General features: G+C 36.9%; 1 protein-coding gene and 1 pseudogene across 3 annotated transcripts; both read right to left on the bottom strand.

Annotated features, from left to right (window-relative positions):
- Window positions 1-13444: 13444 nt before the first annotated feature.
- LOC101040882 (uncharacterized) lies at window positions 13445-21979 on the bottom strand (annotated as a pseudogene).
- VGLL3 (vestigial like family member 3) lies at window positions 15592-64928 on the bottom strand. 3 transcript variants are annotated; one of them, XM_039480582.2, is made up of 4 exons: window positions 64451-64928; window positions 52279-52567; window positions 42290-42826; window positions 15592-22054 (listed from the first exon to the last, which is right to left on the bottom strand). In XM_039480582.2, exons 1-4 carry the CDS (start codon window positions 64574-64576, stop codon window positions 22011-22013), a joined length of 996 nt encoding a protein of 331 aa, XP_039336516.2. In that variant the 5' UTR covers window positions 64577-64928; the 3' UTR covers window positions 15592-22010. The 3 variants fall into 3 exon arrangements, with proteins under 3 accessions (XP_039336516.2, XP_039336517.1, XP_074245253.1); XM_039480583.2 differs by having other exon boundaries at window positions 52279-52396; window positions 64451-64921; XM_074389152.1 differs by lacking the exon at window positions 64451-64928 and adding an exon at window positions 64114-64239.
- Window positions 64929-144179: the final 79251 nt, after the last annotated feature.

A 144179-nucleotide genomic window follows, 5' to 3' on the forward strand; every position in this document is an offset into this window, starting at 1 on the left:
AGCAGGGGAGACTGGGTGATGATCATAACAGAAAGAATGTGGGCGTAGGAGGTATGAGGAAATCAGTGCCTGGGGCCTGAGTTGATTCTTCCCTGAAATGATTGAAAAACTCAATGTGGCTTGATGACCAGAACGAACAAGAAAAACTTTGAGTACAATCTGCAGTCTGGGCCTATGGGACAGAGTTCAGCAATGATGAGTCCAGCCATCACTCACCCACGTTTGCCAAAACAACCGGCCAGAAGAAGGAGGCCCATCTCTCCCCAGGCCCTGCTTGGAGCCTGAATGCAGTGTTGCTTGTTGCTAATGAACCTCTAGGATCGCCTCAAACACACCCTGACAGCTGCAGAGTTTTCAGTAACAGCCCTAATTCCACTTTCCCTTCCATCTGTCTGCAGATGGTTTAAATTTGACCCCTTAAAAAAAAAAAAGTATCCTATCCAGAGGCAATTACGGTGCTTGTAGATTTCCCATAAAAATGACAGAATTTTGATTTGCAAGGGAGTCTGGTAATTGTGGATTATGTTGAGAGTTTGACACTCATTCTGGACAAGGAGGTTTTGACACCATTTGGGGCTGGATTGCTAATATTCCAGTTAGATTTATTCTAACTGTCAATCATAATGATATAGATAATATAAATGTCAGCTATTAGCACAAAAACAAGCCAGTGCTTTCAAAAACCATTAGCACTGGTTTTATTTTTATTTTTCAAAATACCTTTCAACTACAACAGGATGCTACAACACCAGAATGTTTCTGTTTATTTTGTGCCATCTGGGTTTCCTTGATTAATTATATAATTCTTCTTTGTACAAGAACTTTCTTCTGAAAATTGCAAAGGCAGTTTAAAGATAGTGCTTCAAAACTCATTATACTTTAGGTATTATCTCAGTATGAATACCAGGACCAAGCTAATTTAGGAAAAAATCAAAATGTGAATAAGTTCCTAGAATATGTAAAAGAATTACAAATCTTAGACTCTTTGCAGTTTTAAAGTTTGCTGGTCCAAATCTCTCCTCTGCTAGGAGCAGGGGGGATCACGATGCCCCGAGTCACTAATTTTGTTTCCCAGTGAGCCAGAAAGAAATGCCAATCCTCCTAATGCCTAATTTATACTATGTACTTTTGACACCTAAGTGACACAAAAATCTTCTAAAATAAGTCTGTGTTTTATAATAACCTCATTTATCTGTAAATATTTCTAAAATGGAAGGATTTTCATTTTAACATATCTACCCAATACTTCAGAGCACTTGCTTTGTGTACTACGTTGCAGAGCCTACAAAGAAAAGACACAGCCCCTGCCTCAAGAAGCATATTATTGTCTTGGAAAATTATCTTCAGAAGTCAAGGCCTTCACATGCGAAAAGGCATTTAATATTGGGAGGTTGTGCCTGACAGAAAGTGAATGGTATGGTTGGTATGGAAGTGAATAAGCCTTCTCCTTGACTTTCATCAGGTGCTCTGCAAACATTTGATGAGTTGCATTGAGCTGTATTCACTTGGAGAGCAGCTTCTCCATGGGGAAGAATAATGGGTTTGATCGACAGTGTCAACTACTAATTTTTTGTAAAAATTCTATAGGTTGGGCTAACTTGTGGTTACTTGTTTAGATATATTTCAATGTACGGTGCGACTAAAAGTGCTATCTTATGCATTTATTCTAAAAATTATGTTAAACATGAAGACTACATTAATTTGGTGAAAATATTTTTATAAATAATTTTCTAAGTCTTTACCAGCAGCATTCTAATTTGTGATGCCTGATTTACGTATTAACTTGGCTAGGCCAAGATACCCAGGTATTTGGTCAAACACCAGTCTAGATGGTTTTGTAAAGTATTTATTTTGATAAGATTAACATTTAAATCAGTATTTGTTGAGCAAAGCAAATTACTCTCACAATGCAGGTGGGCTTCATCCAATCAGCTGAAGGCCTTAAGAGAAAAAAGGCTAATATCGCTTAAGGAAAAGGGAATCGTGTTAGCAATCTGCCTTCACATTCAAATTGCAACATCAACTTTTCCTTGGGTCTCTAGCATCCCTACATACTCTGAAGATTTTGGACTTAACAGCCTCCATAATTACTTGAACAAATTCCTTAAAATAAATCTCTTTTTTTCTGAAAATGTGCATGTGTGTATCTTTACAAATATAAAATACCGTGATACCATAAATACAGCAAGTTCTCAAATAGCATCCTTGCAAACTTGCAGAAAGACTACGTGCTGCAGAAGAATTACAAACACCAAAAACAGCATGTGGTTATAATATATATGTAGAGTTTATTGGGGAAAACATGTATATATAGAGTGCATTGGAGAAAAATTCAAACTAAGGAAGTAGTATATTTCCTAAGTTCATTATTCTACAATCTAAGCACGGTATAGATGATCGGAATGCATTCTGCCCATGGTTTCAACAGGAGGGGTCTGCCAGGATGAGAGGCTAGAAGAAAGTCGAGAACATTCCAAGACAGTCAGTAACCCTGGAGCCCACATTGTATTACATAATTTTTGGTTAACCTAAGAAGGGTTAGGAAGCACATAGTTTCACAAAGAAACAAAAACAGATTTTAAGATACCTCTGAGCTCAGGTAGAATGTTACAGAGAATGCATTCAAATCAGGTGGATCTGGAAAGCTATGCATGCTAGGAATTCAGATACCAAAGATCTTTTTGCTCTGTAGGCCAGCACACCAACTGAGCCAGCTCTCTGCCAAGGGACCAGCTCTCTGCTAAGCCAGCAAAGAGAAGAAAATGAGCCTCCAGAACCATGTAGACTTGTTTCTCATCAGGGTCTTAAATATGAGTGACAAGAATCACTTTCACTTTCTGACTCAGTTTCCATTTCTATGTTTTCTGACTATGGAAAAAAATAGAAGTGCATCTTAGTTACTATTTCAAAGCAAGTTATGCATCTTGTGTGACAGCAAACCCAATCTTGGAAGGGCGTTGTCTCCCAGGTGGCCCCCAAACTGAATCTTCAGCCACCCCACTAGTATGCTAAATCAGCCAGTACATAGATACGGATTAATTGCCACTCTTTTATGTTTCTGGGTTAGAAACAACATGGTGTGGGATACCATGACTTGTAAGTGAGGCATTCTATAATTGCTTGGATGATAGTGCTAGAAGCAAGGTGCATTGATAAGTCAAATTCAGTTTTGGAAAATGTATCTATTTATATGAAAAAAACATTTTGTCACCAAGACTTGTTTCTCCTTCTGAGTGGTGTAGTGTGCATGTTGCAACACTTCTTTTTTACCCTAAAAAGAATGTACCTATATGTCCTTAGAAAGTTCTTTAAGGACAGAAGCCTGACGTTTCATTTTCTCTCTTATTCTATATACACAAATGACTTCCTAATAATTTAGGATATTCTTGCTGCTTCCTTCTAACCAGATTGAATTAGCATCTAAGTCATGGACAAATACGATGTTCCATCAAAGGTCCTAATCAAGGTCTTATGTATATGTAAGAATATTATGTAAGTTATGATCATTACTATACCTTATGTAACATAGAACTATATTATATGCTGTGTCCATAACTTATATACTATGATTATACATAGACTACGCTGATATTTCGGACCAGAGAAAGTGAGCTGCTTCTGGTCAACCTTTCAAATTGTCATGGAGAAGAAGAAAAAAGTATTGTTTTAGCCAGATCGATAGATGTGTACTAAATTCTAAATCCTTCTTTGGATAATTGTACTCAGAATCTTATGTGGAATAGCGGTTATAATTGGAGTAACCACCTGAGTTTAAGACAGCCCAAAGTCATTATTTATGACTCCTTCTGCTTTTTTTTTTTTTTTCTTCTGGAAGTAAACTATTTGTGGCCCTCCAGGGATGATGTTTTGCTGTTTGCTATTTAGGTGCAGATGGCACTTCCAGGCGGTAACACTTGGGACTTCCTATCCTAGTGGACAGCATGGGGGTTCTGTCAGCCTCCTAATTGACTTTACCCAACGATGCTATTAGGAACTGGGAAAATACCCAAAGGAGGATCCTGGACCCAACAGGACCACCTTGAGATAGACTTGGCCCAAAACCTTATTCATCAGCCAATTTTCATAAGCCCCAGAAAACTATAGTGTCACTTCAGATGCTCAGGGATGTGTGTCAACTCAGAACCAGTGTCTAGAATTTTCCCTTTCTCCAGTGCAAAGTCGTAGGCGAAATGGCTGTATACCCCATCAGGGTTTGCTTAGAGGAAGATTCTGCATACATGAGGATATTGCAAGGCCTTTCTCAAGGAGGCTTGGTGTCTCCTTCAATCAAGCAATCTAGGTTTATAGACTAGCTTAGGTAGAGGAATTGGAGGAGATGCTATGACTTCTTATTGCAGTGATTCAAGACTTCTGCTCCCTATATGCAGTGTATTCTCTATAATATGAATGAAGTAATATTTAATATTTTATGCCTGTTTATTTTGTCCTTAAGTCCCAATAATCAATTATCCATGACTCAGGTACCTCGGGTTTAAAACACTCTAGATGGAAGTCCGTCTTTACAACCAATTATGGTAATTGAGCCATCCTTATCTCTCATGGTTAAGTATTGCAACCTGGCCTCTGTCACGCTGGAATCCTAAAATTTCCATTAAAATCACGTAGACTACTTCACGAGTTGCAACTCCCACCATCAACCCCTATTTACCTTTAAAAGCCAGAATCGGGTTTTCAAAAATGCTGGTATTTCCTTCATGAAGCATTTCTCAATGCCCTGGCATTGTAAGTGTTTTTTTGTAACTTCCAGATAACATTGTCAGAGAGAGAGAGAAAGCAATTTGTGCATAATTATTTTACTGTAAGATTATCATGTTTGTACATCTGTTGGACTCCTTGTTCTAAATAATCACAGGGAAGTTTTCGCATCTTGACCTCATTAAACAAAGCCCTTTGTGGAATCCATGCTTCAGTCCCTCAGCCAAGTGAACTACTATTGCCATTTCCGCATAATCAAGTTAATACATTAAATCATGAAACCAAGAGATATAGTCAACCTAACTGCATATTTCATTTTCTTCTTTAACATGTGTAGAATTCATTTATATGTGTGCTCCTTAAATTTTAAGTAATCAATATGGGCAAGTTTTTGCAGTTCCTGGTGGTTTATATGCTGGCTGTCTTCTTCCAAGATAACCAGTGATGTTACCCTGGTCTTACTGGAATCTACCTCCAATTTTGGATCTATAAGCAATAAAGTGTGATGTGTGTGAATTACGAAAGAAGGCTATTTTCTCATTTCCTTTAGGAAAATAAAAAGAGGGAAATGTGTTTCAATTGGGCAATCAGTTTTGATATTCAATGACGGGAGTCCTTCTATTGTGGAAGTCTAATGTCTAACTTTTTTTTTTTCACGTACGTAATATTTTATAATGTCTAACTTTATCTGTGAACAAACAGGTTTCTGTTCATTTCTAAGAGAATCATTGGTTTCTCACTAATCCCTGAACATTAACGGAAGAAATTTGGCAAAATTATCTGACCATCTTGCTTCAAAATTCTCCAAACTACACAAGACGTTACTCCTGACTTTTAGCCATGCTGTTCTGTATGTACAATCGGTAAAAATAATTCGCTGAAAGTTGTCATCAAATACTCTGGTTTTATACCTGGGTTTGAGTTGAAACTTAAAAGTCTTGCATTGACTTTTTTTTTTTTTTGAAACCATACTTTATCAAGCTCTACAATATTTGTAATCATTGTTACTGCCATAGTAGCAGAATACAACAGATTACTTACTATCTTAAAGCCTTGATAACCCAGGTGGTTGTGATCCCACTGCATAGCATGGAATACTAAAATTCCCTCTCTGCCTGCATGTGGGTCATTCCTACTTTCATGCTCTAACATAAAATCCTTTATTGAGATACCATCTCACACCAGTTAGAATGGCGATCATTAAAAAATCGGGAAACAACAGATGCTGGAGAGGATGTGGAGAAATAGGAACACTTTTACACTGTTGGTGGGAATGTAAATTAATTCAACCATTGTGGAGGACAGTGTGGCGATTCTTCAAGGACCTAAAAATAGAAATCCCATTTGACCCAGCAATCCCATTACTGGGTATATATCCAAAGGATTATAAATCATTCTACTACAAGGACACGTGCACACGAATGTTCATTGCAGCACTGTTTACAATAGCAAAGACCTGGAACCAACCCAAATGCCCAACGATGATAGACTGGATAGGGAAAATGTGGTACATATACACCATGGAATATTAGGCAGCCATCAAAAACGATGAGTTCACGTCCTTTGTAGGGACATGGATGAACCTGGAAACCATCATTCTCAGCAAACTGACACAAGAGCAGAAAATCAAACACCGTATATTCTCACTCATAGGTGGGTGTTGAACAATGAGAACACATGGACACAGGGAGGGGAGCACTACACACTGGGGTCCGTTGGGGGGAAATGGGGGAGGGGCGGGGGGGTAGGGAGGTGGGAAGAGATAGCATGGGGAGAAATGACAGATACAGGTGAGGGGATGGAAGGCAGCAAACCACACTGCCAAGTGTGTACCTATGCAACAATCTTGCATGTTCATCACATGTACCCCAAAACCTAAAATGCAATTAAAAAAATCCTTTATTGAGGATTTGTTTCCTGGGATTACTCTTTATGGCAAAATTGTATATGCCGTATTTCAACTAGGTCAATGGAAACTACTCTGAGTCTTTAAATAGCAAATTTGAAGCGGGAAATTGGTTATATAGTGATAGACAAGCTACGGAGATGGTCAAATAACCAGAGATTAGTAACAACAGGAAGCCGCTCCCACCCATAGGGGCAAAAAGGAGAAGCATTCTAAAGGGAGCCCAAACACCAGGATACCCAGCAGGAGTTAGGAGCGTGTCTGGAGCTGAGGCCTCAAAGGAGTCGTAATCACTGTGGGAGACAGAGCCGCTGCCAGAGATGCTGTCCAAAGCAGAGCAGGAGACTGAGAAATATGCTGGCTTCTCCTTGTACCCGGTCTCACCCTCCAATCTCCTGCCAGTGCCAGGGCTCAATCCTCTGGCGATACTACATGGGACACTGGAAAGTCTAGGAAGGGAGCAGTCTCTCGGGCAAACAGTTTCAGTACCTGCTAGGAGACTAATGTGATTTCCCTTTCCAGAACAGAGTGGTTTATTCAGGAAGAGAAACGGTGTCTTCCTCCACATCAGAATGAACTGCTGTGGTCAAAATTTGTAACCACCGCTGCCCAGTTAAAGGGCCTCAGGCTTGATGTGAGCAATCTACTTACAACAAAACTATGATGAGGGTGAAAACAGACGAAATGTGTGTTAGGACATTTGCTGCGGAAGACATACTTATGAGAAATGAGGCAAGTCAAATATGACTAATACGGAAACATTACTGATAGAAGAGAACAATATAGCGATCCATCCACATGAAACAGCCAGACCAAGGAAGTTGAGGGAAGGACTGTATTCATTTAACTTGCTTTGTCTACATGCTGGATAGCATCATGAGCAGGTGGTAAATTCCTTCAAATTATCATGATAAACTGCTTTTCCTAATGAAAGTGTGCATGACTGTAGGTAATTGCATGAAATTCAGTCACAGGGAAATTAAGCAGTCAGCAAATGCAGTCAAATTGTATTGAAATTTAGTGACTTCTTAGTGTCCCAGAAGAATATGTAGAAACCAACATGGATCGTTAAAATTAAGCTGGACACATAGCCAGGATTTGGATTTTAAAAAGCAGCAGAGCTGACTGAGTTGAATAACCTGTTATGTCTTTAATGATATAAGTCTGTAACCTTGTCTACTGTGCTCCATGTAATTAGAAACAGGAATGCTGTGAATATTTTTATTTTTAAAGTCTACATTTCTATTTTCCACCATTGAATAATTCAAACCAGCACATGAAACACATGGGATGAGCTACATGTCTAAATTGTGCACAGGTCTGCATATCAGCTCCTTGAAAGAAAAACTGCTAAACACAAAAATCCAGGGTGTCAAATTCCAAAGAGAATCATGTCTCTCTTGCTATTTCTTTATTCTCTCTCTTTTTTTTAAAACTTCAGATTACATAAATGCCAATGGCATTGTTGCAGAGATTGTTTGGAATTTTTCTTTGTTCCACTCTGAGCAACATTGTCATTATTGAATTTTTATAGCTCCAACTTCCATTAACATCTGAAGAAGTTGTTAAATAATCTTTTCCAATTAGGTTACTTTTTCCAAACTATTCTAGCTCCAGGAAAATATGAATGATGATGTCTAAATAGGGTATGGTGTTATATTTGAAGAAAATACATGTACAAAAATGTTTAGAACTAGAAGAATCCTTAAAGATTGTCCAGTCATGTTGTTCCTGTTTTACAGAGAAGAAAACACATCAAGGAAGTTCAGTGATTTTTTTTTCTAGGAGCACATGAGTTGTTATTAACAAAAATAGGTCAGGATTTTTTTTTTCAGATAATCTAAGAAAGTATTCTTTAGGTAATACTTCATTATTCAGTAAGATTCCATTACTTCAATATGTGGTATAGTTCTGGTTCATGATCATGCATAATTGCAAACAACAAATAGTTTTATTCTTAAGAAAAATAAGACTGCTTTATCCAGAGGATAACTTACGCCTTATAATTCTCGGCATCAGGTTATTGGCACATGAATTCTCCAGTTCAGAGTCATCTTACAGACTTTTCTTGTTTGTCTGTGTAAAATGTTCTCCAAACATTTTTGCTTTTCCCTTCTGTCTCTCTCCCTCAACCTTGTCTTTTTACATCTTGGTTATTCCGTATGTAACTCTCGTACTATCTTGCAGTTTTGTTTGTTTGTTTGTTTGTTTGACAGGATCTTGCTCTGTCACCTAGGCTGGAGTTCAGGACTAAAATGTAATTTTGATTGTTTTTTTTTTTTTCTAGCACATAAAACAAGAACTGAACACTTAAAGAGATTAGGGAGTTAACAGTTTCAGATAAAAAAAAAGTCAACATAAAGAAGCCATAATTCTTCCAATCTATTATTCACTATTTTAATGAGATTTGAGGATGAACTGAGCAAAGAAATCATAATCCTTCAAACCAGAAGAATATGTCAGGTGAATTTATTCTGTATCCCCAAGTTGCAAATAACGTTCTAAAATTCCAGAGTCTCTCATAACTCTCATTCATGAAAGCCTCCTTAATCTCCCTCACTCTTCCAAAGTACCCTATGCTTTCTGGCCATTTTTAGCTTCTTCTATTGTCTCTTTTTATCCCAGTTTGCTATGAGATTATTAAAATCTCACAGTAAATACATTCAGATGTGACAATAGCAAAAATTGGGGGGGATGGTATGGATTTCTGAGATTCCTGTTTGGCTAAATCTAGGTTTGGATCCTGACTCTGCAACTCACAGCTGAGTGCCTGTATTAGTCAAGGTCCTCTGGCAGGGCAGAACTAATAGGATATATACATACATATGTATGTACGTATATATATGTTATATGTGTATATATATATTATATATATATACACATACACACACGTACACAAACACACACACACACACACACACACACACACACACACACACACACGTAGATATCCTATTAGTTCTGCCCTGCTAGAACTAATAGGGTATATACATATATATGCATGTGTGTATATATATACTAATAGGGTGTGTGTGTGTGTGTGTGTGTGTGTGTGTGTGTGTTTGTAATGTATATGGGAGTTTATCAAGCAGTATTAAACTCACATGATCACAAGGTCCCACAATAGGCCATCTGCAAGCTGAGGAGCAAGGAAGCCAGTCTGAGTCCCAAAGCTGAAGAACTTGAAATCTGATGCTCAAGGACAGGAAGCATCCAGCATGGGAGAAAGATGTAGGCTGGGAGGCTAAGCCAGCCTAGTTTTTTCATGTTCTTCTCCCTGCTCATATTCTAGCTGTGCTGGCAGCTGATTAGATTATGCCCACCCAGATTAAGTTGGGGAGCAGGGGTCTGCCTTTCCCAGACGTTAACTCAAATGTTAATCTCCTTTGGCAATACTCTCACAAACACACCCAGGATTGATAGTTTGCCTCCTTCAATACATTCAAGTTGACACACAGTATTAACCAACACAAGGCCACCTCTTGTCAAATTGAACCCATACACATCTCCTGAATCATACATAATTTTCAAATAAAGATGATAACAAGGTCGTAATTACACCTAAATACAATTATCCGTCATACAATTAGAAATGAAACAATCCCCAACCTAAAAGCTATTACATAAAGTTAGCAACATTTAAATGCTGACATTATATCAATAAATCTTACAATATATGATTTTTCCTTTATCATTTCTTTTGATAAAGGAAAAAGGAAACAAAATGAAGGTATTTTCTTAGTACAAGTGCATATGTGCACAAACATGTTTCTAACAAAAGGAGTAGGTAATACTCATGACAATTACAGTCTCCATTTCTGCAACTGGTCACATGCACATAGCTGGTATGATGACTACCTCTTTCTACCACCCGTTCTGTATTCCCTTTCACTTTCAGCAAGCACCTCAGCAGGTTGTGTTTTTTCTCCCTGGTAGAGCGACAAAAACGTCAGTTCTTGACTTCTGTGCACTTGCAGACTCAACATCATGTGGAAGCTGCCAAGGCTTGAGGCTTGCACCCTCTGAAGCCACAGCCTAACCACTAAGTTGGGCCCTTTCAGTCATGGCTAGAGTGTCTGTGACACAGAGCACCAAGTCCCTATGCTGCATACAGCACATGGACGCTGAGCCCAGTCCACAAAACCATGTTTTCCTTCTAAGCCTCCTGTGACGGGAGGGGCTGTGATGAAGACCTCTGACATGCCCAATGGCTTGGGGATTAACGTCCAGCTCCTTGTTACTTCTGCCACCAGCTTGAATTTCTCTTCAGAAAATGCGTTTTTCTTTTCTATCACATTGTCAGGCTACAGTTTTCTGAACTTTTATGCTCTGCTTCCTTTATGAAACTGAATGCCTTTAACAGCACACAAGTCACCTCTTGAATGCTTTGCTGCTTAGAAATTTATTCCACCAGACACCCTAAATCATCATCTCTCTCAAGTTCAAAGTTCCATAAATCTCTAGGGCAGGGGCAAAATTCCTCCAGCCTTTTAGCTAAGACATAACAAGAGTTACCTGTGCTTCAGTTCCCAACAATTTCTTCCTCTCCACCTGAGACCATCACATCTTGGATTTCATTGTCCATATCTCTAACAGTCTTTCTGTCAAAGCTATTCAACAAATCTCTAGGAAGCTCCAAACTTTCCCATATTTTCTGTCTTCTTCTGACCCCTCCAAACTTTCCCATATTTTTTTGTCTTCTTCTGACCCCTCCAAACTTTTCCATATTTTTCTCTCTTCTTCTGACCCCTCCAAACTGTTCCAACTTCTGCCTATTACCCAGTTTCAAAGTTGCTCCCACATTATTGGGTATGTTTTCAGCAGTTTCCCCACTCTACTGGTACCAATTAACTGTATTAGTCCATTTGCATCCTGCTGATGAAGACATACCCGAGATTGAGCAGTGTACCAAAGGAGAAGGTTTAGTGAGCTTACAGTTCCATGTAGCTGAGGAGTCTTACAATCATGGTGGAAAGCAAAGAGAAGCAAGTTAGATCTTACATAGATGGCAGCAGACAAAGAGAGAGCTCGTGTAGGGAAACTCCCGTTTGTAAAAACATCACATCTTGGAAGACCCATTCACTATCACAAGAACGGCACAGGAAAGACCTGCCTCATGATCTATATCTCCCACCAGGTGCCTTCCATAACTCCTGGGAATTATGGCAGCTATAAGATGAGATTTGGGTGGGGACACAGAGCCAAATTATATCAGTGCCCTTGGGAAAGGATTTAACTGATGATTTCCTCAATTACTGAAAAAATATGATAACTAAAGAGAAACAACAATATTTACTTACTGATAAGCAAATTAAATACTTAATCCCTGTAACAGCTCTGTGAAATAGTTTCCTTTAATATCTTCATTTTACCTACAGATGACCCCACTGTGATTTAGAGGTGAAGAAAATTATCCAAAATATACAGCTTCTAAGTAGCATGTATATTTTGCTGAAACTCAAACCCCATTTTTATATTGCTAACAGTTTCCCAAATAATGCTATCTGCATATTGCTATTTGTGAGAATTACTTGAGAGGAATTCATGTAACACTCATGATAGATCAAGGACTTTCAATAAATATTGGTTCCCATTTCTTTGAATATGAATAGTACTTTACTTTTTTCAAAGCAGTTTAGATTTCTAACTTCACTTGAGCTTCCTTGGACAGATAAACATAAATATAATATTAAATAATATCAACAAATCACCAGTGAAAATGGTCCTCGCATCTGGGCTTTCTTTCTTCATATTTGCTACCTTTTTTCTTCCAAACCTTCAATCCTCAAGATACCATGAAAAGAGACTTTGAATATTAACTTTTCTTGCGTCCTCCCTCCCTTTTGGGGATCTGAGAACAGGTATACAAAAACGAGGCATACGCTTCTTTTCATAAATGGATGAGTGCCTTGATGTTGCAGAACCTGATAGCACACACCTAAAATGATTATTTTGTGATCTTTGGAATCATCATGGCTGGATGTCCACTCACAGAAGGACTTTTCCTCTTCTTGTAATGATAAGCCTTAATGGAATCTGGCCTGCAGAATGTCTGGGCTGTGTGTGAGCTTGGTGTCAGATCAAGTCCAAGCAAGTTCCCCGAAGCTCAGGCTTTACAACATCGTGTAACTCAGAAACATTCCATCAAGGCACCACCCACCTTTTCCAGTGGGAATGTACTAAAATGATTCTCTTGGAAGCAGTGTGGAAGTAGGGGGAAGGGTGTCAAATTTGTGCTTTTGGAGGGGTTTGTGGACGGGTGAATGGGTGGAGACAAGATAGGGGGAATTAAAAGCAAAGATGGAAAAAATAACCACACTGCCACCAAAATATTCTGCTGAAGGATGAGGGAGTACACCCTACAGCTGTTAGCACTGTTCAGCATATTTTGCATATTTACATATACCAAGTATTTCCAAACAGCCTTGTGTTTGTTTTAAAATCCCACACGGAGATGTCTGGTAAAGCTGTCACTGCAGAAAGCTATTTTCTTGGTGAAGTTTGCAAGATTGTTTTCCAAATTCTTTATATACACCATAAACTGAGAAGAAGAGCTATTGTCATTAACCACATCATAAAGAAATCTGACCTAATCTACCCACCCATCAGGCAACACTCAGAACAAAGCACCATGTTCTAAGACAAAGGAAGCACCTCGTTGATTGAAGCCAAATTTTTTGTTGTTGGTGTAATTTGTTTAATACAAAATGGCACATAGCATGATAGCCTGTCTCTCAATGATCTTTGATTAGTCCTGAGCTATCAAAGCATATTTTTTCTTTATTTCTGTTGACTCTAATCTTTGACTTAAAGATCCCAGCCTTACTGAGTTATAATTGACAAAAGTTGTATATGTTTAAGGAATGTGACATGATGATTTGACTAACATTGTGTAATGATTATCACAATCAAATTAATTAATACAGCCACCACTGGAAGGGTTTTTTTTTTTTTTTTTTTTTTTTGGTCAGGAAAATGATAACACTGGACAGATTTCTCGTGTAGTCATTTTCTTTGGAAACAGAAAACACCACAAAACCATACATAGCTCATTTGAAAAAGATTAGTGAGCTTTCAACAGAAGGAATAGGGGAGTTTAAAGCTATATTTTCCTTTTAGCAAGATCCACAAGAAAGGATAGAGTGTCATGCTTAAAGGGGAACAGATTTTGTATTTTTTGGCAAGATATTAAATCCTCTGTTGCTATATTTGGCTCTCTGCAAACAGTCTCTTGTACAAGTGCAAAGCAAAGATCAATGCTGGTGTTCTTCATTCAGTCACAGCCAAACTTGGTATGGAAAGTAAAACAGTTGTGCTTGAGTGTTGTTTCTAACAAAGTCTTGCAGTTCATTTATTGATCAGCAACATTCCAGAATATGGATACCCTCTTTACACATTAAATCTATCAAAACATGTTTGCTTTTCCACAACAGTTTTTCCACTGCTTAACTGATAGCAGATGGAGTGATTCAATCTGGACAAAAGTGTGAAAGCTTTACCATGCCAATGCGGTCATATTTAGCTATTTAGTCAAATGTGTATAAGCAGGTCAAGTGAGATACTTGGAGACTTAGGGCATCACAAGATGGACCTATGCTCCCAAAAAAGGAAGCAAAACAATTAAATCGTACTTGGTCGTCCCCAGAGAAAAGACACTTCAGCTAGGAAGAATCTGCACTAGATGTCCTGCTCTCCACCCCCAAGACTGCTCATCTTCCATAAATACCACATAACCCTTTGGATTCTGAAGCACTATAACAACTACGTGAAACATTTGAAATAGTGACAGGAATTTTCTTCACATGCAGTATGAAGATAAACCCCCACACAAATGGCAATGCAAACATTATGCCTTGCCGTTTCCAGTGAACTAGTCTTTCTTGATTATAAGACTGACAGAAAATGATGAAAGTCCAATACTAGTGATTGTAGGTAGAATAATGGCTCCAAGTCCTAATCCTCAGAACCATTGGATATGTTATTTTACATGGAAAAAGGGACTTTAAAGATGGAATTAAGAGCCTTGAAATGAAGAGACTATTCTGGATTATACAAACGCAGCCAATGTAATCACGGGCCTTTAAACATGGAAGGGAGAGGAAGAGGAGAAAGCCAGAGTGATGCATGTGAGGTCTTGACCAGGTTACTGGATTTGAAGATGGAAGGAGGTTAAACAAAGGACTCTAGAAGCAAAGAACAGCACGATTCTCTCCTGGAAGCATCAAAAGTCTTTATATACATCGTGAACTGAGCAGAAGATATTTTTGCTCAGCCTATTTACTGTAGCCCACCGAGACTGAGATCTTTGCCGAATGTCGGAGCTGTAGGATAACAAATTGTGTTGCTTTAGGACATTATCGTTGTATTAATGTTTTACAGCAGTCATAAAAAGCTCATTTCGCTGTATTCTAAATGTGGTAGACAGTTAAAAAGCCTGTGCCAAATTATTTCATCTGTAGTGCTGGAGAGTCTATTATTTAAATGCTGATTTTCAGACTTCAGTACTTTCACATGAAAGATACATGTAATAAGAAAATTGAGGGCCCACATAAAAAAACTCTAGCTTTGCTCAAAATACAAGGTTTGGAATTCTCTTTTCAATGTCAATGAATGGTAGAAAAGTTTTTGTTTCATACTACTTATGGCAGGGTCCCTGTCAACAAATGTAAAAGCAACAAAATACACCTTGGTCAATCAATAGCCTTAGAAGCATTGAATTACAAAATTCTCAACTTTTGCTGTTATGTAATTTGTATATCCCATTTTATTTGCCTTTCCATTATGAATACGTGTTTTCTAATCTATTCCTTGCTGTAATATATAGATTTCTTGGCTCTGAAAATTAACTTTTTAATTAAAAACACCTAGGATGTTGCAATAAATGCTTAATTGAATAAGAAACCAAAAGAGCCTTAAATTCTCAAAATGCAGACCAAACCCAAATGCTACATTAAAATATAAACATACAATTCACATTAAATTATTTATTGAACAAATTGAAGATAATGACATGTTTTTATTACAAAGTCTTCCATCATCTTATATCATTAATATGTATTATGAGACCTGCATTTGAAGAGTGAATAGAAATAAGAAAATGTTTTTCCCAAACCCCACAAAACAGAAAAAAATATATAATTTTATAATTATAAAGCCAAAAGTTTTCTGAATTATACATTTTTATTAATTAAGGATGACAGCATAACTAGGATTACTTTTATTTCTGGAATCACAAAATTAAGGTAGCATAACTGCTTATAGAATTAACAAGTCTGAAATTTCATTGTATTTCAATGCAGCAAAATAATATTTCTATTATTAGTTTTCAGTTTACCTAATCAAGTGACAAATATAAAATTCACTACACTGTATTTTTTTTCACAAAAGCATTTCACCTTATGTAGATTTATATAATGAAAACAAACTGAATTCATATCTTCCCTTTAAATATATGCACTTTAAAGTGATACAAAGAATTCACATGGAAACCTTCCCTATGTTTTATCTCTCGAAAAAAACGTACGGAATAGTATTTTTAAATCAGATATAATATCAAATTTTGTACATTTGCTAAGAAATTAAATCATGTGTGTAAATAATTATTAATAACTTTTGCTCTAGCCACAGCATAGGAAGAAATGTACATCTCTATTAATATAAAGAGAAATCAATAAAAAAGGTCACACCTTGTGCATATACCCAAAATCTAATTAAAGAATCTTGCATGTTAATAGAATTATTCTTATCCCAAATTTAGTAGAGCATAAATTGCTTTTTTTAAAACAATGAATTGATGATGATCTATCATTTTCTAAAATGTATCTGTTTTCTTATACAATGGAATTGGTAAAAGTACACATATGTATATTAGAATTTCTTGGAACTTAAAAAGGAGGTTTAGATAAACTCATTGGATCAAATTAAATTGATTACAACTTCAAGAGAATACTACTTTGACCAATACTTTGAAACTATGGGAAATATTTTTAACCAGAAAAGCATAATAGACAATAAAAGAAATAGGAAAATTAAGATATTTTAATAATAATGATGATTTCTATAGGTTGGAAAAGTGTACCTGGTGCAATTCCCAGAGAGCACTACAAGTTTAATCTTTAATCTAAAAAAAAATACTAAAAATTCTAAATGTCTGTACTGTGACCAGTCTCCATGACCAAGTTACCCAGGGAAGTAACATTTTGAAGTTATTGAGACTGAGGTTTCCTTATGGGCTCCACTCATGCCCCCACTTGCCAGAGCCATTCATTTTTTATAGGTTATATGTTTGTTTTCAACATGGTTTTTGAACTAAAATTTAGCCTAACTTTTCTAAAATTATTTTAATAATAGTTTTAATGCTTTCATAACAGATTTAAAGAGCTCTTTGGCCTTTACATATTTTTAGAGAATAAATTGTGATTTTTCTCTCAACCAAGTGTTACCTTTTCTAAAAGGTATCTTTTATCCTACAGGAAATAAAGAAAAAAAAAACTGAGTTTCTAGCATCCTCTACATTAAACTGGAAGGCTGATTTCATTTCTGATCCCATACAGTTTCTGCTTTCTTTCTCTTGGCTACAAGGCTGATCAATCAGGAATTCGAACTGCCATCAATACCCCTTTGTAACTGCAATGGCTCAATTGAACTCCTTCCATCTTCAATAGCTGACATGGTGTCAACATCTGCTTCCAATAAGGTTGTTTCTTTTTTAGTTTGAGTAGAGTAAATCTGCTGACTGAGATCGTAAATGGTTCTGTTTTCTTTCCCCCTTTTCATGCGGAAGATTTTTTCCACTGTATTTTGCAACTTTCCTTTAAGTCAAGTAAAATTTAAAAGAGAAATGGATAACTGCAAAAGAAATGTTCTTATCCTAGGTGCCAAGGAAGTTGGCTATATAACTAAAAAATATAAACTTTGGTTAATAAATGACACTGCCCTCATAATTCTGGGCATAGTAATTTATAGGGTCCTGGATAAATAAAATTTCAGAATATGTAAGGAAACTGAGTTGGACCCACATGCCTCTCTAAGGTTAATTTATTTTTCCTTAAGAAATGACATACTCAAAAGTCAGCTCATTAAGAAATGTACATTTATCTCCTATAACTGGTAGGAGGAACAGCTAGTAGGAGAAAAATATTCTCTTTGCAGTAATTTCTTCCAGAAAAACAATCATGTATCTATTTGATTGCTGCAGAAACAGTTATGGATGTGAAGATAAGAGATCTTTGGCAGCTCAATTTAGTGAACCACTTACTCAACTGATAGGCATCTGTGGTAGTTGTTATTTATTGAACATCCAATATGAGCCAGATGATTGACCGTGTGTGTGTGTGTGTGTGTGTGTGTGTGTGTGTGTGTGTTTGTGTGTGTGTGTGATTTCCAACTTCCACAGCCTTCTTGCTAGGTATTGTCCCATTTTTGTCATGAGAAATATAAATGAAGCCCCAAACCACATATAAAATTGTGGCTAAGCTAGAATTTAGAGGACGGCCTAACAACCAAATTCTTTTCCATTAATTCATTCTGCTTCTCTATTTGTCCCTTGGTCAAAACTCTAACATATGTACTTTCCTATTACCACCACTTAATGCCACTGCCCCTACCGGTTTAATTCAGCCAACACTATTTAAAGAAGGAACACTCAGTAAGGGATAGAATACAGGTTCTTGAAATATGGTTTCTGATTGCCACTTTAAATTATAAATACAACATTAAACCAGATAGCAAACTCAAAAGCTAGATAGTGTGACATAGTCTGCAAATCTTATAATAGGAATTGGCAAATACTTTTTGCATAATGAATAACAAGTTTCTCAAAGACAACTTTCATGTCAGTGCCTAGAATTTTGGGTTTTTTTTTAAGTCTTACAAAGTTAAAGAAATAAATTCCTCTATTATTTGCAATCCACTTGTTATCATTTTGCAAATTTTAGAGCAATCTTGTACATTTTTTGCTTAACAAAATAATATAAATACTCTTAAGAGGAAGGAGAAAGGAGAAAAAAGAGGGGAAAGTTAAGAGTTAGGAAAGTTAAACTTTCTTAAGGAGAAACATGGATTTCTCAAAAGTTTAGAAGCTCTTTCAAATGAACAAAGAGACCTAATAATCTGTTAGGTTCCTGATTTGTCAACATTATGTTGTTTTCTAGCTCCTGATGGTTTACTGGTAGAAGCATAGATTCTATTTCGAATAAATGAGATGATTTTCTGGAGTCTAGTTCACAGACATTTAGAAAACTCGAATAAAATCTGATTTGTAAAATCAGATAATGCCACCTTTGTCTAAAGGTGGAGTGGTTTTATATTAAATTGGGGAGGCAGTTGGTAGCCCTCAATAAAGCAGTTCAGAAGCCTCTAAGTCCAATAGCACCATTTTAATGTGAAAAAAGAAGAGCCAGAGAATGATAGAATTTTAAACTTGAAATGAATTCAGAATATTATGCTAAATTGCAACTCATCCTCTTTTAGGACTTCCGGTGGTAATAGCAATATGGTCCTAGGAAGGGGATGCCAGACAATTATAGAGACGTGCTCATTCTCTTTCTATTTATATTTTTGATCCACTCCCTGAGTGGCAATGTATGCCAAACACAGAGATCCTGTTTTCTTTTTCCTTTTTCTTTTTGATACAGGATCTTTCTCTGTTGCCCAGGCTGGAGTACAGTGACTCAATCACATCTCACTACAAACTGCAAGCTCAAACTGTCCTCCCAACTCAGCCTCCAGAATGGCCGGGACAACAGGTGTGCGCCAAAATGCCCAGGTAATTTTTAAGACATTTTTTTTGTAGGGATAGGGTCTTCCTATTTTGCCCAGACTGATCCTCAACTCCTGGGCTCAAGCAATCCTCCTGAGCCTCTGCTTTCCATAGTGCTAGGATTACAGGCATGAGCCACCACACCCAGCCTGGGTCCCGTTTTCAAAGAGAGAGCTCACTTACAAACCTTTCCTCTGTACAGCAGAAATCAGTTTCTCAACATTCCTCAGATCCTCAGAGCCAAGATATTTTTTTATCTGATAGTTACCGGGAGAGACACAGAGCAAAGTCTACATTCAGAGTGAAGACATCTAATTGTTTGCTCTCTACCTTTCAATTAAATTTGGTGGAAAATAAGAAATGGAGCAAGGAGTAATTACTTTCCTTCTCCTCTTTGTTGGGAAAATCCAATGGAATGATCTGAATGAATTTGAGTACAACACAACTTTCCAAGAAATTACAAAGAAAGTTAATGTATTCCAAAGGTAGATGAAGCAAATAACCCTGTGAGTCATCACATGGGAATTGTCAAATACTCTTCTTTGAAAACTCAGAAGGACACAAGAAAAAATCAGATTTATAGATTCACTAAATTCTGTGCTCCACATATTTGGGCAAATTATAATTAAACCATTCTATCAAATCAAATTATTGATGAAAGCATAGAAAATTTAACTGGCTACTCCCAAGAAATTTAAGTTCCTATTACTAGTGAGTGGAAGGTATCTTAAGTTTGGACCCAACATTGGTCAAAATGTGCATATTGTGTAAAAGAGAGTCTAGATAAGAAACAGCAAAGTGTGGAGTAACGGCAGGACAAGAGAGTGTACAGACCTAAAACTCAAAAGATGGATAGGATATTAACAAATGCATAAATTACAGCCAAGGAATATATTTGAAAATTATCTATGAGAACTCTGCCTAGTTGAACATGCCATGTTCATGTTTAAAAAGTTGATATATATGATACAGACAATTAAAGAGAGAAAGTGGCATTTCACTGAATGTACTATTTTATGTGGGTGGGGAGGAAGATGGGAGAAATTTGAAAAAACCACTTTATAAAACTAAAACACTTTCATATTCCACTAATTTTTTTACATGACATCTCTGGAAGCAGTTGAAGGAAGAAATGAACTTTGCCCTGGAAATCCTAATATTATCAATAACTGCTACTTTCATAATCTTAATCTTCTCCTAGCAGTGTCTTAATGATAATTTCAACTTGATTTTATTTAAATTATGAGAGCCATATCAACTTAAATACTCAGATTTTTAATTTTTAGCCCAATTTCAGTTGTATATAACCTCTGGTTTTATTTTTAAATTGCGGCATAAATTTAAATCCTAATATACACTTTATTTTGCTCTAAATTTCTTTGTGAAAAAAATTGAATCAAGTAAAACCAGATTTAAACAAACCAACCAACAAACAAATGCTCATTAAGTTTTGTGTTTAAACTACGTATTACAGGGATAGGTGTCATTATGGCAAAGAGCTAGCTTGTAATTTCTCTAGTACCTTCCCAGATATTGTTCCTTCAACTGCTCTTCAGAAAAAACAAATCCCACTTAAAATATGGCCTTTTAAATTGCCATGAATGAATAATTAGAAACAAGCAAAATGAGCCACAGGCACTAGCAGAGAGCATGGTTAAATGCACTTTTTTCCCTAGTAGTTGTATATAACCTCTGGTTTCATTCCTCAGATTTGGATGGGCTAGAAAGAGAATTATTGTCCTCTAGGCAAACTCTTCATGTGATTGGAAGTTTATGCAAACTTTCTTATTAGTCAACCTCCAAGTTACTCTTTGGGAGAAATCAAAGTAATAAAATACCATTTCTTTAGTGTGGCCATTAAAAAAAAAACAAAACACTTTTCAAGCTAAACATATAATTCAAAACTAATTGAGCTAGCATGGAATTAAATCTTTACTGAGATTCATTATAAAAACAATACTGTTTTGGTTTGACTATGGTATAGCTACTTCTGTAAAAAGAAAAGAACAGAAAACATTTGAGGTAACCTAGAAAGCACAGACAGAGCATATCATAGACATCTTAGAGATAAGCATTTTAAACATTTTGCCAGTGCTTCTCTGAGAGCAAGTTCTTTAAACAGAACTCAACAATTTTTACAATATTAAAAAAAAATACATCCCTCAAAAATAGCCCATCAATTCTAAACCAAACTTTTTGTATTTCTACAAAAATAGATGCACACAGAGCTACAAACTTGTATTCCTGAAAGAATGAGCCTTTTAATTTACAGTTCATTCTTTCCTGACAAGGCTGTTGGTTAAAAAAAACGAATCACAATGAAACAAAACTTAGCTATATATTGATAAAAGCAAGATAACAAAAAGAGAGAGTTGCACAGTGGCAAAGGCTCAGATGAGGAAAAAAAAAAAAAAAAAAAAAAAACCACGAGTAAAAATGCTTTTCTTCAATGTCTAGGACCCACCCTGCTTTCTCAAAGAAAGGCCAAAAACCAAAGTCAACCACATGACACTGTCTTCTCCTTTCATATCTTTCATGTCCTCTTGCTGAATGGAAAATACTGACATCATCTTTTCCCAGTGGGCCCTTGGATTCATGCTGCGACCCAACTCCCTAAGATGGTGTGTTTCAGTACCATGGTGATTCCTTATTCTTGTCTTGATGCTGTAGACCTATAAAAAAAATAACAGTGAGGAAAAACAAAGAACATTAATACATTTAGCACCAAAAATTAGCATAATCTGCAATGCATTGGATGTAGAAACCAAAAAAATAATCCAGGCAACCGTGAGGTCTGACCTGAAGACAACCTGATCTCTAAGCAAAATCTATCTGTGCTGGAGCTCACAATTTTCAAAAAGCCAGCTAACACAGTATGTGGTAAAAACACAAGACTAAAACAGTGCTATTGATATAACGCAAATTCTTTGCTATGGTTTTTATTTGCTTGGAGTTTGAGTGAGTAGTCAACAGAATGAATGAAACATTTTATTTGTAATTTCGAAAGGAGGTGATGTTGGGAGATAAGAGACATAAGCCGTCTTTCAAGCATTTTTGTAGTGCTTCAATTAATACTTTCAGTAATTATCAAAATTATTCTTTTAGACCAATGTGATAAATAAATTCTGTTGTTATTTTGAAATGTATTCCACAACGGGATTACTATAAACTGTGGCAATCAATTAGATGTCTAAAAACGGAGTCTTCTATTGTCGGTAAAATAAATATAGTTTGTTCATAACTATCAGTCCAGACGTATATTCTATTTATTAATTTACTTGTTTATCTTTCTCCAAAAAGTATTTAAAATGAATTTTAAAAATCATACTACATGGAAAAAAAATAACATTTAGAAGTTAAAAATAGTGACAAAAGGAAGGTAAACATAGATTAATGGGACATAGATTAATTCCAACTTAAAGCTAAAATCAATAAGAAGTTTTTCAAAGAGAAAACAGGAAATATGACCCTTATCTGTGCCTTATACAGTTAATTGACTAATTTCTGTTATGGGCAATTCACATATCATCTTCAGTTTGAACCTACTTGAAGTTACTTTCATTTTGTTTTTGTCTTTTGAGCTTTATTGAAGAGTAATTGAAAATTAAAATTGTATATATTTAAGATGCGGAACAAGATGCTTTGATGAACTTATATATTGTGAAATGATTACCTCAATAAAGTTAGTTAATACATCTTTCACCTGTTTTAGTTCCCTTTGTTTTTGTATCTGAAGTATAGTTGCTTGGAAGAGTAAGAACACAGCATAACAGGTGATTTTATGTTGTTTAAAACTAAATACCAAAACACGAAGCAAAAATCTTTAAATACGTGGGTAGAGATGCAGCAAGGCTGCTGTTGTGTGGGTGCAAGGGTCTCCGGTTGTCTTCTTGAGCTTTGATGTAAAACTGTTGTAAATCCAGGATGGATGTCAGAAATTGAATAGATAATGAAGCTAATTTGGCTTAAATTTTTTCTATTATTAAACAACATTTCTTGTCCCTCAACTAATCAAATAATTCTGTAAAATGTAGATGTCATTACAAAATTGGACACAATTAGTGTTTGGAGACATTAAGACAATCTACAGAAGACACTGCACAAAGGGCAAAAGAACAAATGGAATAAGATAAAGAAACACCTCACACAATTACAAGTCACAATCTGTGTACTATGTAGCATTTGTGTACCGGGGACAAAGAACACTTACTGAATGCCAAAAGATTGGCTCCACCTTTTCTCTTTTCCACAAGCATACTGGTATTATGTTTGATAAAGTAGCAGTATTTTTCCTTTCCCATTTCAAAAGAAGAGGAGGAAAAGGATAAAAGAGAACAATGAGGGAGAGAAAAAATAAAATAAAAGGTTCTGGGGTATGTCAATCCACTCTAACTTTGCTTTCCTCATTTTCAAATCATTTTCTGGTTAGAATAATTTGCAACCTGGCATAGTCTCTGTTGGGTAACTCTTGTAATCTAAACCACCTTTACTGACAATCTGCTGACTATATAATTTTTTTTTTCATTTTTAAAACATCTCATCTTCTGTATGACTCAGTATTTCCACACTTGAAGACTGCATCAATCTATAGAATGTCAGCACTGCAAGTCATGAATACTGTTGTAATCATCAAGTGGTTTGCCTGTCTTATTTTTGCTTTTAAATAAATGCAATTCCTTATTTGCTTTTCAAAGACATATGACTCCTTCAAAATCACATGAGCCTTTTGCTGTGGACAAGTACTGCATTAGTTAAGATCGCCCCAAATTTTCCAAGCAGAATAACAGAAGTCATTCTCTCATTATGAATTCATCTATTCAATTTCTTGTTTCCATGTCTCTGCATTTCTACAGTATGAATCTTTAAAAGTCAGTTCCTCTGTGGCCTGAAATATATCAAATATCTAATGGATCCCTGTGGTTAAACTTCTTGGTGAGGAACCATATAAAATTTTACTTTAATTACCAGGCATTTATATCTGTAAATCTCAAAATAGGCATATGTAAAGCATAAGAAAATGAGCAACTGCAAACAAAAGACCCTACTAATAAGTTGCAAGAGAAAAGCAGGGTTACAATTTTTTTAGTTAAGTCAACTGGTAATGGTACACTGGAATCATTAAGAGTCAATAAGTACATTTAGTTTTTCCCAGTAGGGATGGAGGGGGCAAAATTGTTAACTCATACATCTTATGTGGTCTATATTTATTTGGGATTTCTCAAGATGTTTCTTGCCTGAACATAAGGCACTCTGTCTGCTACAAGTTCTGCTCCTATACAGAGATTTCTGCTTCCTTCCTTTATGTTAGGCATGCTGCTAAGTGCTTTATATGAAACATATTTCATCCTCCTAATCATGCTACCTTAATATTCGTTTTACAAATGAGAAAATTCAAGCTAAGAGAGTTTATGCAATTATTAAGTGATAGAACGAGGATTTCAAAAGCGGTAGTCTGACGCCAGTCGATGGTCTTAACCACAACATACATGTTCACCTTATATGAGTTATATTAGCTGTAGCCCAAGTCAAAATTATCTCACAAAATCATTTCAAGAAAAACTGAGTAGATTTTTATACTCCTTTTTGCACTGCTTGGAAACACCCTGATTTAACAGAACTGATACGAAGATTAACAAAATAGCTCTCAGTGATTTTTTTTTTTAACTCTGCATTTGTCACATTTTTTCTAAGATGACGTAAATGATGACATATTAGTCTGTTACACTTTTAATGAAGACCATTTCAATCTTATAACAAGATGTGTCATATTTAACTGGTGTTTCTCTCTATATGCATCTTTAATTACCACCATATCCCCTGCCAGACTTCTCCAGTGTGAACTTTAAAATCACAGGGTGGTCATTTGGCTCATGATGTGGTTGTCAAAAATGAGCTAAGAAACAAAGATATCAATTGTTGACTGCAGAATTTGAGTTTGAAATTCAGTTAGGATAAAAGCCCGAAAGAAACAGGCCACAGATCCATTTCCTTATTTCAATTCCAAGACCGCTACTTCCTGATCACCAAAAGAAAAGGAATAAAAAAATATTCAGAGCAAAGATGAGATCAAAGGAAATATGAATATACAAAAAAAAAAAAAAAAAAAAAAAAAAAAACAAGAAGAAGCCACCACCACCACCACAAGAACAACAACAACAAAAACCTTTGGGTGGGGCACTGAGAAGTCTTGGTCAGGGAAGAGGATGAGAACATTATTTATCTTTAAAATTTGAAGATTTTAAACAGTCTTAGTCCATTTGGGCTGCTATACCAAAACACCATAAACTAGGTAGCTTATAAACAACAAAATTGCATTTATCACAGGTCTGAAGGCTGGGAAATCTCAGATCAAGGTGCCAGTAGATTTGTGGTCTGGTGAGGGCCCGCTTTCTGGTTCATAGAGGGTGCCTTCTGCTGTGTGATCACCTGAGATCTCTCTCATATCTCTTTTATAAGGGCATTGATTTACATTCATGAAAACTCTGCCCGTATGACCTCATCACCTCCCAAAGGCCTGGCCTTCTAACATCAGTACCTGAAAGCCAGGATTTCAACATATGAATTTGGGGGAGATGTAGTTATTCAAATCATAGCACTGACTATATATAACAAGGCCTTATGACTCATTTTCTGAGATTCAGGAGGCAGCAGCTTCACAGATCTACCTCTTGTAAATGCTATAGAAATAAGAAAATAGAAATGGCAACATGATAGGTTTGACTGTGAATGGCCTAGAGACTACCCCTTCCTAGCTTCCCTCAAACCCTGTGTTTTTTTTTTTTTTTTTTTTTTTTTTTTTTTTTTTTTTCAAGAAGTCTTAAAGTTCACCTAGGCTCCCCACATATGATACTAGAAAGAATACTGTATAGAGAATGTCTGAAGAAAGAGATTAGAGGAGGAGGCTATGTTGGAAACAACAGTCTAGGATAAGAATGGAAAGACAGAATCAAAAAGCAGGCAACAACTTATCAGCTGGACAATGTTTGTGATGTGAATAACTTTTAGTAACAGAGAGAACCCCAAAGGAAAGAAAATGAGAAAAGAATCTGAAAAGAGCCTTCAACTCAAATGGGATTTTGTTTAAAACTGAGAATAATGGAGCTGCCAGTGGACTGAATTAACAATAAACAGAATTGATGAGGGAATTCTCCCATTAGATAGATACAATAAATAAAAGTTTGGTAACAAGAAAAGTTACACTAACAGACAGCTGAATTTTAGGTACTGTTTCATTGTAAGAGTCATATCCCACTAAAAAAATATGTGCTACTTCTGAAAAAGCATACTCATTTGACAATACTACTGACCCTGACCCGCTCTTTAAGTAAGCTGAATATGCTTTCAATTAATTTTATTGCTGGAGATAAAAGAGGTAACCATATAGTGGTAAACACGCTGTTGGTTTTAAAAAAGAACATAAATAGGAACATAAAGCCTGAAAGTATCTGTCGAAACTTTGAAGATCTAAAAGTAAAGATAGCATTTGTATGGGTAAATGTAAACTTTTTGTTTCAAAAGTTTCTTACTCAAGAAACTTTTCTTGATTAAGAGTCAAGAAGCCATGTGGATTAAAATGCTTACTATTAGACTATAAGAACCCAATAACATTTCTATATTTAAAAATAAATCTCCTTTTTCACCCATTCTTTAATAAAGATAAGAAATACTTATTACAAAGTTAGATGTATAGACCACTGTGTCAGATGCTACATTAAAATACCTAAACTTCAGTAGCAACTTGACAGCTAACATTGACACATTGACATATCACAAAACGTGCAAGAGACAGTCGTATTATTTTCTATTGCTTTATGAAATTATCATTGCTGATGGTCATACAATTGCATTTGTTTGTCTGAGTCCTGGGGCAATCACTTTAAATACTAGTTAAAAATTTCTAAATAAGATCTATGTAGGGGTAGCACCTTAACACTTGCAAGAGAAAACTGTAAGAGAGCAGGCTACCCAATTTGCAAACTATGATTTCATTTCAGGTGAATATCAAGATTAATAATATATAGGCACCATGTTTTAAAAAAATTTTAAGAATCTTGAAACATCATGGAATTCTTGCTTTAAAAATCAAGTTAAATAGTATTTTGAAGTTAAAAGCCTGTGTAATATCCCCTATCATCAGACAACTTGCTAAGTGTACCCAATCTGCATATAGACACACACTACTTGCTCTATTTCACCAGGAACATTGTCTCGGAAAACCATTTCATGTCAGTATGTGTAGACCGACGCCAATACTTTGGAGGACTGCACAATATTTATTCAATAGTATATCATTATCCAATCTCTATAGATGTACATCATTTAGACACACACATGCACGCACACACACACACACGTGTACAAAGTTACTGTTACTTGTGCGAATATTTAGGAGTCAAATTTCTTAGAAAAATATGCACATGTAAAATTGCTGAATCCAAGCATATGAACATTTATATTTACATATTTGATTGTGGTGGCTAAATGTGCTCAGGAAGTTTGTACTGATTTTTTTTTTTTTTTTTTTTTTTTACTATTCATGATTGATAGTGTAGCTTAAAAGTATCTAATTGTTTCAACGTAAGTTTCTTTCACTGTTAGTGAGGCTGAATATTTTGTGATTATGGCATTTATGCCTCTATGTTTTAACTCTGACCAAAGGTTTATGCTTTTTAAAAAGTAATTTTCTCATTGGCTTTTAAACGTTTTTTGTGTACTAACATTTAATATACTTTTAGGTATACTGGCATTTTTTTCCCAATGCATTACAATATTTTTGCCAGTTTAATGACTTCTCTCAATATTTAGTATGTAAATTTTGGACAATAATTCTTTTTAACGTCAGCACAAATTAGATGCATTTTCTTAAACCAGACCGAAGTTTAAATTTATTATGATATATTAATTGCAATTATTCTCTTATGAGTACAATTCATGCACACTGCAATCATTACACAAGATACCTAGGATGGCCACGTAATAGTTTTCTGGTAGAAGGAGATTTTTCTGTGTATAGAGGTGTTTTCTCCAGGCACATTTAGAATTCACTTAAAATCTCCACATACTAGTACTGTCAGAAACAACGAGGTTAAAAAACTGTCTGAACTTGTCAAAACGTCTTTAAGCTCAGATTCAAAAGAGGGTAGAAATGTAAAACCCAGCAAACCTGATGTTACTAGAAGACCATAACTAACTATGTTATTTTAAGAAGTATAGCACCTGCTCACCTGAGGCAAACATTGCAGGTGACAAGAGTTCAGCCACCCAGGTGTTTCTCCTTGCCAATGTTTCCCAGACCCAGACAGCAAGCCACTTTATTCTGTTTCCTCTCTCAGTACCTGTCTCCCTCCAAAACCACAAACTCTCCTGTGCACACAGTCTCTAGCCTTTGCCTTTAGTGACATCTACTTCCTCAGACGTGTGCATATTAAAATGCGTAGCTGAAGGGTAAATTGGCAAATACTTAAAGCATCAGGATATAAAGTTACAAATCTGAACCAGTTGTTTAAAAAACGACCTTATGGATATATGTAAAATATCAATCATAGAGTTAGGTAGTTTTTGATCATAGTGGCAATTTACTGGTCTCAAAATTTGAATGTCAATGTGGCCAATAACCTCTTGGGAGAAGCCAGGGACTATATGGAATGATATGGAATTTAGATACTGCTTACCAATTCAGTGACTTCAATTTCAAAAGCAGATATAGAGAAAGTTTGAAACCAAAGACAAAGAATAAAGGGAAGGAAGAAGGGATGGGGAAAACGAAATGGAATACTCTTTGTAATTACTTCTACAGACTTTCTCCCAGAACTGGAGAGGAGCAAGTCCAAAAAAAAAAAAAAAAAAAAGAAAGAAAGAAAATATAAAAGAGCTTGGATCACTTATTGTAACCAAAACCACAAGTTGTAATACTCTCTAGAGATTCTAACTATCCAGACATCTGTTGGATAACAAATGTAGCCAAACATGCATCTTTAAAGAGGTTTCTAGGTTATGCAGTGACAGCTTTACAGTTCAGAAAATAGATAATCCAATCACAAGAAGAACTCATCTGGATCCATTTCTTACCCCTAAAAACATAATTAAGGACATAACACCAACATAGGAAACATAATACGTAGGAGCATGAATTAGAATACTTAATACACCAAAATTTTTAAAAGATGCCTAAAAACTACTGAAATATATTTGCATTTTAATACCTATTTGGTGTAAGAAATCATTCTCTCCTTTAATGCAAGATATATTGGAAAGTTTTCCATTAGAATGAGATGTTGCATCTACATGAATTCTTGAATTGACATCAGAATTTTTTTTTTTTTTTTTTTTTTTTTTTTGAGATGAAGTCTCACTCTGTCGTCCAGGCTGGAATGCAGTGGCATGATCTTAGTTCACTGCAACCTCTGCCTCCCAAGTTCAAGCAATTCTCATGTCTCAGCCTCCCGAGGAGTTGGGACTACAGATGCAAAACACCAAGCCTGGCTAATTTTTTTGTATTTTTAGTAGAGACAGAGTTTCACTATGTTGACCAGACTGGTCTCAAACTCCTGACCTCAGGTGATCCACGCTCCTCGGCCTCCCAAAGTGCTGAGATTCTAGGCATAAGCCACCGTGCCCAGCCTCATCTCACTTTTATGTGACATGAACAGAGGCTCACTCTTTGACATTTTCCAGAAGAAACTGTTCAATTCAAGCAAACGTAAATAGGACTTCAATGATTATGAAGATGCTAAGCCTCATCTTATAGTGGTCAAGTAAAGCAGGCATGAAAACAAACATTACAACACATACTTATGGTAAAAAAAAAAAAAATTATGAAGTTAAATCCCAGGTATATCAGACTGTATCCCAAAAATAAAAAAAAAAAATTAAAAACACCCAGCATATTTTGCTTCTCATCAGTTCTTTTTGCCAAGAAATTCAGAACATGTTGGCTGCAGACAACTGTTTGTGAAACATTATATTATAGATAAATACAACAAGAAAAGAATAGTTAGGCAGCCTGAAATGGAATAAAGAGTATCTATAAATTCCTCAGGCCACATAGTATTTTTGTCCATAGTCTTTGCAGACTGTTTGAAAATGGATGTAAAATTGTCGAGGAACAAGTTCTGAAACCGATTTCTTCATTTCAGCTGCTCTTTTAGATGCACCCCTATATGAGAGATGAGAAACAGCAAAGCTGAAAATATGGTTTGCTGATAAGAACCTGACCACTGAAACAGGCTTTTCAATACTTTGCATAGTTCTCTATTGACAGTCATATCAGGACAGCCTAGGAGTTTTCTTGACACCTATAGCTTCCTTCTACAGTGAGTACATCAGTTTCCTTGGGGAAGACAAGCTGTAGTTTGAAAAAGTCTCCACCTCCCAACCACAGCTAGTTGATGACAATACCTTAAAAAAAAACCCTGTCAAATATGACAGTGATTCTTAATCTTGCTTTCTGTTTTTAAGAAAATACTTAAGACAAAAAGAGAAACTATTCCATTTACTTAGTAATTTATATGATAAAGGAGCTTTAAAACTCCTTCATAAAATGAATGCTAAAATAAAAAATTGATTAGTTTAGATTTGCGACTTTTAAGGGTTAGCATTTATTATTGGAGTTTTGTAGAGCCTAATTCATAGTCTAACTTCCTTTTTCGTACTTAAAATTTCCTTTTGATTTATATGAGTGACAAGGATGAATAGCGCAACAATTATAAAGCACAATGGGATAGGGTTTTTTTTTTTAGTGCCCTCTCATTCCACATGGCAGGGTGTTCTAGACAGAGAAAACTGTTTTAAAATGTCTTGAAAATGCTAACTCCTCAATATTTTTATCTTCTTTTCCATTGTCTGCACCCAGTTTTCACTGTATGGCCAATATCAGCATACACCACTATCAGGAAATTTAACTGTAACAGAAATCACAGCTAATCTTCAATAACAGGAAAGAATTAAGTCAGACACAGACAAAATAAAAAGGACAGATGCATTCACAGCTTGCACCTTAATTTTTCAGGATGCCTCAACCCTCCAATGTGAATTAACTTTTTGTTACAATGAAATATATTTCAGATTCAGAATAATTAGAGTTTTCATTCTGCACCATGCATCACCGTCTAGAAAACACAAACACGCTCATTAGCTCACTGGACTCGCCCAGCTGTGTCAGGGCTGGAAGTGTCCTCTCCACTTTGCATCTAAGGAAGAGGAGGAGCTCAGGGGTTGTTAGAGGCTTACTCAAATAATGCAGCTACTAAGTGGTGATGTGTGTCCAGAATCTGTTTTTCAGTCCCGTTTTTCCCTACACATATCTGGACAGATATTACTATATCTCTGCAAATATTAAAGAGCCCTACATTGACCAAGATTTTTATGAGCTCTTAAGTGAATTTGGGAGGGGTGAAAAAACTACTAATATAATTAACATAATCTCTTTTCTCTTTTTCCCAGCCTGCCTCTCTCTCTCTCTCTCTCAATGCATACGTACAGATATGCACATGAAAATAGGTATATATATTCTTCTTCTAAAGTCCTTCTCATTCTTTCCTCCTCAAACTCATATTAGTGACCTCAACACCTGTAGCCCCAAAAGGAAAGAAAACACAATTTGACAAACTAGTCTTCTCTGCTTTCACTGAATGACAGGTACATGCACATGCCATACAGACATATATACATTTTTTGTTATTATTTTCCAAAAAAGACATATGTGTGCTTTTCTTCATCTTTTCTTCTTCAATCAGCAATACCATATGAAACACAGTTCACTCACAGATCCCCCGTCTTCTGGCAGTCACTCAATTCCAGTTTTTTTTCCTTCCTATGAACATTGTCCCAGTAAACATTTTTGTACATATAGCCTTATATGCTGCTGCTTGTATTTATGGGGGGTAGACTCTTAGCAGTAAGAATGCTAAGCCAACTTTTACGAATATTATTACTGTTACTGCTTTTTCCAGTCTTCTGTGAAAAAAGGAAACTCTAATTTTCTACTAGCAATATATGAGAAATAGCATTTTCTCTTGCCAAGACGTCTTTTATAATAATTCAAATTTACACACACACACACCTCTTTGTATTATTATGCAAACACACCCTAAAACATAACACCTTCGGAAGGCTCCTTCACCTGTTCCACCAGGTAGGAGAAGAATCTGTGAGGCAAATCCCCATACTTCAGATATTGTGACATTGTGGCACCATTTTATGGATAAACCGTCCACAGAAGAGCATGGGCATGATATTTACATGGCTCCCAGAGAGCAGGGGAATTTCATTAAGGTCGTGCAGCATCCAGCCTTGAATACTTGAAACTGACAGCAATGCTCTGGAATGCATTTCTTCCCTCTGATTCACCATCCAGTTACTTTTCATGCAGATCTCACTATCTGGCTGTGATCTCCTGGCATTTTGCATGCATCTCAAAGATGGTTTCCATTACCCTCCTGGTCATGAAATTGTCATTCTGGACACATGCCCTACACAACTAACACCAATCAAGAGTTTGTAAATATTTTAACATAACTCTGATGCTTTCTGTCCTCAGTGGAAAATAGGCTTAGGACATATGCCAGAGAAAAAGAAAAAGTTTTGTAGAAAGTGTGAAGCAGTCGGGTGTTGATTAGCAAAATTTGTATTGTTATCAAATCATCATAAACTCGACATGACAACGAAGTCCAGAAAAAATATTTTCATTATTTATAAACATTCTGCCTGGCATTCTAAAAAATAGTCTGCATCTATTGCCTTGTGGTGTTTCAACTATTCTAACTGATTATGCCTTCAATGAAGGTATACAAAATTTTATAAATATTTTTGAGTCATACTAATGACATTGAAAAAAATCGTATGCTCTTAGACCTGGTTTCCATATAGAAATGCCATTTTATCTGTCATTACTGAGATCAAATGATTATATGTAAAGTTTTATGCCTTTATATTTTTAATACTACTTTTCAAAACCTTCATAATTTCCTAATCATTTATACAAATTACTAATACTGTCAAGAAAGGCTTCAATGAATCCTCAATGCCATAAACCTCAGAATTCAGATGGCTAATGTATGCTCCCTGAAAAGAAATGTAGTGGAAAGGAGGAAAACTATTTTTAGTTGAGCATCTACAATAGAAGACACTTTGATGCCCTCTCATCTCTAGGGTGAAAAATACCAAGTGCTTTAATAGTTTAATATAAGTCAAACTATTCTGTTTAATATTATTGTGGCTCTCTAATAATTCATCTCCAAATTTATTGCATCCTGCTTTCTTCGTAAAGCCTGGAATTTGAGCATTACAATAGCAAGTACATATTCAAGGGTCTTGAGTTGGTAAATCTAGATTTACTTTAGTCCTTTTTGTAAATGTAAATGTTTAGAAAAAGAAATTATTTCTAAGAGGTTACCATAATTTTAATAACATTAGTACCCCAATGAAATTAACATATCAGTAACATTTTAAAGAGTGTTATTTAGCAAGGTTATTTACTTTCATGCAACCAGTGATTTTTACCCAGGTGGGTGAGTACCAGATCACCTGAAATAAATCAGGCATTTTGAGATGTGAGTAGATCGTGGCAATTTACAGGTGGGATGTAAAAGTAAGAAGTAACCAGGTCTATCTATCTCTCTTTCATGGACAGAAACTGCCTCACCATTTGCTTCTCAATATTTGCTATTTTAACCCTGCTTTTTGTATTTCCTGTACTTAACAAAATAAAGATATCTATGTTTTTTAATTAATAGATTTCATTGTAAAGCATCATTATAGTGCCAACCATCATAATCTTAAACACTAAAGTAGTTTAGTCTGTTCTAAAGTGAATACTATATAACAATTTTGAGTAATAATGATTACAACTTAAACCCATTAAAATACATTTTTTGTCACTTGTGAATAATGTCCCTTTCACAGAATATTCAGATTAAATCAGAATTTTGTTTTAAAATATAGCTTACTTGTCTTAAACCATAAATAATTCAGAGTATCATTTAATGTGATTCTACTTTTATGATATCATGAGGCACAAGCTGTCCAAGAAGACAAAAGAATAGATTAGGACATTTATCTACTCCTAACTTCTCCTACAGTACCCAGTGCTTCCTATCTAATATCAAAATGGAGACCCTCAAAGAATTATTTTCAGTTTTCTTAGCAGATGAACTTGATTCACAGGTTAGAGAGTAAAGCTTACTGCTATGAAAGTCTCTTCAGAGAGGATACTAGAAACAGCTTTCTGTGCTTATGGCAAACTTCTCCGTCTGTACATTGCCAGTAATTTGTGGACTCGTAGCTATTGTAGTTTTGTTTTCTCTGTATGTCAAAAAAAAACATTGTCACAGTCTGTGACACACAGTCTTGATTTCACTTGATATCTAAAGATATCTTACTAAGTGAGAGATGAACAAGATAGTGTTTAATATCTGGATATAGTCACAGTTTGGGGCCAACACATATAATGACTCACTCATGGAATCCACTATTAGGTGGCTACTTATAAAAATTAATGGCTAGTGATTAGGATGTGCTTTTTTGAGAGGCAAAATGTACATCAGCATATGTTTACTCCTTCTAAGCTCTAGATTTCATGAACCTGTGAAATATTAGGTTGTGCAAAAGTAATTGTGAAATATATGTCTGTGTGTATGTGTGTGTGTGTGCACGCGTGCCTGTGTGTATTAGCATATGATGTTATTTTGTATGCTTAATGTTAGGTTACCTAAATGTCTCCTAGCAAAAAGTATATGAATACCTCAATTCTAAGTTGTTTATGTATACTGTATATTGCATTATTGTGACATTCCTCAAAGTAAAAATAGATATTTTATAACAAAATTGTAGCTAAAATAACATGAGGGATCCCAAGAAAAATAAATCTGTGGATCTACAGATGAATACAATCTCTTGCCATGAGCAGCTTGTGTTTATAAAGAAGAAGTCACACCACAAAGCATGACTAATTTTGTTTTCGGTACATTTAAACAAAGTGGATAAAGTGGAAATTATAAAAGTTAAGATTAAATTTCATTTTAAACTTGTTAACAGTAAAAAAGCCCTTGTTAATAAATCTTCACTTGAAAAATTAATTTAAACTTGGCTGGAATGTACACGATTGTATGTCTTACATTAGGTAAATAATTGGCAGTCACAGGAAATAAGAATGACGGCATTTCTGTAAAATGCGTGGAATGATTATGACCACTGAAAGAGGACTTCCAGGTCAGAATTTACTTAATGTCATCACTAAAAAATCTGAGGATGATGAGAGGAGGCATATTCTTTCATTCCCATATGAATGTCTGGTAATATATTGTACATGATCACAAACATTTCCACGTCTAACTCTCCTCTTCCTCACATCCAAAGGAGCCCAGTATAACACTCTGAGAGAGCTGAAGTCAGTCCTCCACATCCTGTGACCATCCCTTATTAATTGAACTATTCTAGGTGTTATCTCTGACCCCACCTACTCGTGTTAACCTGCATTACGCGCAGCTTAATGTAAGGCGAAAGTCACTCATAAAAGTTGAAAACCATGGCTTCTATTACAGGGAAGAAACAAAGCTAAATGAGAAGTTAATAAGTGCACCCCCAAAAAATGTGTTCATAAGAAAAGCAGAGTGGAAATATCTCCTGCTAAACACAATTTAAGCTGCTCTTCTCCTGAAAAATATACAAAACATTTTATATGCTATGGGGAACTGCAATCTCTAAGAGGTATATGGTAGGTACTGTCAATAAATTCATTTGAGAATAGATGTTTTGTTTTCTTAGTTAAGACCGTATTGTCACATTCTGAGTGCTTTTTCTATGGAACCCATGAGATTCAGTTTAAAGACTACTAAAGGAAAAGGGAAAAGCCTAATGTGAGATTTGTGTCAACAGCCTCTTGGTAAAGATGGGCATTTTTCACATGGAGGGGAAATACAAATGACTTATGATCATGCCATACTGATCATTCCAAGGTACCTGTATATAATACCTGTTCAACAGAGGGAGCAAAATGTGAGAGTTAGGTAGCATGAAAGCAAAGCAACACCAGGACAAAGGTTAGAGAAATAAGGAGCCCTGGCTGCAAAGTGCCGGGTGGCACGCACTTGCACACCCCTGACAGCACGGATTCCTTTCAATTTTGTGTGAGAGGCACCTCACTCTCCTCACCACCACTCAGCCCCTCAGAAAAAATGGACTACTTTACTTCATTCATATGGCAGTTTTGCCTATCAAACCTCAAAGCTCTGCTATAGTATGTTGTACTGGGTTTTAACAATTTAAATACTAAAATAAAATTTTAAATAAAAATTTAAACTTAAATATTTTTAAAAATTGCAAATGTATGCTCTTTGAAAAAAAAATCCAAAATTATAGAAATATATAAAATAAAAAGGGAGGTTCTCTCAATCCCACAGTTCTACTCCTAGATATATTTCCAAGAGAACTAAATACACATTTATGTAAAAACTTGTACATGAGTGTTCATCGCAGCATTATTCCTATTAGCTGAAAAGTAGAAACAAACCAAATGTCCATATGCATTTGCTTATGCATCAGATGCATAAGCAAAATGTGGTTTATCCACACAATGAAATACCTAGCCTCCCAAAAAGAATGTATCTATGATAGATGCTACAACATGCATGAAACTTGAAAACATTGTACTAAGTGAAAAAAGACACGAAAAGCCACATGTCATACAATTTCATTTGTATGAAATGTCCCAAATAAGAAAATCCATAGAGGTAGAAAGCAGTCTAATATTTGCTAGGCATAGGGGATAGGGAAAATTGGGAGTGATTTCTGAAAAAAAAAAAATAGGAGTTCTTGTTGAGATGATGGAATATTCAGTAATTAGTGGGAATGGTTGCACAATATTGTGAATATACTATAAGACCAATCAGCTATACTTGTTAAAATTGTGAAGCATATGCTATTGTGAAATACATCTAAATAACACATCTTTAGAAGTTAAAAAAGTGGAAGTCTGTCCAACTTCTCTTCCATAGCTAGAATTTACAGAGTACTTGTTATAGGCTTGGTATATTTGTAAATGCTTTACTGCGTGCACTAATTTAATTCTCAAAACAATCCTATTAGGTATCCTTCACAGATAAAGAAGTTGAAGTAGGAGGAGAGTAAAGTCATTGGTCGGTCAAGAGTCAGTTTCTTTTGTAAGTGGCAGAGCTAGGCTTATAAAATCAAGCAGTCTGGCTTCAAAGCTCATGCCATACACTAACTACCATTAAAAGTTGGGATATACCCTTCAAGATAATTTTCTTTGAGGAAGCGCATGTGCCCACATTCATGAATGTGTATAGAAGATAAAACACAGGAATAATACTGGGGGTCAGAAATTACCTACAGACCAAATCCAGCATCACCTGTTTATGTATACCCATGAGCTAAGAATTCAAGAGTGAATTTTTCAGTGATTGGAAGAAAAGAAGAAAAAAAAAGCAGAATAGCATTTCATGACATGTGAGAAATAAATATAACTCAAATTTCAGCACCAATCAATAGTTTTACTGGAACACAACCATCTTCATATAAGTTTTGCCTATAGTTGTTTCTACACTACATGAGCAGAGCAGAATTAGATAGAGGTAACAGAGACCTGTATGGAACAGCAAAGCATAAAGTATTTTTATCTGTTTCTTTACAGAAAAATTTTGCTAACCCCTGGATTATGCTATACATGATACTATAAAATTTTGTCACTAAACATTATATTATGTTCAACCTTGTAGATTTCAAGATTTCCTTAATTTATTTAAATAACTGCAAAGAAAAATATGCACCTAAAATTATTAAACCAGTTGCAATGAAAGGAATGCTTATGACTCCCCTCCAAATAAATTCAGACGTTGAAATCCTAACCCCCAAGATGACGATTTTAGAAAGTGAGCCTTAGAAGGTAATTAGGTTATGAGGGTGGAGCCCTTCTGAATGGTATTATTGCCCTTATGAAAGAGATCCTTAATTTGCCCCTTTCACCTTATGAGGTTACAATGAAAAGATGGGCATCTAAACAACAGGCCCTTATAAGACATCAAATATTTCAGAACCTTGATCTTGGATTTCCCAGAGTCCAAAACTATGACAATAAGTATCTGTTGTTTATAAGCTACCCAGTGCATGGTATTTTATTATAACACCTTGAAAGCACTAAGACATCATTTCTCTACTGATGAAAATTTCATGTTTTTAGGCTGGGTGCTGTGGCTCATGCCCATTAACCCAGCATTTTGGGTGGCCGAGGTGGGCAGATCACCTGAGGTCAGGAGTTTGAAACCAGCCTGGCCAACATAGTGAAAACCCGTCTCCACTAAAAATACAAAATATCACCAGGCATGGTAGCATGTGTCTGTAGTCCCAGCTACTTGGGAGGTTGAGACAGGCAAATAGCTTGAACCCAGGAGGCAGAGGTTGTGTTGAGCCAACATGGTGCCACTGCACTCCAGCCTGGGCAACAGAGCAAGACTCCATCAAAAAAAAAAAAAAAAAAAAAAGAAAGAAAGAAAGAAAATTTCATATTTTTACCAAGTTGTTCTAAAAATAATTGGATTAATGTATTTACTTTCTAATAGATATGAAAATTACCTATATTTTAATAGTCCAGGTCACCTGGACTTTGAGAAGTTATATGATACATGAAGCTTCATCTCTTGGCTGCTCAGTAGCTACCCAGTATCGATACTGAGTTCTCAGCAGAGTCACTGGTTCAGGCTGTATGGTCAGGCCAACGTGACACAGGTTATATAGAGGGACCCAACTCTCACTGTTCCCAACTGCTCTACTACCCTTTCCTAGCTTGGTCCTATTATGTAGAAACTTCTGTTCATTTAAAAGTAGTTGGAAAAGTGGTAGAGTAGCTACTACCCTTTTGCTGTCCGTCTTTAGTGGACACTGTGGTGTGCAACCAGATCCCTCTCCCTTTAGGACCGAGGCATTTATTCTGCTGCTTCTGGCAATTCCTGACTCTCAGTTGTTTCCCTCTTTGGGAATTGCCTTCAGTTGAACCCCCCTTGCCCAGTATCATGTCCCCTTCACAGAGGCAGATCACAGCTTTTAAGTTGTCAATGAAGGAATGCAAAAGCCCAACCCCCTTGACCCTAGGCAGAACAGTTATGAAGAACCATCTCACTCCAGAGCTCCCTGTGGAATACAGGCCTCTATTAACTTTATCAGTGAGACTTCTACCCAAATCTCTCTTCCTACAAAGATATTGCCCTGATAATATTATCCCATAAATTATCTACAAGCAAATATCAGTCTGAGTCTGTTTTCTAGAAAAATTAACCTACAACACCCCTCTCTAACTCCTGCCCTCTCTAAGAAAGCGAGATGTAATGTTTGTTATTATATCCAAGTTTAGCAGAATAAAATGGCCACATATGGCTCAGCCTCTTTGTCTCTCTTTTGGGCCAGCCCGCATGCATGATGGTGCACTGTCCTCCTGTTTGTGCCTTTTGTAGGAAAACTGCACAAGAGTTAGAACTCAGATTATGTTTTTCAGAGAAAAAATCTGAGCAATCATCAATCTCTTAACAGTAATGGAGCTCTAAACTGTATACCAAGAAAGGTATCTATGGGAATCTTCTCTGAAGTCCAGATTTCCCTAGAACTGCATGTTCCAGAATCTAAATTTAGCTGAAGGCAGTAGGAAGTCTAATTGTGGCAGTAAGCCTAATGAAGAATTTCCAATTCTGCCTGATCAATGATTATGCTAATAATTTTAATCTTTATTTTCATGATTCCTTTGTTTTCTCAATTGGGTCAAAATTTATGAAATAGGAATGAATCCTGATCACTGCCCTAAACCCACACTGACAAAGGGCAGCATTCCACGCATCCAATAGGAAAACTTTCATCTTTCACTATTATCCATTTTAGTAGTCGAAGTCACTTAATTTTACCTGATTTACTTATACGAGGTGATATTATCACAGCAGTCCCTTAGAAAGGGACACATCTTAGTTCAAACTTCAGCTTGGAGACATAAAAATGCAATTTAAGCAAGTAGTTTTCTGAGCCTCAGGTTCCTTGTTCACAAATGAAAGTAACAAGATCTAGCTCAGATTTGGTTTAAGAATTTAAAGTAGTAGTGTCTGTTTACAGATGTGTGTGTGTGTGTCTGTGTATAAAGTACCTCAGGTAATGCCTTATATTGTGAGTCATAAATGCTCATTCTTAACTCTGTAAGTATGAATAATTATTATAAATTATATCCAACTGTGTCCTCTCAAGAATTTTCAGAGAACAAAAACCCACTTTTCTTCTTCCAAAAGCTGTGAGAATGGCTTTTCATCTTGATGAGATTGTTTCAAGCTGAAATCCTGTAACAAGTCAGTGAATCAAGTTCACACCAAAGTGAACAAGCACAAAAGTAGGCCATCAAAATGAAAGAGCAACAGTCACACCCATTTCCCCCTTACTGGTAGACTTCACAGAGGGAAGAACACATCCTTTGCCTGCGAAGAGCATTGTTACGCTCGCCACGTAGGTATCACGTAAGACAGAGAAGAGTCTCCTGAGACCTGCTGCCCATGAAGGCAGCTGCCGAGTTGGGAACTCTAATAAAGATCTGGCCCCAGGCATCACATGACTCCCAAGTTGTCTTTATTTTGCTGATATGTGGCAAAGAAAAAAGGGAAGCCAGTGAGGGCTAGTTTTACCATATACTCTTCTACGGAGGGACTACCAAGTCCCCTGATATTTTGTTTAGAAAAGCAGCTTGGACCCAGCCTCCATAGGAAGCTGAAATGGGTTAGATGGTGCAATGATCAGCAATGCAAAGCTCAGTAGAGAATGGTTAACCAAAATCACAATGTTCCACTCAGGTCACAGGAGAGGTAAAATAAAGCTGAGCATTTATGACTCTGGGGAATTATTTGTTGTGAACTAGCACATGATTAAGGGTTCTCCCTACTATAGAGAAACTAAGGAAGGAAAGAATTCATTTTAATTTTGGAAAGAGAGTTCCACTATACCACAAAGTGTTCTAGCAGAAGGACCTGAGACCCACCAAATTGGAATGTAGACTCCAGCGATGCAATGGCCAATTTGTCTCTTTGGACTCTGATGCATGTGAATTCCTGAGCTCAGAACTATGAACACTATTAATATGACTAGTCTGGTCCAAAAATCAAGCTCAGACATGTAACACTATAACCTTCAGAACCAGTGAATTTCAGAGAGGACATGAATGCCCTGTGAAGAAATTGTTTTCTTACTATTTGTTTCTAAAGCTGTTGGATATAAATTTTATAGTAGTCTTTTAAGTCTTGTGTTATTTAAATCAGAGACAGGGAGGGAGGAGAGGAACAAAGGAAGAGGAATAAGAAAGCGAAAAGGAGGAAAAGCAGCAGAGGGTGAAGCCGGGGGAGGACGGGAAGGGGAAAGGAGGGGAGGAAGGAAGAAGAATTCATTCATCTAAAACATGTTCGACAATCCCTTTTCCAAGGGCTACATTACAGACTACGTTTCACAAAGCAGTTTTTATAAGTCATACGTAAGGCCTAACAAAGAAGGAGAGGAAGTAACTTACCCAAGGGCACTATTTCTGAATTCTATGAGGCCTAACACATGGTATAACGCGCAGAGACATGGGAAATTTGAGAAATGGGCTCAGTTCTTTGTAAACAGAAGGTCCCAGAGATTCCATTTAAAGAGAACCAGACTACCAGCTGAAGAGACGAGAGAAAAGCTTTAGACCTTTCTCGGGCTGTATTTCATGAGCTAGTCATACCGGTTTCTCCAGGAATGCAGAAATGATTGCAAAATGGCTAGGTTCCATAAACGTGTTGGTAAAGTTTAACTTTACAGATAAGAAAAAATAATTTCAAAACAAATTTCCAAAAAGATCCACCCCTTCTTAAATTAACCTTTTCTTGTTATAGCAAGGAGGAAACCCACCAGCTCACCTGCATCAAATCCCACACTGGGCACTATGTCTACTGTTCCATGAAAGGCTCCAGCCCATGCTGAGGTAGCAGTGGTGACTGTAGGCGGTTCTGTCTTTGTGATGTCACACTGAGGAGCAGGAATCCTGGCCGCATGCACTGAAGGCATCAGCAGAGGCCCATAGGATGGATCCAGGGCAGAGCCAGCAGGAGGGTGGTGATGGTGGTGATGGTGGTGGTGGTGGCGGTGGTGCATGTGGGCATGAGGGTGGTGGTGCCGCATGTACACGTCATGCATATGGCTGTAGGATGGGCTCACCTGAGATGTCAAAGGATAAGGCCAGGACTCAGACACAGGAGGGGGAGGGGCTGGGCCAGTCTGATGCAGGCTGTGTCCTGGCCAGGGACTGGGGTCAGCTGCAGAAAAGGTGCCAGGGGGTCCAGTGACCTGGAAGTCGGGATGAACTCCCCCCAGACAGGGTGCAGGTGGGGGCTGGTAAGAGCTGGTCCAAAAGGAAGTTGAGAAACTATTCCGTTGGCTTGAGAGAGCTGAGCTGTCTGAGAAGACAGAAAATAAAAAAACATTATTAACAAAAGACTCAGTTTTGGAATAGAGTTGCCTTTAATTGTCCAATAACATTTAACAAGCAGTCAAATTAGCATACTCTCATATTCTCCTCAAACGGGCGAATTGATTCCAGGTTGGCCTCTAGCCTCGCAAGCCAGTGGGTCCACGTGCAGGATCCAAAGTGTTGAATGAGCCCCCCTCCATTTGCTTTGCTTGGCTTATGTTGTCACAGTCTGTGCTAACGTTTGCGATTTGGAGATTGAAAAAATTCATTTCCTTCTGAGTACCCTGCAGCCATTAGGTCTAAGGGGACGTCATAGCTACCCACTTCACTGGTAAAGAAAGCTTATGCCGTAAGTGAGGTTTCTGTAAGTTGGAAATGATCATTTTTATCAACTTCTAAGTGTAAATACAATTTTCATTTAAATGAAACATGTTAATGCCAAAGGTACGAATGGAAGATTATAGTTACTTATTCTAATACTCATTTTCCATTAAGTAGAGTGTATTCCAGGCTTATTGATTGATTGATTGATTGATTGATTGATTGTGGAGATCTGGGAGTCTCTAGACCAAGAACAAAAGTGGTTAATATTTAATGACAGTATCAAATGTCCAACACTATGTCAGGGGTTTTCCATGGATAATCTGATAGGAGTTTCATTCCAGGCCTATGGGATAATTGTTGTTATTATCCCCATGATGAGAAAATCCCAACAGAGAAGTCGCCTGAGGCTTAAGAAGGCAAGAATGGGACTAGGCTTTGAAGCTACGTGGCCTAAATGGCCAATGGCTGGTACTCTTCATAAAGTGCCACAAGGGGGCACACTTATAACTATCAACATTTAGAATTCGGTGAAGATCCTGTGCAAAATGATGGGTGAAGGAAATTCAAGTAGAGGTCACGTGTTTGAGGAAGTATTTGAGGAAGGGAGGAAATACCACAAAATAGCACTTCGAGACAAATAAGAACGAGAAAAAACAGACCCCTAACTCTCAATTCAATTTCCTACTCAATCATAATAACACATTTATATATGACCTAGCATGTACCAAACATAGGCGTCAGGGATGACCAAACAGACATTATTTTTAGTCACAATCTGCAGAAGGATAGATAAGTAGAAACAGACATGTGCAAGGTGACATGGCTGGTATTCTCCCAACAGGAAGCACAGGGAGCACCGACCCAACTTAGAAAGTGAGAAGTAGAAGCACAGGCTGAGTGGGGGCTAGCACTGGGAAGAGAGCTTTCAGCAAACAGACCAGCATGTAAGAAAAGGCCATATATTACACACACACACACACACACACAGAGAGAGAGAGAGAGAGAGAGAGAGAGAGAGAGAGAGAGAGAAACAGAAGCAGCATTTGAAAGACAAAAAGAGTTCAGTAGGCAGAGATAACAAAAAAAAAAAAAAAAAAAAAGGACTATTAAAATAAGGACCCAGATTGTAGACTTGCTGGCCATGGTACTGAAGGTGGATTCTATGCTGAGGTAGTAGGGTCTCAAGGCTTTGAAGGGTCTTAATCTAGAAAGTGACATAGTCAAATCCGTTTATAGAAAGATCAGTGCCTCCACCTGTAGCCTGTTGCCTACAATGCTGTGTAACTGAACAAGCACTGGGTCGGGAGACCAAGGAGCCCAGCTTTGATCCTAGGTCTTACCCTATCGCATTTTATCACCCCAGATGGACCCACCGATCTTTCCATGGCTTACTTTATTTCGCAGCAAAAATGAAGTCTTTGAATTCATTAACTCAAATTATCTACTGGCTTAATACTGCTAACAGTCTGTGAAGTGTCCTATGGATTATTTTTATCTATAGAAGATGCTATTTTCTAAGAACATTAGTCATGCAAGTTTAAGAGAGTATTTTTATACTGGGTTCCACATAAAAGGACCTTCCTATATCTTTCCACTGAATGAAGGGTATGAATGAAGGATAGCTTAAAAAACTTCTATCAACTACCACATATGTCATATGGTTAACATGATTAGGCTATTACTGTGGTGTTTGAACATTTTCTCTCCCCTAAAGGCTGTGGCAGCAGCACTGCAAGCTCTTTCCCTTCCTCTGGGCACCAAAGCTATGATCATTCATCCCATTCATCTTGAGGTCAACTATTCACAGTCAATTCCCTCCTTCGCTACATCTCCACAGATCTCAAAACACTTGGGGGAAATCTAGGAAATGATGTTCTTCAAAAGGCAAAGAATGGAAGTGCACTTTTTAAGTCTTCAAACAACCTCAGAAAACTTTTAATTGAATGACTTTCTTTGGTCAAAATCACAATTTATCCAAAAATACCACCTAAACTCAAACTTACTGGTATTGAGGTAAATGTTTTCTTTAACAATCATCACTTTGCAAAATGTGAAAAATACTATTAATGATGAGAAGAAAATTCATATAACTTGTGAGAAGAAAATTCAATTTGCCTTAGATTATGGTCATTTGTAGAATATTTCTATCATACCTACAATGAAAGCCATCAATGTTTAAAGCTTAAAAACCCAAGTTTATAGAGGCTCCTTATTCTATATAGGTCACCTTTGCTACCACACATCTGCTATTTTGCTCTCACAACTCCCATCTTTGGGATCAAATCCTTCATTCTGCTTCTAACTACCATATCCTGGAGAGGCTAGAATCCTGTTATGAAAACTGTTGAACCCCGACCACAAGTACTAGCCAGAGATACAGAGTTCCCTTTATTAAAATCCCCCATTAAGATGTCAAAAGTACAGAGAGTATATAACATTTCTTTGTATGCTTTTAGTCTCATTTATATGTACATGGAGCCAATCTTATTTTATAGATGCTTATGCATTTTCAATATGCACACACAAATGTGAATAATGAATGAATTCCTTATCAAAAAATATTATTAGTCTATTTATGAAGAATTGTACTGTGATTAGTGAAGACTTTATTAAGAAAAGTAGAAATCTGTTTTTGAAAATGCACTCCATAAAGATTGAACAAAGTTTTAAAGTGCTCCAGGGAAAAATAAAATTAAAAGGAACTTAATATTTTCCCAGTTAATGTGTCTCTTGAGATTAATATAAAGTTTGCAAAGATCTACGCAGCCCTTTAAAAAAAACCTGTTGCATTTACAAGTGAAACAATATTGAATGGAAAATATGTTTATGAAGAAGTTTATACTTCAAAATCACTATTTGGTATCTTGCTTGTTTAAAGAATCTTGATACAAAGGAAAAGATGATATGCTTTTCTTCATGCCTGAGAATCAGTGTGCTTATTTCATATGTATGCAAATTTTTTTCATTACATGACTCTTCGCTTATGAGTACTTAATCACAGCCATATTTGTTGGATGAAGAAAACATGAAAAACTGCATGAACTATTTCTATGCAATATTACATTTCAAGTTAGTGGAGGCAATATAGTACTGTATGCTATTAACACTATATGGTGACTTTGGATTCAATATTACCTGATATACAGATGATGTTAACCTCAATATTTGAATGAGGCTAACACTGACACTGTAACACATACAAAAAGCCTAACTATAATTTTGTTTCAATTTGCATCTGGGGTTAAAAATATTACACAAACAAACATACACAGAGGTTTATTTCTAGACAAAAAAAGAAAATGATAATATTGATACATTGTCCAATGCAAACCAAGTAACCTCACTATCTGATTTAGGCCAGAAACATATTTTAAAGACATGAAAGAATTCTGCGTAGAATACCAGGTATTTCTTTCAACTTCATAATAGCTAGGATACTTTGTGGATTGATTCTAAATGTCTCTTTTTTAAACACACACAGACACACACACACACTCCCCCAAAAACCAATATAAAAAACTCTCATGGTAAAAAAATGTAGGAAAGATAAGATTCAAAATTCAAGGAATGATACACCTTATTACTTAATTTTAAAAATAACAAAAACTAAATGAGAAAGAAAATGGCACAACGAAGTGTCGCAGAACCTCCAAATCATCTTAAACCTGTCCAGAAAGCACATTATTCAAATCAATTATTGATTAAAAACATTATTATCATGTTAAAATGTAACATTTTTATGTTTTTTATTAATATCAGTTAAAAAACAAAATTCTCCTCAATACTTAACCTGAGGTGTTCTTGCTGTAATTTCATTGTCATTCTATTGTTCTTCCCATGGAAATAAATGACTGGGTCAGAGGTGAAATGACATGTGTTCCAATGTTTGCTGTCATTCAGTAATTATGCATTAACATTATGTCCAAACATTGCCCTCTAGTTACTTTCTTCTAGAGTTGCTCAAAATGGGCCTTGTGACTACAATGAGTTTCAACTGGTGATGTCAGATGCCGATACTCCTTGGAGGCAGCAGGGTGAGATAAGTCATACCTCACTTTTGTCCCCATGTCTTGGTCCTGTGGACATTCTGTTCATTTCCAGTATCAGCCAGTTCATCAGACGGGCCCTCCTTTTCCTGTCTCCATTTGACCATTTAGGTTTTGTACTTATTTTGAGAGTTCTTTCCGATGAGAATGAATTGCCCAAGAAGGCCCTATGTACATCAATGAGCCAACAGATCATTTTCTTTGCAACTACAATATCAGATTAGCATTCAGTATGGTTTTAAGTCAGTGATCTACTCTGCTGTGGCTTGACATAACTCCCTCCCTTTTCTACAACACACACACACACACACACACACACACACACACACGCATTCTGTAAAGATCAGTGCATAGACAAATTTGAAGCTAATGTTTAGCTCTGTGCTAAATGCTAAATTAGTCATATAGATTATTTTTAAAAATCTTTATAATAACTCTAGGAAAAGGGTGTCAATAAACACATTTATATGGAGATAAAGAAACACTCATATTCATCTTTCCTTCCTTCTTTCCTTCCTTTTGTCCTTCCTTCCTTCTTTCATTCTTTCTTTTCCTTCCTTCCTTCCTTCCTTCTTTCTTTTTCTTTCTTTCTTTTTTTTTTTTTAAGGTGGAATCTCACTCTGTCGTCCAAACTGGAATGCAACGGCACAATCTCGACTCACTGCAACCTCCGCCTCCTGGGCTCAAACGATTCTTCTGCCTCAGCCTCCCAAGCAGTTGGGATCATAGGCGCCTTCCACCATGCCTGGCTAATTTTTTATATTTTTAGTAGAGACTGGGTTTCACCATGTTGGCCAGGCTGGTCTCGAACTCCTGACTTCAGGTGATCCATCCACCTTGGTCTCCCAAAGTGCTGGGATTACAGGCGTGAGTTTGTTAGGTTTTTTTTTTTTTAATGGAGAAATGAACTTCTCTCAACCCCATTAGAATATATAGCAGGATTAGAGGTAACTGGTGAGACATGGGGCCAAATAAAATACACATGTTTTCTGTCACTGTTTGCCTTACAGCTGAAAAATACCTAAAATAAGGTTCCCGGCTTCATCAAGATGATACACATTCAAACTACAACCATTATTTCATAATTAGCCGACACACACTATTCTTTGTCTAAAGATTTACCATGGAACTACAGTCAAACATGATTCAGTTATTATATTTGTTTGTAGCACGGTACCACTTCTGTGGCACTGTCATAACTTGATGCTGGAAACTAGACCCTTTAACACTTAGTCAGCAGTTCCTTTCTGAGCATTATTACCATGGACTAACATTATCAATAGCCTTTACTATCTACTATTATCTAGGACTCTGTGTTTTGTACCAAAAACACAAAGTTCCAGAAAACAATGTTCCTGGATAAAGATTCAGGGTTTGTTTTCTATGTGCCAAATGAGTGAAAACTTACTTAAGGAAAAGAGAAAAGGCATCTGACTTTCATTTAGCACCTTGAATCAAGCTCTATGCTAAATGATTCCTATACATTATTAAAAAAATCTTTACAATCACTCTAGGAGATGGGTATCCTTAAACATATATTACAGTTGAGGAAGCTGATGTAAGAGATTTTAATTTAGTAATCCAAGATCACATTGCAAGCAGAAGGTAATGGCTGGAACATGAATCTAAAACAAATGGATTCCAAAGACTGCATTCTTCCAATCCTGTGTAGCGTTGCCAATTAAAATTAAATTGTCACTAACTCTCTTATTTTATGAGAATGAAAATGTGAATCTCATTTTATTGAACCTCTTCTTTAAGATGTTTTCTATATCTTTAATTTCCGTTTGTGGCTCTCCTGTAAATCCTATGCAAGTTTTATACGTTTATCTAAATCTGACTAATTCGCAACTAAAGACAACCCTGGCAAAGTTCTAAGAAAAGCAAATAATACGTTTGAAATCACAGAACTTTACAGAAGAAAAGATTTTTACCAATTATTGAATTCAACCACCTTGTTTTATAAATAAGAAAACTGTACCCAAAGATTTCATATAACTTAATACAAAGAAATTTTCTATTAAAGGCTTTTTTGTTTTCTAATTCTGGATACCTGGTATGAAATTGGTTCATTTAATTCAGTCACTTAATCAATTCATATTTATTTCAGATTTTCCACATAGAAACACATTGCTGTGAGCATCAGAAAAAATGAGGAATGATAAGCAGATGTGGTGTTTGTAGACTTAGTGGGAGAATAGGAGATGAAAATTGAAGTGCATGCTGCATTCCTGGTATACTCTGATAAACTAATGTAAAAAGCTTTAAAATAGCCAGACGTGGTGGCTCGCGCCAGTAATCCCAGCACTTTGGGAGGCTGAGGTGGGTGGATCACCTGAAGTCAGGAGTTCGAGACCAGCCTGGCCAACATGGTGAAACTGTGTCTCTACTAAAAAACAAACAAACAAACAAAAATCAGCTGGGCGTGGGGGCAGGCACCTGTAATCCCAGCTACTCCGGAGGCTGAGGCAGGAGAATCGTGAACCCAGGAGGCAGAGGTTGCAGTGAGCTGAGATTGTGCCATTGCACTGCAGCTTGGGTGATAAGAGCAAAACTCTGACACACACACACACACACACACACACACACACACACACACAGCTCTAAAGTAGCTGTTCTCCACCTATCACTTTTCATTTTGTTCCCCTCACACCAGTATTTTTGCTTCGTATGCAGTATTATTCGAAGTTCAATACATCTTCAGGGCCTTTGTACTGTCTGGCCCCTCTGTGTAGAATTATTTTTCCCTAAATAACCACATGATGAGTATTCTTATTTCCTTCAGCTATCTGCTCAAACACAACTGTGTCAGACCGGGCTTTTTTTATCACCTTATGTAAAATAGCACCTTTGGTAACAATTGTTTGTTTTCAGTTTCTAACCCAAAACGTCAGGGCCATGTTTTAATACGTTTATCTAAATCTGACTAATTCACAACTAAAGACAACTATGGCGAAGTTCATGAGGGTAGAGCCTTGGGCTGTCTCCTTCACTGATACAGTCTCCGGACTCAGCACATTGCTTAACACATAACAGGAGGCTGAGAAACGTTTGCTGAGTAAGTAAATAAATCAAACAGGAGACACACTTGAAAATCAAATTGAAGATGATTCCAATAAAATTCTAATAATTTATTTATAAACCCTGTCTATGCTAAAATTTAACATCTACTAAAGGACCTTGTATATTGTGTTACACAAATTACAGAGAAAACGCTGATGTGTCGTAGGATTTCTGCACATTCACGATATAACACTTAAAATTATTTTGAATATGATACTATAGACAATCACTCTCACACCAAGGAAAAATTGGGTCACCTTTCATTTAATTATGACCTTTCAGGTTAAATGATAGGAAGGTTGCATATGCCCATGTGATAAAAGAAGTAGACATTATGGTTGCTACTCTCCTGGGACAGATTTTCATGATAGGATTTATTATTGATATAGCAAATTATTTATTAAAGCCATCTAATTCACTGATGTTTTCCTATTTTCCTCCTCTACAAATTATTAAAGATATTCATCATGTCCTGTTAAATAGGACCTTAGTTGATTACATAAGCACCTTGGGCTTCCAAGGACTGAGTCTCGGTTCTCATAGTAGGTCCATAATATTTACTAATCTAATAAGTGGTATGTATTTCAATTCATTTCTATCAAGGACTTGGATATTTTATTTGTAATTCACCTTCCCCTTTAGAGTCACTGTTTAGTGTTGTTTATGTTTACTAAAAGGAAAAATAAGGAAGTAAAGAAAAAAAAAAAAGAAGGAAAGGAGATGAGAGGAGAGCAAGCAAGCAGGGAGGGAAGGAAGGAGAGAAGAAAAGAAAGGTAAAGCAGGTAAGAAAAATCAGACCCAGCAATTCCATGTGGCCAGGACTTTTACAGTAGAGCAGAACCACTCCTGGGCTGCTGATAGGGGATCACTAGTCATTGCCCACTGCTCACCTGGCCCTGTCCACAGGTGGCCAGCTTTTCCTCATGATAGGAGTCACCCATACCCTTGCTAAAGTGTGATTTCCACACCTTCCTATGAAGATTCCAGGTCAAGAGATTCAAGATAAGGGGGGGCCTGCAAACTGTCTAACAGCACTAGATGAATGATTATCAAACTCAAGCCTGCAACTGAGTCACTGGGAAGGCTGATTAAGACACAGATTGCCCCACCTCAGAGTTTATGATTCTGCAGTTCTGGGGTGGAGCCCAAGAATTTGTGCTTCTAACAAGCTCCCGTGTGGAACTGATGCTCCGGGTCAGGAAAATCATACCTTGAGAACCATTTTAGTAAGTCATTCCTATAACCCGGTGAGTTTGGAAGAAATCACTGCTGTAATAGATTTATCTGAAGCTGTCATTGGAATGATGTATTATGTTTTTCTGTAACCCTGTAATTACCCTGATTTAGATGTCACCAATAATTTTCTGTGAGTCAGAAATCAGTTTCAAACACATCTCTGTGACCTCGATAGAGAAAGAAATACAGAAGCCCAATGTACTCTACTTTCTTTATCAACGTAAAAACACTAGTTTAAACCATGTAGACGCTTCCAAAAGTGCCTAGATTGTATACTACAAAGAGTTAATACTGCAACAAATCAGGACAGAGAAGTCTATCAAAAGAACACAGACAGCTCCCAAGGTCTGTATTCCTGGGTCAGACTCAGGTCTCTTCCATGTCGCCACGTAGCACCTATTGGAATGAGCAAGAGCTAATTTTTTAAAAGCTGATTTAGGCACGCCTGTTATTTGGAGAACCAAATTGGGCCGCTGGGGCTTTAGGAATGGTACTTCGCAGCCCAATCCAGCCGCTTCAAACTCAAGCTGGTTGTGTCACTACTTTTCATGAGGAATTTCAGGGGTGTGACTGCATCCTTTCCAATCCTGCATTCCACATGCGACAAAACCGATCCAGCTGTTTGTTTGAAAGAAATTCCTCGCTGTCCTTAAATATTAAAAAGCAAGAGGCTATCCATCCTCAGGGGCAAGTCTCCAGCTGGAACCTGGTACAGGCAGTTGCAATACAGAGACAGTGCCCTGGAGAGCATCTGCTTTTGAATTCTTACCTCGCCATAGGGGGGTTAGCCCCATCTTGCTTTTTGAAATGGCAGATTCTGGATGGAGGGTGATGGCTTGGCCCAAAGCTCTTGAGAAGTGTTCATCCACTACTGACCCAATGTCTCCCTGGAAATAAGTGAAAAGGACACAGCGAGAGTTAAGGTACTCCATCTCGGCAGGCTGGTCTTTCTCCTCCTCCTCCTCCTCCTCCTCCTCCTCCTCCTCCTCCTCCTCTTGTTTGCTGGGAAGGGTGACTTCCAGAGCGTCCTGCATCTTGCTGAATACCGCTAACTTCTTCTGGGATGGAATAAACAAAACACAGTATCAAAGACAGTTTGTAAAAGAGCATTAACTAGTTAAGTTTTCATTTTTTAAAAAAACAATCTAAATATTAACATATGTTTGCAAACCGATTCTTCATCCGCTTTACTCCATTTTTCCCTCCCCAAACCAGTTGCCTCCTTCCCACACCAAAAACAACAACAACAACAACCAAAAGTCTGTGATTCTACATTTGGCAAACAAACATAAACGTCCATTATCAAACAGTGTATTTTCAAAACAGGATTTTTTTCCCCTCTAGCTAGGCCAATAGGAGAATGACTTTAAAAAAATAGTGACATATTCCTTCTAGTTTTTCTTTCCAGTTTTGGTTTACTTTTAAACATGTAATGTACATCAGTGTTATGGTTTAGCACAGAAAGGAATGACTGTCTGGGGGTGGGGTAGAGGAGAAACGGACTTTTCATAAATAAAATAAACTAAAATAAAAACAGGAATGTAGCATCTTATAAAAGGATTTGGCAGATGTGCTGAACTCATTTCTCAAAAATCAAACTAAAATGACAAAATAAGTTTGTGTGAAGATCCATTTTGCATGAAACATATTTTTCAGATGTTCCACTTAACCAGCAGTATCAGGAGGGGAAAACGTTTTATTACAGCTTATGAAAATTTTATAAAATACTAGTAATGGGCTAATCTTTCAAATAAAAATGAGAAAGATTCATTCATTTAAAACGTTTAAAAATATATTATAACGCTAATAATATACATTATGTCAGACATGCTTCTAAAACTTTATATTTATCATTTCATTTAATTCGTACAGTTCTATAACATGGATATTTATGCTATTCATATTGTAAAGATTAAAAAGCTAAGGCACAGAGAAGTTAAGTAACTTGCCAAAAGTCACGAATCATACAAGCTGCAGAGTCAGATGCATAAGGAAAACATACAGGTGTAGACATGCGTGTTGCGTGTGCATATATATGTGCTGGGGAACGGTGGGAGCGAGGGATGTCTAGTGTGTGGATAAGCATGTGCATGTATGTGGTGGGAAAGGCAGGGAGGGATGTCTAGAGTGAAAAAATTTACAAAAACGTATTTTGTATTGTTTTTCTGGGTAATAACGTTTGTAGTTAATTGTCATTTTCTTATTCCTGCTTTCAGTATTTCCAAACATTTTTCACTGAACACATATTATGTTTATTATCAACTTCAATATGAATTACATATAAGAAGATAATGTGAAAGATTTTGAAATGTATTATTCTAGTGACCAAATGAGCTTTCTCTGTCATCTTTATGTCTGCAAAACCTGATCCTTGATCATCCTATTTTTCTTACTTTGAAAAAAAAGCTTGCTGGAAAATGAATGTGAACAGAAAAAGATAAGTCACTCCAGAATACTCAGTAATTTTGCAATTGTTAGCAAAATAGATATCCCAGACTCTAAGTTTCTAATGTAATTAGTAGCTTCAAAAGGTATAGCTACAGATTATAAATGCACCATTCAATAAATTAACCCCTTTCCCCTAACAGTGAATACATCGTTCCTGTGTAAGGTGAGTCCTGAAATATTCAGAAATACTATGAGCTGCTAGTTATCATTGTCGGATGTTATTTATAAATATATATTTTGATTTTATTTAAAATTTGTGTCAATATGGTTAACATTCGTTGAGGAATAGATAATTCATTCTTTGTAATGAATGTGACTTGCTGATGAATAGGTGATTGGCATGACTCTTTTTATTTCTCATAATCTACTTCAGCACAGATTTGAACATGTTTATATTTAACTTCAACAGTAAAAACACCATAGAAACATACGATGTGTGTGAAACGAGAGAACTGAACTAAACAACCTCTAAAGCTACTGCTAGTTTTAAATTCCATTATAAAATTAAATGAATATTATGATTTATTAGTCAAATCACAGAACTGCTTCTTAGTGTGCATGGGATTTACCTAAAACATGTACTGTTTTAACCATATGCACACACTCTCTGTTGGATATTCCGGCACATTAAAAAGTAGCACTCTTTTTATATGAAAAAAAAAAAAAAAACCTAAAACTTATCTACATGGTGGCATAATTGTCTACATTTTGTTCATTATTATCTGTGAAACTAATTTCTTTTTTCTGTTAATGTCCAGCTCAGCATCAGTTTGTGAGAGTGAGGTTTGCATATAATTGCCTTATTTGTTTAATTGTAACATTCACCCTTTAAATAAAAGAGGCTGGCTATTAATAACCCAAATAAAGTCAATGTTTCAGTTTACCCTTAATTGACAGCAATTAATTCTTAGATGAAATACAACTGAATTTATATAGATGTAAAGGATTTGAAAGCCATGAATCCTGATGCAAATGTCAAATACTATTCTGATCAATAGTAGCAATTATAAAATATCAATTTTTAAACTGACATTTTAAAATCAATTAAACTATTACATTTAAACTATAGAAATTCAATCTATTTAAGATATCACAATTTTCTAAATACTTCATAATACTGCGTTACTTGTCCTACCAATTTTTGAATGGTTGGATAGAAATAAACTAACCTAAAAATTATAGTTTTCAATATCCAGTAGGAAATAGTAAGCAAAAGCTGCTCCTGTATGAAAATCCCTGTCATCAGTTTATTTTAGAAAAAGAATTATCTCAATGTATGCATTCTTTATATTCTTTTTATTTCATATGTGTAACATATCTATATTGATATAAATTTGTATACTGAAATATTCCTTTTGATATAGGAAACATATATGGTTCTTTAAAATAGCTGTACTGATTCCTCTAATTAAATAAATTTTTTTGGAATGATTATATTAATATACTTTCTTTTTTCTTTCTTTCTCTCTCTCTCTCTCTCTCTCTCTCTCTCTCTCTCTCTCTGTCTCCCTCAGTTCTTTAAGCCAATTCTTTAACTAATTAAATAAATTTTCTAGAAAACTATCAAAGACATAAAATGAAAAAAAGGCTTATAATATATCTACCAATAGGCAGGACATAAGAACGTCTACCATTGCCACTTGCACTTTTTTTCAGATGAAGTTAGGTTAATTTTCACAGATTATAGTAAACCAATTTAAATATTTACATTTACAACACACACACACACACACACACACACACACACACTCACTCACATACACAGACATTTATAGCCTCACAATCAACAGTACTGGTTAAAATAAGAATCTCAAAACATCCAAAAGGCCTGATAAGTACCTAATGTGCCAAGGTTGAATTTGCATACATTTTTTATGATTACATGTGATCAGGAAGGAAACAAACAGTATGTAAACGGCAATTGATTCAAATGCTGCCATTCATCCCATCTTAATGTCCTTCTCCGTCGACTCTGGAGACTCAACTACTTTCTGATGTCTGTGCTTTGGTGGCTGTAAATCAATGTATTTTTTTTTTTTAACTAAGTATTTTGCTCATGAGCACTTCTGCCATATGCTGTATTCACTTGGTGTTTGCTCCTTCAGTGAAACTTTCCTAGTGTTACATTCTTTCGTGGGAATAATTTACAAAATTCAAAACATTGAGACTAAATATCAAATCATCAGAACCACGATTTCCTAAATCAAGGTCAAAAACGTAATCTAATTTGTATTTTTCTCAAAATGCACAATCACTTCCTAAAAATATCCAGATTTCTCAGAAATACTTAAGTTTTTCTTACAAACCCCTGCATAAATGTTAATAAAAATAAAGTCATCTAAAGAGAATTTAAAGACTACAAGTTGTTGCATTTTTTAATGCATATTTATGTCTCTTCACCACTACGTAGTTATGACAATTTTCCCCCAGGTCAAATGACTCTGGAGTAAGATGAAACAACAAATGGATGAAGAGCTGTAAAGTTAAAGCTAACTCACAAAGAGGCTGAAGTATCAGCGTGGAGAGTCTGCTTGGCAGTACACCACACTGCCTGCCATTAGGCACAACAGCAACAAACTTTTTAGCAGGAACGTGCAGGGGAAGGATTTGTCTGACAAGAGAAAGACTCCCTTGCCAGGAGCCAAATACCACTGACTCCCCAAGGCGTAAGCCTACAAAATGCCAAATGATTACTGTGCATTTGTGGAAACTTTTTATCCTAGGGAAACAAAAGTATTTTAATGAATCACTGGCGTCTTTGGATATTTAGAAACAGCTTTAAGAAGAAAATCTACTGGCTATCTTTGTATAATACAATGTGTGTTTTTTTTTTTTTTTTTATGTTCAAAAACATGATTGGAGCTATAAGAAGAAATCGCTATCCCAGGGTAAATATTTCAAAGTCCTAGAGGCCAAAATAGCAGGACATTGCTAGTTGACTACATAGATATATATGTATCTCTTTTGAAACAGGTTCTCGCTCTGTCGCCCAGGCTGGAGTGCAGTGCTGTGACCACGGCTCACTGCAGTCTTCACCTCTCAGGCTCAAACGACTATCCCACCTCAGCTGGGATTACAGGTGTGTGCCACCATGCCAGACTTATTTTTTATTCTTATTGTTGTTGGAGCTGACAGGATCTCATCATGTCGCCAGGGTTGGTCTTGAACTCCTGGCCTTAAGTGATCCTCCTACCTCAGCCTCCCAGAAGTGTTGGGATTGCAGGCATGAGCCACCATGCCAGGCCACATATTTCTTTATTTACTTGGCTAACAGATTTTGGTTCTTAGCCTATTTGGAGAAGGATAGGTGGGGTTATATGAGGTTAGGTCCTGCTAAGGAACATATATCACAAACCTTTTATGTATTTTATTTCATGTAACTGCCCTCTCACACATAAATAAAACTTCTTATTTTTATCTCACACATAAAACTTATTTTGTCAGAGTAAGTATTCGCCAGATAACAAGTTAATGGCCAAATTACTGGGTCAGGATGGTCTAACTATAACAGTAAGTGATAGAGATGGGATTACAATTTAATTCTGTCTGTTTACAAAGCATGTATTCATAAAATAAAGTAAAGACAATGCTTCTCGATAGGATATTTATTTTAACTGAATAAACAGAAAATATCAGTCAGCATGGCATCACATGGACAGTCTAAAATTCATGACATTAAAAAATTAGAGATTTAAACAATGCCATACTTTTAAATATATATATATATATATATATATATATATATATATATATAAAATTCTAGATGAAACTGAACTTCTGTATCTAAAAATAGATTATCTCCTTGACAAATAAGATACACGAAACCATTTTCTACAATTTTTCTGGAAATCCTATTTGGGAAATGTGACCAGAGTCAATTTGTGAGACAAAATCACACCTCATGGTTCTGTGTGTTTGTTATCTTAACAGTAGGGGGGAACCAACCAAAAATAATATAACTTAACATGATGGGTTACTTTTGAGTGCATTTGCCTCTAAATGATTCTGGTCATTATCAAAAAGTCAAAACTAACCCCCACAAGGAAGAAAAATTTCCAGGTTTGATGATGTTCAAAAAAATGTGCCACAGGCTTAGAGGCTATTTCAAAATTTACATTCCCAAAATGTTTTAAGCAACGATCACATCATAAAGGGATGCGCTCTCTCTCAAACCAACTACTTTGAAGGAAACAGCAGCTTCCAACATATAAATTTCTAGTTCATATGTATAATTCCATTACTAGACTAAGGGTATAATTACACTTTTAAGATAATTTATCCATTATTCATTAACTTATCTAATTGTCAATTAATTCCTTCTTTTTGTCAGAAATTACGCAAAGACCTGAAGTCACAAAGATGAAAGTCATAGCCTGTTCCTAAACTCAGACTTCTTATAATTAGTTAGAAGAGTATGGTAATGGCAATAATAAATAAAGAGCCTCATGGTTTATTATATGGCTGATGGCATTGTATTCTCTAAGTAGCTAATATTCCAAAATTTACAGTAAGAAAATTCAAAAGCTAACATTAGATTAATTACAGATAGTTTTCTTGTTTCTAAAGCAGCACAGATGGGAAGGAAATACAAAGAAAGAGAACTGAAATTGGAAAGAGAATGACCAAAACTGTTTTCATGAGTCTGAGCAAGTCACTGAACCTTCTGGCCCTTAGCTTCCTCTTTTTAAAACAAGAAGCTTTGATTTGATTGTCTCAGTGGTCTCTCATCCAATTCTATATCTTAATAAGCAATATTCTGGAGCTCTAGACAAATTCACACTTAATTTTGTTTCCTACATTGGCTGCCTCTTCTGATATTCAGCCAAAAAAAAAAATCCCTTACAGACCACTGAAGAATAATTTATTTTCAGACATGGGTCATCTAGCCCAATTCCTAGGAATTAGTTACGGTGCTTCCTTTATCTATCTTCATATTAACAAGAAAGGATACATTTTTAGAGTCCCCCAATGACAAGTGTTTTGGCACACTGAAATGATATAGTTTTAAGGAGAAACGACACCTGTTGAATTTAGTTCATTCTTTTTTTCTTCTTTTACTAAAGGAGACAGTGAAAAATGATTCAGTTACCCCAGTTCAGACCACACTTGTAAATTACTGGCATATATCTGGTATCCACTGAACTATCAGTAATTATGGATTTATGAGTTGTTCTAGCAGCAGCTGTTTGGGTCTAATGGTTCAAGGCACTCTTAGGTTCTTCCTAAATGAGTAGTCAGAGCAGAAAACCAGCTGCTTAAAGAGATGTGTTTTGAAAGGTTCAGAGCAGAGCTTAGCTCAAAATTTTGCCTTCACTGTCCCTGACAGAGACTGAAATTCGACTCTTAGAGAGCCTTTGCTTCTTGAATAAAAATGTTTTCTTGGAGGTAATACCTTAATATATTATCTATTACTGGATGTATTAATTGTCCGATTTTTTAAAACTTAACTGGACATAAAGCCTACGAGAGTGAGATTCAAGCTAAGCACCCAGGTTTTAGAATGACAGTCACCTAGCTTACAAATTTGCTTTAAGATCTGCCTTAGACATCATAAGCATAATAGTTTTATTCATATTGAATATTTCCATTGTACAGATAGATATGGCAAATATATATACATGTATGTACACGCAGACATACATACCCACATATACACACACAGCCAAGCCTCTTTTGCAGTAGCCTAAAGAGACACTACACAGGAGAACAAGACTTTCCACTCTAAACACCTCTTTTCCCACCTTATTGGTCACGTCCTTACCATCTCCAGCTTTGTGAGACGTGAAATTTTACTAAGAGCTAGATAAGGCAGGACTTTCTTGCATTTAGCCAAGTGTCACCTTGTCCTAGTATCTGATTTCTTGGTGAACACATCCTCACTATGCATGATTTTATGGATCTCAATCTTGCCCTTACCATCATTATTGTAATCTCCATTCTGCTTGACTGCCAGAGACAACAGTTCAGTTTATTTTAACATTTAATTTTTCCTTTGGCTTTGAATTTTCTGGCTGGGAAGTTATTGGGAGCATGAAGCCGTGGGGCGCTTTAAGCCTCTGAGTCTCTGCAGTGAAGTTAATTTGTGTGGTGTGGAGTTACAGGGGCTGTTCTTTCTCAAATAAGTCCTGTATGAATTTTTATAAATCCACTTAAGTCCTTACTTACAGTTTCAAGAAAAATAGATCCTCTGCCTCAAATAAGTTGTCTGCGAATTGAAACTATTTTGGTTATAATTGTATTCTTTCTCTTAATGAATCTAAACTTACGTTGGAACAGCAATGACAGATGAGGCACTTAAAATTAACTGCTAATACCACTTTCTGTATTTTATTTTAGATAAATAAATATTCATTTGCTAAGTGAATATTCTGCTTCATCAACAAGGATGCAACATGGATAGCACAAGTCATTAGCATAATACAAATGCTTTCTAAAGGCCTTTGGAATGCCTAAACTTAAAAAAGTACACTACCATGGACTTGGAAAGAATCTTGCACTCCAAGGCCAAAGAATCTACTGCATATTAATCTTCATTATAAAAAAAATTGATTGGAGACCTAAATACAAAAATAAGCATATTGTGCAATAGCAAAACTTGAAAAAATAAAATAAAAAAAGTTTTAGGATACTTCATGGCATTGTGCAAAGATGCTACACAGGAGAAAGGGAGATACAGCGGTCCTACTTTTGTCACAACCAACTTTGAAATCTTTAGCCAGGCATTTCAGTCCTATAAAAATCCGTTTTCTCACATGAAAAAGGAAGAGTTGAAGTTATGTTTTTTCAGGGCTTTTCTTCTCTGAGAAACTGAATCTTACAACAATTTTATGACTCAAACAAGGTAGCAGAGACCAGAGACAGTTTGAAAAAACACCTTACACGACTTATAAATGAAGTTCTGCCTCCAAAGGCACTTAATTTTTTCAAGTGAAAGCATGCATGCAGATTCATCCAGCTGTTACCCCAGAAGAGGACAGAGTAAATATACTCCATTGTATAAGAAGCCCAAAGTGTGATTGTTAAAAATCCCCACGCACAATTAGAAAACTGGTGACTGTTCTGTGTCTCATCTATAAACTACATAATCCTGAAACCTTTAAGAGTGTGTGCTGAGACGGTGAGCAAAGAGGTCTCCTGAGGAGGTGTTAGAGACACATCCTAAAGGCAGGAAGAGATGGTGGGCACGGGAAACGGGTCACCCAGTAGCCCTCAGCAATTTGGGCTTTATAAACAACACTGTAGGATTTATACCCTGCAATTTCTAGGAATTAATGTCAGGGACTCTAAAATGTATACTTTGGACATATTTTAGCACTGTATACCTAAGTAACACACTGCAGTGCAGGCTAATACATACGCAGTTAACTAGATTTTGAAGACATTCACTGATTACCCACCTACAACATACAATATGTTCAACAAAAACCTAAACTTAAATTTGCAAGTGCACATCTGTGCTTATAGGGAAAACATGAGAGTGCACATGCCTGGATAATGAAGTTCTGTTACTTCTAAAATACTTCTCAATGTTACATGATCATTTGTTACATTACAGGGAAAATATATCTGTGTTTAAAATCCATCATAATGAATCATTTTGATATACTAATAAAGACTTCAGAGCTATACTGTTTGAGGGGAAAATCAGTTGACAGATACACTGCTACAATTAAATACAGAAGCAATACAACACTTTAATCCTGTCTCTTCTAGCATTTTTTAAATGACCATTAACATTTCTTGATGACTGTTACTTTTCTTTGCTTTTTTTCTTTTTATTCTTCTCGAGAAATCAATTTTTGAAATTCAGTAGGAGTTGTAGCCCTTATTTCTGTCTCCCAGGCAAGATGCTATTAGGGGTCACTTCCCATGTACGGAAAAAACAATCTTCACGGATAATAATGATAAAACCTTATGGAATGCAAAAACAACCAAAATATGTATTCTCGGATGACTGCATTAGGGCCAAGTCAATATTAGTCCCACTACGCCCACACAACGCATAGTCTAAAAATGCTGTCAGCCTGATAAGAATTTCCTTTACTCTCTTTTCCAATAGAAAATATAGGTCATCAAAATAAACTTCTGACAGTAAAAGAACAGTAGTTACATTGTCAAGTCTCTTTTTATTTAGCTAGCCAGTTATGGTCAAATAGTGTCTTTACTTGACCAAAGGAAAAAAGAAGAAGAAGGAGGAGGAGGAGGAGGAGGAGGAAGAGGAGGAGGAGTGGGAGGAGGGGGAGGGGGAGGAGGGGGAGAGGGAGGAAGGGGGAGGAGGAGGGGGAGGAGGAGTGGGAGGAGGGGGAGGGGGAGGAGGGGGAGGAGGAGGAGGGGGAGGAGGAGGAGGAGGAGGAGGAGGAGGAGGAGGGGGAGGAGGGGGAGGGGGGAGGAGGAGGAGGAGGAGGAGGAGGAGGAGGAGGAAAGAAAGAAATCTTGGACAAGCCATTTCAGTAAAAGCAACATGAAAATTTCCAAGCACACCTCTCAGCTACATTCTTATGATTGACTCAGCCTAACATCTACTTAAGCAATGTCTACAAAAGCCCCAAATATGGAAGTTGATCATTATGCAACTAATCAATGTAGAGTCTGTTTTGTTTTTTTTTTAATTGCATTTTAGGTTTTGGGGTACATGTGAAGAACATGCAAGATTGTTGCTTAGGTACACATGTGACAGTGTGATTTGCTGCCTTCCTCCCCCTCACCTATATCTGGCATTTCTCCCCATGCCATTCCCCCCACCTCAACTCCCCACCCCCTGCTGTCTGTCCTCTATTTAAGAAGATCATTGGTCAGAGTTTTTCTAATTTTTATTTTATTTTTTACTTTTTAAAATTTTAGTCTTCAGTATGTTGATGAGTTTAGCAAAAGAATTGAATTTGGGGACTGAGTCTCAAGGCTACTGCAAACATTAGATGAAGTATCTGAAGTCATTTCTTATTGAAAACGCTTATGATAGGTAATTTGTCATTTTCTCTGATGCTGAATGTTATTTTCTAGCTCAAAGAAAGAAGTTAGTATTAACTCCACCTCAGATTCATTGATTTCATAAACCAAAAAACGAAACCGTATTTGAAACAACTTCGACTCGTTGCTGTTTTTTAAGGGAGGAAAGTATCGTTCTGAATATTAAGAGAAGTTTTCGTTTGTTGCTCACCTACATTCCAAATGATAATGGAAGGCCTCTATAATATCAGAGGTGCTTTGAAACGCTGGAGCTGATAAATATTAAAAATAAAAATTAAAAAAAGGCAAGAAAGCAAGGCTCCTTCCTCTTTGGCCCTAATTGGTCCTGGTTAAGCGGGTACTGTTTAGCAGATGAATCTGGGACATGTACCCTTCCAAAATCAGCTGAACTTCACAGTTCCTACATTTTAAACAGAAAGTTAGATTTATTTCTAGAGAGTGGCACTGTAATTCTAGCAAAGAGACAGAGGTAGAGGAAATACAGAAAGTAAAAGGCCAGATGAATTAATGGACCAAACCTATAAAGGTTTGCAATAAAACATGTGGTTCCTAACAAAGTAGAAAGAAATCACTGCATTCTATGGATGGTAACCTACTAACCAAAACTAGTCATATTTTTTAAGTTTCTCCAAATCCACCAACCCTAACTCCCATCGTCTGAGATGGACTCTATTTTAGTACAGCCCTTGCCACACGCACTTTTTGTTTTAATGTAGTACAGTACTAACTAAGCCTTGGCAGACTCTCTGTTGAATCCAGAGAGTAACGTCGAAGGGCACCTCATGTACTCTGCTGTTCCTTCTAAAGTAACTATAGCATCTCCTTGGTTCGTGTCCCCTTATTGTGGACATGCTCAGTTACTCTTGGAGGAGTGGAGACCCTGAGATCCAAAGTAACAACCTCTTGGCTGAGGGACACACTGTCAACAGTCAACACCAAAGTCTGCGCTTTGCTGGGATGAGAAAATGAACGAACAACCTTAATCCATCCCTGTCCTCTAAGTCACAGTCACAGGGAGAAGTTCTAGGAACACCCCATGGACATTATGCTAGACCAGTGTTCCCCCATTAAAGTCCCCGATCGTTTTGTGAACTCTGTCAGCACACTTCATCTTCCTCATCAATAAAACCCTGAAACACTCCACCTTTCCAAACAAATAAAATGGTTGGCTTAGAGGAAGTTTACTCACATAGTCCTAAGACAGATGCCCTCGGTGAGCTTCAGAGAACTGAGTCCCAGGAGCGAGGGTGGCTGTGAGGAGCAGCCTCTGCGCTCCGGCGGGCACAGCTCAGTGGAGCCCCAGCGGGGTCACGCCTCGCCCGCCCGGCCACCCCGCCGCGCTCCGTTCCCGGGGCCGCAGCCTCTCCCCCGGCGCTCTCGGGACGGCTTTCCGCTCGAGGGCGCTCCCGCCGGTCCCAGAGCATCCCCCGCGCCGCGCGTGCCTGCGGGACGCCGCCGAGCCCCGGGCCGAGCCCCGCGGAGCCCCTCGCCCCCGCCCCCGGCGGGCTGCCCGGCCGGTGACTCACCTGCTGGCCAGGTTGGGGCGCCGGCTGGTAGCAGGCTGTGGGGCAGGTCGCCGCCGCCATGGGGGTGGGCAGGTACTGGGACGCTGCATACGGCTGGGGGTGATACATCACCTCCGCACAGCTCATGGCAGCCGGGGCAGTGGCGGCCCCCGAGCTGCCGCCCGTGTCGCTGCTCCAGCCGCCGCCGCGGCGAAGGCGGGTCCTGGGCGGCCGCGGGCTCCGCGCGGGGCGCGGGCTCCGGAGGGACTGGCAATCGGCGGGCGCCCGCGCGCGGGCAGCTTCATCTTCGGCCCCGCCGGGGGTCCCCTGCCGCGCTTATATAGCGGCTCGGGGACGCAGCCGCCCGCTGCGCCGCTGGGGCATGACGGCGTCCCGCTCGCGCGAGGGCTGCGGCGCCCACGGCAGCGCCAGTCACAGCCACAGCCCGCGCCGGGTCGCGCGGCCGTGGGGAGCCCCGGCTGCGCTTTGCATATGCACGGTGCGCGCCCTGGGCTCGTCCTATCACGGGTGCTCCCGGCGGGGCGAGGACCCGGAGGCGGGGGCCGGGGGGAGGGGAACGCCGGGGCGGAGGGGGGCCCTTCGCCTCCCCAGCTCTGACGCGGAGCTCTGCAGAGTTTCTCTAACTCGCTCAGCGGCGGGCGGGTCACCCTGCAGGGGGACCCCGGGGAAGGCCGGCTGCGGATTGGAGCAAAGTTTGCAGCCCTCTCCGCCTCCAGCCCGGGACGGCGGTGGGAGGAGAACGGTATGCAGAGGCTCCGCGCCCTCAAGGCTCGGCAGGTTCCCACCCTGTCTGTGTCACCTGGCCGCCAGGGCGAGGGCTTCCCAACGCCAAGGAGCTTTTACAGGGCACACCAACTCAGAGGCTGGGGCCAAACGAAAGCCAAGTGTACAAAGGGACAAAACAGGGCAGGCGCAGAATACACGGGGATTAGCTCCTACATTAAAAATAATCATAAGTGAAAGTTGAGATCACTGCAAGTGCGCGCATGCCAAGAACGTAGCGCCGTTTTCCACAAGCAATCTCTGCTTTAAGTTTCCATCTTCATGATATGACACTCCTGTGGGACGTCCACCATTTCTGGCTTTTGCGATCTGGTTTTCATAGAGCAATAGAGAGTAATTGATTAAGCCCATTCAGCTACTAAAGATTTATCCATTTGCAAGTGGCTCTAACCCTCCCCCAAATGAGGAAAACTAAATATGTGAGAATATACTTGTATCCTGACATAATCATCAGAAAGAATTATGCTCACTTCTTAAAATTTATTCTGAGACAGGGTCTCCCTCTGTCACCCAGGCTGGAGTGCAGTGGCATGAGCACAGCTCATGGCAGCTGCCACCCTATGCTGCAGAGAGCCTCTCATCTCACCTTTTGGAGTAGCTGGGACTACAGGCCTGTGTTACCACGCCCAGGTAATTAAAAAAAAAAAAAAATTCTTGTAGAGAAGGGGTCTTGCTATGTTGCCTATTCCAGTCTCCAACTCCTGACCTCAAGTGATCCTCCTGCCTCTATCTCCCAAAGTGTTAGAATAACAGGCGTGAGGCTGTACTGGGCCTCATTTTATAAATGAGCAACTCTAGCTCTGAGATTCAGCAAACCTGTCTCTCCTTATACGTAGGTATCCTCTTTTATGACTCAAAGCAATCTGTCGTTTTCACAGGCTATCCTTTCTCAGAGAAGAAGTCAGTTTGGAAGTCAAATGTACTAGTGTTTAGTAGCTTGATTTATGTCTTTCCAAAAATTTATATACTGAAGCCCTAACTTATATTACAGCTGTATTTGAAAATAGGACATATAAGGAGGTTTTAAGTTTAAATGAGATTTTAAAGGCAGAGCCCTAATCTAATAGGACTAGGGCCCTCATAAGAAGAAAAAAACACATCAGAGATCTCTATCTATCTGTCAAACCCCATTCCGTCTCTCTTTGCTCACATCATCTGAAGTCCTATTAAGAAGACAGCTGCCTACAAGCCAGGAAGAAAGGTCTCACCTTGAAACCAACACTGAGCCCACCTTATCTTGTGCTTCTAGCCTTCTATGAAAAAATTAATTTTGGGGGGCACCACCTAGTTGGTGGTATTTATGGCTGCCCTGGAAGACTAATATAGATATACAGTTCTCATATTGTTAATGTTTATGTAAGTGTCTGTATGTATGTCTAACTACACAGTTACATACACATGTATATACACACATGCACATACACACATTCACACTATAAAAATTAGATAGGATACCGGGTGTGGTGGCTCACACCTGTAATCCCAGCACTTTGGGATACACAAGGCAGGTGGATCATGAGGTCAGGAGATCGAGACTATCCTGGCTAACATGGTGAAACTCCGTCTCTACTAAAAATACAAACAATTAGCAGGGCGTGGTGGTGTAAGCCTGTAGTCCCAGCTACTTGGGAGGCTGAGGCAGGAGAATTGCTTGAAGCCATGAGGTGAAGATTGCAGTGAGCCAAGATTGAGCTACTGTACTCCAGCCAGGGTGACAGAGTGAGTTTCTGTCTCAAAAAAAAAAAAAAAAAAAAAAAAAATAGATAGGAACTTTTTACTACACCATAACAGTTCCTATTCACTCATTATTTTATCCACTGAAAATTAAAAGCATATTTACTAAGGGCTTGCACAGTTTGTACTTTAAATTGTGCTCTTTGTAGTGCAAGAGTATTTCTAGCAATAATATGTTTCATGATTTACTTTAAATGTTTATTATCATCTTTTCCCAAATTGACATCCTTTGATCAGACCCCTTTCCTATGTTTCAGACTTGTCTATTCAGTTCTTTCTAGGTCGCTCCACATAGGTGTCACATCAGGACCTCGATCCCAATAGCACTGATCATCTCATGTCCCCAGTTCGATCCTCTTTTTCAATCTTCATCTCTACTGAAACTCTCCCCCTACAAGTTGCCTCAGCTGGAAGTGTGGGAATCTTCCAGCACTCCTCTCTCCTCACAGTCCCCACACCTGGTCTTGGAGTCAAGCTGGCCCCAAATTTTGCATTTCTACTGATTCCTTCTCACTGGTCGTCTCTCATTCAGACTCCTGCAAGAGACCCCTAGTGATTTCCAGGCCCCAAGGCCGACCTTCTCCCCATTCTTCATAGTTTATACTACTACTCTTTAATGTCCCAGCCACTGCAAATCCAGCTGTGCAATGATGACTCATTCTTCTTTTTTAAAATTTCACAGTCACATCCCACAGTCTGTAGAAACAACAATTTAAACCTTCAGATTCTGGCCCCTGCCTATGTCACTACTCCCTGCGAATGTTTACCAGTTATCTCAATGGAGATCTGCATTCTGCAAAGAAGCTGTGGTACTTTCTACCAGCATGTCATTTTACATATGTGCGGGATGCCTGCACCAACACAACCCCCACCTTCTTCACTTGTTAACTCCTTCTTGCTCTTCAGGTAATTGTCTTCCAAAACAACCACTGAGGATCAGCTTTAATGCCCCTATTTTCATCAGCTCCTGTGCTTTTATGAATACTGCTCGCATCATACTAATAATAACTACCTGACTTGCAGTTGCTTATTTTCATGTCACCCCAATATGACCAGGGCTGCTTGAGAGGAGAGGCTGTGACTTTTATCTCTAAATTTAAATCACATGCCTGGCTTAATAAACATTCTCTGAATAAGTAAAGTATAATAGGAGGAGAAGCAAAAATTATTAGAAAAGCTTACGAATTTATAGGGGGATCTGAACACATGAAATCAGTGAAGGCTACAAAGCAGAATAACATTTCAAACTCTGTTTTCAGCTTTCTACTGTATGTTAGATTGAGAAAATACTTATGATATTAAAAAAGATAGAATATAAATAGAATATAAAGTGACTGAATTAGGCCACAGAGCAAGTGTGTGAGGACGGCCACTTCTCAATACCAGAACCCCTGTTCAAAACGTTTAATTGCTCCAACTTTTTTTCAAATAACTTACACCTGTAGTTGATTATTTTTTGTGCAATTATGAGTTCAGTATCTGTCTCTTTAGCTAGCCTTTGGCAGAGGTTATTTATATCTTGTTCATCTCTATATCTAACACTTAGAAAATATTCTATATACATTTTCTGAATGATAAAATAAAGCCAGAGCATGGTTCAACATGTCCATACCCCTCATTGCTGCATCTTCCAGGCCACCCATGGCCTCTAGGGTGTTGCAAATATTTATTCCATAAAAAGAAAAGTCCGTTGGTACTAATAAGTCATAGACATGAAAGTCTGTAGGTGTTTGGCAAAATCTTCCCACAATGCAGTCTCTTTTTTGATCTCTCTCTTTGTTTCTGTATTGTACTCATGGAGGAAAATAAGAGAGTAAAGATTTATTCTACCTAGGCTTAGAATCTAGAAAAATGGACACAGAGAGAAAATAGCTTGTCAAAGGCTGCAGTCTTGGTGAGGCCATTAATAAAAATTCAAATAATTCATGTTAACGAAATCTACATTTGAGTTCTAGTTGGAAAGTAAATGTACCTGACTTTCCCTAGGTAGCTATTTAGGGTTTTAGAATGGAAAATAATGGAAAGGATCATCTAGTTTAAAACATCCTCTTTCATGAATAAGTAACTATGTAGTCTGATTGATGTCTTCTTGGGAACTAGTGGCAGAAGTACAACCAAAGTCCCATTTCTCTTGACTCTTGATTGAGTTCTCTTTTCTTAACCCAGCAGTAAGGATATATAAACAAATACATATGCATATGGATAGGCATACATACAAACAAATACATATGCGTATGGATAGGCATACATACATTATACACGTGCACATATTCCTAGATGTTTACTCATGCAGATCTATACAAACACAAAAGAAGCACGTTTTTGATCAGATTATCCTTGAGTCAAGTTGGAGTTGCAGAAGAGGATTGTGTACATGGGGTGGGGATGCAGGTCAATTCCATTCAGCAAGAGTGAGTCACTCAGATCCGGGAATGTGATCTGACCGCTGGTGTACTCCTTGTCATCTCTACTATGTAAGGGTGTCACAATTACTTGGAAAAGCAGCAAGGGGATGGAATTTAGTTCTATGTAGTTTTGAGCTGAAGTTCCTCAAAGTTTATCCTTCTGTGTTTTCTCCTTTCACACTTTTCTGGTTCAATTCTGATGTGGAACCTGACCTGAATGAACTTAAACATTCCCAACTCTTCTGAATCATGGGTCTTCAGTCACTACATTTCCCCCTCCCCCCACCAATAGATTTCTCAAAATGTTTGTTTCCAAATTATCCAGGTGGAATTTAGTGAGGTGGGCCCACTAAAGTAGTTTTATTTGGAGGGATACCTGGAAGTGGATTTTCCTAATAGATTTTTGGAAAAGATAGGGTAAAACAGTAGAGGCAGTTTATTTTTTGAGTGATGACAGCCATGCCTGCCTTTAACCTGAGGTCCCAATGTAAGGAAACCCCCCAGGACCTGCAGTACATGCATGTCAATATCTCAACCTGTGTATTTAAATCTCTTCCCTACCTGCCCGCAGCTACCAAACAGCTGAGTTTTGACCAGCCCTTCACCCTAAGCTGAGCCCATTGATAATGCAACCGGCTCTAGGAACCACGGCTCTGAGGAAATGGGCCTGCGTCATCTGTGCCGGAAATTGTCAGGTCGTGACTAAAGAAACATAATTGTTCCAGGCAGAATTATGCCCCTCCCCAAAGATGTCCACATTCTAATTCCTGGAACTCTTGAATGTGTTCTGTTACTTAGAAAAGGGGAGTTAAGATTGCAGATGGAATTAAGGCTTGCTAATTCGTGGGTTTTAAGAAGATAAGCCTGATTCTCTGGTGGGCCCAATGAAATAATTATGAGGTGGGCCTCCTCATATGAGGGAGACAAGGGACAGAGAAGAGTCTCTCATAGTGATGCAAAGAAAGAAAAAAGACTACACACCGTTGCTGCTTTTGAAGATGGAAGGGAATCCAATAATGAGCCAAGGAATGCAGGAGCCTTTAGAAGCCGAGAAAGGCGAGAAAATGGCTTTTCCTAAAGTCTCCAGAAAGAACACAGCCCTGTTGATACATGTGAGCCCTGTTTTCGTACTTCTGATTTCCAGAACCATAAGAAAATAAATTTACCTTATTTTAAGCCACTAAGTTTCTGATAATTCGTATGGCAATAAAATAACTCGAATACAATGGTATGATGGGGAAGAGGGTGCTAGAAGAGATTTTAGGTGAGCAAGTCCCCTTTGCCCTATAATTTCCTGTGGGGAAAGGCACAACAGGAAGAGGGCCAGTGAGGGGTACTCTAAAGCTCAGGGCCAGGGAGGACTCTGGTTGCCTGAATCAAAGAGTGACACCAATGGTGCCAATGGGCCATAAGTAAAAACAGGAGATCAAAACTCGTAGGTAAGCGTGAAGATCATTTTAACCAGTTGTCCTTCAGGATCACCTGCCCTCTTCAATGTCCCTGCAGCTTTACTGTGTTTCCCTAAATGTGCCTACCCGTGTCCTCTTGCAACTATTGCTTCCTGTCTTCACCATCCTCAAATCTCTCCAATTCCATTGTATCCACTTTCTACATTTCTATTCTCTATTCTGCTCCATCATCCCCCAAAATGTATTAAGGTCAGCATAATTAACATGTTGCTCAATTCAAAGGTAACTGTTTAAACCTCATCCTAATTGATGCTTTATCAATTTTGCCATTGGGAATTCATCCCTTCTCTTCTATTGACCTCCTTACATGGTATCCTCCTGTCTTAATCTGTTTCTTTATATGTTGGCTGTTCTTCCTCTTTCCTTTGCTACATCCTCCTCTACCTAAACTTTAAACACTGAGTTTCTTAGTGTTTGAGCCTGTGCCCTTTCCTCATCCTTAGGTAATACTTCTTGAAGAGATTCTATTCATACTCTAATTCAAGGTGGTGTTTGTTTTTTTTTTTTCCCTGATGAGTTTACAACATCTTAATGAAGTACTCCCTTTTCTTATTAATGACTCTCATGAGGTTGTTAGAGTACACCTCATATAAAGACCTGAGGCTGGGGTTTCAACTGTAACAAGTAATAATGGACTATTTTCAATCTTCATGGTTTGATTTATGTAATGAAAAGTGAGGCTTTATCTATTTCTGGTTGACTCAGCAGAGACACATGGCAAATTGTAGCACCTGCTTCACATAAGGTTTTTATTCACTGGAAACCCACCCAGGGTTGGCCAGGACCCTCTCTTAACACCTCCATCTACCACTAGCACATATTCCTGAAAGAGTCAGCACACTCTTTCTGTTAAAAGTTTATTTTCATAATTTTATAATAAGACTTTTCATGAATTTGGGTAGTTACAAGATTTCACTAGAATGCATACACACACATATATATATGCAAATATACATGTATGATACTATATTACTAGTATATTTTATAGATACTTAAACATAGAAGAATCCAAGATGAGAAATAGTGAGGTGAGATGAAAAGATGTCAACACACTATTTAGGCTCTATCAGCAGAGTGAGGTGATGGATATGTTAATTAGCCTTATTTAATCATTCCACAATATATGCACATTCTACGTTCTACAATATATCACAACATTACATTGTACACCATTAAGTGTATAGCATTATTATTTGTCAATTAAAATGAAATTTTAAAAATACAGGTTAGTCTAACAAATGTTCAGATAACATGACTTCATCATTTAACTATGTGCTGTTAAAACTGTAATTATTTTTCAAAATATTAGCAAAGAATATGTACTTAATTATATAATAGGGTTATCTGTCTTGACAAATGACAGACCATGAGTTCAACACATACCTTGAGTTTGTTGTTTGTTTCTTTGCTAGTTTTCCTCAGGGTAGTGACAAATCTGGGCTAATGTAATGACATTGTCTCTGTCAGCCTCTGACAAGAGGAATACATTCACACCAAGTTTGGGCTGGGTATGAGTACAGTTCTGGGTCCATGGAATGGAACAAAGCTAAGTAAGCCAGGGGGATTAAACCCTTGATCTCGATATCATTAGCACTGTGTTCTAACAACCAGGCTAACTAGCCACAGTCAAAGACCAATTGGACTAATAAATCACAGTGGCCGTAAGTACCTGGTTTGCATTTATATCTCATTTTTAATACATTATTTTTATACTTTGATCTAAATATTTTAAAGTAAGAAATAAAAAAAAAGAAAAAGAAAAAAAGACTTTGGAAGAAATGAAGCCAAAGGCAATGTCAGTGCCATGCAGAAGAGAGAAAGCAGAGAGGAAAAGCTTTCCCACACAAATTCTCAGTACAAAGTCAAACTATGAGATGTGCTCTCACTTTGTATGAGAGGTGTCAGCTGAGAATATTGAGAGAAAGTCACAAATCTTTTAAGTAATTCATGTTTAAGATGCACAAAAGAGGCTTTGTATTTAAGGAAACCTTTTTTGAACCTCTTTGAAGGTCAATAACTTTCATGAAAAAAAATGTACGATAAGAAAACAAAATTTTTATACTCTGTTGCTGTTACCAGATTTTCGGTTGTGTGTTTGATCCAAAAATGAGGTAGGCATGTATCTTCACATCCTAAAAGTAACTTAGTTGCATCTCAACTGCCCAGCTTATTCTCATAGTATAAATAGGTCACTGGAGAGGGTATCTTAACATTATTGTCCCTGTGGATTTTCATTCCTGGAAGGTATTCAAAATCCTATTTCCAAAGCCCATTATAAGTAGCACCTCTTTTAGGAAGTGTATCTTAACATTTGAAAATTGTCTTCCTTTACACTGTTATAATTTATGTTGCCTGCATCTTATATTTGGAGACTTGATTGTATGTAATTATTATTATTGCTCTTTATTGTGCTCCAATCAATTCCATTATCATAATTGTCTCCCTAATGAAAAGACAAATTTCTTAAGGGAAAAGGCAGAGTTAGATACCTCTTTAATGACTCACATAGCACAAAAAGTAGGCACAAAGTTTATACCTGCTGAATTTAATTTGAATTTAACAATTATTTCTGTGATCTTTGAATATTGTGGAATTGTTAATCTACAAATATTCTTGCTTGGTTTCTTTCAACACCAAATAAGAAGAACAGAGATGCTAAGAACTTTTATATGAACATTATGCAAGAAATATATGTTGCATTATGTTTTAGCTTAATTACCTAATTTATGAGTAAACTATGTCTTCAAGTAGATGTCTCTTTTGAAAAAAATTATGTACAGAATAATGTCAAAATGTTGAACGTGATGGGCAATACTTTTAGAGTTTTTTTTTTTCTAAGGATTTTAACTACAGCAGTTTCTTTAGTATAGTACAATTATGGTACAACTGAAAAATATAAAATCAATTATTTCAGAAGATATGCATCATCTTTAGTGACTATAAATATTAGTAGCTTATCTTCATATGTTCGTATCTTGAGGCCTTGCAAAATCAAGATCATCTTGGTGGTATAGTAACGGGCAGACTTCCGGAAATTATCTAACCATAACACAAACTTGATGAAGATAAAGGAGTAAAGTAACAGTAATAATAGCAATAGTAATAATAATGATAACATTTAATCTTTAGAATGCCAACAACATTGTAGGCAGGTCCTAAGTGCTTTGCACCTACTAACTCATTTATTCCTCAGGACAGCCTCCTGAGGTAAGAACAATAATTTTCCCCATTATACAAATTAGGAAACTGAGGCACTAAGTGATTAAGTACTTTTCTCAACATTATCCGTCCAGGCAATCTGTTTCCACAGTTCAGCTCTTGACTGGTGTACACACTCTCTCAAAGGTGAAGGTGTTGAAGAAAGTTGGTATGTAATTTTGTCAGTTCTAGATCATTTTAGCCATTCTATTATAAGAAGTCATAGTCTCTTGTCTACAAGTTGTTCTTAGAAACCGAACAGACAACATCATCTCTGAAGCCTAACATGATGTTCTGTACTCTAGACAACAATGGTCTTCACTAGAAGGAAAAACTGTGGGTGATAATAACCTGTCCCCTACATGTACCACCTTCTTGGAATCTCAAGGGGGCAGGGAGTGTGAAAGTAAACAAACCAACTAAAATAAAACAGCAACTAATACCTTAATATAATCCTTGCACAGCTTTCTTATTTATAGTATCCAAATATAAATTTTGTTTTCTTTCTTAAAAGCGAATAACCGAAATAATGGTATGCCTGCTGCCAACTTTGTGGAATTAAGTTTTATAAATTCTCAAAGACTGAACTGCTTGTTTATATTTTCCCTGGGAGCACACCATGTTCTATGTGAATAACAACAATTTTAAAAGAAAACCTAAAAGTAATTTCAGAGCATTTGATAATCCGGTCATGACATCATCAACTTCAGATATGATGAGAATATGAGGAACTCGCTGTGAAGAAAAGGGAGAGATAAAGAAATGTGGGAGCTGTTCTTGGACAACATGAGACACAATGTTAAATGTGAATTATTACTTCAAGCTCAGGAAATGTGCAAAAATTAGTCATTAACTAGAGCGTCGTTACTCAAGGTGTGGTCTATGGTCCAGCAAGATTGTTATTAACTGAGTTAGAAATGAATAATCTCAGGGCTCCAGCCGAAATCTGCTGAATCCAAATCTACATTTTGATAAGATCCTCCAGGGGATTCCCACACACACTAAAATTTGAGATTCACTGGACTTAAGTGTCTCTCTATATGCAGTATCAAAATGTAACATCACTTGACTTACATTACCTTCTAGCCTCATTTTTAAACCATAGCCACCTTAAGAAAATAGACTCATTGTGATGTATGTATGGCAATTAAACATACGAAACCCTTTCCCAGGCACTTACTTCATGTAATATCCTTATTCTGCCTTTGAGAAATTCAGAATATGTACACGTTTTTAACGATAAACTGTTGCTAAGAGAGAAACTATCACAAAGACAAATACATAGAGGTGGTCATTTAAACTTTGATTTTCTAAGTTCAAATTCAGTATCCAAATCCATTTTAACACCCTCACCTCTGAGACATAGTGAGACCTTTTCCATTCCCAAGACAAGCATTTATAGTTGCCAGAACATTATTAAGTCCTGTCCTGGAAATGCTGAAGGGTTGACAGCCAATTATTCTAAGACACAACATTTTCCCAATACAATTCCCAGTCTTCATGAAGGTAGAAAAGGTGACTTGGTCAAGCATAAGTAAACTATGTCACTCTAAGATTTTCTTGATTTTTCTAGATACACATATGGTTTGAGATTAAACTAGACATTTCAGATGTTTCCCCTCTCCTCCTGCCTGTAATGGGATTAGGATATTTGGTGTGGGTGGAAGGGATTGCATGCATGGGGCCATGGTATGGAGGAGATGCTGTGGTTGCCACAGGTTGTGAATCCTGACGACCACATTACCATCTCCACTCTTTCCTGTTGCCATGGTGACATTCTGGGGAGGTTGCTGTCTCTTGGCATGCTAGGCAGAGAGCAGAAGCATAGACATTCCATCCTTTAAAACTGCACTTATGACAGATTTCTATTTCTCCTCTTCCCTTTTAGGATCCAACTCCAAGGGTGGGGACAGGAGAGGAGTGGACAGGCCAGAGGCGCCCCCTCTCCTATGTCTTCACCAATATCTGTACTTTTCACTTTCCTTACAACTCTTCCCTATTTCTTGTAGCTCAAAGAGTTCTTATCTCTTCAAAGGCCAGAAAAACAAGATCTTCGAGTATTCTTATGTGGCTTTTAATTTACAGCTTAAAAGTCAGGAGCTGCATGGTTTTGTTTTCCAGTTTCCATAGCTGCCACTTCCCCTTAAGGCAACGCCTGCCTAGGGTCTGTCTGATGACCTAAATGGAGGAGAGGTAACAGGGTGAAATGGAATGAGGTATGGCAAGCATCGGTTCATATTTTTAAAAAATGTCCTTTCTGGTGTCCTATAATTCTCATGAGATAATATGAAAATCTAGAGGCACTGGACTTCCTTGGGTTTAAATCATGGAAACTTAAGCTCATCTAATCTGTTCGTCTGGGAATATCTGAGATACTGAATTCAATTCTTAGTACTACTCTCTAAACGTCATTGTCAACTTAAGGGATGGGCTTAGGCAAAGAATCAAAATGGAAAGGTGTCTGGGGATGCTTTCCTGTGAGGTCTGATTATATGATTAGTTAGTATGATTATTTAGCCTAGAAGGAAAAAATAGACTATGAGGAAATAAATATTTAAACATCTATCATATTATGGGGAAAAGTAAGTAAGCTTTTGCTATTATTGCTTGTTCCAAGAGCAGAATGAATAAGAATCAGTGAATTAAATTTAAGAAACCTAACTTTACTTTAAATTAAGTATAGCAGAGAAAACATTGCCGTTTTCATTTTATTTCTGGATACAGCAACATTATAGAAAAGCCCAATTCCTGAGACATAATTTGAAGGGAAAAGCCATGAGGAAGGCAGGCATTTTGACACATATCAAATGTTGATATGAAGGATAAATAAAATTTTTATTATGTAATGCCATCAGTAGTATTTGTGATTTTTATTTTATCACAGCATATTATCCTACTTTGAATCATATAGTAAGGAAGAATTTCCTGGGACAGATATTTAGCAATGAACTGGATTCCCCAGGCAGAATTACCTATTCTATTATGAAAATTATTGTATTGAGCCGTAAAAAGAATACACTTACTTAATAAATGTTTCCTGAAATTTATTATTAGATTTCTTAAAATATGTATTTTCATTGAGTACAAATGTGCCAGGTATCCTAGCATGCAATGAAGAAAAATTGGTAGGCAAAATCAGCATAGTCTCTCAAAATTGAATGGTTGCTTTTATTAGGTGACTTTTATGTTTGCTCCTGATTTTTTGACGTTTTAGGTTCAATTTAATAATTTAGTAGGATAGTGCTACTCCTACATCCTACTGTACATTAAAGTTTCTATAATATTCAACCATCTCATTTTTTACATATACATTAGGGTATATGCGTATTTATGCTTTTTTATTTATGTAGACCGTTTAAGAGTTCTGATATTTGCCTAATGATTTTTACTTTTTGAGACCGAGTTTCACTCTTATTACCCAGGCTGGAGTGCAATGGCACGATCTGGGCTCACCACAACCTCCACCTCCTAGGTTCAAGCAATTCTCCTGCCTCAGCCTCCTGCGTAGCTGGGACTACAGGCACGCGCCACCATGCCCAGCTAATTTTTGTATTTTTAGTAGAGACGGGGTTTCACCATGTTGACCAGGATGGTCTCGATCTCTTGACCTCATGATCCACCTGCCTCAGCCTCCCAAAATGCTGGGATTATACACATGAGCCACTGCGCCCGGCCCTGCCTAATGATTTTTTAAGCGTCGTGAAGAACCTGAGACTTTTATCCTACTTGTATGTTAACAAGTTAGTTTATCCTAGTTTCTTGGATGCTAAGAGAAGGCAAAAGACTTCTGAATCAGAAACAAAGGACAGTTTATCGCTTATATCAATAGCAGTAACCAAAATATCAGCATCTACATTAGCTGCCTGACTCCCAATCCTTATAAACCTACGTGATGAGGGTGAAGTGACACTGGCACATGCAAAGGGTTGCATTAGATTACAAGGGAGAAATACCCCCTTTAGGAAAGCTCGGGCTTTTAGAACAGGCTGCAAGCAAGCCTGCCCAAACACTGTCCCAGAAGAAGACATTACTTGTTTTCATAATGGACAGAAAACAAGCCTGGTCTCTGTCCTCAAAGAAGACACTCTCTGTCTTCCAAGGCTGTCTTCTATACAAACCTGAAACTTACCTGAAGAGATAGAACACAAGGCTGTCAGTACTTCCATTGTCAAGATACACAGAAACGCTAGAGATCCATTAAATTGTCTTGCAATAACGATGCATACTAGACTTCAAGCTACCATAAACCAGACCTTACCTTCTTCATCACATATTCAATTCCTTCCCTAGTGCCTAGTCCAAAGCATAAGGAGCTAAGACTTACTGAGATCTTATCGTATGTCATGACTTTTCAAACGCTGTGTATATGAACTTCATGACTTTTCAAACACCGTGTATATGAACTCAATTCTAACTACTATCATACAGTTACAAATACTACCTTTATTTGGCACCTGAGAAAGCTTAAGTCAAAAGAATTTAGAAACAGCTAATAAGTGTTGAAACCTAAGTATATATTTCTAGAAGTAAATTGGATTAATAGATGGCTAAAAAACTATAAAACAGAAATCTCTGTGATTGTATGCATCAAGCTACGTATCAAGCTGCAATTAGGAGTTTTAACACAGTGCAGTTCTGTCTCCCGAACTCACATACTACTAAAAACAGACTAAAACCAGAGGCTAATGCATATTGTTTTACTATTTGTTGATTTCTGTAACTACCGTCTGCTCAGGGAGTCTACAAGGATGCCTGAGCTGTGACATATCTAATGGAAGTTTTAGTGTCTAGGTTTAATTTGCCTGACTTGACCAAACTTCATGGGGAAAGACTAATTCTACCCGAAAAATATGAGAATTTATTTCATACTGATTGTTCTTAGTAGTATGTCCATTGGCAGAACATTAAAAAACAAGAAGAATGGCTCTGTTTTATTAGCCGTGGAATAAATGTACAATGGAAAAACTAGCTCATGACTAAAACAGAGAGAAGTCATTTCTGTGCTATGCAGCGTCCCTGGACATAGACATGACTATAGCTACACAAAGCATATACTGCTCTATGTCTTAATTTTTGTTTTTCAGAAATTGCAATCTGTTCATTTCTAGTCTCCCTCTTCCTAGAATGATCTCTTTTTTCCAGGTTATAAATATATAGTGACATGCACTTGAGTGTAAGGGGACTGCAAAATATATATTACTGCATATCAGCCAGAATATAATGAAGAGAAAGGTGGGAAAAGAGAGTAAAGGGTTCAGAAAATCAGGAAATTAAATAAACGTACATATAATTCCACATCCCAATGTAGAACCACAATCACATTAATTTGTATAGTTTCCTCCAATATTTAAGGAATTCATCAACAAATTCACACAACACATATTTATTGAGAACCTACAATATGTCAGATACTGTTGAAGGTGTTGGGAATGAAGCAAATATTCCGCATATATTGTAGAGATAGCTTTTCTAGATAGTATACATAAAATTTTGAATACTATCTTTTAAACTTTTAACCATTTTCCCAGGTTACTCTCTGGTTTTCATAACCATCATTTTTAAAAAACAGCTTGATCTTTTTTTTTTTTTTTTTTTTTGAGACGGAGTTTCGCTCTTGTTACCCAGGCTGGAGTGCAATGGCATGATCTCGGCTCACTGCAACCTCCGCCTCCTGAGTTCAAGCAATTTTCCTGCCTCAGCCTCCTGAGTAGCTGGGATTACAGGCACGTGCCACCATGCCCAGCTAAATTTTTTGTATTTTTAGTAGAGACGGGGTTTCACCATGTTGACCAGGATGGTCTCGATCTCTCGACCTCGTGATCCACCCGCCTCGGCCTCCCAAAGTGCTGGGATTACAGGCTTGAGCCACCGTGCCCAGGCCCCCAAAAACAGCTTGATCTTAACAAAATAGCCAATGATTTCAACTACTTTTTTATGGTTGTCATATTTGCTGTTTTCCATCTTCATTTTCTTCTTTCCTTATTTTTTTATTTAAGAATAATTTTTAGCAAATGGCCTGATAATAAATTCTTGTCAGACTGCTTTTTTCTCTGTATTTCATGCAAGTGTATTCTTTCAGCTCACGTTTCCTCTGGACCTGTGCTTGCTGCCTCTAGATGCTCTTCTCTTTTTGGGCAATAGTCACATTACAGAGCTCAAATGTTAACACATCGAATTCTCTATCAGCAGAATTGTCATTGACTAATTCCAGAGGTGCCAAAGAATAATTCTCCTGGAATTTTTTTTTATCAATAGTCGAGTTTTGAAATGTTAAGGTTAGAGTTTCACATTTATCCTCCTTCGAAATGTGCATACCACTGCAATACTAAAATCTAGATTTGTTACAATCATCTATGCATTTATAAGAACAAAAAAGAAGCAGCAAATTTGATAGGGCAGAAGAAGAAAGCAAAAGGTCAATGGTGCCCATTTTGCCCCATGAGTAAGATTCAGGCAAGTTCATTTTTATTTATTTATATATGAAGGTCATTTCTTGCTTCATCGTTGCTATGAAATACCTAGTGTGAGATTATCTGACATTAAGAAAATCTGTCTAAGTATAAGCATGTGTGTAAATGGCTGGGTAAAGGGATCAGGTGTGAATCTCATTAGTGCAATGTTTTGTTGTCTAGAGTGAATAAATAGGAGGGATTGTATATATTGTCAGACTATAATAATGATTAAGGATCAGAATAAGCTGGGAATGGGGTAGGCTCATAGATTGTTAGCACTATATGCTCTTCTAGTATAGAAGATTTTTAGCACTATATGCTCTTCTAGTATGGGAATCAGTTTTCTCAAAACAAGGTTCTCTCTATCTTTAAGGAAGAATAAATACTTGTTTTAAATTGCTAATGGATTTGGGCTTTATTCTAGCAGGTGATTATGCCCCTCTCTAATTCTAAGAATCTGTTCATCTTAGTACAGGAGAAAAAAAGGTAGAAAAATAATCTATATATTTATAAGGGAGCAAAAGCGTGTAAGTGAAAATTCTTGGAAACTGGAAGTTGTAAAACTAGTTAGAGGAGTGCAGAAACCAAATGTCAAATGCCTCTAGATGTAGTCCTATAGTGAAGCTACTCATCAACAATTCCTTGGGCAAGGAAGTGGTGATAAAGCCCTTGTGAAAAGCACTATTCTAATGTCCAGGAGCTGTGCTAGACAAAAGAAACTCAATTTCAGTCAACTCTCAAGTCATTACATAATGGAAATATGTCTCTTTCCTGCTCTCATTTTAGGCTTCAGATGATTGGAATCAGTGACTTGCTCATATTATTTCAATCTTTTTAGGAAACAAATTTGCTTACTCCATGTTAGATTCTAAGTGTTTTTATGTCTCCAAAATCCATATGTTGTAATTTAATCACCAATGTGCTGGTGTTGGGAGGTGAGGGCTTTGTGGGGGGTGTAATTAGTAGTTAGATGGTGGAGCCCTTGTGAATGGGATCAGTGCCATTACAGAAGGGGCCCCAGAAAGCTTCCTTGCCCCTTCAATCACATTAGGACAGAGGTAGACAGTGCCATCAGTGAACCAGAGAGCAGGCCCTCACCAGACCATGACTCTGCCAGTAATTTGATCTTGAACTTCCCAGCCTCCAGAACTGTGAGAAATAAATTTATGTTGTTTCCAAGCCACCCAGTTTGTGGTATTTTGTTATGGTAATCAGAATGGACTAAGACACTTTATGGTTCTACTTTAGACAGAAACAAAGATCTGAATTATTTTTCCTCAATTGTTTGTTAATGCTTATTTTTATTGTTTACTGGATTGCTAGTGGAAATAAATAAATAAATAGTATTTCCCCATTTTTTCACATTTACGATACTATCTTAGAGAGCAAGGGAGACAGGTTATATTTCATTTTTTTCTCCATTCATATTTATGGACAGTTATTTGTTCTTGAATAATGCATGCCAGTTGAATTTGCATATGCTCATATAATTTATAAACTGCCAGAACACAGTTTCGTAAAACCACAAAATTAAAATACTATGCCTATTGAAGTGTAGCATTCCTTATTTAGGTTATGCAATATTTCTTAAGGAATGGAAATGACTCAAAAGCACTTTATAATTATTTACTGAGGCCTACTTTTGTAAAACATGTAGGCCATAAAATCTATAATAGGTATTACATACTAAGCATTATTTCTTTAAAAAGAAAATAAATATTAATTTTTTAATTGTAAAATTTCATATCTAGTTGGTAGTTATCAGAGGCTATATTTAGATTTACAAATTACTGCTCCTCCAAAACAATGTCTAAATGAATATTTTGCTTTGTCTTTATTAGTTTGGTTACATATTTTAAAGTATCTATTAGGTTTTTTTACTTGTTTTTAATTGATATATAAAAACTGTATGTATGTTTGAGGTACATGTGATACTTTGATACGTGTACATAATGTATAATGATTAAGTCAGGGTAATTGGGATATCTGCCATCTCTCCTTCCTGTTGGGAACATTACAATCCTTCTTTTCTAGCTATTTTGAAATATACAATAAATTTTTAACTATTAATCTCCCTACTATACTACTGAATACTAGAATTTATTTCTTCTTTCTAACTGTAATTTTGTACCTACTAACCAACTTCTCTTCATCACCACTCCTCCCTACCCTATCCTTGGTAACCATTCTCCTCATCTTTACTTTCATGAAATCTACTTGTTTAGCTCCCACATATGAGCGAAAACATGCAAGTATGTGTCTTCCCGTGCCTGACTAATTTTATTTAATGTAATGATTTCCAGTTCTATCCATGCTGCTGCAAATGACAGAACTGTTTTCTTTTTTTACAGCCGAATAGCATTCCATTTGGTATATATACCACATTTTCTGTATCCATTTATCCATTGATAGACATGAAGGCTGATTCCATATCTTAGCTATTGTGGCTAGTGCTACAATAAACATGAGCATGTAGATATCTCTTCAATGTACTGGTTTCCTTTTTTGGGGATATAAACCCAGCAGTAAAATTGCTAAATTATATAGCAGTTCTATTTTTAGTTTTTTGAGGACCTCCATACTGTTCTTCAAAGTGGCTATAATACTTTAAATTTGTACCAGGAGTGTATGAGAGCATTCTCCTTTCTCCCCCCTCACTCATCTATTATTTTTAATTTCTTTTTGTATTTTTTATCCTTTTGATCATAGCCGTGTTAATTGGGTGTTAGAGTATCTCACTGTGGTTTTGATTTGTATGTCCCTGTTGATTAGTGGTGTTGATTTTTTTTTTTAACTCATTGACTATTGATATGTCTCCTTTTGAGAAATGTCTGTTCAGGTCCTTTGACTGTTTTTAAATGGGATTATTTGGTTTCACTGCTATTGAGTTATTTGAGCACATTATATACTCTACATATCAATCCTTTGTCAGATAGATAGTTTGCAAATATTCTCTCCCCTTCTGTAAGCCATCTCTTCACATTGTTGATTGTTTCTTTTGCTGTGGAGAAGCTTCTCAGCTTTATGTAATCATTTGTCTATTGTTTGCTGTTGTTACCTGAGCGTTTGAGGTCTTAACCAAAAAATCTGTAATGTTTCCTCAAAGTGTTTTACTAGTAGTTTCATAGTTTTAGGCCTTACATTTAAGTCTTTATCTCTTTTAAGCTAATTTTTATATGGTGAAAGATAGGATCTAACTTGATTTTTTTGCATATGGACATACAGTTTTCCCAGTACCATTTATGAAAGGGACTGTCCTTTGCTCAGTGTATGTTCTTTGTGCTTTTGTTAAAAAGGAGTTGGCTGTAAATGTATGAATTTATGTATTTTGCATCATTGGTCTACATATCTGTTATTATGCCAGTCCTATGATGTTTTGATTACTATAGGTTTGTATTATAATGTGAAGTTAGGTAGTACGATGCCTCCAGCTTTGTTTTTTTGGCTCAGGATTGCTTTAGCGGCTCAGGGTCCTTTAAATTTCCACACAGAGTTCAGGATTGTTTTTTCTAACTCTGTGAATAACGTCATTGGCATTTTGATAGGGGTTACATTGAATCTGTAGATTGCTTTGGGTAGTATGGAAATTTTTACAATATTAATTCTTCTAATCCATAAGCGTAAGATATGGTTTTCATTTTTGTGTGTTCTTCAATTTCTTTTTTAAGTGTTTTACAGTCTTCCTTGTGGAACTCTTTCATTTCTTTGGTTAAATTTATTCCTAGATTTTTTTTTTTTCGTAGCTATTGTAAATGGGATTTCTTTCTTGATTTTGTTTTCAGGTTGATTGCTGTTAGTGAACAAAAACACTACTAATTTTTGTATGTTGATACTGGATTCTGAAACTTTATTGAATTTTCAGTTTTATGAGTTTTTGTTGGCATCTTTAGGATTTCCTGAATATAAGATTATGTGTTGTCTGCAAACAAGAATAATTCAACTTTTTCCTTTCCAATTTGTATACCCTCTATTTCTTTCTGTTGGCTAATTGCTCTGGCTTGGACTTCCAGAACTATGTTAAATAAAGTGATGAAAGTTAGCATCTTTGTCTTATTCCAGATCTTAGTAGAAAGGTTTTCATATTTTCTTTTTTGTTCAGTATGACATTAGTTGTGGGTTTGTCACATACAACCTGTTTTGAGGAATGCTTCTCTTATGCTGAGTTCGTTAAGAATTTTTATCATGAAGAGATGTATTATATCAACTACATTTTCAGCATCTATTGAAATGATTGTATGGTTCTAAACTTGATTCTGTTGGTGTGATTTATCATGCTTATTGATTTGTATATGTTGTATATGTATCCTTAAATCTCTGGAATAAATCTCACTTGATTATGGTGAATGATCTTTTTAATTTGTTGCTGAATTCAATTTGCTGGTATTTTCTTAAGAAGTTTTGCATCTGTGTTAATCAGGCATATTGGTCTATAGTTTTTTGTTGTTGTTGTGTCTTTGGTTTGGATATCAGAGTAATGCTGGACTCATAGAATGAATTTGGAAGTATTCTCTCCCCTTTATATTTTTGGAATAATTTGAGTATAATGGTATTAGTTCACCTTTAAACATTTGGTAGAATTTAGCACTGAAGCCATCAGGTCCTGATTTTTCTTTGATGGGCAACATTTTACTATTGCTTTAATCTTATTACGTGTTATTGGTCTGTTCAGGTTTTCTGTTTCTTCCTGGTTGTATATGTCCAGAAATTATCTTCTATATTTTCTAATTTGTTGGTACATAGTGAATTTTTTTTGTTTTCAAAATATAAATCAAAATTTTAAAGTATGTTATCGCAGTAAATATAATTTTGTATTTTAAAATAATGCATATTGAGGTTAATTTGCATATAGTAAAGTTGCCCCTTTTAGAGGACAGTTTTATGAGTTTTAACAAGCAAATACAGTTGTGTAGCCACCATCACAGTTAAGTTATAGAATATTTCCATCATCCTCCCAAAATTCCCTTGTTCCCACTTATAGTCAATGCCCTCCCCAACCACCATCTCCCACCAACCATAGGTCTGTTTTCTATCTATACGTTCCTCTTTTCCAGAATGTAATACAAATGGAATAATAAATTATGTAATGATTTAAGTCTGGCCTTTCACTTAGCATGATGCTTTTGTAATTCATCCATGTTTTTACATGTATCATTAATAGTTTGCTGCTTTCTGTGACTAAATCGTATTCCATTTTTTGAATGTACCACAATTTACTTTTCTACTCACTATGGCATACACATTCAGTTGGTTCCTGTATTCTTTCTCATGCTTTTTTCTCTACTGAGAGAACCACAGGTCCCTTATAAAATTTCTCTTTCATCCTGGATCTAGGAATGAAGATGATAGATGAAGCAGAGCCACAATCAATCCACAGCCTCCGTGTAACCTGAGTGAAAAACGAACATCTGCCACTGTATGAAACTGAGCCTTTGAGTTTGTTACTCGCTGTAACCTAGCCAAAGCTGATTGATAAAACTTTGGAAACTCCTCTCTACTCCATTTAACTTCATGTGTCACATGAAGCCTGCTTCCTTGAACTTCTTTCTTTATTCCCTTTACTTGGTATATGACTTGGTTTTTCTTTTTATTTTCTAACTTCTTTGCTCCTTTCATTCTTATTTTCATTGGATTTTCTTTCTACTACCATTCTCTACAAAACTAAATCTGTATATCTTACCTTTACCCCCACACACTAATTGTATTGTACTAAATGTTTAATTAGTTTCACAATTTTGAATCTATAATCCTCTAGCTTGGACTATGTATTTGTGATATTAGATGAAATTTTAGAAACAATATTTGCCTTATATTATGTTTCGACTAAAAATCATTACTTATAAAGTTAATCTGGCCATCTCATCTTCGTTAACAAGGTCCTTCAGTTGGTTTCTGAACTGCCTTCCCTGCCACTTCTACCACTGCAACCATCTTCCATTTCTCTATTGAATTAACACTCTTCGAATTGCATGGGTACACTCCTTGTTTCAGGATTTCCAGCATATATTTCAGTCCCTTGTCAACTCTGTTTCTTTCCATCTTTCCAAGAAATTCTACTGATTTCACTGAGGTGTGATTGACCCGTTCAAACCACTCTCTGCAAAGCTGCCAGAATGACTCTTCAACAACACATATCCTCATCCCTTCTGTCTACCCTGTTTAAATTATTTCACTGGGCATTTAGGGAAAACAATACGAACATCTTGAAGAATCTAGAGAGGGATCATCTGTTCTACTCTCTCTCTCCAGCTTTCTAGCCACAAGTACCATTCTGTGGGTCTACTGAACACCATATTCCCTCCCACCATGGGATCGTAGTGCTTGCTATTTGCTCTGCCGAGAATGTGATTCTTTTGCCATTATCTAGTTAACTTCTTCTTGTCCTTCAGTTCTTAATTCTTTTATTATTTCCACAGAGAAACCTCTGACCTCTCTGTACAGATCCAAATTTTTATTTTGATCATGCCTTCATAGAAAGATTTATCTACCCCTCCTTCAGAGTACTTATTATTGTGGTAATTTTATATTTATTTATTTGATTATTACATTATCTACCTGCTTGGACTTCAGCATTATAGACCTATCCTATTCATGGAACAGTTTCTGGCATGCTATAGATACAGATCCTCAATAAATATTTGTTGACTGTTATCCAAAAACCTGAAGTCCATGATGTCTGGACTTCATCTTCCTTCTTTGTCTGTTATTTCCTATGCATTATCATACTGATTGACAGTCTTGTATTGATTTGTAATTTAAGTCTTTTTATCACTCTTCCTTGCTATTTTTGTTTGTTTGTTTGCATCATCACTATACCATTTTATTTCTGACTATTATTTCTGGCTACTATTGAATAGGAGTACTCACCAACTGAAGGTTAGAACTTCGCAGCTAGGTTTATACATTTAGATTTGTCAACATCTGGCTATTTTAAAAAAATCAGTCCACAGTGTTATTGACAGACTCAAACAAAACTGCTCAAGCAAAAGCTCTCGAGCACCTAACATTCCAAGCACTACCATTAGGGTTGCCAGATAAAATTTCAGCCATTAATAATATTTTAGTGTATGCTTTCCATATAGCTTACGATATATTTATATTACATTTATGAGTGGTTTCTCTGAAATTCAAGTTTAACTGGGAATCTTTTATTTCCATTGGCTAAACCTGGCAGCTATAACTATGCTACTCACTGAAATGGTAATGGTTGCTCTTCACCGAGTACTGACTGTGAGTCACACATGGTACCAAGTGCTGTCTATTGAAAATTTACTTTGGGCACATGAAGAAACGGAGGCACAGATTAAAGAACTTGTTCAGAGTCACAAAACTATCAAGTGATAACTATGGTTTATGCCTTGAGATGTATAAGAACGTAGAGCTGGCACTCCTAACCACTGTGACATACGACCTCATCTAACACAACCCAAGCTATTGAGCATACCCCCAGCAACAGTGAAATCAACAGGGAGACTTTTGTCATCAAGTGTTTCAAGTATCTCTGAACTATAATAATCCAGAGATCCTAATGTAAAACCCAGCAGCAGATCTGTAAAACTGCAAATTATTTCTGACATTCCTTAGGAAGTTTCAGGTAGTTTATCACTATAGGGTTCTAAATTGACATAAGTTAGAGTATCACTATTCGTTTAAGTTACAATATTAGGCTCAGTTGCCCATGAGTTAACTCTTTGAGAACTTTCTATGACACTAAAAAAGTCTAAATATAGTTTTCATGTCCTTAGATCAATTTATTGGATACCTTTCCATTAATAAAACATCTCCAAGTTTATATTTTCTTAGAGGATTTATAAAGGCTTGCACTACACTCACCATTTAATTTAATGATAAATTTCAATATTATCAGACCACCCAGTACTTTCCATTGTAACCACATAAACATTATGTGAATTAGTTATTACTTTGAATCTCATTTTAAAAATAAGTATTAATTTTACATTCCCTCTGTTTAAATTACATTGTTAGGTGACTTAAAATACTCCCTGAATTCTATGCAAAAGGCAACTTGGACATAGTAATGGATTAAGTGATTCTTGTGCAGGGTTTAAGTATCAGCTTCAAAATAGTAAAAAGAAAAGATTAACGTATATCATATGTCAAGAATGTTGGGCCTTCAAGGTGTTGAGCATTCCATCATTTCTTTACAGTCTTCCTTCAAGAAAAATGTGACTACTCAGGTTTCATGCAAAGTAAACCTCTGCTCCTTCATCATTATGTAATTTTCACTAAGTGGTGGGTCTTAGACGCAGACATAAAATGGCTCTATTTCACGCTGAGCCCGTCCATGTTCTGTCCCTGGTTCATTTCACTTAGATCTCTTGCTTTTTTCTCACCATCTTCACATCATTCACCATGAGATCTTGTCACTCAGCATATCCAGGGACAAGCTGCCTCCTTTTTCTGATGTGCTGACAATGTCACAAAGTCAACAGTGCAAGCTCTTGAGTCAGACAGGTTTGAGTTCAAATCTCAGCTTTATTTATTAGCTGTATAATCTAAGGGTGTTTATTTAACCAAAATGTTAACTAATCAGTATCACTAGTATTTCATATCAGAAAAAAATGTGCAGAATATACCATTGTAAACATGAAAAGAAAAGAAAAGAAATAAAATACCTTAGTTTTTACTTTCCTGTTGGACTATATTCTAATTTCCCCTGTCAATTTTTGTATTAATAAGTTGCACCTAATGTAAATACATTTTTAGGTTTAAAATACAACACACAAAAGCTATGAAATTTTATAGTATCAGTGAAAAACACAGTGCAGAGCACATTGCTGATCGTGTTCACCTCTAACTATTCCTTAGATGTTAGACTCTTTAACTACTAGACTAATTTACTAAAGGTACATTCTTCCTGAATAAAATTACTCCTTGACTTAGAAGACCGAATAAGAGCAAATATTTCTCATTCTGCTAAAAGCATTCTTATTGGCTTTTGCAAAGTATGTAGAATCTAATGCTCTCTAATTACAAATATACTGATGCTCTTTCTTTCACACTGAATGTCTCCTGCACCAACTCTACCATATTTTATTTTTTTCTTTCAGCTTGATGAAAAATTTCTCGTCCATTAATACTTTCATAAAAAATTTCGTCTAGTTTGGAATATAATTACTCAGTTCAAAACAGTCTTGTTCTCTCCTCTCTCTCTTTCTCTCCCTTTTTCTCTCTCACCCTTTCTTTCTCTCTCCAACGCTCCAACCACACCCTTGCACTGTCTTTTGGACTCAATTTCCTTGGTGTTTAGACCTCATTGTCTTTAACACACCACTCTTTTACTAAACGAAAACTTAATCTTTTCTTCCTAGTAGTATTTGTAACTAGTGGACTTAGGTGTTACTTCTATTCATGCTTAAACATCCATTTATCTTCTACACCATAGAGATTGAAAAGAAACTTTTAAAATATTCATCATCTGCAAAACTGATTACAGGCCCACAAATTGCTCCTCATGGTGATGGTATTATCATCTCCATTTGGTCCAGTCTTTATCATAAATGCTGTTCTTAATAAATAATAAGTACTTAAAACTCTCTTTTTGAAAAAATCAATTAATGCTGTTTGAGAGGGTGGCATTATTACCAAGTTACATTGTGTCTATTAAAGTAAATATTCACAAAGTCCTTTATGCTAAAACTCTGTGCTTAATATTTTCAAGAAAGGAAAATTGAGTATGTGTGCTAAGGATCCAATTCTTGTTTTCATTCCTTCGATGATCATTTGTTAAGAGACTAAGGATAGACTGTGGAGCAAGACATCACATCCAGGTAACTGTATTTATGTAATGTGTTTTTTAAAGGAAAAAATTCATATAAGTTAATGATTTAATATTCCTTTTTATAACTCTATGAAGAAGTCAGTTGGTTCTATGAGAGTGACTGATGGACTGGGTGCAGAATGAGGGTAAGTCAATGAAATATAAAGACCCAGAATTCTCACTTCAAATAAAATAAGAATGACCAGATAATCACATATATAAATTATTTATATATAAAGAATTTAGTAAATTCTTTATATATAACAATGAATTTCTAATATGTGTTTAATTAACCAAACACATAAACAATTAAAGACAATGGGAATAATAGAGATTAAACCTGGATTAAGCCAGAAAGCTCCCTGAAGAAAATAATTTATATAATAAAATTGTACTTTCTTTTATCAGTTTGAGGGTTTGTCACAACTCCTTTGGAAGGATCACAGTTTCAAAATCTAAATGTAAGTCAATCAGAAGATATTATTTGACACAGTGATGCCAGGTTAACTTTCTTTAACTACAACTACTTCAGTACTGTAGCTCATGTAATGAAGTTATAATTATGACTAGAAGATTACCTATATCTGAAAGTCAAATATGTGATGGAAAAGGAATCTCACTCATAAGCTAAAAGATTTTATTAAGCTCCTCTATTGAGTCAGATCCAAGGCTTCGTATTTGTGGTAATACTAACTCTGTTTTTCTGGGAAAAATCAGGAAGCTTTCCCCAAAGAAATAATATTTTACTTGGATTTTCGTGTGAGTAGGTGCTCATCCGCCCAAGAGGAGGGGTAGAAACACTCCAGGGCTATAGAATAGCTTGAAAAAATATATGGAATTTGAAAGGACATTGCATGTTCACAGGGCAGTGAAAATAGGCTGGATTATAAGGAAGTGGTAGCAGCATTTTGTATGCTATATTAAAGAGTTTCAGTTTTCTTGTGTTTTAATTGTTGAACCAACAACAATTTTCAAGTAGCTGAGTGACAACATCAGCTTTGCATTTTAGAAAGTTTTCTCTGCTATTAATGTAAACTGTGACCTGAGGACTGGGTGGACCACCATGAAACAGATGGAACTTTAGTGATAAGCTGGCTAAGAGATAGCCTCACTCCACACAATTCACAACCTTTGATTATTACATCTGGGTTCTGGTTATTCCTAATGTGAAATCACAGGGAAGTTTAAAACCACATACAGTATCATATAGGATTGTGAGACTATGTTTGAGACCAGTAAAAAATACTTAAACATACCACCAACTTGACTATTTAAAATTACTGTCAGGAGTGAAGAGTTTCTCACCAGGGGGACAGAAAGTCGTAACACGGATTATAACCCTCACAGGCAGTGTGAATTTGATCTTACACCCAAACACTGAAGTCAGGGCTTCAGATTTTATATAGTTTCTTAAACATCAAACAAAAGCTAAACCTGCTTATGTTACTTTTATTATCTTCTACAGAAGACTTCTATTTATATATATTTTTAATGTTGTGGTGACCGACATCAGGATCCTCACCAGGGCAGCTGGCGGGATCTAAAGTTGCTGGGCAACATCTTTGCTGTGGGTTTCCAGGCAACATGCTTTGCATGTGGTCAGAGCTAAAGTTTGTTATAGTCCAAGGAGTTTGGACTGCTGTAGAAAGGTTTCTTTTTGGTTTTGTTTTGTTCTGAGTTTATTTATTTATTTATTTTTTTAAATTTCCACTGTGTTTGTTAATAGTATATTATCAAATGCATAAAATTGTCTACCGTAAAGAAAGTTTCAGGTCTGAAAAAAATATCATGAGCAGTACTATTCCAAATATTAAAGGCCACAGACAGTCAGTTTTATGATAACTATACTTTGAATCAGTTTTTCTTTTTCTCGGACCTCAGCAATTTTCTGCATACTTATTTCCCCTGTTTTTCAAGAAAATCAATGCTACCCTCCCACCATACGTTTTGGATGGAATACCAGGTGAAATGAAGAAAGCTTCCTTTAAACGAGTCACTGGCACTGAGTTTTTTAATCCAGCTGGGTTCAGGCCCTGCTGAGGAAAAGTCAAGCCCTTTTTGTCATCAAGCAAGCAGTGTGCAATTGGAAGAGGGAAACCTCCTAAACACATATGAAGGGGATGCATGGCCTTTTTTAATATCTTTTTTTATTTTTTATTTTTTAAATTTTACTTTAGGTGTATACTATATCCAGCATTTCCCCCCATGTTATCCCTCCCCACCATCCCCACCGTCTGCTGTCCCTCCCCTACTCCCCCAACTGCCCCCAGTTGTGCTGCTCCTCTCCCTGAGTCCACGTGTTCTCATTGTTCAACACCCACCTATGAGTAAGAACATGAGGTGTTTGGTTTTCTGTTCTTGTGTCAGTTTGCTGAGAATGATGGCTTCCAGATTCATCCAAGTCCCTACAAAGGACACGAACTCATTGTTTTTTATGGCTGCATCCTATTCCATGGTGTATATGCACCACATTTTCTTTGTCCCGTCTATCATTGATGGGCATTTGGGTTGGTTCCAGGTCTTTGCTATTGTACACAGGGCTGCCATGAAGACATGTGTGCATGTGTCTTTATAGTAGAATGATTTATAGTTCTTTGGGTATATACCCAGAAATGGGATTGCTGGGTCAAATGGAATTTCTATTTCTAGATCTGATGTATGGCTTTTCTCTGGTTCTGGAATGCAGAAGAGCCTGCAAAGCCTGTAGCATAATATCAGGGGTGTCCATTCCCAGTCTGTTGAATCCTGTTTGGGGACTGTGATTCTGGACCTATGCCAGTTGACCTTTTAAATCACTGATTAACTCCTCCGCTCTGTGACACACACACACCCCAGAAGATGGATTCAGCCTCACCTCTCTTGTACCAAACAGATGCAAATGACCCCAGAATATGACCCCTGAAATAACCTTCTTCCTTGGGAAAAATCAGATCATTAACTTACATACTTTATTTGGTAGTAACATAGAGTTTTTAAATAGTGTTGGATTGGAAGTCAGAAGGACCCTCCCTACCAGAAGATCACCAAATGCATTCAAACTCTTAGTATTTCCTTCATATTAAAATCCTTCTTTCTCCTAGCTAACCAGAGTTTAATTTATACCTTGGGAGCCATCTGTTATAACCTGTGTGTGGCTCAATGAAAATTCACTACTATTTCATGCTTTTAATTGATTCACTTCTGCCTACCTAAACACTCTCTTTCATTGCTGTTTTTTCCTCCGAACCTTCATTTTTACTCCAAGATGTTACTCTTAAGTCACCTCTTCTGTGAAAATTGCTTCAGTAACTATATACAGGTCCTACTTCTTCCTGTGTTCTCATCTCATCTTGTTTTCCCTTGATAGCGTGTTCATACACTCCAATCTTGGAGGCTCTTCTTTCTTTTTCTTTCTTTCTTTCTTTTTTTTTTTTTTTTTTTTTTTTGAGACGGAGTCTTGTTCAGCATCCAGGCTGGAGTGCAATGGCACCTTCTCGGCTCAGTGCAACCTCCACCTCTCAGGTTCAAGTGATTCTCCTGCCTCAGCCTCCAGAGTAGCTGGGATTACAGGCACGTGCCACCACATTCGGGTAATGGTTTTGTTGTTTTTAGTAGAGACAGGGTTTCACCATGTTGGCCATGCTGGCCTTGAACTCCTGACCTCAGGTGATCTGCCCACCTTGGCCTCCCAAAGTGCTGGGATTATAGGTGTGAGCCACCACTCCCGGCCAGCATTTCTTTCTTAATTTCAAGATCCTAACCCAGAGCTAGTGTATAAAAGCTGTTTAATACAAACCTTTAAAATGAATCAAAGAAACTCTTGGTTAAGACTACTATTTTAAGTTAATTTGTTGTATAATTTAAGCAAACTTTTTCCTTTCGCTAGTAGTAAGTTTTCACAACTGTAAAATGAGTATGAACAAGATGATCTCAACAATTTCTTCTATGGTAGCCATTAGTCTTGTTCATTAATATTCTGATCCTCCACCCACCAGGCCCATGTTAGTCTGAAGTATGGCATGATCATGTGACACAGGCCCCTTGTCAAAGTAAGACATTGCAATATTCACTCTTTCCTTCTTTCTCCCTTTCTTATGGTGACTGTAAGTAGGGATTGAGATGGAGCAGTGCACCACCATGGACTTTGTTGGCTGGATAGCGTGAGTGAAAATTGTTGTTGTTTTTCAGATTTGGGGGTTATTTGTTAACACAGCGTAGCATAGCCTTCAACTATGCTAAGTTCAACACTTACATTTCGTGATTCTATTTTGTTTAAGAGGAAACACACTTTCATTACAAGTCTAATATCAGGCCGTAAAAATATGGTTTCCAAAAAATCAATTACATTAATATGTCCTATAGAAGGGTTATTTTTAAAGCAATCAACAACAGTTGAAGCACAAGTATGCTTCTACTTAATGTCAGGCAATTATAATAAAATAAAAAGACTTCAAAATTAGTTTCATATAAACCATAAAGAGAAATGGGGTATAATAGAGAATATTTTCCTCGTCTGCATTTAATTTCTATCAAGAAAAGATGGTTTAGTTTCTATCTTTTGGAAAATAATGTAGCACATGGACTCAATTTTACTAAAAATGCAGTGTTTGTGTCTATTATTTTCCAAGTCATTCCTCTTTCCAAGAAATATAGCTAAGTTTTCCCTTTTGGTCCACATTTTCATAATTTCATGTTTTATATGGTAATGTTTTAAATATAAAAGGAATTTTAAAAATATATTTACTCTAAATTCAAAACTATCACCAAAAAGTTATATCAGTGTCAAAAAATCCAAGTATTTTTTTTAAAATTAGGCTTCCATATGTTTCTAATTTTAGAGGCTAATCATTTAATAGACTGAACAACTAAAAGATTGCTTACATTTTTTTTCTATTTTATTAAGCAATTTTTACAGTGACAAACTGACTTTTAATTTGTTTTAAATTTTATTTGAAAATAAATTCATTTGGAGAGATCTCTTTTGGGGTTATCAATGAATTAGATCTTGCTTTCCACTGGTTGTAAACGTTTGCATTATCTAACCTCGACTTTGACAGCCAAAAATGAAATTGCTATTAAGTTTTGACTGTCAATACTTATCCAAGACACTTCAGATCCTCACTTTTCTTCAGGCTAACCAGGAATAAAGCACTTCTATTTTTATTCTAGAATCAGAATCACGCTGCTTCTTTGTGTACTAAGATTTAAGGAGGCATAGACCATAAGAACAACTCTTTGACATTACAAGCTGACTTCAGACTTCATAGGTTCAGCCAACCAGTCAACTGTCCTTGGTGAATTGCTTACTCTCTGGAAGCCTTAGGTTCCATATTTACAAATACGAGTACTGACAATTATCTGCTTCATGCATTTGTTATGAGAGAGACATGCCATTTAATTCCAGAACTACAAGTTCTTTAAAGGTGTTTTTTTTGGCTCCTTCTGAAGTCCCAGTATGCATCACACCATATATGCCTTATACAGAAGAATCCTTGTATGATGTCTGTTGAGTCAATGATTATATAATTATTTGAATCAAGGGTGTTAATAATGGATCAATGCTTGAATAAAACTTTTTTTTTTTTTAGACAAAATCTTGCTCTGTCACCCAGGCTGGAGTACAGTGGTGCAGTCTTGGCTCACTGCAACCTCCTCTTCCCTGGTTCAAGCGATTCTCCTGCCTCAGCCTCCCTAGTAGCTGGGATTATGGGGACCCAATACCACGCCTGGCTAATTTTTTGTATTTTTAGTAGAGATGGGGTTTCACCATGTTAGCCAGGATGGTCTCAATCTCTTGACCTGATGATCCACCTGCCTCGGCCTCCCAAAGTGCTGAGATTACAGGTATGAGCCACCACGCCCAGCTAAAAACTTTTTATAATATTTAAAATATTAAATAAGCTCTACAAGCGATAGTTGTAACTATGACTATATCATTACACAACATTTACTTTTACTCTTAAACTCTCCCAAGATTTTATAGTTTGACACTTTTATAAAAAATATTTCCAGCCTGGGCAGCATAGTGAGACTGTGTCTGTCTCTACAACTAATAAAAAAAAAATTAATCAGGCATGGTGGTGTGCACCTGTGGTTTCAGCTACTCAGGAGGCTGAGGTAGAAGGATCACTTGATCCAGGCAATGGAGGCTGCAGTGAGCTGTGATAATACCACTGAACTCCAGCCTGTGTGACAGAGTAAGACTCAATCTCTCTCTCTCTCTCTCTCTCTCTCTCTCTCTCTCTCTCTCTAGATAGATAGATAGATAGATATAGATATATATGTACCAATTTTTAAATTTTTGATAAACCATATTGCTAGGGCCTAAGATCATGGACTAATGTAAAGAAAACCCTTATATAGCTCTCAAGAAAAGCCACTCATTCTTTTCTGTATTCTATTTCAGTTCACAAAGATTGTTATCATCTTTACTTTCAGGATTTAAGTTACTTAAGATATGTCTATTTAATTGGTTTAAATGAAAATGTAGGTATTGATAATATATTCTGTGTATGATGCTTTTAGACAAATAATCTCCAGATTTCTTTTCTTCATGTGACTCTCTCTCTCTCTCTCTTTCTCTCTCTCTCTCTCTCTCCCCCTCTCCCCCCCCACCCCCCCTTTATAAGTATCCTTCTATAGACTAGGGGAGAGTAGCAGAAGTAGGAGAGATCACACTATGGAAAAAGCATCAGCACATACCCACACATGTTCTTTACCTCATGGCGTTGGCCATTTCACTTGTGGACTATAAATACTTAAACACTGAATAACACACCCCTCCTGAAGTTGACCTCTTCTATAGACCAAGTTTCTTGGCTCAGGAATTTTGCTGTTCCGTATAAAGTACTGTGATGAGCCAAAAAAGTGATGAGCAGAACTTTGAAATTCCCTCCTGGTTCATGTTAAATGAGAATAGCAGAGCAAAGGCAACTCGTCGTGATATAAGACAAATCCAAAAACCTGTAGCTACACTATGCTCCCTCATGCCCAAGCCCAATTGATTAGTAAAACTGTGCTTACAAATCTTGACCAGAAAAATGGTTTAAAAAAAAAAAAGCGTATGCGTTTGTTGTCACCATACTTATATTTAGAAATTATCCACATTTATTCGTACACTTGAATTTTAACATTTTATGCTATTCCAGTAGTAATTGCCAGTTTGGTCATATGTGGGGATCTTTGTTTCACTGTTCAATGAAGCAAACTCTAATTGCAAGTTATTTGAAACTTTTTTTGCACCAGATAACTTGGCTAATACTATAAAAAGACATTTACAAGTCATGTGAAGAAATATATTTCTTTTCTGTAAGTAAACTAGCAAAACTCCACAGCAACATACTGGAGACTTACAGGTAAAAAGAATGAATGGTCTCAGGTTATTCTAGTCCAGAATTCCTTTAGGGAAAAGCATATAAACGGTTTTAACAGATCCATACTTCTAAGTTATTTCCCTTTTTATTGTTCTTGGTTACCTGGCCCCAAAGCATTAAAGTAGTTCTTCAGGATGAGAATGGTGTCCAGAGTCTGGCTGTCTGAATCAGAAGGAAGAATCAAAATTCTTCTCAGAGGCCCTACCAAAACATATTAACATAATACAGACTTTTATTTTTATAATAAATGAAAGGAGACTTTTGTTTATGACTCATAAATATATTTTCACTGCTGCCAAAATGTCTGACATACAGTAGACACTTAATGAATATCTGAAGAATGAGGGCTGAATAAAAGAACACATATTACCTGGTTAATTCAATAAGCAGAATTTCAGGATTCATTGATGTTTATTCATTTTTCCATCAAACGATTTTGAAAAACTTTAGACCATATCAATTTCAACCTTTTTATTTTGATGAAGAATTTGATACTCAGAGATTTTCAGTGCCAGTGCTTATTCTCAATGAGACAACCACCCTGAGGGGCTTGTGGGTATTCTTCCAGAGAAATATACCAGCACGTGGAATCGTAAAAAGTAAGAACTAGAAACAATGCTAGTGAACCAGTTTGCTCCAGGTTACAACTCAACTAATTTCAGATTTGTAAAAATCCAATGATCTTGTGGCTCAAGTGTAGTTCATTTATTCTAGTGTCGCTTGTGACCCAGTTTTGCAAAGAGAAATTCTAAAAACAAAAAACAAAACAAAACAAAACAAAACCCTCACACCTCCTTTTTGCTCTTCCCATTTAGACCGCAAATCCAGAATCAGTCTGAAGCCTTATTCTGCTCAAAGGAACTTACTTTCCAACAGCTCCCTGTGTTTCTTCCGTAACTAGTTTCCCCAAGTCTTTTCTCGACCCTATTTTGAATGCCAGTTCTTCCTCCAGCTAGCAACTCAGTCAGTAAGTATTTAATGAGAGTCTGGTCATACGTGCACTAATTTGCAATGCTCACAATCCTTCCTGCTCACACATCTGAATTTGGGTAAGTTGTATGAGAAAGTTTATAAAAGGCCCGGAACCCTCAGTACACCCCATCAACTAAAACAAGTATGTTGTATTCCTAGTCCTAGATTTTGTTACCACCAAGGAGAGCAAACACTGAGTCATCTCCACCAATCTTAATATTGAACAGCTTGCCTTATTCTCTAAATCCACTCTTCATGTAGTCAATACAGTCTTGCATGGTTGACCCAGTACATTCTTCTTCTCCAAAGTAACTTAAAATAAGTTTTTTAAACCTGGATTTAGGACATACATTTAAATCGAAGCAGTTTGGAGGGAAAAAAAAAGATAATGCTTTTTCCCTATTTCCCAACTGTTTTATATAAAATGAAAGTCAAAGAATTTAGCCTTCTTTTAGTTAACAAGCACTACCTGTCTTCTCTGTGAATGCAGAAAACTGGCTGTACCTCAGCAATATAAGATTTAAATTTCACATTTTGTTTCCCCAAGTATTTAGCAAGTGAATATGTACAAGAATTGTCAATCCATAAAGAAAGAAAAATTGTCTAAATGTTTCAAAATAGATAAGTAGATTCTAGGAAGGGGAGTTAAAAATAACATGGAATTATACCAGTTTGCCAGATTAATGGACATGAATGAGATACGTTCATGTCCAAAAACTCCCTATATTTTTTTAACAGTACTAAGAGTAAAAAGAGACTGCTTTCACTTGATTCTGGGGGCTGAAGGTAATATGTACATATAAAAATAAAAATTCTATAGGTTGATAAACAGAAAGCTCAGGTCTGAACCCATTCAAAGAGTCATAATCCAAGACTTTATCCAACCAAAATAGTGGTTCAGTGTAGATTCATTTCACAGTATTTAAATGAAAAAAGATTAAAAGATCAAGATCTTCTGTAAATATCACCAAGTAAAGGCAATATTTAAAACAATGATTACTAAAACATTTCATACTTGATTTAAATGTGTAGTTCTATGCTGTGTTTCATCTGGGAATGCAATAAGACTGAGGAACTTAAAGGAAATTGCAGCTAAGTACTATCTATCATAAAACAAAAGGCCATGGAATCCATGACCTTGGTCTGTTACCAACAATTCCTCAGCTAGATATTATAACTTTACGCCATGTGAAAGGATTATGGGGTGATTCCTCTCGTATCTTTTTACCTTTGACTCAAGTAAAAGGATTTCTGATTAAATCATAGACAACTCCAAGCCATTACTTATTTGGGATACTCCTACATGTTTAGTGAGAACATGTTAGCACCAAAAGAATGGAAAATTTCAATTCTGACCTAGCTTCAGTAGTGATTCATCATTTTAAATTCTTTGGAAGGCAGAATAGGGTAAAATAAATAAATAAATAAATAAATTCAAAACATTTGCGAGGGATCTGGTGTGATAAATATATGCAGAGTAACAGTTGTTGAAATTGGTCCTCCGCTCTGGTTGCTGACTGAATTTTCTGGTACTCCTTGAGTATCTAGGAAAGAGTTTAGGTCTTGATCATTATGGGATACTGGGTTTCATTATTAATGTCATTTCAGGTGTTTAATGCAAACTTCTTTTGCACGCTGAAGAAGCATGCTGTATAAGTGGGCAAGTGTCTTTATGTGTATCTTTATGATTTTATGCATGTTAGTTTTAGAGGAAATAATTGCAGAAACAGTAGAAGGTTAATATTGAGTCTTCCTGGGGAGAATATATCTCCCTATCTATGAAAATATCAGGAATAATATAGTAGAATAGAATAATGCTCTCCAAAGGTGTCCATATGTGAATCCCTGAAACCTGTGAATTATGTAGCAAAAGGGTTTTTGCAAACATGATTAAGTTAAGGATCTTGACCTACGAAGATTAACCTTAATTATCTGTATGGGCCCAGTTTAAGCATACGTATCCTTATAAGAGGAATTGGAGAATCACAGTCAGAGAAGGAGATGTGAAGATGAACGCAATGTCATCAAGATTTGAAGATGCTACATTACTGACTTTAAAGATGAAAAGGCTACAAGACAAGGAATGCAGATTGCCTCTAGAAATGGAATAAAAAGCAAGGAAGAGATTAGTCTCTAGAGTCTAGAAGGAAGGCAGCCCTTGCTTTTAGCCCATAAGACCCTTTCAGACTTCTGACTTCAGAGCTGTGAGATAAGAAATTTGTGCTGTTTTTAATCCCTTATGTTGGTGGTAATAAGATACAGCATCAACAGGAAACTAACGCAAATGAGTTTACAAACTGAGTAAGAGAGAAATCTCTGGAGCTAGATTGTTTGAGTTTGAACCCGCGTCTCTGTGCGACGTTGATCAATTTAATTTTTCTGTTTCAGTTTTTTATCAGTAGAATAGGAATAATAATAGTAATTATTTCGTAGGGTTGAGACAAGGATTAAATTAATACATGTAAAACATAAAATATGAGGCTGCAATGAAGAAATCACTGTATATGTATCATACATTATGTTAAGAATTGGAGCAATGGGCATATCTGACAGTTAATCGGTAACTCTTACGTAGCTCCTGCATTGCTACTACCTGCTCAGCTGATCATGAATGCCAGCTTAGTCTATTGTTTACATTGTGTGGAAATACATTACCTCCTACTCTGTTATTTTCCTGTTTTGCTGGCATAGTTCATGACCTATTTCCCACTACAAGGAAGGACAAGAAGTCATTCCAAATCAATCAGAGGCAAGAGTCAAGGGAATTCAGTTCAAGATTCCAAAATTAAATCAGTAGAAGGCTAGTGAAATAAAAGACAGCCTGGGACCAAATATAAAGTCAGAGTCACAAATTATGTCAAATCTGAGCAGCATTGACGATATCAGATTTTGCTGCTTGATCCAAGGATGAAGACGGAAGATGACAGAGAAGGAGACAATTCATGGGAAAGACTGAACATATTGAAGTCTATATAAATTTCCCAAACCATCATTATGAGTTTGAAGTTATGGAATTTCCCTAATCTACTTTTAGTCCAGAAATCTCTCCAGAGATTCAAGTACCTCTTTCTAATAGTCAACTGGTCATCTCTACATACCTCCTCCCCATAGTCCTTATCTTGCTTGATTAATGATACTAGCATTCCACTCAGAAACTGGAAACGATCATCAACCTCTCCCTCATAGTTAAAGTCTAACTGGCCAAATCTCATCAATTCTACATGTCAAGTAAACCTCAGTTACTCTCCTCTCTCCTCCCGCATGGTTTAGGCCCTAATAATTTCTCATTAGCTTCCTAAAGGATCTGTCTGCTTCTTCTGTCACCACGTTTCAAATAATCCTGTATGCTCTGCCTAAATTATGTTGATAAAGTTTGAATTTGCTCATGTCACTCTTACGTTTAAATTAAAATATTTTGATAGGTCTTTTTCAACCATAGAACAAAACCAAAATTTCTTAGCAAATACTTATGTTCTAGCTAGATCTGCTCCTCCCATTGCCATGGCTCTCTGTCCACTAATTCTTAGGTGCCCATTGTCTGTGAATTATCTCTTGATCAACCCCAAACACTGAGTTCTTTTTCATGCTTCTGTATCTTTGCATATACTCTTCATTTCCCTAAACACACCTCACCTATTATTCAACTGGCATATTCTTATTCATCTTTCAAACTTTGCTTCAATGTTATCACATTGACAAATGAGGCGAAGCCTTTTCTTGCTGCAGAGTGTTTGTGCCACATGTGTGTGTTCATAGCAGGTAGAAAGCTCAATAAGCATGCAAGAACTTGTGGGAAAATCATCCTTTCCTTTTCTGGGACACGGATTAATTTTACTTTCAGCTCTCATTTTGCCATTGTAGCAGAAAATTGCCCTAAATTAATTTGGGCTTCCTGCTTCTTTTTCTGCAACTGGGTTTAAATGGTAGGAGACTCGAGTAATTCCAAGTACTTCTGGGCAGGTGTTGCTCCGAATCCCCATTAACCTCAATAGGGAAGCTGCCAGGTTCAAGAGGTGGAAGAAGAGACTCAGAGTCAGCAAGCAAGTGATAGGGTTTTATTAGGGGGTTACATGCAGGATACAGAGTCCATTGGCAGCAGGCTGAACAGGAGAAATGGCCCCATGACAGCGAGCCAGACAAGATACCTGCTTTACATACAATCCAACAGAGGTGGACTGGGCAAGATAACCACAGGGCCCAGAGGCCACAGCAGCAGGCTGGACAGGAAAATGGCAACACATGCAGTTTATAGAGCCTTTTTACTTAGCACCCTTCCTTTGACGATCGCGCCTGGCAACCTTCATCCAATTCAAAACTGAAGGCTTCAATCCTCTGTGTGGCCTGTGTTCCACAGGGGCTCAGATGTTCCTCATAGACAAGGAATGAATCTCCAGTTGACCACTCCACATATTCGTGTACGTCTGCCACACAGGGGCTTCCTAAGGGTACGCTTCACTTTTTTGCTCTCAGATTCTTTTACCCTACACTCCATTCCGGCATACCCTTGAATGGCCCTCACATTCTGATCATCCCAGTGGTTCATGATTTTCCTGGGGCCAGGTATGCAAAGGAGCATTGCGGCAGATGCCAGAAACAATACAAACTACTACAACAAATACAACAGCAATCACAAAGCTCTTCCATATGCTTGGAAGTTGATCCTGGATGCTCCATGGCAGGTCTGTGGTGGAGTAGAGGGTGAGCTTTCCGCAGGCCAACAGTCTACTTTGTTCTGGAGAAAGGCCACCATCTGTGCCTAGTTGGTAAAGAGGTTTACTGTATACCATCTATGCGTGGAAGGTGAGATGTTTAGTGGGTACAAGAAAGGACACTCATGACCAGTCAAGACACAGGAAGTTGTGTCTTTCTGAGAGCACCACCCCTGGCAGAGGCCTTGTACCCTGTGTGTGATACCAAAGGGATTATCACCCTTTGTACTGCAGGAGGCCAGCGTAAGACACCTGCGGCACCACAGTGTTCCCCAATAAGAGGATGATTGTTATAGAACAAGTTAATGATCGTCCCTTTGTACAAGAGAGGACCAGGACCCGCCGCCGTAGAATACGAGAGGAAGCAGGGAGCAAAACCATTGTGACCTGCGTATCCTGCTCTGGGCAGTTTCCCTGTGGAACAGAAAAAAACAAGCCACTTCTAGAACCATAAAATGATGGGCATGGTGGGTCGCTCGTGTTGCAGGGGCGATAGTACGTTCCCTTGTGTCCCAGGCTAGGGCAAAGGTGAGTCAGGAATTGGATCCAGTCCCTCCTATATGAAGGAAGGCATCCGCAGTGGTCTAGTGGCCTCCATCAAAGAGTGTCCTTTGGTTGTCACACGGGTGGCAGGGTCAACCACCCAACGGAGCTTTGCGTTCAAGGGCTGCCAGTCTGTATGCTCCTCTGCTGCAGGCATGCGTACCACCTGGGCACAGTCTGTGTCTGAGCATTCCCAGACCTCAGTCTCTGGGAAAACATTCTTGAGCCAACCTGCCATGGAGTACTGGCTATTCACCAGCACCAGGACCCCCTCTGCAGTGTCCTCTACCTGCTGCAAAACACGATATGCAGCTCAGGGTTCCCGCTCCATGGCACCGTAATCCACCTTCAGCCCCCTTCCATAGTAGGGACCAGAATCCTGAATTCGCTCATTGATGCTCTTGCCCTTGCTACAGGCCCCACCCAAACCTCTCAGGGACCTGGCCTCTGTCTAATTCACAACGCTGTCCCTGCACTAGAAACCTCAAGGCTTTTATTTGTTTCACTGTGACTTTAACTTGTTCAAAGACCTCATCCTCCTTTGTGGACACATCCAGTGGGCCACTTAGTGACTAAGCGGTATGGGGGCCCAAGGAATTGGGCGAAATGGGGAATAGAAGGATGACAATACCCTAGAAGGCCTAAAAAGGTTTACAGCTGCTTTGGTGTAGTAGGACATGGCTAGGCCTGAACCTTACTCATAACGGCAGACTGAAAGACTTGGGTTGGTGTTGCCGGACCAGATGGCACCCAAGTATCTGACTCACAAGCATGGAGCTCGGACTTTGTTCATGATGACCACCTATCCTCTGTTGAGGCAGCTGAGTGGGGCTTGCAGTTTGTAAGCTGGACTCTGAAGTTAGCATGATATCATCAATGTATTGGAAAACACGTATCTCCTCCTGGGTGGTATCCATGGCGTAAGAGAGTAAAAGTCCATTGTTCTCCTTCCCAGGTGAATGCAAATGGGCCTTGACTCCCTGGGGCAGTGGAGATGTTGAAGGAGGTGGTGCCTAAATCCATAAAAAAGAATAGTGCCCGGTCCTCTCCTACTCCCACCTTCATCAGAAGGGAGGCAATATTGGAAGCAGCTGCATAAATGGGGAGGACCATCTTATTTAGTTCCTGATCATCTACTTTCATTCTCCGTAGACGTCTGCACAGTCCTACAGGCCTGTCGTATTGTCCGTGTGCTGGCCTTACGTGCCTACCCGCGCTAGCTCCTTAATACTCCCATAACTCCTCTGTCTCCTCCATCTACATTCCCCCAGTTGGGAGGATTCGTAGGAAAAGAGATTATTTTCCTTGCATGTATTTTTAATCTGTGCTTCAAATCTTCTTCATTCCCTCAAGGCCTCAAGTATCTAAAAAGCAAAGCCACAATGAAATTCAAGCTGTCCCCACCACCCCCCCTTTTTTTTTTTTTTTGATCATTGTTTCGATTGTTGTTGTGGCTATTGCGTTCACTGTGTTTGTTTTGACGCTTCCCTTTGGAAGTAGTGAACATAGCAGTCTATCTGCAGGAGCAGGGAGAAAGGGAAAGAATAAATCCATGTGGGAAAGACAAATAGAAAACGATCACAATCGACAAAATATCACACTGCTATCGACACAGGAGGCAAAGACAGAGTCCAAAACCACTAATTTCTGCTGACTCTTATTAAGACAATTTGCAAAGTAGAAGAAGTTAGTCTTTAGCCATCGTATCTTCCAATTTTCTTGTCGTTTTCTGTCTTCTCATTTTGGTTCACCCATTTCCTCTTTAATCCATCAAAATATGTTATCAGGAAGGATTCACTTAGCAGTTATTTACCATTAATATATAATTCTAATAGTAGTATGTTCAAAACAGTTGATTTCTGCTTGTTAATCTCATATACATTACAGAACTTATTGTCATATGCTAAAATGGGAGGGGGTCAGGAGATATTTTAAGGCAACCATATGTGCTGATTATCAAGAAAAATCAGATCTGTTTCTTTTGTCTCTGATGTTTTCAGGGACCAAAACAAGAAGCTAGCTAAGAAAACAGACATACATGAGACTATACCAAATTTTGTTGTCTGCTTGTAGGCAATCAGAAAATATAATTGCTAGTAATTCTTTCTTTGACTAATTTGTTATCCAGTTGTGCCAGGGGTCGCTTTGGGTTCAGTTACTCATCATAATTTGCAAGAATAATTTTGCGGATCTTCTTCAACTGCCAAGCATCAGCTGCCAGGTTTGATTTACATAGTTACGGAAGATAATATCATTTTTTAAATTATTACCATATGAATGCTTATGTATAAACCTTTTTTATACTATTTGGTAAAATGATACATCTAAAATATATCAAAATATTAATTTTTTAACTACATGGGGAAATATCAAACTGAAAATTATCAACTTTCTGACAAAAGTAAGTACCTAAAAATGCAATTGTAAGCAGTGTCCAGGCTTAGGACAAAATTTTATTTTCATAGGAAAAGAAACTAAATATTATGAATATTCAGCAATGTATACATTAATATTTCTGTTTCTTTATTAAAGTTGCTAATATTAAATAATTTTAAACTGTATAAAGACTGTATATGATTTATACCAATGAACATTTTAAATTGACATTCCCAAATTTAGAGGTCAAGGGCAACTTTTTGTTTTTTTGCATAATAAGGCCAAGAACAAAACCTTGAAATAGACCCAAACTGTTTGAGGGTTTAAATATCTTGTTTTTTCAGCTGTGCATTCTAGAAAAGCCTTGAGATATCTAATAGTTTACACTTTAAAGATTTCACTGAAATGAAAAATATTGTATTTTATGATAGAAAACTGCTTTTGGTAAATATGGATGTAAATGGAAATAGAAGGTACACTTTGCACTTCAGAGTTCAAATGAAGGGGAAATTTTATCTAATTACAATTTTTTTTTTAATCATCAGATTTTGAGTTGAACGGCTTCCACTTTCATTTGCCTTCTTTGTCTGTGCTTCATGATTCCTTTCTCTTAATCCACAGTACAGGTACTGTGACTATTGAAAAGTTTCTGAATGTTAAATTGAGTCCAATGTTCATGGAATTAAATGTTCCCTTCCCCTGATTCACCACTTGTTCACCAAAAGCTGTTCCACTCAAAAGACAGAAACATACATTGGTTCTCGTACAGCTTCCACACTTAGTAAAAATATTAGCATGCTCTATTTCCCACCTTCACCAAAATATTCAAATCACTTAACAAACAAATTTATGAGTAGGTATCACTTTATTCAGAAGGTTAGTTATCTGGAATAAAAACAGATTGCCTTATGCTGGTAGTTTTCCTTTATTGTTTTACCCTGGCCAACCAGCAGGGAGATTACATTTGCCACAGAGTGATACAGAATTGTCAAATGATGTGTAAATTGCCAGGGCCCTACTCAGTTTAATTTCCAAAACTGTGACTAACTATTACCTGGAAGACACTAGGAATACACATACATAAGTAAATACTAGATTTAAGTTGTTTTAAATTGAGATTAATATTTTCAAAATAAGCATTAGATTTTTTTGGCTGTGTTCTTGGTTTTATAGGATGGCTAACATTGGATTTTAGCATTGGTTATTACAATTTTTGTTACAGGAGAAAATTCAAAGAAGACAATATTTCATTAACATTTTAAATTATATGTGCACTACATATGTAGTTCTATATGCCTACACAAAGAATGGCATTTGGTTATTGTGTGATGCAATATATTGTCCACTAGATGGATCTCACTTTCATATTTTTCAAAAGAAGACACCTAGTTTTCTGTATTCATTCTGATTGACCTCACACAGTTATCTGTTGGAGTTACAAAGGATACCTAACCAATGCTCTTCAAAAGTGCTAAAAAAGTTGCCAAAAAATAAAAATAAAATAACGTAAAAAAGACAGTTACAACAGTTACTAACTGGAAGCCACTAAAACAAATAACTAAATGCAATGCAGGAACCAGAATCCAAATCTAAAACAAAAGAAAAAATTAATTGGACAACTGTTGAAATCTGAATAATGTGTGGGGTTTAATTAATAATAAGTACAAATGTCCTGATTTTTATCACTGTATCATGGTACAATTATCTTCCTTCTTTCCTTTCTCTCTTCCTCCCCCACATCTTTCCCCCTCTCTTCCTCTTTCTCCCCCTCCATCCCTAGCACTTTCTCTCACAGTATCTGTTTCTTGTCTCGGTCTCTGGGTCTCTCTCTCTCTCTCTCTCTCTGTCTCCCTCTCCTATTGTCAGTATTCTTCCTTCTGGATTTCGGAGAGTTTAATACATCTTTTTTGCTTTATTACTGATTCAGATTGCTTGCATTCTGCCTTTTACTGTATTAGATGCCAACATTAATTTGGCTATTGCATTACTTTTCATTTTTGCTTTAACACATCATAATTTTTTGTCACTTAGTAAGACCATACTACTTTCTGAGATTGACAGAATCATGTTTCTTATCTTTAAAGTTCTTCAATAACTTCTAAGTTTCTCTGAAGATTGCAACTCCCTGTACATAACATAACTGGGAATAGAAAGAGACACTTCAAATGATGTATCAATAAATTCAAGGATATCAGAAGTTAACAAAGGTGGGCAGAAGTGTTCAAATCATGTCTCATGAGAATGATAAAAGTATGAAAGAATTTAAGAATAAAAGAAAAATCTGTTTAATATCATTAGTATGGAAGAAGATACAAGAATGTATACAAGTGATAAAATCCGTAGAGAACTTATACATGGCCAGGCATGGTGGCTCCCACCTGTAATCCCAGCACTTTCTGAGGCTGAGGCAGGCAGATCATGTGAGGTCGAGAGTTCAAGACCAGCCTGGACAACATGGTGAAACTCTGTCTCTACTAAAAATACAAAAATTAGCCAGGCATGGTGGCTCATGTCTGTAATCCCAGCTACTTGAGAGACTGAGGTAGGAGAATCTCTTGAATCCAGGAGGCGGAGGTTGCAGTGAGCTGAGATTGTGCCATTGCACTCTAGCCTAAGCAATAAGAGCAAAACTCTGTCTCAAAAAAAAAAAAAAAAAAAAAAAAAAAAACAACTTATACACATGCACACAAACGTGCACATAGGTACAAATGAGTACAAGTAAAACAGGAAATCTGAGTAAGATTGATAAGATCCCTGTCAATATCCTGATTATCCTACTACAACTTTGCAAAATGTTATAATTTATGGAAACTAGGCAAAATGTAGATGTAATCTCTGATTATTTCTGACAGCTGCTTGTAAATCTATAACCATCCTAATTAAGAAAAAAATAAGAAGACAAAATAAAGATAATCAGCAATTTAAAAATAAAGAGAAAAGGAGACAGAGAGAGAAAAATCTAAAATTTTTGCCATTTTCTTAAGGCAAAAGAAAGAAATGTGTGGTTCTTGAGTAATCAGTAAACTTCTGCAAAGGGACAGACAGTAAATATTTTAGGCTTGTGGGCCTTTCTGTCTCTTGAAACTGCTCATCTCTGCCATCATAGCATGAAAACAGCCATCACCAACACATAAATAATGACCATGGCTGTGCCCCAATAATCCTTTATTTATAGAAACGAAAAAATGAGTTTCATATAATTGTCACATATTACGATGTACTATAACTTAACGTTAATTTTTAAAAACCGTTTAAAAATGTAAAATCTTCTCTTGGTTTGCAAGTCATACAAAAAATGGGAAGCAAGGCAGCGTTTGGCAGTAAGGCTGATTTCGGCTGAAAACAATGAAGATTTTCACAGCAAGGCAACTTAAGTAAAATAGTCTCCCTGTTAAGAAGGTAAGGAAGATTGTTGCAGTGAATGAGGAAGCGAAAATGATGGCCCAAGATGACTTCCAATTTGACGGTCTTGTTGCTCTGGTTTGGTTATGAAATGTAAGGAATTAAAAGACAATATTTTAGTTATTTAAAATATTACTTTTTCATTTAGCTCAAAATGTCGACTATTTTTTCAGTGTCTTAATAGAAATCTGTATTTTTATATTTTTCTAAACTGGAAAGATACTTTCCAAACCTGAATTCTTCTTTACATTCTGATTTACATCTGACTTCAGTCAACATCTCCAGTAAATTTACTTCAGTTTTGTAGTGGATAGTGGATGCCACCATGTAGCAAAGATTCTGGCCTTCATCCCGTGGTCAACGAGGTCTAACCTGCCTGATTTTGTTGTTCTGTTTTGTTTCGTTTTAGGCTTTTAGCAATCTGAAGCCATCATTTTCAGTTTCTGTCTCTAGTGATAAATGGAAAAGAAGGCTGAGAAAGGGGCTTTACTGGCCCAACCAGAAACAGAACCCACGACTGTATTCTCTCCCTTGCACACAGCCCCGTCTGATTATTCTGATCATCAATGCTACTTTTGTTGTTTGCCAATTTTGTGCAAATGTAAGAAGTCTGGACATGCCACAGAGAATCAGGGAAACTCAGAAGACTCCCATGTAAATTAAGTCAACTGAAATATCAATATATAGGCGAAGGAAGATTTGCTTTCAGACACTGGAAAGGGTTTTTTGTTCCTCATTGCCACACATTTCGAATTCAGTCTTGACCATTGCACCTTTTTGTCTTAAGGCTTTGGCGCTGTGCAAGGACAGCGCTGTTGGGAGAGCTGCTATACTAAGCTGAGTTATATGAGTGGGGTCTGATTTGGGTTTTGTAGATCCTGCCACTCTCCTTATAAAAAACAACACTGCACAATAATGAGTAAAGATTAGGTATAAGACTTCAAAAGAAGGTATGCAAGAGACGAGATCTGAAACTAAGCTGTAAGCTGGAGAGTAAATTCAACTCAATACCAACAAAGAGGATGAATTTCACTTGTTTTATTAAGATTATTCATGAAACCAAAGACAGATGACCTCAAGGCTTAGAAAAACCAAACATCTATGAGTAATAAGATTTTCATAACAGGTTAAGCAATCAAACACTGGGAATTAATGGGAGGGACTGTGTTACCAGTGACAGATGCTACCTATCTCACAGTTTAATCCTCACCCCTTTCCTTTGATGACCCCATCATTATTCATCCCATGCAGAAGACGATATTATCCAGTCACCTGTCAACTTCGAATCCTGAGACCCAAAATTAAGTAGGCAAATAACCTGCTGAATGTGTTATGAAAATAAATAGAAATTGACTTTTAACAAGTAAAGACTATCTTAAGATATGACAGAAGGATTCCATTTATGAGAACATGTTTTCGAAAGGTACCATTTTCTTCTGAAAATGATCAAAACTTTAGCACCTAAGACAGTGGGTATTGTTGAGCCGGTACCCTTGTGTTCTCTGAGGCAGTTCTGGTTTTCCTTCTCTTGCCACTAAGTGCACACGCTGAAGCGTGTAATTACGGCAGCATGCTGAGAATTGAACTGCTGTTCCACGAGCATATGTCTTTTCCTAAATGCCCTCTGAGCAATAGCTGATCAATGAGCATATCTTTGCTGTTCATGCCAATGTGTTTAACTTAGGTCAATCAGATGTAACAGAATCTTTTGCCTCTTAGCTGAATATTAGAATTTTATCTCTGTAGTCAGGAAGAGTCATCTAAATTTGGCTTAACAGAATTTCATCAGATTCATGAGTACTGAAGGAAATTTGGGGTGCAACTTGGCCTGGATTTCAAGCAGCTGAATGTGTAGATATCCATATCATCAAAAGCAAACCTATCATTTATTAGTGGTTTTTAAAAAGAATATACCTACATTTGTGAAACACTTCAAGTTGTCTTTCAAAATTAAAAAAAAAAAAAGACAAAATGTATGGTTAATCTCTGAAATTAGAGCAGATTAAAGATGCTAAGGAATGCATCTGTTTATCCTTCTGCTGCATAAGGTGCTTTCTTCAGCCAGAGAAAAGGGGTAGAATTAGAGCCACTTAGCTAAAAATTGTGCATAACATGCAATATTAGTGAATTAACCACTTTTAGAATGAATCACCTAAAACATATTTGATATGTCTAATGTTACACAGCACATAGCAAATAGGAACTCATCCATTGTATCTACTACCATGTAGAAAGTATGGAAATTACTGGCTTAAAGAACCTGAGGGCTATGCATTTCTGATATCTGAAAATCTATAAATGCACCAAGAATTGCCTAGAGATAAAATGAACTATTTCTGACACATATATCTCACACATCTTATAATATTTGAGTATTTAAATGCTATTTTGATTTAAGATAACCTTTTAAAGAGTTTCTGAATTTAGGATAGATTTTTGGGCTTATATGTATTCCACAAGTAATGGACATTAAACATAAAATTACTATCATATGAGAGTTTATGAAATATGAGATTATCTTTTTAAAAAAAAATTCTTGAAAAATTTCACAACTACTGAAAATATCCAAAGGTAGAGTTAGTAATGTGGTAATATTACTTCTGTCCCCAGAACTCTTATTCCACATGTGCTCCCAGGATTCTGGGCTACAGAACAGGACTTTGTAAAGCACATGCTCATGGTAGAAATACAGTGATAAGATTTCTATTTGGCCCCAGATTGTGGACTCTCCTTTTCCGTAAATGTTGAATCATGTCTTTTTATTTTTGCTAGTCGAGTTACTTTTCCCCAGCATGACTTATCATCCAAATCTTTACCTACAAAAAGCAATGAGTCCTTAAAGTGTCTATGTGTGTTTCATCTAAATCTGTGTAAAGTTGCTTCTTTTAAACTGAATAATCCCTCAGTGGCAACTAGCTCATTTTAATGTTCTTTGATTAAAAACAATTGTGATTTATAGAGCGGTGGTAATAGCTTCATTTAAGATCCTACTGTTATTAACAACACAGCATGAGAGCACTCAAGACAACAGCTTTTTAGCAGAGAATGTTATGGAGCAAATGTAATGCATTTCAACAGCTACAGCCCATCAGAATGCTGCATTAATGTGCAGGCTGAACATATACATATCTGAATAGATTTTATGAAATCAATTCTGTACATTTTGTTTAGACTCACAAAAATCACAGTGTACACATTTTTGCTAGAGGACTATTTGGATGTGTCTTATATAACATTAGCATATTGCAAATGAGAAATTCATCCATTCTGTTTCACTAGAACAATTTCCTATGCTTCACATATATATTTACCACAATTTTAAAATGTATTTTTTTACTTAAACATTCATTTGTTTCATCCTAAACCCTTAACATTTTGTAAAAAGAGAATATCTTTCTTTACTTCCTACTATTAAAATTCAGTGACGTTTACCAGAAAGATAAACGACATGGTGGTCTGCAGGTAGCAACTAAGTGTCCTTTAACATTAGAAACACAGCAAGTAATTGAAACTGCTATATTCAAGAAGGTAAAACATCTTATCTTGCTGCATATCTATACAGACTTTCAACTAGGAAATATTTGAGATCAAGAGTATAATGTTGTAACACCATGGTTTTTGAAAATCCATATTTTTAGGCTTACATAGATAAACCATCATAATTATTATGAGAAATATTCTCACCAAACACATATACAGAGCTTACTTCTAACGCTTGAATGTATATTTGAAGATAAAAGCTGAATGAATCTGCTGGAGCGATTTAGTAGGTAGGACCTCCTAATTTTATTGATGGAGAACACTCATCACAGTGATTATCCAAGGTCACACCAAGGTCATGGAAGATCCAGGCTGATTTGATATTCCTTAGATTGTCTCATGTTGCTTCTGCTGCTCTATTACCATCTCTTCCCCTTAGCACAGATTTAAATAAAGATGTAGAAGATCTGTACAACGGCTATAGCTGGCTTAACCTCATTATAACTTTGTCTTTTTCCATATACTCTGTAGGTAAAAGTATTACCCACTTTCCATATTTTTGGTCAGAAACAAACCAAATTTCGCCGGTCTCTCTCCCTCTCTCCCTCCCTCTTTCTCTCTCTCTCTCTCTCTCTCTCTCTCTCTCTCTCTCTCTCCCTCCCCCCACCCCCTCTCCACTAAGGTCCTTTTGTTTAGTTTATGCTGAAATGGTAAAGCCTGAATTGGCAGTAGTCAAGTGAGGACCCTGAATGGCTTCTTGACCCTTCTGAATTAGCTGAAAGGATTGGATAAAACATCTTCAGCGAGGCTCCACAGTACACAAGGCCCTAGAGAAAGTTTAGGATATGCAAGAATGACACTTTATGGCTGCCTATCATTGCCCCAGGATCCTCGAGTTTGCAGGAGGAAATATGGTAGGGAAGAGAGAGAAAAAATTAAGGTGATTTTCCTGAGCCCAGAAAGGCATGTGTTTGCCTCATTCAAAAGGCAAAGATGTAAATCAACCTTCTCAAGTCCAATGCTGTTTGAACTGATATTTACTGAAAGTGACCCAAGAGATTCAGAACTATTACAACCACAAGGTTGCTAAGCATCACTCTAAGGTACACAGAAGCAGACTAAAGACTTCTAACTCGCTCCTAGACTATTCAAATAGAAAGATCTCAAATCATTACGAAAGCAATGTGACCCGAATGCTTCTAGATCCTAATAGGAATGACTTTGCTGTTGTCAGTTTGAAAATAAAAATGTTATAAACAGCCTTTCCGAATTCAAAAACAATACCACTAAATTCCCCTCTAATTCTATTTATTAATAAGTTTTTATTTTATACTTGTATGAGTATTATACATGTAAAATTAGACAATTGAAGGTCAAAGGTCTTATATAAAATAAGGGCTTAATAAATAGTAAGATACTACAACTTTAAGTGATGTTCGATTTTGTTTCTTATACCAAAATAGATTGCTCTAAAATTGTATTTTCTTTGTCATAGTGTGACACAGCAAAGCAAACATTTCATTAGCAAGATGTAAATGAAGCAAACTTGTTTGGTTAAATATAGGAAAACTCAGCTTTTTGTTTAAAAAATATTGTATTCAGTTATTGGCCACTATGTTTGTGTGTCTGTATATTTAAAAAGAAGGCACGGTTTAAGTTATTTATCTTCAATTTAAAAAGGAGGTAACTCAAATGTTGGGGTTAATTCATTTGATTTTAAACTCAGTACTAACCATGATCTCTGGATATGCTGAATCTTTACTAACTATTATGCAAGACATCAAAATGGCCAAAAAGAGATTGAGAAAACAGAGATTCCAAAAAAAAAAAAAAAAAAAAAAAACTCCATGAGCTTGCCCATGCTTGTATTATTCCATTTAAACTGTTCTAGAAAATTATCAGCCACCACAATTTTGCCAAGTCTAACTTACCTTCTCAGAGATTCACTTCCAAAACAGCCTCCTATCACTTTCCAAATAGTTGATTTCTCCGTCTTAGAAACTCTCTTAGTTTGGCTTCAGTGGCACTAAATCCTCACAGCTTTCCTTCTCTATTTCTTTGGCCCCTAATTTACAATTTTTCTGCTTCTCCTGTATCCAAAATTTAAATGTTGTAGTTTTACAGGCCTTGTCTTTATAACTTCTTTTGTTCTTAATGTAAATTCTCATCCTTGATTAACTTGCAGCGTTTAGTGTCATTTAACAGAAAGATAGTTCCCACTATCCCATCTCACAAGCAGTTTTCTTTATAACCTTGCTACTGGTGGGAAGGGAGACTAGTATGACTTAGTAGAAAAGAAAAGATACTTTATTAAACCCATAAGGCATCAAGGTCATCAAGGTCATGAGTAAATTCTATTGACTTACTCTCCAAACTGAAGTTTAAACACCGAAATCTCCTCTTTTACTGCAGACAGTAAGATTGTATCATGATGTTCCCAAGAATTACCATTTTTATGACTTTGAGGACCATAAACAGCTAGACCCTGGAGAAGAGGCCAAAAGATTTAGAAAGACTAGGAAGAATGAGCATGGAAGGGAAAGAATGGAAGGAGACTATATATATTCCTGAGCAGCTAATGGAAAACTGTTGATTTGCTCTTTTTTTTTTTTTTTTCTTTCTGGTAATTGACTCTACATGTGCATCGTTCCAAATGCTGAAGTCATAATTAATGAGTTACATCAGTGCTCAGGACTCCTGGTTTTTATCGCCAGCCTAGATTTTCCTTTGCGTTTCAGAATGTTTTACAGAGTCATTACTCAATTTATCCAGGTTCTTTCTAGCTTAGCATTTATGAAAGAAAACTTGTATACTTTTTTCTGTTTTTGTTACTCTAACGTTTTTTATTTCATTGTTGCTCATGAAGAAGCCTAAAAGCTATCATTAAGGAACAACTCACTATTCCTCATCCTCTATGTCAAATCCATGCATTCTCCACTATCTCTCCACTCATTACCTTAGTCCAAGTTATTAGGATTTCTTGTCTGGAAAATTTCAATACCCATGGGTTGGTTTTTAAACTTATTTTTGCTATTTTTTTATCAGAATTCTACATGCATGCATGAATTCTACATGAATTAAAAAGTCAAATAGTTCTACAAAGTTTGTTCAAGGCTTGCTACACACCCAGAGTACACTGACATTCTCATCTTCCAGCTCCAAGTTAACCATTTCTAATTCTATTAGCTAATCATTTTAGCATTTACCTCCACAGCTCCACAAATCAATAATATTTTTTTTTTTTGATTCAGAATGGAACATTATTTTTCTGCACATTTTGTGTTCCTTAGATTTTCTGTAATTGTCTAGGGTTTTTTTCCTTTTAATATGCTACTTTTGCATTTATCACAAATTCTTTGCTAGTTGTCTAAATCTAACAGATTGACTCATATATCAGATATTTTTTCAGTTTCTGCATTTTGAAAAATCTCTCCCACAGCCTATTGACTTGTTCCAGTCTGCTCAACTTCCAAGCCTAGCTTGCTTCTCTCTTTTAAGCCCTCCTGGTCATTCCTTTCACCTGTGTCCTAATGTCCTGTTTCTATAATTCCATGACTTTCTATTTATAACGAACACTTCCATGGTTCATATCTTTGCTTTAGTGGTGTTTTTAGTGGTGTGCCTCCTGCAGCAGCGTCTTTAGGAATTGTGCCTAGGAGGTGAGTTTTTGTACCTCGCATGTCACAATATTTTCTGTTCTACCTTAGCAATTTATTGCCAGTGTCTGACTATAGTATTCTAAGTCAAAAATGGTTGCTTTTTGGGATTAGAAGTCAATGTGTCATTGTTTGCTATTGCCTTCTATTTCTCTCCAGAAGTTTTTTGGTTCTTAATTTTATCCCTCTAAAATTTTGTGATGTGGTAGTATCTGGGCATGTAATGGACCTTTTTATTCTGTAAACTTATATTTCTCTGTCTTTGGAATTCCCTTAAATTTTTCGATTAATGGTTTCTTTCCTCCATTTCTCCTATCCTCTCTAGCTAAAATGCCTATAATTTGGATATTGGCTCTTGTGGGCTTATCATCTAATTTTCTTATGTTATCTCTTAATTTCACATTTTTTCTCTATTATCTGGAATATATTCCCACTTTGTATTTTTGGTCTACTATCTGAAATATATACCCTACTCTAACTTCCAAGCCTAGTGTTTTGCTTTTTATTTCTTCTAGACTTTGATTTTTAATATCACTAGAATGTTTTGTTTTTATATAAATCTTTTTTTAATAGCATCTTCTTCCTATTTTATGTTTGTACATCTTTTTATCTCTTAAGTTCTTAATTTTCGTTTTTATTGTTTTATTTTTTCTATAGTTTTATTTTCTTCAATTGGCTTTTTAAATTTCTTTGTTTTGGCCTTTTTTTTTTTTTTTCTTTTAAGTAAAGAGATCTTCCTTAGATACCTGATACTTCTTTATTTACTGCTAATGGAGACTAAAATTGAATGGTAGGTCTGAGAGAGTATAGGTTGGACTTTGCCAGTGAAGGTTCCGTAGAGAAATCAGCACCAGACTGTTGGGACCCCCTAGGCACTATTTTTAGGTCCTTACTTTGGGTGAGGAAATTGCCCAAGGACAATTTCCCATGCTCAGTGTAACTAGAAGCAGCCTAATAGAATTCTAAAAAAAAAAAAAGGCCGAGATTTTCAACATCTGATCTGTTTTTGTTCGTTTCACTACTTTCTTTGTTTTGCAGATTTTACCACCTTCATTCATGCTTGCAACTGTACATGATTTTTTTTTTTTTTTTTTGTACAGAGATTTTGGGTTCATTTCTCTAGAACCTGTAGACTTCTCTCCTTCTGCTCTTACGGGAGGGAATGTTTAGTTTCTCTTCCTTCGTTTCCTACTTCCATGGAACTAGAAAGCCTGATTTCTGAGACATGGAGAGACTGTGGTATGAAACTGTTCAATTCCTAACCTATCTTAACTGCTGATTTAGGATTCAACATTTTCCCTTTGCTCAGTCAGTTTTCATTTCTTCAACTGCTTCCCAGCTTTTAATTTTGTTGTTTATTGACTCTTCTATAGTTTTTCATAATTTTCTGAATTTTATAAGTAAAACAAAATTTACTAATATGTGTTTCTTCTTCCATTTTTCCTCCGAGTTTTTAAAACTGGATTTCTTTATTTCCACTCTACCAACAAAATTATTATTTTTAAAATATAAATTGTATTAGTCTTTGCTTAAAGGCCTTGAATCACCTCCTAATTTCTTAGGCATTAAAAAATAACATTAACATAATTTTCCAAGACTTTGTGAGACTGAATTATTGCCTTCTGTTGTCTATCATTCCATTTTCTGTTACTCATTGTGCTTTGATCTGTGGTTGCCAGAATAAACAAATAAAAATATACCTATTACTTGGGAGAAATATCTATATTTTAAGATACGCATTGTGTATCTGGAATTCAAAGTTAATTGGAAGTCCCATATTTTCTCTGCAACCCTACACAGTGGCTGTATTAGTCCATTTTCACTCTGCTGATAAAGACATACCCAAGACTGGGCAATTTATAAGGAAAGAGGTTTAATGGATAAGTCACAGTTCCATGTGCTTGGGGAAGTCTCACAATCATGGCAGAAGGCAAGGAGGAGAAAGTCACATACTACATGGATGACAGCAGGCAAAGCGAATTTCTGCAGACAAACTCTAATTTTTTTTTTTTTTTAACCATCAGATCTTGTGGAGACTCAGTACTACAAGAACAGCATAGGAAAGACCTGCCCCTATAACTCAATCGCCTCCCACAGGGTTCCTCCCAAGACACATGGGAATTGTGGGAGTCACAATTCAAGATGAGATTTGAGTGGGGACACAGAGTCAAACCATAGCATTCTGCCCTTGGCCACTCCCAAATCTCATGTCCTCACATTTCAAAACTGGAAGGCATGGCCTTCCCAGCAGTCCCCCAAAGTCTCAACTCACTTCAGCATTAACTCAAAAGTCCACAGTCCAACGTCTCATTTGAGACAAGGCAAGTCCCTTTGGCCTATGAGTCTGTGAAATCAAATGTTAGTTAATTTCTAGATTCATTGGGGGTACAGATGATTAGTTACTTCCTAGATACAATGGGGTTGCAGACAATGGGTGAATACAGCCATTCTCAATGGGAGAAATTGGCCAAAACAAAGGAGCCACAGTCCCCATGCAAGTCCAAACTCCCGTAGGGCAGTCAAATCTTAAAGCTCGAAAAGGATCTCCTTTGATTCCATGTCTCATATCCGGGTCACGCTGATGCAAGATATGGGTTCCCATGGTCTTAGGCAGTTCTGCCTCTGTGGCTTTGCAGGGTACAACCTCCCTTCCAGGTACTTTCATGGGCTGGCATTGTCTGTGGCATTTTCTGGTGAGCAGGGCAGGCTCCCAGTGTCTCTACCATTCTGGAGTCTGGAGAATGGTGACCCTCTTATCACAGTCTCAGTAGGTGATGCCCCAGTAGGGACTCTGTGGGGACTCCAATTCCACATTTCCCTTCTGCATTGCCGTACCAGAGTTTCTCCATCAGCACCCGACTCCTGCCACAAACTTTGGCCTGAGCATTCAGGCATTTTCCTATATCTTCTGAAATCTAGGCAGTGGTTTCCAAACCCCAGTTCCTGACTTCTGTGCCCCTGCAGGTTCAACACCACATAGAGTTACCAAGGATTGAGGCTTGTACCTTCTAAGCCACAGCGTGAGCCCTATGTTGCAGCTTTCAGCCTTTTCAGGCTGGAGCAACTGGGATGCAGGGTACCAAGTCCCTAGTCTGCACACAGCACAGAGATCCTGGGCCTGGCCCATGAAACCATTTTCTCCTAGGCCTCTGGGCCTGTGATGGGAGGAGTTGCCATGAAGACCTCATGTGCCCTGGAGACATTTTCCCAGATCATGGTGGTTAACATTAAACTTCTTGTTACTTATTTATTTTTTTTTTTTTGAGACGGAGTTTCGCTCTTGTTACCCAGGCTGGAGTGCAATGGCGCGATCTCGGCTCACCTCAACCTCCGCCTCCTGGGTTCAGGCAATTCTCCTGCCTCAGCCTCCTGAGTGGCTGGGATTACAGGCACACGCCACCATGCCCAGCTAATTTTTTGTATTTTTAGTAGAGATGGGGTTTCACCATGTTCACCAGGATGGTCTCGATCTCCTGACGTCGTGATCCACCCACCTCAGCCTCCCATAGTGCTGGGATTACAGGCTTGAGCCACCGCGCCCGGCCCAACTTCTTGTTACTTATGCAAATTTTTGCAACTGGCTAAAATTTCTCCTCAGAAAATGGGTTTTTTCTTTTCTATCACATTGTCAGGTTGCAAATTTCCCAAACTTTTTTTAAATTCCATTTTAGGTTTTAGGGTACATGTGAAGAACATGCAAGATTGTTTCCAAACTTTTATACTCTGCTTCTGTTATAAAACTGAAGGCCTTTAACAGTATCGAAGTCACCTCTTGAATGCTTTGCTGCTTAGAAATTTCTTCCACCAGATACCCTAAATCGTCTCTCTCAAGTTCAACACTCCACAAATCGCTAGAGCAGGGGCAAAATGCTGCCATTCTCTTTGCTAAAATATAACAAGAGTCACCTTTGCTCCAGCTCGTTTCTCATCTCCATCTGAGACCATCTCAGCCCAGACCTTTTGGTCCATATCACAATCAGGCTTTTGGTCAAAGCCATTCAACAAGTCTCTAAGCGGTTCCAAAGTTTCCCATATTTTCCTATCTTCTTCTGAGTCCTCCAAACCTTTCCAACCTTTGCCTGTTATCCAGTTCTAAAGTTGCTTCCACATTTTTGGGTATCTTTTCAGCAGTGCTTCACTCTACTAGTACCAACTTACGGTATCAGTCTGTTTTAATGCCGCTGATGAAGATATACCCAAGACTGGGAAATTTACAAAGGAAAGACGTTTAATCGAGAATTCCATGGCTGGGGAAGCCTCACAATCATGACAGAAGGCAAGGTGGAGCAAGTCACATCTTACGTGCATGGCTGCAGGGAAAGAGAGCTTGTGTAAGCAAACTCGAGTTTTTTGTTTGTTTGTTTGTTTTTTTTTGTTGTTGTTGTTGTATTTTTTAAAAAACCATCAGAATTCGTGAAACTCATTCACTATCACAGGAACAATGCAGGGAAGACCCATCCCCAAAATTTAATCACCTCTTACTAGGTTTCTCCCACGACATGTGGGAATTGTGAGAGTTACAATTCAAGATGACATTTGGGTGCGGACACAGAGCCAAACCTTATCAACAGTCTTCTTTAGGTCATTAAGCAAGCTGGGATTTTTTTTTTTTTTTTTTTTTTTTCCCGTTATCCAGTCCTCAGGCCTGCTATTTGATCTACCAGACATGCTCCTCCCTCTGCCTCCTCCAGATTCCTTTTCGCCTTCAAATTTCAAGTCTCTTTCTAAATGTCAGGGTCTCAGAGAAGCCTTTCCTAATCTCCCAAACAAGATTTGGTCTTCTTACACTCACTCACCAAAATTCTCTATTTCTTCTTCTGATGATTAATTGGAATTTAATCTATTTTAATAATTACTTGTTTAACCTTTGTCTATGATACTAGATTATAAGCAACTTGAGAGCAATACAGGATTGTCTTGTTTTCAGCTGTAACGCAGCGCCAGGTGTATTTTCTAGTTACATAATAAATACACAATACTTATTATTTGAATGAATGAATGAACCTATTTGAAAATTTAAAAAAAACTAGAGACAAACATTATTAAAATGCTTAAGGCATGACCTGTGATTTATAACAATTTTTATTATTGTGTCAAACTACAAAATCATTTCAAAGTATTACACAATTATGTTATCCTTGATCTATTTACTCACTTCAATCTTGTTAATAACTGCTAATTGATTCCATTTTAAAATACTTAATTAAAAATTATCTGATTTAATTGTAAGAAGTTGCAATTCTCTAAGAATTATTAATGACAGAAAAGCTAAAGTATTAAAAATAAATACATTTATGTGCCAAGTAGTGCTAAAAGACATGAAGAAAAATAAAGCAGGGTAGGGGTATAGAGAACAGTTATTTTAGATATGGGAATCAGGGAAGATTTATATGTTAGGTTGACATTTGAGCAGAAATCAGCAGAATATCTGAGACTAAGCCATGAGGATATCTGATTGTTCTTTACTTACACTTCTGTGCAAAAGAACATTTTTATTTTGCATTCATGAAAATATTTTTGTATTAGAATATTGTAGCCAGGTGCGGTGGCTCACGCCTGTAATCCCAGCACTTTGGGAGGCCGAGGCGGGTGGATCACGAGGTCGAGAGATCGAGACCATCCTGGTCAACATGGTGAAACCCCGTCTCTACTAAAAATACAAAAAATTAGCTGGGCATGGTGGTGCGTGCCTGTAATCCCAGCTACTCAGGAGGGTGAGGCAGGAGAATTGCCTGAACCCAGGAGGCGGAGGTTGCGGTGAGCCGAGATCGAGCCATTGCACTCCAGCCTGGGTAACAAGAGCGAAACTCCATCTCAAAAAAAAAAAAAAAAAGAAAAAAAAAGAATATTATAAAATTTTAATTTGAAAATCTGTTTTGTTCTGCAAATATTTCCCATAATTTGCAATGTACTTTTCTCATCATAGATCCAGTATTTTTCTTTATTATAGTTGGCACGTTTTATTCTTCTTCATTCCCAGTTTCCAGATTATGGCATTTGAAGCCTTCCTAGTGTTAGAATAAGACCCATGCGGGGCTACATATTCATGTTACAGAAAGAGAAGCTTTGAGACAACTGTGCTAACAGAATCACACCTGAATTCTTTGCCATTAATACTCAGACTACCAGTTATTTTCTAGAGGGAACAATAATTTGGCTTATTCTTTCAGTCACATAGATATAGGCAATACCAAAGGGGCTTACTGATACAGGTTTCCAAATAATCATTTCCCTGGAGACTCATAATGTGGGATTATTTAAAACTGATAAACATAGTTCAACCAGCCATTCTTCTTTTCTGTTATTACCTACAATCCTTGAGTGGTCCTGGCATCTGATTCTGTGTGATTCCTTAGATATGTTGCATGCAGACAATAATACATTTTATTTCCACATACAAATTCTTCACCCTCAAAGTGGGAAAGCCTGAGAGACAGAGAAAGACCAGAGAGAAGCAAGTACCATTTTAAATGTACCTGAAAATCGGGCTGTAGCAAAGTGATAACCCTTGCAGTTTGTCATTTCTCAATTTCAAATTTAATACACAATAGACTGTATCTTATTACCTACATTATAAACTTATTTTTTGTCCTGAGACAGAGTCTTGCTCTGCCACCCAGACTGGAGTGCACTGGTGGGATCTCAGCTCACTGCAACCTCTGCCTCCCAGGTTCAAGTGATTCTCCTGCCTCAGCCTCCTGAGTACCTGGGACTACAGGCAGGTGCCACCACACCCAGCTAATTTGTTGTGGTTTTAGTAGATATGAGGTTTCGCTGTGTTAGCCAGGATGGTCTCAATCGCCTGACCTCGTGATCCACCTGCCTCAGCCTCCCAAAGTTCTGGGATTACAGGTGTGAGTCACTGCAACCAGCCGTAAACTATTTATTAACATGGAAAAGATCATCACTTCTCCACATTCTTAAATAACTTCTCATCGTAAATACAGCCTGCATCATTCTAAATATAAATGCATTGCCCTGCAATAATAGCTAATATTGAGTGTTTAATAAGTACATGTGTAAGTTTATTAATAGATAATAGATAGATAAAAATAGATTGATTATTAGATATAAACTTATTTAAACATCACAATAACTCTTTTTTTTTTTTTTTTTTTTTTTTTTTTTTTTTTTTTTTTTTTTTTGAGACAGAGTTTCGCTCTTGTTACCCAGGCTGGAGTGCAATGGTGCGATCTCGGCTCACCGCAACCTCCGCCTCCTGGGTTCAGGCAATTCTCCTGCCTCAGCCTCCCGAGTAGCTGGGATTACAGGCACGTGCCACTATGCCCAGCTAATTTTTTGTATTTTTAGTAGAGACGGGGTTTCACTATGTTGACCGGGATGGTCTCGATCTCTCGACCTCGTGATCCACACGCCTCGGCCTCCCAAAGTGCTGGGATTACAGGCTTAAGCCACCGCGCCCGGCCCACAATAACTCTTATAAGGTGATACCACTTTTTACAGAGGACAAAACTGAGGTGCAGAGAGGGTAAGCAATCTGTCCTAAATTATGGAAATAATAAGTGATAGGCCCTCAATACGAATCCCCATACTCTTGACCCAAAGCTATTTCACAGAATATCAGTCATGATTCTGTGCTGCTTAGTCTTCACCTTAATTACTCTTCTGTCTAGCCCCTCTCAGGATCCTATTTCTTCTTTTATCAATTAGGCCAGTCAAATAGCATTTTTACGTGATTCACTTCTTCACCTGCCAAACACATGAAAAAAAACCCTCCAAAACCTTGCCCTTCATTCCAAGCCTATTCACACAGAATATCAACAATTCTACCATTTGTGGATATTGAGTATAGATTTTGAATATCATTTTAGGCCTGGAATAAACACTGACTGACAAGAATATTGAATACCATAATAATTGACTCTATGCATTCTTTTTCCTTTTTAACATCGCGTTTCATTTTACATTCATAATAAAATGTGAGAATAACTCTGGTTCCCAATGATTTAATTAATACTTTTTCATCCAGGCAGTGAGGCTAAGACCTTGCAATGCATTAGTCTTGTCAGTCTCTTTACATTTTTTTCTATGTCTATATAATAATCATAATGGGAAATTATTAAGCCAGGATTGAAAGATTATTTTAGAGACCTTCAATATGAATTCACTAGATATTTACACAGACTGCTCAAGTTTTAGAAAGATAAAAAGACTTACTTAGAGAAAAGTGAGTACGTGTTGTAAGACACATACTAAACACAATGAATCTGGGTCTAAGCTCATTTCCATTTCTAACTTGTGTGGCAAAGTTACTTACTTCATTCATCGGTTAAACGGGAAGATTGAATTTTAGCATAGAGGCTCATTCCTATTCTAAAAATTATATTATTTCTATGTTATTGCAAAGTGAAGGAAGTAACAAGTTGTAGTGGTGATCTGTCTTCCAGAATTGATATCTAGTATCACATGAGTTTGACTCTCTCCAAAAAATGCAAAAAATAACCATAAGATATTTACTCAAATGATATTGTAAAGTTGACATGATCCAGAAAAGAGAATCACTTAAAAAGAAACTACACACCCCTTCCCACCCAGGTTCGAACCTCCACCACACATCTTTGATGGCTTCCTTAATTCTTAGTCATTTATATGACTAAGAATTTTATATGTCCGTAGAGGAGTAGGTATTTTTAAAGAAATAATTGCTTCTCTTCCTAAAGAACATGGATGAGAAAGCTCCTCCAACTTTTCATCCTACACATTACTTTTGAAATAGTTTTTAAGTCTCTGTTGACAGGATCACTCTTGGCCACTGGCTACTCATGCTTGTATCAAATTTTTCTTGTCTGTCGCTCTCAACTTTGCCTACTGGAATCACTTGGGGACCTTGTAAAACTACTGATCCCTGAGTCCTAGCCCTAGGGTCTGATTTATAGGTCTGGTGTGGGGCCAAAACATTGGGATTTTTTTAAAGCTCCCCACGTGGTTCTAAGGAGCATCTAATGTTGAGAATTCCTCTGAGTTCTGAAAATATGTGAAAGATTCTGACGCTGATTTAGTTCATGTGCTGTGTTCACTTTCTGTATCAGTCTCTATGCATCTGGGTTAAAAGAAAAAGCATAGACTATCCATTTATGGCTATCAGGAAATATTGCTATTTTAAAATAAAGAAAAATATTGCGTACTTTTCTGTATTTGAGGGACCTGTATAATTCCTCTTAGGTATAAAAACACTTTTTGCCTTTAGAAAAATACTTTTGTTTTTCATTTTGAAAGGCAAGGCGTAAGGCAGTGTTTGAATGAGAAAACAGATACACATAATTAAATGCTTTGCATAATAAAGTTCCTATTTGTTCTTGCTGGTATAGAGAGTTTATTTTAAGGTATAATAATTTCAGCATTGAACAGGTAGCTCCAAACACAGGAGTGTGTGTGTGTGTGTGTGTGTGTGTATGTGTGTGTGTGTGTGTGTGTGTGTGTGTGTGGATTGTTTTGTAGTTTGTTTTTCAATGTTGTGTTGTTGCAGGGGGTTTCTTCCCTGCTTTTTTGGAGTTTTGCTAGGTGTGGGATCAGCAGTGGTGGTGGAGGATAGAGAAGGAATGGTGTGGTTAGGAATGGAAAGTATAAAAGAACTGGGAGAGAAGAATTTGCAAAGACAGAATGGATCCCAGCAATATGGGTACCAATCAAGTCCAAAGGAAAAACACAGATACAATATGACTTAAAAATACCCTGAGACAGCGTGTGGTTAGTAAATCTAGACAGAGCAGTTTGCTATTCTATGCTGTAATTTCTCTAAGCCCAAATCTTTAATACAGCTTTATCAACTGCTAACTTAATAATGGCTGTCTCTTCCCTTTGCTTTGGAGACTAAAGTCTATATTTACAATTTGAGGTGAAGCAGACCAGAAAAGCTGGAGGACAATGCAGAGTGATGGAGAGGTAGCCTGAATGGTCAGGGGGAAACCGGCCCAAACCAGGAATTTGGCAGTAGAACTGAAAAGTTAGCAACTGAGATATACAAGAACCATCTCCAAGAATTCACAGAAATATTTGGGAAGAATGTAAATTTCTTTTACTCTAAAGTGAGATTGGAATGAAAATCATTTCATTAAGGAATTAAAGAAAAATTTGCCCCCACTGAAGGTCAGAGGACACAATTGGGTTATACTTTGGTATATTCATGAATGGGACAAAATTCCTTGTACAGAACTGTTATTTATCTCTTCATCAGTTCTGTTACTCTTTCTGGGGTAGCTACATCACAAGGTACAGAAAACAAAATGCATGGAGCTTTCATCTTACAGTAGAGTAGAAGAACTTAACACATACCCTTAACTGAAGAGCTAAGATCTTGAGAGAACTCCAGGTTTCTATGTTATTGTAGTCATGACCTATTTGAGCCCTATGAAAAGTCCTGTGGCATTGCAATGTCTTTTTACCTAAAGTTATAGTTACTTCTTGTTGCTGTTTTTGTAAGTGAGACGGAAACCCTATCAAAAGAAGAAAACAAGCCATAAATTGTCCAACATTAAGCCAAATACAGGATGCTAAATAGTTTGCAAGTCTGTAAACAAGGTATACCTTATTGAATTACTCGTAGCTTGTATTCACATGGTATTTTTTCTTCCTTTATAGGTCTTACAATAAGATATGCTGAAATTCTTAATGATGATCAGTTTTAATAGATTCATGAAATATTCTTGATGATAGGTTAATTTTTCTTTTTTCTTAGAGACACGCTATTTTTACAGACATTTATTACAATTTTCAGCCTAGTGTTTCCAAAAATACATAAAACACAAAATAAGTAAAACACAAGAAATCTATGGTTAGCTGTCTATGTAAGAATTCTTACAATAACATTAAAAATGCAAACGATGGGGCCCCAACTATAGTAGGAGAGGGATAAGAAGCAGAAATCTAATGTTTGAAAAAACACAGAGAAATCAGGTTTGAGAAACACTGGGCTGTATGATAGAACCCTTGAATGATCTACAGTTGTGAAGCTTAAATATATTTTGCTGCTAGGAGCAGATGCATATATTATGCGTCTGTTGTCTAATAATGTTCCTTTTCATTTGAGAGTTTTACTTTTTCTTTTTTCTCTGCTACTATTTCATCTTTATGTAGCCTCCTTTACAGAATTTTTCTTTCTTACTTGTTCAATAGGTCATTGCCTACAGGGTATTTTGTCTCCTGTAAGGAAATATAGTAATTTCAGATGGAGACACAGAGAAGATAAACTTCAATGTGAAATCAGCTAAGATTCAAGAACTTATGCAGAGAAGAATATTCCAAAACACTCTGCAAAGTGTTATATGCTACATTCTATTGTAATTCTATATTTAGTTTCTAGCAACTGGCACATATCAGATGTGAAATAAATGTTGAATTAATTCATAAATGAATAATTCATGAATTAATTAATTAAGGAGCAGCATAGCATACAAGCCAATAAAAAAGTCACTTGAGTTAGCCAAAGGTAGCTGTCAGGGAGTTATACCTAATAAGTCACTGAATTTTTGTTTTCTTAGACCAATATCCATTTTAGGTACATTACCGGGATTTTATAGTATCATAAAAAGAGCAAAATTTTAAGGAAAGTGTTGCTGCACACGCATGAATATTAGAAGCATCACATTATTTCTAAAGTCATGAAGGGTAAGTGTCACAGAAAAATATGCCATTGGATTACCTCTAGCATGTATCATTAGAACGTGGTCCACTCATATTCCCAAGTTTTGAAACATTTATTTAAAAAGTAGCTTATTGGCCGGGCGCGGTGGCTCAAGCCTATAATCCCAGCACTTTGGGAGGCCGAGGCGGGTGGATCACTAGGTCAAGAGATCGAGACCATCCTGGTCAACATGGTGAAACCCCGCCTCTACTAAAAATACAAAACATTAGCTGGGCGTGGTGGCGCGTGCCTGTAATCCCAGCTACTCAGGAGGTTGAGGCAGGAGAATTGCCTGAACCCAGGAGGCGGAGGTTGCGGTCAGCCGAGATCGCACCATTGCACTCCAGCCTGGGTAACCAAAGTGAAACTCCGTCTCAAAAAAAAAAAAAAAAAAAAAAAAAAAGTAGCTTATTTTGTTCATCTTTTCTTATAATGATCATTTTCTCTCTATTAATATCAGACTTAAGATAACAACTTTATATGTGAGCATCACCTTCTTAATTGAAAATTCATCATTTATTAGAAACAGAGTTAATTTTTATTATTTTTAATTCCTTTGAAAAATAATGTTTTGATGCCAAAATAATTACATCTGAAAAAAGGAGAGGGTGGTTATTTAATTAATAAAAATCTGTAATTTAACCAGAATAGTAAAATAAGATTTTAAAAAACTTTGTTGTCTTCCTTCTCATTGTTTCATAAACAAAGATATAAGTGTTATTGAACAGAACAGAAGTTCTCTTTCTTGGAAGAAATCTCGCAGCATTTAGGTTCTGGACCTGAAAAGAGCTAACCCAATTCAATACTCTACCATTTCACATCTAAGTATAGAGATAAAGAAGCCGGGGGGGGGGGGGGGGGTGGTGTTCACTCCTGTAATCCCAGCACTTTGGGAGGCCAAGGTGGATGGATTATGTGAGGCCACGAGTTCAAGATTAGCCTGGCCAACATGCAAAAACCCTGTCTCTACTGAAAAAAAATTTTTTTAAAAGAAATAGCTGGGCATACTGGTGCACACCTGTAACCTCAGCTACTCGGGAGGCACAAGAATCAGTTGAATCCAGGAGGTGGAGGTTGCAGTGAGCTGAGATTGTGCCACTGCCCTTCAGCCTAGGTGACAGAGTGAGACTTTGTCTTAAAAAAAAAAAAAAAAAAAAAAGGATAGAGTAGAATAATTATAAGGTCTGAATGTTACCTTTAACCTGAAATATAAATGATGAACTGGAGCCAAATAGAGGAGTATGTGAAAAAAGATCCTTCCTAGCTGAAAGAATAAGAAGTGCAAGGCAATAGGCGGTAAAGAGCTTGGTGTGTCTGAGAAACATTAGGACGTTATCCCTGACGAGTGAGAAGTGCAGTGGGTGTGGTAGAAAGTGGTAGGTTTCAAGGTTAGAGCCCCAGTCAAAAGTGAAACAGGTATAGGTTTGTAGGCATAGTAAGGGTTTGATTTTATTCTGATCGCAATGAAAGGTATCCAGAGAGTTTCAAATAAGGATAAAAGGTCGGGTTGAGGCTTATATTTTTTAAAATATTACTCTTCCTTTTTGGATATGACTTATGTGTGGTCAAAAGAAAGTTCTGCCGAGAAGCTACAACAGGAGTACAAGAATGAGATGCTTTCGATTGGAATTGGGCAGCCACGAAAAGGGATGTTCTGGTGGTTATCTTTTGATGGGTTATTTCCTCTTCCTTCTGCTATCTTCTCTGTTCATCCCCACGCCCCTCACCAGCAAGTCTGTGCTTTAGACTTTGCCTACTGCAGGAATTGACAAAGATTCAGGCGGGAAAAGAGTTAAAATCCATGATTTCTCCAAGTAGTGCTGGCAGCTCAGACTCCTGGAGTGGCGGCAGTGGAAGGCTTCTTAAAATCCAAGTTCCGCTGAGGCGGGTGGATCACGAAGTCAACAGATTGAGACCATCCTGGCCAACATGCTGAAACCCTGTCTTTACTAAAAATACCAAAAAAAAAAAAAAAAAAAATTAGCTGGGCATGGGGGCACACGCCTGTAGTCCCAGCTACTGGGGAGACTGAGGCAGGAGAATTGCTTGAACCTAGGAGGCAGAGGTTGCGGTGAGCCGAGGTGGCACCACTGCACTCCAGCCTGGCACCTGGTGACAGAGTGAGACTCTGCCTAAAAAAAAAAAAAAAAAAAAAAAAAAAAAAAAAAATCCAAGCTCCAGTGGCCAAGTCCTGCTTCGGGGGTACAATTTTGGCATAGGCTTCTTGCTGTTTTGTAATTTCTAGAAAGCACCCCAATCCTTACATTGTCTTCTCTACCCCCACCAACATTATTTCAAATAGCTGATCTTGTATTAAATGAGTTAGAAATATATAGATTGATTTTTTTTTTCCTGACTGAACTCTGACTAATACAGTATTTTTCTTTGTCCAGTAGTAGTTTCAAGAAATTGTCCTACAAAGATGGGAATGTGGGAGAGATTTTCTGTCCTGGATGGATTTGATCAAAATTATGACCTCGACTCCAGTATAAAATAGGATGTTGATCATATGTAGCATTTAGACAAAGTTGGCATGGAGCGAATGACTCTAAGTGCTCTGTGGTGGACTCTGGCTACACTAGAAAATTACATAAATAAAATTTTGAGTTCAGTACTTTAAATTCTTCTTGTCAAGTTATGAGCAGAGAACTGGAATATTTCAATGACCACCCTAAATTAATCTCTTATCTCTTATCTACAAGAGATAAGATGGCCAATATGGCAAAACCCAGATCCAAAATCTAACTATGTGGGTTTGAAAAATTACAATGCAAATTAAATTTAGAATATTAATAGGCCTCTTATTTGAAATGTTTTGTATTGAATAAAGGGAATAAGACACAGGGAGTTGGATGGGGGACATTCAGCTGACAGACAAATCTGTTAAACTTGAACCTCTGAGTCCCACTGTGTGTCCTGGAGGAAGCAACCCCCTCTTTGAGTCAAAGGACAAATCCTTTCCTATCTCATCTGAAGCAGTTATCTCACAGAGTGGCCAATCCCTTCAAGATCCACTCCTCACTTCTCATTGTCTCTAGAACCATAATTGCAGCATGGCTTAGAATCAAATACACATGATGTGCCTGTAAGAAAGCACATTGTACAGAACCTGAGTTGTCAAATGTAAGTTCTCAGTCTTTCACTAACATTCTGTACCTCAACCAGTTCAAACAACTGAAGCCCCTTGAGTGAACTCAATCTGCCAAAAGTATTTATTGTAAGTCATCCTCCTAACCTTCCCCAAGGGACCTATAGACATTTGCCATGGTCACTGTGCACTGAGGAGGAGGAAATACTCAAGCTTTGGAAAGATTATTGGACATTTCATCTCAGTGGACACTATTTCCTAGGGACTGAAACTGCCTCTATATCTACCAGTCAAAAAGGGAACTCCCAGAACTCATGTGATGAAGATTTAGCTCAAATTCAGCACAGGTAGAGCCAGATAATCTTTCAGTCTTTCTCTCCCAAGTCTTTAAAGGTAGCATCAATCTGTGTTTTCTCCAGAGATGGGGTATTACATTTGTTTTTATTATTTTGATAAGGACAAAAATTTCCAAGTCCCTATACTTGTCCTATCCATTATGATAATTCTATTTTTTTTCCTTGCTTCAAACTGGGGAAATAACATCAAATTATGGAAAGAAATTTCTTTTATATAAAGATATCTTTATACTTTTATATAAAGTATATCTTGCCTCTTTAGTCTGTGACAAGATAGGTAGGTCATAGAAAAAAAATAGTGAACTACTTTGAGTAGGCAGTGACACCAATTGCAGCTGGTATTTCAAGTGTGATCTCTTTGCTAGAGCAAATTAACATATCCAGTCTCATTAAATGTGCAGATTTTGGTCTGGCAAGTACCCCTTTACCAGGATTGTAATTATTAGACCATGCTGGCAGCAGTAAAATTTTATTCTACTATTTCAGGAATGTATCCCTTTTCTGATAGTTTTTCATACTCTAATGTTCAGTGTTCAGGGCATTTGATCATACATCATCCCACAGGATATTATTCTGGCTGAATATATTCATGACACCTAGCATCTTCATGAGGTTCTAGGAATCCAGTAGAATTGAGGAATTCCCAGATATTTCTTCCAAAGAGAAAAACAAGTTGCTTTGCCTTGCATCTCTATGACACAGAAAGAGATGGTTAAAGAGCTACTCCAGATTTTGCAGGCAGTGGGGACTTCATAAAATATGCTGCTCTGAATCATATAACAGGATGTTTTGCCATTACACATGATAGTGGCCCTCATAGATGTCCATGTCCTCTGGAAGCTGTGCTTATGTTGCATTACCTGGCAAAAAGGATTATGCAAATATGATTAAGTTAAGGACCTTGCATTGGGGAGATTATCCTGGATTATCTAGGGGGGGCCCAATCTAATCAAACAGGTCCTTAAAAACAGAGACTATTTCCTTCTGTTATAAAAGGAGGAGATGTAACTATGGAAGTCAGAGACGTAGCAAGGCTTGATTTGAAGATAGAAGTTCAGGGAAGGTCATAAAGCAGGGAACGTGGGTAGCCTCTAACAGCTGGAAAAGCAAGGAACTGATTCTCAACTAGAGCCTCCAGAAAGTAATGCCACTCTGCCAAACCTTGGTTTTAGCACAGTAAGATCCATCTTGAATTTCTGACTTACAGAACTGTAAGATAAAATTCATTTTTTTGTTTTAGTCAACTAACTTTGGAGAAATTTACAACAATAGAAAACTAATACAGGACCATAACAAGAACAGATTCTAAAGCTGGAGCAGGTATAGTGAAGCTGCTTTCCCTCTTGGCTTTAAAATTCAGCAGATTCAAAAACGCTCCAAACATCTGTTGCAGATAGGAATGCTACGGACTTTCTGGGAATACTGATAGGAGAATCATGATGCAGGCTCCTACAGCTTTTGATTGCAGCTATGCCTTCTTACACACATAGCTTATTTACATTTTGAAAATCAGCTCCTGGGCATGTTCCTGGATCTGGTAAAGCCTGGGTTCTTGGCATTCCTATCCTGGAATGCCAAGTGCATGTGTAACTAATCTGCCCATCTCTGCACTAATTGTTATCTGATCCACCAAATTATAAAGTTGCATATGCATGGCAACTCTGCATTCTCAAGCAGAGGTAGGCTTTAGCAGTGTCTGAGAGCACAAGAAAGTTTCACATATATTTGGTTCAGAGTCTTGTAACACCTGTTTCCCTGTTTCTCCTGCATTATCCCATCACTCTCAAATGGCACCTTTTTGTAATTCTCCATGACCACTGACCAATTAAGAAAAAGAAAAAAGGGGGGAGAATCCAAGATGGCAAAATAGGAACATCTCTGGAGTGCAGTTCCCAGCAAGAACAATGTGTAGGGTGAGTGCCCACCGCATTTCCAAGCAAATTTTCACTGCCCATAGATGAGGAGATTCCTGGGCCTAAAAGCACCATGAGTTTTCAGTGTGGTGGTTTCAGCCGGTGCCAGGTTGGCGCACAGAAACTCACACAAATCTGGGTGGCAATTTTGACTGGTGCCCTGAATGCCTGGGAGGCAGAGCCACGCATTCAACTGAAAGGTAGTGGGGTGAGACAGGGAGCCAGGCGATCTGGCTCGACAGGTACCACCCCCACAAAACAAGCAATCTGAAATGCTTTGGACTGAGAGTTTTGCAGCAAGCACAGCTGGACTCAGGACGGTCCAGCTCAGTGTGGGGAAGGGCATCCCCACTACCCAGGCAGTCCACCGCTACTGAGGCAGTTCACACAGCAGATGCGCAGAGCCTGCGGCAACTCAGCAACACCTCTGCTGGCAGACTGTGACTAGACTACTCTGTGTGGGGTAGGGCATCTAAGAGGAAAGGCAGCAGCATGACAGGGGCTTATAAATAAAGTGGATCTTCCTAGGACAGAGCACCTGGGAGAAGAGGTGGTTATGAGTTCCGCTGCAGCAGACTTAAAAGTACCTGCCCAGCAGCTCTGCACAGAACAACAGAGCTCCCAGCACAGCACTTGAGCTCCAATAAGGGACAGGCTGTCTCCTCAAGCAGCTTCCCACCTCCCGATATACCCAAAGAGACACCTCATTAAGGAGAGCTCAGGCTGACATCTGGCAGGTACCCTTCTGGGACGAAGATAACAGAAGAAGAAACCAGCAGCAACACTTACTGTTCTGCAGGCAAGCAGTGTATGGAGTGGACCTCCAGCAGTCCTGCTGCAGAGGGGCCTGACTGTTAGAAGGAAAACTATGAAACAGAAAGAAATAACTTCATCGTCAACAAAAAGGATGTCCACTCAGAGACCCCATCTGAAAGTCAACAACTACAAAGACCACAGTAGATAAAGCCACTAAGATGGCAAGAAACCAGCACAAAAAGGACGAAAACACCAAAAACCAGAACGCCTCTCCTCCTCCAAAGGAATACAACTCCTCACCAGCTGGGGATCAAATGTGGATGGAGAATGAATCTCATGAATTGACAGAAACAGGCTTCAGAAGGTGGGTAATAAACTTCTCAGAGCTAAAAGAACATGTGCTGACCCAATGTAATGAAACTAAGAACCTAGAAAAAAGGTTAGATGAGATGCTAACTAGAATAAACAGCTTAGAGAAGAATATAAACGACTTGATGGAGCTGAAAAACACAACACGAGAACTTTGTGAAGCATACACAACTTTCAATAGCTGAATCAACCAAGCAGAAGAAAGGATATCAGAGTTTGAAGGTCAATTCAATGAAAAAAAAAATGAGAAGGCAAGATTAGAGAAAAAAGAATGAAAAGAAATGAACGAAGCCTCCAAGAAATGTGGGATTATGTGAAAAGGCCTAATCTACATTTGATAGGTGTACCTGAATGTGACGAAGAGAATGAATCCAAGCTGGAAAACTCTCTTCAGGATATTTTCCAGGAGAACTTCCCCAACCTAGCAAGGCACGCCAATATTCAAGTTCAGGAAATACAGAGAACACCACAAAGATATTCCTCAAGAAGAGCAACCCCAAGGCACATAATCATCAGATTCATCAGGGTTGAAATGAAGGAGAAAATGCTAAGGGTAGCTAGAGAGAAAGGTCAGGGTTATTCACAAAAGGAAGCCCATCAGGCTCACAGCAGATTTCTCAGGCAAAACCCTACAAGCCAGAAGAGAATGGGGGCCAATATTCAACATCCTTAAGGAAAAGAATTTTCAACCTAGAATTTCATATCCAGCCAAACTAAGCTTCATAAGCGGAGGAGAAAAAAAAAATCCTTTATAGACAAGAAATTGCTGAGAGATTTCATCACCACTAGGCCTGCCTTACAAGTGCTCCTGAAAGAACCACTAAACAAGGAAAGGAACAATCAATACCAGCCACTCCAAAAATGTACCAAATGGTAAAGACCATCAACACAATAAAAAAAATATGTCAACTAACTGGCAAAACATCCAGCTAGAATCAAAATGGCAGGATCAAATTCACACATAATAATATTAACCTGAAATGTAAATGGGCTAAATGCCCAATCAAAAGACAGACTGGCAAATTGGATAAAAAGTCAAGACCTATATATGTACTGTATTCAGAAAACCCATCTCACATACAAGGACACACATAGGCTCAAAATAAAGGGATGGAGGAAGATTTACCAAGCCAAGGAGAGTAAAAAATCTATCTGCCATTAAATGATTAATAAGATAAATTTATTAAATAAGAAACTTAAAATAATACATTTTCACATAGCTAAATGATCATGAAATATTGGAATGATTATCTTTTCTTCCTTATCCCCATTTTAAAGAAGAGCGACATTAGATCTAGCATGGTAAGTTAAATGCCACTTTAGGAAGAAATGGAATTTTAATCCAGGTATATTTTATTCTTGGTTCATGCTGTTTTCACAGCAGCAGACTTCTTCCCAGATGTTTATTGAGGCCTTGCTACATGCCAAAGAATTCATATATTACACCTCATTTATTCCTCACAATAACCTTGGAAAGTCAGCAGTCAAGATATTTAAAAATCTGGCATCTAGTCAAGATACAGTCTGACTCATTGTGGCATACTTTCAAACCTGTTTTGCTATCTGTAAAATGAGACATTTGGACTTAATTATTTGGGTAGCCCCTTTTGATATTAATCTTGGGGGATCATATTAGGTTTTCTGTTATTCTTCCTCATTCTGTAATAACAACTTTACTCTAACTTCAAAAAATCAAACTGACTCTATTTCTTGCACTAATCTAGAGTTAATGTTTAATGTATGTATCTGTTATATTCTAGAGGGCAAACCAAATAATAATTTTATGTTCCCAATGCCTGTGTGTAATTAAAGGCTTAATGAATACTTGTTGAATAACAAATAATTAAATAGAGCTATCTAATGTTGGTCTGTACATGAGGGAATAATTTATATTTATTAACAGGATAATGTTAAGTCCAATTTAAGAGGAAAACTTCTTTTCTGGATAGATTTTATTTTAACAAGTGTAGACAGACACAAAAACAACTCTGTACAAAGTTGAAAGTGAGTACATTTGTGAATGGTGGGTGTTCCTTGTTTTTTGTTGTTGGTTGGTTGTTTTTGTTTATTTTTTCTTTGTTCATATTGAAATATACATATGAAATGAGATCTTGTGTTCACATTGGTCATTCATTGGCTTGATTTTTATGTTATCCCATAATGCATTTACATATGTGTTTTAGGTACTTTTCTAAATACAAGATATAAAGTAGCTTAATTATGTTTTGAAAAATAGAAGATAAGATAATTTGACTTCTGTGAATATACAGTGGGACTTTCTGTCCATGATGAACTCTTCGGAAAACAAATATTTAAATTTATTATCTTTGCTATAGTTTTCTGTACAATTACGCATATCTTCTATGTGAAGAAAATACATAAATTTTAATTGATGGAATTCAGATGAAAAGATTAGCTAAAATTTGGATTGTACTTTTTCTTTGTTTTCTCTATTTTGTCGTCCAAACACCTACTGAACACAGGTTGTGTGGACGACAGTGTTCCATGCTGTGGGGCATCATGCAGATGACAGCATCTGCTTGACTGCATTTCTGGAGGAAAGTCAACTGATTTTTACACATATGTGCATGAGAGCTTAGAGTGCATTAACATATTCTTTTTACTAAAAATAAATAAATAAACAGTAAAATGCTTCCAAAAATCAGTGTTCATCTCGTTAGCTGTTGGATTTTTAAGCTGTTTTGTAACAGAATGTTTTAGATGTAAATGTTATTGGCAATTAGGTTCGCTTATTTGCCTTTCTCGTTTCCTTGCGTCAAAGCATTATCTTACAGATAACATTATTTCGTGGCGCTAACTGGAAATGAGAAGCAGAGGAAACGATTTTACCAGCCAGTGTGATTAGTGGAGATACATAATTGCCTGCCTATTTACTTTGAAGTTGCCATTTAATGAAGTGGTTCTAACTAAACCTCTAATGGAGAAAAATTCTTAATTCCTTTTTAATATTTCCCTGTGTCTGGAAATGTAATTTAAAATAAATGTGAATGTTGATTGCTAAATTATATTCTTCCCCATCAGCACATCAAGTTGTTTCTCTGTTTATCAACAACAAAACAGGTCATTTAAGATGTACAAAGTAAACAGCCAGTCATTAGAAAATAATCATAAGCATAACCAAAATGTCAATTCTTATATACTAAGCCCAATTTAAATGTTTATTTTTTTATCCAGTGTTGTTAATGTATTTATTCCTCAAAAGTTATAAATTCTTATACATTTTCTGCATCATGTTATGTATTAAAATTCTTTATTATGAAATAAAATGGAATTATGTGCATAGAAATTATACAATTGAAATGTTTACATTTCTATTCAGCATCATGCTAAATTTTAAATGTCAATCTCAAACATCTCATCATATGATTCCATTTATAAAACATGCTCAAATTGATAAAATTATAGAAATGAACAGGCCAGTAGCTGCCAGGTGTTAGGAATGGTGAGGAAGGAAGACATGTGTGACTATAAAGGGCTAATCATGAAGAGAGAACTTTTTTGGTGATTGACTGGATATGTATCTTGATTACAGTTGTGGTTATGTGAATCTACACATATGATAAAACAGCATAGCAACTACACACATACATTGTACAATGTCAGTTACCTGGCTTATATCTGCTCTACTTACCTAAGATGTAACCATGGGGGAAAGTTGGTAAAAGGCGACACAAGACCTCTCTGTACTACTTTTGTAACTTCTCATAATCTATAATTATTATTTCAAAATCATAGTATTCAAAATAAAGTTTTTAAACTACATCAAATGATGTAGTATAGTGTAGTAGTTGAGTTCATGAGCTCCAGAAACAGATTGTCTGGACTGGAAACCTAGCTTTTTCTTTTACCAGTTGGTTTTATTTCTTACCAGTTGTATGACCTTGGATAAATCCAGGAAATTGAACTGCAGTTATCCTTATCTGTCAAATGTAGATAATAACGCCTCTTATGCCTTATGTAAATTATTTAATACATTTTCTAACATATAAGAAGTTTCACTAAATTGTTTACCATCAACATTATCATCATTATCATTATCAAGATTATGAATTCCATGATTTATAGAATCATTGATTTAGCATTTGCTTTAGAGTATCAGTTTTTCAGGGACAGTTATTGTTTAGGACTTTTGTCCCATTCTATATTATTATTATTATTGTTATTGTTATAATTATTAATACAGGCTCTCACTCTGTCATCCGATCTAGAGGGCAGTGGCTCAATCTTGGTCCACTGCAACTTCTGCCTCTGGGACTTAACTGATCTTCTCACCTCAGCCACCTAAGTACCTGGGACTACAGGTGCTCACCAACATGCTTGGATAATTTTTTTCTTTTTTGTATTTTTTTTTTTTTTGTAGAGACAGCATATTGCCCTGTTGCCCAGGCTGGACTCAAATGCCTGAGCTCAAGCTGTCAGCCTGCCTCGGCCTTCCAAACTGCTGGGATTACAGGAGTGAGTCACTGCCTCCAGCTCCATCCTACATATTATTAGTATCCTCTTTCATTCTTAAATGTGTCCTGTTGGGATTACAAGAAAGACATATGATCACCTTAAAAGTTTATTACACAGGGGAATTGCTTGAACCTGGGAGGCAGAATTTGCAGTGAGCCAAGATCGAGCCACCGAACTCCAGCCTAGGTGATAGAGCAAGATTCTGCCTTAAAAAAAAAAAAAAAAAAAAAAAAAAAAAAAAAAAAAAAAAAAGTTTATTACACTAAATTTAAACCCAGTACATGTTGATCCTCTCCTGTACCTCTGTTGTACATGTTGTATTAAAAAATCTGTCTACAAGTAATCAACAATGAAAAACTAATTTCACATGGAGCCTATTCTTTTTTAGGCATCACTAATTGTGGAAAAAAATCTTTATATGATTGAGCTGAAGACTGACTTCCTAAGATGATAGAAAAACTCCTATAATCTTAATCTGTCTTCTAGTGCTATACAAATAAGGCTAATTTCCCGTTTTATGTTGTGCCTTTAATACCTCTGAAGCTAACTATACCCAGTATGCGTTCAATCCTGACTCCTCCCTGCCTACCCACCTCAGCCTTAATTTTTGCTTAGGCTTAATATTTTCCATTCCATCTTCTTCTGCTAATAAAAAATATATTATTCTCATTGCTTTTCCCAGAAATCATTACAATTTGCCCAACGTTTCTTTAAAACTGTGGTTTCTGGAGACAATACCACCTAGACATGATCTATGTGCTACTTAGAGTGAAACTATTGACTACCTTATTTCAAACTTTGAATGCATTTATTAATCTGGTTTAATATCATGTTCACTTCATCAGCAAGCATAGCACATTATGTAGATGCCTGGTAATTAATATTTGAAACTGAAAGCTATACTTTCTTGATAAATCCCATATTTCATGTTAGAATAATTTTCTTGATATCAAGACTTTGTAACTAGTCAGGTTACATATTTAGTAAGTACATAGATTAATACATAATAAAGTATATATTAAGTATGTTAATGAAACAGTTAATATTTACTTGGAGTAAATAATATTAATTATATGTCAACTATATAAAGCATTTCATTAAAATAATAAATAAAACATTAATCATAAAATTGTATTTATTATCATATATTATTTTATGTGCATATGCATAATAATTTACCTGAGAAAATAATCTCAAGTTACATAATATTTTATCATGTTTGAAATGTTAATGATAGAGAGTATAATACATACAACTTCAGTTTGGAGAGAATAAAAGTATTTTCAAATAAAATGACTCTAAGCTATCACTCTGATCATAATAGCAGGTGTATTTGGAGAACACAATGCTAACGCATGTCATATTTCTCTTAGGTAAATTTATATTAAAGACATTTTTTGTTGAAGCTTGCTTGTCTATTCCAATGCAAACAGGTTCTACTACTTATAATTTTTACAATCTCCTTCTAGTCATAAACCATCCCAATATACTCCCCAGTTAGCTATATTTTATTTGTGCCACCTTATGACAGCCTGTGTAGAGATATCTTTGCCATTGCTTCACATTACGATATATCTGAGTGCTACATGAGAGTGTCTGGGAATTGGTAGTTAAATCATCCCTGAGAAGATTTACCACATAGCAACTCATTGTCTACATTGTCTGCAATGAAATCCTAGCAAGGGAGAGAAAAAAGAATAACATGATTCTTTGGCTTAGAATAAATTGGCACAGTATATATTATATAAAATGATTAATGAAACAAAAAATATTATATGTGTGATTATGTATAGAGAATAATGTATTATAATCCAATGGCTCTTAAAATATTTTAATAACACATTTACATGTGATTTTGGTGTAATCTTTTGAATTTACAGTCAAGCAGAGTAGTAGTAAGAAATAATTTTCTCAGTGTTGAGAACAATGACTAAACCATGTAAAAGGCAGGACAGTGATGAAGCAGAAATCTTGGGCCAATGTTCTTGCAAATGAAGTACCGTACTTTATTAAAACAAAGTGAAAAACTTGAATCTAATCCTTGCTCTGTCACAACTAATCAAACAACCTGAGATAGTCTTTACATTGACTGAGCTTCAATACGTTCAAATGAAAATTGGAGATACTGAGATAATAGGTGTGAAAAATTCTTTGATAATTTTGAAAAATGCAAGATTCCTGAAGTATGAACAGTTGATTCAAATGAAACATTGAGCTTTGGACAAAGAACTGGCAGATCAGTTGTCCGTACATCAGAAGATGAAGGTTCTACTGTCAGTGATTCCTGTGTTTCTGGAAAAGTACCTGAATGTTTCTGAGAGGTGGGTCTCTCCTCACAATACCCAAGTTTAATCAGGACATCAATTAGGCTACTTTTGAACCCAAAGTTTAACAAATCAAAAACATGTAATTGGGATAAAGATGCATAAAATGAAGCATGAAGTTTCGGCAAGTAGTATTATTAAAGAAAACAGAGAAAGTTTATAAGGAAAACACTGAGATGAGAAGAGAAATCCACAAAGGAGATACAAGGTTAGACTAGTGAGAAAAGAAGCAAAACGTGCATTACCCAAAAGGGGAAAAAGAAAGAATTTAGTATTTATGGTGCACTTTATGCCTACCAGCCACGTGATAGATCCTTTACATGCTATGTCTAATTTCACTCTCATAACAAACCATGAAGTGCATTTTCACTACTGTCATTCTATACATGAGCTGATTTAGGTCCAAAAAGCCCGAGCCAGAAAGGGTGGGGCTGCAGTTAATATCCAGGTAAAGTTTCTATCTTCTGCTTCCTCCCACTTGCCAGGAAACATGTGGAAACCAAATTATAGTTATGAAAGGGAAAACAGTTGATATTGAAACGTGCATTGAAAGCTTTATAATAAAAAGGTAAAAAACCAATGGAGTGAGAGGAGTAACAGAAGCTTTTGGGAAAAAAAGAAGTCTGAGTTTAACAAACACATCTGGCAAAGATTTGTTTGGGTAATAGATTGGGGTTAAGTAGAAATAAATGGCCCATACTGACAAGGAGAACCCATCTGTGATCAGAGAATATGAGATTCCAGCGACTCTGTTTGAAGGCTATATGAATATGCTGTGGTGATACTGCTTATCTAAAGGAGAAAACAATGCGTGACAGCAATCCAGCCTTGATATTTTCAAGACATTCCCAGAAAAAATCAAAGAGGATGTAAGAGCAGACAACGTTGGAATAGTGGGCTGTGGATCCCCAGTTGGGTAGGAATCAAGTAAAAGTATAAAGAACTGACAGGTTACAGAAACACGAGAGGAATAATCCTTATCAAAAAGATATTTCTGACAAAAGATTTTACCTTTTTGCTTTAGCTCTACAATCATAAGCACTAATTGTTTAAACAAATTATTTTAAAACCCTTCACCAACAGCAATAACTTTTCCTCCACAGAGTTCTCATATAACTGACTGGAATTCAGAATATAAAAATGAATAACATATTACATGGAATGACCAGTCAGCGAATTATCATTTTGCAGCCCCAACCAACAACAAAAAGAAATGCAGATACTAAGAATGGATGAAATATGAGCTCTATTTTTGTCCTTGTTGACCATTCAGTAAAGCAAATTCTAATTTAAAAAAAAAAAACACCTCCTTTTTGTTTTTCTATACTCTTACAAATCATGAATTTGTCTTTTATTATAAGAATTTACTGTGTGTTTTTTTTACAAGATTTTTAACAAAAGTATAAAAGATAACTTTATAATTGATTTTTATAGTTTAATGGTATTCTGCTTTTCTTTGGTTAAAAAGACATTAATATATAATTATATGCCATGGCTACTGTAACTAGGCTTTTTGTTACTCACTTCTGGAAAAAAAAAATAATGCTAACCTCCCCTTCTGCTACTTATTCTCCCAATCTCTCTTCCCCATGTCCCATGTGATAAACACATACTTTTCTTTCCAAAGCCAACTTAAAGGATGCCACTCTTTGGAGCCTTCTTAACACCCAGCAACAATCACCTTACAAAAATGCTAACCACTCTTTATTATGCCAAGGTGACAGACACTTTGGTGTTAGTTGTTAAAGGAACAGAATGGGACTGGTGAGCTACCCTGGCTCTGATATGAACTGTGCCATCTTAAGAAAGTCGTTACCTTCTCTGAGCCTCAGTTTGCTCATAATAGATATCAATATTATAGCTATTGCTTTGTATATAATTCTACATAGCATCTGATTAATAATCATATATATGTATGTATATATAATACATTAGGCAAATATTAAACACATACCTGTATATATTAGACAAACTCAATTATTCATTGTCCTTATCCCCAAAATCTAACACAGTTCCCGTAATAAAGAATGTAGCTAGTAAATAATTTTCTGAATTAAAGAACAATACAAAGGACAGTAATAGCAGTCTATCATTTACTAAGACCACTGGCCCATGGCATATATTAGCAATTGCACAATCTTATTTAACCTCAATAACCATCAAATAATTTATGCGGTGCCTTCATTTTATCATTGATATTGCTGACTATTAGAGTTATATAGCTTATACTGCACCATATAATAAATATAAGCTCATGTTAGTCTGATGCCAAAACTGAATAAATAAATGAATGAATAAAACGAATGAGTTATTCAATCAAGTTAAGCCTACACATGACAGGGGAAGGTATATCTAGAGCCTACAATGAGTTCTGTTCTCTGGCTTTTAGGTTCGTGCTTTTCATGTGTGAAATCTTTTTTACTCACATTCTAGCCATCTTGGACAAGGAAAGAAGGAAAGAATGACTTGCATCACACATCACATGGGAGTAAAAGGA

Source organism: Saimiri boliviensis, chromosome 18 (genome assembly GCF_048565385.1).
Source record: "Saimiri boliviensis isolate mSaiBol1 chromosome 18, mSaiBol1.pri, whole genome shotgun sequence".
NCBI classification, from domain to species: domain Eukaryota; kingdom Metazoa; phylum Chordata; class Mammalia; order Primates; family Cebidae; genus Saimiri; species Saimiri boliviensis.

What these genes read in the sequence shown, in the direction of transcription:
- VGLL3 (XM_039480582.2), bottom strand. Translation starts at nt 64,576, where the DNA reads ATGAGCTGTGCGGAGGTGATGTATCACCCCCAGCCGTATGCAGCGTCC. An exon ending in GCTAACCCCCCTATGGCGAG is followed by an intron (nt 42,827 to 52,278) that starts GTAAGAATTCAA and finishes CTGTCTTCTCAG; the next exon opens with ACAGCTCAGCTCTCTCAAGC. An exon ending in CAGTGTGGGATTTGATGCAG is followed by an intron (nt 22,055 to 42,289) that starts GTGAGCTGGTGG and finishes TTTTTTTTATAG; the next exon opens with GTCTACAGCATCAAGACAAG.